Source organism: Miniopterus natalensis, chromosome 11 (genome assembly GCF_054644295.1).
Source record: "Miniopterus natalensis isolate mMinNat1 chromosome 11, mMinNat1.hap1, whole genome shotgun sequence".
In the NCBI taxonomy this organism is placed as follows: domain Eukaryota; kingdom Metazoa; phylum Chordata; class Mammalia; order Chiroptera; family Miniopteridae; genus Miniopterus; species Miniopterus natalensis.
This window is the reverse complement of record NC_142091.1, coordinates 68765280-68909458: the sequence shown is the minus strand read 5'-3', so window position 1 is coordinate 68909458 and position 144179 is coordinate 68765280. Positions and strand designations below refer to the sequence as shown.

General features: G+C 39.4%; 15 protein-coding genes and 2 pseudogenes across 15 annotated transcripts; 16 read left to right on the top strand and 1 right to left on the bottom strand.

Moving 5' to 3' along the window:
• Window positions 1-21419: 21419 nt before the first annotated feature.
• LOC107527673 (olfactory receptor 5G3-like) lies at window positions 21420-22352 on the top strand. Its single transcript, XM_016200454.2, has one exon. It carries the CDS (start codon window positions 21420-21422, stop codon window positions 22350-22352), a length of 933 nt encoding a protein of 310 aa, XP_016055940.2.
• Window positions 22353-28047: 5695 nt separating this feature from the next.
• LOC148092064 (olfactory receptor 5G3-like) lies at window positions 28048-28980 on the top strand. The gene has a single exon (XM_087822287.1). It carries the CDS (start codon window positions 28048-28050, stop codon window positions 28978-28980), a length of 933 nt encoding a protein of 310 aa, XP_087678413.1.
• An 8198-nt stretch (window positions 28981-37178) lies between these two features.
• Window positions 37179-38111, top strand: LOC107527617 (olfactory receptor 5G3-like). The gene has a single exon (XM_016200395.1). It carries the CDS (start codon window positions 37179-37181, stop codon window positions 38109-38111), a length of 933 nt encoding a protein of 310 aa, XP_016055881.1.
• Window positions 38112-47519: 9408 nt separating this feature from the next.
• LOC107527618 (olfactory receptor 5G3-like) lies at window positions 47520-48452 on the top strand. Its single transcript, XM_016200397.2, has one exon. The coding sequence runs from the start codon at window positions 47520-47522 to the stop codon at window positions 48450-48452; it is 933 nt and encodes a 310-aa protein (XP_016055883.2).
• Window positions 48453-51927: 3475 nt separating this feature from the next.
• LOC107527619 (olfactory receptor 5G25-like) lies at window positions 51928-52872 on the top strand. Its single transcript, XM_016200398.2, has one exon. The coding sequence runs from the start codon at window positions 51928-51930 to the stop codon at window positions 52870-52872; it is 945 nt and encodes a 314-aa protein (XP_016055884.2).
• A 4336-nt stretch (window positions 52873-57208) lies between these two features.
• Window positions 57209-58762, top strand: LOC107527620 (olfactory receptor 5G9-like). The gene is made up of 2 exons (XM_016200399.2): window positions 57209-57244; window positions 57725-58762. The coding sequence occupies exon 2, from the start codon at window positions 57821-57823 to the stop codon at window positions 58760-58762; it is 942 nt and encodes a 313-aa protein (XP_016055885.2). The 5' UTR covers window positions 57209-57244; window positions 57725-57820.
• A 7764-nt stretch (window positions 58763-66526) lies between these two features.
• LOC107527621 (olfactory receptor 9G19-like) lies at window positions 66527-67544 on the top strand (annotated as a pseudogene).
• A 6619-nt stretch (window positions 67545-74163) lies between these two features.
• Window positions 74164-75117, top strand: LOC107527622 (olfactory receptor 9G4). The gene has a single exon (XM_016200400.2). It carries the CDS (start codon window positions 74179-74181, stop codon window positions 75115-75117), a length of 939 nt encoding a protein of 312 aa, XP_016055886.1. The 5' UTR covers window positions 74164-74178.
• Window positions 75118-82204: 7087 nt separating this feature from the next.
• On the top strand, window positions 82205-83149 carry LOC107527623 (olfactory receptor 2B8-like). The gene has a single exon (XM_016200401.2). The coding sequence runs from the start codon at window positions 82205-82207 to the stop codon at window positions 83147-83149; it is 945 nt and encodes a 314-aa protein (XP_016055887.2).
• A 5663-nt stretch (window positions 83150-88812) lies between these two features.
• LOC107527674 (olfactory receptor 5AR1) lies at window positions 88813-89748 on the bottom strand. The gene has a single exon (XM_016200455.2). The coding sequence runs from the start codon at window positions 89746-89748 to the stop codon at window positions 88813-88815; it is 936 nt and encodes a 311-aa protein (XP_016055941.1).
• A 6568-nt stretch (window positions 89749-96316) lies between these two features.
• On the top strand, window positions 96317-97270 carry LOC107527675 (olfactory receptor 5AP2). The gene has a single exon (XM_016200456.2). The coding sequence runs from the start codon at window positions 96317-96319 to the stop codon at window positions 97268-97270; it is 954 nt and encodes a 317-aa protein (XP_016055942.2).
• Window positions 97271-102712: 5442 nt separating this feature from the next.
• Window positions 102713-105258, top strand: LOC107527624 (olfactory receptor 5AP2-like). The gene is made up of 2 exons (XM_016200403.2): window positions 102713-103605; window positions 105216-105258. Exons 1-2 carry the CDS (start codon window positions 102713-102715, stop codon window positions 105256-105258), a joined length of 936 nt encoding a protein of 311 aa, XP_016055889.2.
• Window positions 105259-108299: 3041 nt separating this feature from the next.
• LOC107527626 (olfactory receptor 5M10-like) lies at window positions 108300-109585 on the top strand. The gene is made up of 2 exons (XM_016200404.2): window positions 108300-108331; window positions 108586-109585. The coding sequence occupies exons 1-2, from the start codon at window positions 108300-108302 to the stop codon at window positions 109583-109585; spliced, it is 1032 nt and encodes a 343-aa protein (XP_016055890.2).
• Window positions 109586-114475: 4890 nt separating this feature from the next.
• LOC107527676 (olfactory receptor 5M5-like) lies at window positions 114476-115414 on the top strand. Its single transcript, XM_016200457.2, has one exon. It carries the CDS (start codon window positions 114476-114478, stop codon window positions 115412-115414), a length of 939 nt encoding a protein of 312 aa, XP_016055943.2.
• A 10759-nt stretch (window positions 115415-126173) lies between these two features.
• On the top strand, window positions 126174-127130 carry LOC107527627 (olfactory receptor 5M5). Its single transcript, XM_016200405.2, has one exon. The coding sequence runs from the start codon at window positions 126174-126176 to the stop codon at window positions 127128-127130; it is 957 nt and encodes a 318-aa protein (XP_016055891.2).
• A 3003-nt stretch (window positions 127131-130133) lies between these two features.
• LOC107527628 (olfactory receptor 5M8-like) lies at window positions 130134-131080 on the top strand (annotated as a pseudogene).
• Window positions 131081-135945: 4865 nt separating this feature from the next.
• On the top strand, window positions 135946-136884 carry LOC107527629 (olfactory receptor 5M5-like). The gene has a single exon (XM_016200407.2). It carries the CDS (start codon window positions 135946-135948, stop codon window positions 136882-136884), a length of 939 nt encoding a protein of 312 aa, XP_016055893.2.
• The last annotated feature ends 7295 nt before the right edge of the window (window positions 136885-144179 follow it).

Genomic DNA, 144179 nt, shown 5'->3' with positions numbered 1-144179 from the left:
GCCTGTGGAAATTCTGATTCAGTTGGTCTGGGGTGAGGTTCCAGAGTCTGCATTTGGTTCCACTGAAGAGTCAGGTCCTCAGAGTTCCATAAATTCCTACACCTTGGGGTTCACTCACCTCCCAGTTCCAAGCTAGATTATTTATTGCATTAGATGGGTGTTTTAGGTAACATCAATTTATCATCCATTCAACAACTACTTATTAAGTATCAAATGTATATAAAACACAGCACAAATTGAATGCTTTTAAAATTTCATAATAGGAAAGCAATTACTACTTCCTTTAAATGAATAAATAAGCAACACTTACACCTGAAACTAATCTAAAATAACATTGAATATAAACCCTAATTGAAAAAATTTTTTTAAAAAAGCAATACTTTAGGGTCAGAAGTTTCATGGTACCATCTCATTAGAATGTAAGAAAAATCCCTTTTATATGCATGAAGTCACAAATTCTGAAAGAGGAGAGGGTAAGAGAGTATGGATTCTTAAAAAAGCTACTTTTATTATCCTAAGCTGAGTCATTTATCCCAGCCCATTCTGCTTCCTTCTCAGAGAGGTGAGGCACAGACCTCATCCAAGCTAAACAGGAAGCTGAAACTCTGACCATAAAAGTAATTTGCACCATTGTGAATAATAAACTTGGATCTGTACTTAAAGACCCTGAAAGTCATGGGACTGGTGGATGCCTGTTCAGAGGGGTGGGTGGTGGCTGCACTGTGACGGGGCAAACACCGGTTCAGGCATCTGGGGTTCTAGTCCCCATTACTGAGTATCTGAATGTATTACAAAGCCATTTCTCCTCTCTGGGTCTCTATATCCTGATTTCCACTGGGGGATTGCACCAGATCAAGTTGTTCTCAGACTTGAGGACTTGGGATCCCAAAAGATACTGAATTAGAAGTGAGATGTTATTACTTGGATTGGTCTCTTTCAAGGCTGTGGAAGGGACCCCAGCAATGTGCCCACATGATCATATACATATATATTTTTAAATTTACAAATGTAAGGTATTTTAATTACAATGGATTGTGACCACTATCTCTTTCTTCTCTCACTTTTCCTTCTGCCACGTGGTGACTTTCGGAACTTTCTGCTTCACTTTCCTCATCTACAAAATGAGAATAGTGACGGTCTCTACCTCCTAGTGTTGTGAAGGTTGAATATGTTCATACAGGAAAAGTGCTTGGAACAGTGAGTGCCTGGTAGGCAGTAAATGCCTATTATTTTATTGTTATCACTGTACCTAGATATCGACAACATAGTAGACATATCACCGAATTTAGGTTCCTGCCAGAACATTGTAGGCCATAAGTAACTGACTAATACTAAGAACATCGAGCAGAAAGGGCCCAAACCCCTTCTCCGGTAGCTGATGCAACTAAGGCCAAGGGAAATGAGTGGTTTCTCCAAATCTTATACTAGGAGGGGTCTACAGTAGCACTAAGACCCAGGTTTTCTGATAGAAAGTCAAGTGACTCTCCAGCACGGGTCACATGGCGAGGTTGCCTAGAGCAGTTGATCACTCCCTTCTTTAGTGGCTTATACACACCCTAGTCATTTGAACTCAACCCCAGAGAACAGACTAGAGAACAAGACGTCCCAAACGGCCTGCCAAGAACCTTGCAGAAACCTGTGACGCTTAGGCCAACAAAGTGATTTTGAATGGGTTATATACGTATTTTAGAATTCAGGTAGATTTCTCTTTGAGAACAAAAACATAATGTTAAAGAACAAAAACATAAAAGCAAAACAAAGTTAAATCTTCTGCATTGCAAAAACAAAACCAAACCAAAAATAAACAACACATACAGAAATGATAAGTAAAATTAAAAGACAAATGACAAACAGAAAAAATTGCAACTCATGCCCCAGATAAAAATGATTTCTTTAAATAAAGAGGGCTGCCAGAAATTAACAACACAGAGATAACATTCCTCACCTATCAGATGGGCAAAAGTACAAAAGTTTACAAAATTCTCCTCTGATGAGCTTTTAGGGAAACATACTGTAAATTACTGGTGGGAATAGAAATATATTGCCCCATTCGCAGGCACGATGGCAGTTTTTATTTATGGCTTTGACCCAGTGATTTCACCTACACAAAATGTAACATGCACAGGTTATTTATTGTTTGTCCAGCAAAGACCTCGAAGCAATCTAGGTTACCATCAATGGGAGAATGGTCACATAAACGACTTTCCACCTCTACAAGGGAGGAGTACATGGCAAAATGAGAAGCTTTTTAGGCACTGTCATGGAAAGGTCTCCAGGAAATATATGTGTATGTATATATTTAATATATTTTTATTGATTTTAGAGACAGAAGACAGGATAGGGAGAGAGAGAAACATTGATGAGAGGGAACCATGGATCGGCTGCCTCTGCACGCCCCCTACTGGGGACTGAGCCCGAAACCCCGGCATGTGCCCTGACCAGGAATCAAACTGGTGACCTCTCTGCTTGGGATGACACTCAACCAACTGAGCCACACTGGCCAGGGCTCCAGAATATGTTTTTAAGTGAAATAGGGAAACACAATATAGTTTATGTAATATGTTGTATTTGAGTAGGAAGGAGAATAAGAATATGAAATTGTATTTGCTTGCATTTGCATTAATAATAAATGATACCCAAATGTAGCGACAAAGGGCTACGTCTTACGTGGCCACAGAATTTGGAGGTCGAGTACGCGTTCACCATGCACACTTGAGACGGAGTTGAGGCAACAAAGCACTATTTATTGGAGCATTAAGCAAGCAGAGTAAAGCAAAGTGAGACAAAGAGTAAAGCAGGTCCTCACCACGCAAAGAGTGTTTCCAAGATTGCAGGGGAACTGAGGCAGCGCCTTGGCTTCAGGGGTGTCCAGGGCGTGTCCCCGTCGGAGAGTTCCGACTAGGGCCCCTCGGGAAGCTATTCTTATAGGATTTCTTATGAGTGCTTGATTTATGGAGTTTTCTATAGCAATGGGGCAGCCTACGTGTGGTTATCATAACCACGGGGGGTACTCCTACGTGGTCCTATGCATGCTTTCCATCTGGGGGTCAGCCGTCGGTCACCCCAGAAGGCTGGCGAGGCTCTTCCGAGCTCACTGCTGCTGACAAAGGAGTCAATGCCCGGGTGTCACCTGGGCAGAACGTTCCTAGAGCACAACAAGTGGAAGGCACAAAGGGACACCTACTTCCTATTGTATTAACACCAAGAAAGCAAAACTAAACCACTTTTAGTTAGTGCTAGGGGTTGGGGATGGGGGATGGAATGGGGTGCACAGGAACAAAGGGGAGCAGGAGGACTTCCAATGAATGCCTTCTTTTAAATTAAATTTATTGGGGTGACATTGGTCAATAAGTTTGTGTAGATTTCAGGTGTACAAGTCTCTGATACATCATCTGTAGATTGCATTATGTGCCCACCACGCAGTCAGTTTTTCTTCTGTCATCATATATTTGACCCCCTTTACCTTTTACTACCCCACCCCCTTCCCTCTGGTAACCACCACACTGTTGTCTGTGTCTATGAGTTTTTGTTTGTTTGTCTTGTTTATTCATTTGTTGCTTTCAGTATTTTACATATGAGTGAAATCACATGGTTCGTAGCTTTTTCTGACTGACTTATTTCACTTAGCATGATATTCTAGAGGTCCATCCATGTCGTCGCAAATGGCAGTGTTTCATCTTTTCTGTGGCTGAGTAGTGTTCCATTGTACACGCACCACATCTTCTTTAGCCAGTCATCTAATGAAGGAGACTTCAATTATTTGCATGTCTTAGCCACTGTGAATAATGCTACAATAAACACAGGGGTGCATATATCTTTGCAGAATACATGTTTTCAAAATTTGGGAGTATCTACCCAGAAGTGGTTTTGCAGGGTCATATGGTAGCTGTATTTTGAATTTCTTGAGGAACCTACATACTGCTTTCCACGGTGACTGTACCAGTTTACAGTCCCACCAGCAGTGAATGAGGGGTTCTTTTCCTCCACAACCTCTCCAACCCTTGTTATTACTTGTCTTGGTGACAACGGCCATTCTAACAGATATGAGGTGGTATCTCACTGTAGTTTTGATTTGCATTTCCCTATAGCTAGTGAAGTTGAACTTCTTTTCATGTATCTGTTGGCCATTTGTATATCTTCTCTGGAGAAGTGCCTGTTTGGGTCCTCTGCCCATTTTTTTTCCATACCAATGAATGTCATTTTATACTGCTTTGATGGACTATAAATAATTTTCCTATCCAAGAAGTAAAAATAAACTTAAAAGAATTCCCAGAAGTGGCAAATATGTGGTAAGTAACTTTAGACATGTTGTTTAAACTTCATGAGTCTCAATTTTCTCATCTATAAAATGAGGGGAAACAGAATCTACTTAAAGTTTTCTTTCAGGAGTTTGCACAAACCAAGCTCGTTCTTGGCTCAGGTCACCCATACTCTGCCTTCTGTGTAGAATTGTCTACTATGGGGGAAGGGGGCTTGGAGAACTCCAGCTCTCAGTTCAATTTCCTCCTCAGAAAAGTCTTCTGTATACTGTAGTCCCCGCTCTACTCATTAGCTTCTGGCCTATTTCTCTATTTTGATTTTCTTATACCTTCTTAATAGTTAGCTAAACTTCTCTCTCTCTTTTTACTTGTTAATTTGATATTTTGTGTCTTCTTTATTATAAACACCACAAGAGGAGGGCATTGTCTACTTCTATCACAGTTGAGTTCCAAGAACCCAGAACCATCCCTCATGTTTAAGACACATTTTTTGAATGAATGAGTGTTTGTACCCAACGCAAGATGCATAGAAGATGCTTGGTGGAGTTCAGCTATTTCTAGCATGGGCTACATATCAGGGATCAGGCTATGTGGGGCATTAACTCCCCACCTGTTATCCAAATAGTAGTTGGTAAGAATACATTTCTTTGTTTAACTGGAACGGTAAGAATTAACTTAAATGGATACTCAGCATTTGGATAAGAATTGAAGAAAATTAAAAGATTCTCTAAAAGAAAGCCCACTCTCTTGCTTTGGGTGTTCTCAGGCTCATTGCAATCTCAGACAGAAACCAAGAAGTGTGCCCTCTCCAGGGCAGGCTCAGAGTACAAGTAGTTCGGAAGCTTCCTGTACCTTGATGTCAGATAATTGCTCATAATTAGTTTGCATATCTTATCAGAGAGAAGGAGCCTAATTACCCCCTCCCTCTGGGAAGGCTCTGGAGAGGAAGCTCAGTGTTTATTTTCTTTTTTTCCCCTCCTTAAGACAAGTAATATCTTCGAACTTGATTTCACCTTGAGGATGAAAGCAGGAGAAGAAAACATATATTTTTCCTTTTTTGTGTGTGCAAATACATATTTTTATAATCCTGGTTTCTTGGAGAAACATTCAGAAAGCCGTGAGGGACTTGGACCCTTAAACACAATATGTGTGCGATGGTGTAAGTTGTTTTCTCTAATTCACACACTACTTCCTTTGGGCCCTTTCACCACATCCAAGCACGGTGGGCCCTGCGGGGGCCTGTCCTCATGCCCAGCTTAAAATGCATGCACAGTGCTGATATATAACATCACCATAACATTGTATGTGTGTGTGTGTGTGTGTAGCTTTAGCAATATAAGGTGGGGAGATGAGCTATTTTCCAGCCACTTTGCTTAATGTTACCTGCTTATCTGGCTCATTCCAGACCTTTCGGCAGCAAATTTTCAGATGCTCATTATTTGGCTGATTACTTCAATTTCCCGCTGCAGGGATACAGGCTGAATTAATGAGGTAAACAGGCTGGGAGATTGATACGCAATATTGCAAACGTTACCCAAGGGGATCTTTAAAGATTCTGCATCGCGCTTGGCAGCGTGACAGGCCCAAGATGCGAGTGTGGGAGGCGCAGGCCCTCTGCGAGCTTCACTTCAATTCCCGCGTGTGCCTGTGCGTGTGTGTGTGTGCGTGTGTGTGAGATTTCTTGTCTACCTGGTGTGCGAGGACACGGTGCTTTGTTCGGGGGCTGCTTTCTCGAATCGGGGCCTTGTGGATGATCAGATGACTCATTTCAGCGTAAGGGACTAAAACCGAGCCTCCTAATTTTCCTCCCCTGGGCCTCCCTGCCCCGCACGAGGAAAACTGGCCTCCCACACGCCAGAGCAGGGCCCAGAGGGGAACCAGGGGAACCCGAGGCATCCCGCCCAGATCACCAAAAGCTCCCGGTAGGGGGTGTGTCTTGCTCAAGCTTGCAGCCTCCAGGAGTGTGAAGGGGGCAGTGGACTGATGGTATTTCTTAGTTTCCGTGATAACAATGCTTTAAGTGTACAGAGCACTTTGAAACGCACCAATATCTTTCATACTCATTATTTTGTACACTACAGATGCTAGTTCAATGCTGGGTATATTGCCCTTATTTTACAGGTAAGGAAAGAGACTCAGAAAAGTCACAGAGCGCAGTTAGTGGCTCTGAGGGCTGCCACCAGCTCTTCTATCTCTAAATGGATTCCTCTTGCTCAGCCCCAGCTGCCCTCGTTGACTTTAACAACTGAGAGGAGAATGAATGAATGAATGAATGAATGAATGAATGAATGAAAGAGGGATGGTCGGGTAGTGTGCCATGCCTCAGGGTCGGAGAGGCTAGCCTGACACAGAGACCCAGGCCTCTGGAGTCTAGTATTCATATTTGTAACTGCCACGTCATATAGCATCTTAATATTCAGGAAGAATAAGCCCAGAGACTTATATGAACCCTCAAATTTGTGACTTCTCACATTGTTTTGGATCATGGAATCCTTTCAATAATGTCACACAAGCTATGAACAGTTCCCTTAGAAATACGTACATATGCAGAGAGACCCAACATTTTGTATTCAGTCTCACAGACACCTTTAACTATCTATCCATGCACCCTGACCACCTAACAATCGAAGACCTGCGCAAAAGAGTTTCTGCATTGAGTCCCTTACACTTTTCCCTCACACAAACTACAAAAAATACTTACTAAAAAATGTGACTTTAAAAAATTTTTATTTATTTTATAGGCTTTGTATTCATATAGGTCACAAATTAATACCATACACCTTGAGAAGGCTCCTTCCTACCTCTAGTCCTGTCTCCTCCTCACCTGCCATGCGTTGCATTAGCAACCACTTCTATCACCTTCCTGAGTCTCTACCCAGTGTCTCTTTAATGTAAATATAAACATAATGTATTGGTTTGTCCTGCACCCACCTATTTCTTACACCAAGGTAACATAGGATGCTCACAATTATTTAGTTTTATTGATACATATTGGTCATCTTTCCAGATCAATGCATAGAGAGCTTTTCATTCGTTTTTCATTGCAATATATTCCATCAGTTCCACACGGATGGATATTTGGGTAGTTTCTAATATTTACCGTTACAAACAACACTTCATTGAATAACTGACAAAAGTCATGTTGTACACATGCAGGCATATCTATCAGATAAAGTTCCAGATGTAGATTAGCAGAGCCAGAGAGTAAATGCATTTATAATTGTAATAGACATTACACAGTTGCCCTCTTAGAGACTGAAACATTCTGCATCCTCACTAGCAGGGTAAGCGAGTTCCTATTTCCCTACAGCTTCCCAGTAGCTGGCATAGCGTTAAACTTTTTCATTTCTGCCAACTGAATAGGTAAGAAATGTCATTTCAGTAGAGTCTTAATTTGCATTTCTCATTTTATGAGAGGGATGAGTGCCTTTTCATATGTTAGGGCTGCATATATGTTTCATTTTCTGAGAACTTTCTGGTCTCCATTTTTCAGTTGGGTTTGGTTCTTTTGAACATTAGTAATCCTCTAAATATATAACTAAAGTAATCTATAAAGTTATTGGAATAAATATTACTGAACTGTTTTCTATATGGCATTATCCAAGCCCTTCTCTCTCTCTCTCTCTTTCTCAATCATTACCTCTCTCTCCTTTGTAGAGCCAATTTGCCTACAGTAAGTTCTCACTGTTCTTTCTCAGTGCCACAGGGTTTTCTTAATGTGGAACAAATCCAGCTTAATAATGAAACCTGCACCATTGCCCCACAGAAGACGAGTTAGTCAGCCCCTAGATGCTTGAAACTCAGCAGCTCATTTTTCCTTGAGTATCTCTGTGTGCCGAAGCATTTTCATGTACTATAGTTATATTTTAATCTGTGTTGATAATTTATCCCAGTACATTACCTTCTCCACAGCGAGCCTCGTTAGCTTTTCAATTTAGAAAAACACACACACAACCTACAAAAATAATAAGGGAAGGAAGCCAGTCATGCTCTTTCTTCAGCTAAACTTACATGAAGCACGGGAAAACAGTTCTTAAAATCCTCCCACCAACGGTTACTCAAAGGTCAACTTTGTTTGGGCAGGTTCACTGGTACCTTTACCACTTTTTATAATTTATAAAGAATGTGTATTTGCAAGTTCCTGACTTTGTCCTGAAGGACATTTCTACCAAGATATTTTCATTTCCTGTGTTTATAATTCACAGGACGAATGAACCACCTCTTTAGCTCTCACAACTCTTGTCTCTCACCCGATGAGTGATTTTCCACTGTTGGGACACTTACTGAAACGGTTCTGTTCAATTCTTCTCCTACTTCTGTGTAGAGATCACTGGATTCCCTCACCTGGGAGGTGGAAGCTATTACTGAACACGATACTCCACTTTTACAGTCAAGCAAACCTTTTCTTTTCGGCCCGAGAGCCATTGCTGTCCCAGATTCCTCATTCCCACCTCCAATGCCAGGAGCCGGCTTCTTTACTGGGCCATTATTTTCAGATGGCACCCACCTCCCTCGTTGAAAGGGGGTCATCTCTGTGTGATTTTCAACAGTCACACGAATATAAAACAACAAAGCTTCATGAATTATGGGCCGGTGGCCAGTTCACTCCCTAGCTAAATGATTCGTCCCCCTTATAGAGACAGAGTATGATAAAAATTGTGACATAAGACAGTGAAAGGTGGCTGCATATGTTAAGGCTGCCAAGATTGCCCGAGGACCTCAACACTCTCTTCACGGTTTGTGTCCAAAGGCTATAAACCTTGAAATAGGATATCGCCCCCCCATGACGATGGGTCGTTTATTTCCATAAACTTCCATTACCCCCCTCCTGATGTAAAGATGAATTTCATGCTAATCTCCCCCAAGGAGCCTCCCTGTCAGGACATTCCCAGCAGGAGGGTACAAGGTGTAAATTAAGCACAAATGACGACAGCAGAGGAACGCCCCTCTTCCCCCTCTTGGGGCCGCAGGGGGAGCCACAGGGGCTGCGGCCTCTCTGCGTCTCCAGCAGCCCTTTGCATTTTGATAGGTCAAACCTGATGTCTTTTTGTTTTAACACAATTTGGTTTTAACACATTTTTCGGGTGTTCAGCATCTTCCTTTTCCCTTTTTAAAAAATGTTTTAGCTCTTCAAAGGAAGGAACTGTGTTTTACATTTACCATAAACCTACCAAAGTCATCTGCCCTCTCATTTCCTGGCACTTATAATTCCCAGGCACCACTCAGTTTTATACTTTAGAAGAATTTAAATTAAAAAAAAAAAAAAAAGCGTAAGAGAGAAGGTTGTAAACTTAGAAAGGATGACTCTTCTTGTCCTTGTTGATCTCTCAAGGAGATCAACCCTTGTGCATTCCTTCGGCGTGAGCCAAGCTGGCCCCCTAGCCTTGTGCTGAGGTGCAGATTCATCCTCGGTGGCTCTGGACTTGCTTTGGGTTGGAGCCTGGCTGCAGGCACCTCAGTCCCTCTGGAGAAAACCTTGAGTCCCGAGCAAACTCCTTAGAATTAGAAATTAGTGCCCCTCTCCGAGACCAGGCTCTTTGGTGTGGGTAGAAAGGCAGGCGCCAGAGGTCCACCTCGGCCCCAACACTGTTGGGGTTATCCCATGCCCTCTGGGGCTCCTCACTCGGCAGAGGGTGAGCATCCGTCTCTGGGCGGCTCTGGCATCCTCCTTATGGCCTGTGCTGCACGGGAGGGAACCAGGGACGTGCAGACGTGAACGGGCTGTGGGCTGCGGGAGACATGACTCATCTCCACTTTCTGGGGCCCGCCTCGAGTTTTCGTCCCCAGTTCTGCAGCCTATTGTTCAGGGGACTTGCTTCCTGTGTTGCCGAGTCGCATTGAGATTCAATTAACAGTTGGCTCTTGGCGCGGAGTGAATCTCCAGCATTTTCCAACGCGTCCTAACTGTATATTGCTCAACCAAAACCCAGCTCACTTCTTCATGAGCTCCCAAGCGTTGTTCCCCTTGTGGTTGGAGAGCAGCGTGCTGGAGTGGGTTTTCAAGCTAGGACCTGAATTTCTAACTTGCCTTCTAGGTCCTAGTTCTGGTCCATCGTGGTAAACACTGTTTCTAGGACAGTGAGTCAGTGTCTCAGAGAAGCAGCAGTTTTGATGGGTTCGAGTCCATCGAGAGTCCTTCATAGAGAACCTTGCAAGTCTTAGCAGACAGAGGGGCCTTCTGGGCCTGGGCGTGTTCACACTGCCTGCTTTGTGTGCTGCCCTTGACTCAAAGTCCTTTCCTCTTCAGCCACTGGCTAGCTCACCAGGGGAGCTCCTGCAATCTGAGTGGAAAGCGATTCATATCAGAGGCTCCAAAGTTCCTACGTGGCCACGTCCATATTAGCAGCCAAGGCCCAGAGTATCCAGCCCGACCCCGATCACCTTCTATTGCAGAAAATCAAAAACTTTCCTTTTGGCAGGGACAAAGCAGTGATTCTCCTCCTTGTGCCAGAGAACAGCATGGTGACTGAGGCTGGAGAGGACCCACCCCCTCCAGCAGCAGAGATGAGAATGGTCAGCCATGCGTTGGATGTATTTCATGGCAACGAAGTCTGTCCCCAGGAGCAAAAGCAGGCATGGTCTCAATTGTAGCCAGAGGCCAAGAAGACTCCAGGTATCTTCTGAGCCCTGATAAGGGCTGAAAGGGAAATATCTGAAATGGGAGAAGGTAGAGATAAGGGGTAGGAATGGAGTCAAAGGATGATTTTCCCATCATTGTTTTAACCACTTCGTTTTTAATTGTCTTCTTCCAGTTTGAGGAAGTACAGGTTCTGTGGGTAAATGCGGGATTAATCTCAACTGACTGCTTGCAATCCGGTGGTTATTTCCAGGATGCCTGGAGCCAAGGTGTTGAACTTTGGCCAAACCCAAATGCAGTCAACTAATGAGTGACAAATATTCCTGTGCTGGGGTCTGAGACCAGGTGGGTAATTTATCCTAGTTTATTAGCTTTGTTCATACAGAAAGAAATGGATGGTTTGCTCCTGGATTCTGTTGTAGTCTCTTGGTTTCTTCTGTTTCTCTTGGTCATGCAGCCACATCTCGGGTATGTGGCTAAAGGGGTGTCAGTACCACTCCCTGGGCAGGGCCGACCCTCCGCAGCCTGTTACCTTGCATGTATCTTAGCGCTTCGCCATTCAAGCACGGAGTGCGTCCTGTGTGACCGAGGAAGTCCTCCGGGAGCTGCGCCTGAAGTCCTGGTCCGCTCTGATGCTGGCCCTTGCTTTCTGAAGTCTCACGAGTCATTTCAATCACCCAATCCTCTCTAATTGATGCTTTACACTAGTTTTGCATTTGCTCTGGAATATGACGTAATAAGAAGTTCATACAATTTTCAGCTCAGGTCTCGAGCAAATCTTAGGTCTAACTGGACAAGGTCAGACGGGCCATTGATAAAGTCAGCCTCTGAGTAACCCCAGGACCTGATTCCCGACTCTTCCCTTCACACCCCTTTCTCCCACTGGCCTTAGATACAGAAGGTCCTCCTATTTTCCTAACATTCTTCCAACAAGACTTTCTGTTTTGATGGAAACACGTGTTGTTTCCAGACCTTGGCTATTGTAAATAATGCTGCTATGAACATAGGGCTGCAGAGATGCTTTCTGATTGGCGTTTCGGGATTCGGCCCAAGTGCCATCAGCAGATGAGTGGGTAAAAAAGCCGTGGGACATTTACACAGTGGAATACTATGCAGCTGTAAAAAAGGAGCTCGTACCCTTTGCAACAGCATGGAGGGGCCTGGAGACTATTATGCTAAGTGAAATAAGACAGGCAGAGAAAGACAAATACCATATGCTCTCACTCATATCTGGAACCTAATGAACCAAATAAACTGATGAACAGAATTAAAACAGAAGCATGCATGCATGCATGGAACAGGCTGGCGGGTGCCCAAGAGGAGGGGGGCAGGGGTGGCTGGATAAAGACGGCGAAGGGATTAGGTAAAGAATATATGTGCATAGCCCATGGACATGGACAATAGTGGGGTGAGGGCCAAGGGAGGGGGAGGCAGGTGTAGGTGGAAGTTTGCAAAGGAGGGGGAAGGGAGACACCTGCAATAATGTCAACATTAAAATTTTTTAATTAAAAAAATCTTTCTATGGATGACTCCAAGAAACTTTCCTAATTCTCTAACTCATCCCCATTAAATAAAATTAGTCCCTAGTCCTAGTGGCAGCAAGAGCAAGTTTTCACCAAACTGCTATGGCTCATCTTATCTCATGAAGTCCCTTTCTCCCCCGATAGACTGTAAAATCTGTGAAGACAGCACTCTTGTCTTATTCAGGTCCATGAATTCCACCTCCTGTTAGCACGGTCTCTTATAAGAGTGGGCACTCACTAAACGCAGGCTCAAAGAAATCAATGAATTAACAAATAGCTCTTCGGAGAAAAAAGGAGTTCCCCCGCTTTCAAGTGTTGGCTGACTGGCAGTGTATCTCCCAGGTGCATTCGCCTTCCAAGTGTAACAGGTGGATAAATCCTTAAGCTAAAGTAATGCTATTTTAATCACGGCATGTCTGGCATGGCCAGACTGTAGGTGAGTCAGTGATCAGGTGTTTGCATATATTCTTTTTTTTTTAAAAAAAGGTTTTATTGATTTTTAGAGAGAGAAGGGAAGAGAGAGGGAGCGAGAGAAACATCCATCGGCTGCCTCCTGCACTCCCCCTACTGGGGATCGAGCCTGCAAACGGGGTATGTGCCCTGACAGAATTGAACTGATGACCTCTAGGTGCCAGGGACTATGCCCAACCAACTGAGCTATACTGGCCAGGGCTGCATATATTCCTTTTTTTTTTTTTTTTTAAATTATCTTTATTGTTGAAAGTACTACAGATGTCCCTTTTATTTCCCCCATTGACCCCCTCCACCCTGCTCCCACCCCATACCCAGGCCTTCACCCCATATATTATTAAATGGGGGCACCAAGGGCTTTTGCAGAAAATTCTAGTGATGCCATGTAGCTTACTGTGACCATAAATCCACTTTGGAAACTGGGAAGGTCAGTGGACATTTACCTGGTTTAAGTCGGAGTCAGTTCCACCCTCAATAAAACCTCAACATTATCTTTGCTGAGGCCATTTCTAGCAGGGCACCAATGACTCCCATGGTCAGCCTGGACCTCTGCCACCAAGTCGTGGCATGGCCATGAGTCATGTTCCTTGTGTGAGACCTTCATTTCCTTCTCTATAAAATAAGAAGTTGGATTCTGTACTCCCTGGAGTGCCTTTCAGCTAAATGTTTTATATGTGACCATGAACAAATCAATCAACTAAATGTACTTGACCAGACAAGCAAATGCTTTGTGTAAAATCGGTGAAGCCATCACTGTCCACTGTGCTGGTAAACGGACGGAAGGAGGATTACAAGTCACCTTTATTTGGACAGAAAAAAGTGTGATTATAGCAGGTTTTTAGTTGTCAATTTTTTTTTGGCCTAAAACAATATTACACCAACTTTGCTTCTCTTTGGAATGTGCTTCACCAATTGACCTTAGAATTTTTTCTGGTGTAATCCAATGGTCCAGTCGCCCATATGGCCGGGAGAGAGAGACTACACGCAAGTTAACTGCCATCAGGAAGTCTCCGAAGTAGGCAGGTGACCATGTATTTCCATCTTTGCAGAGGTAAAAAATAAGAGTATATATGTAAGTTAAGTAGTCACCAAGGAAGATTTGTTGATGTTTGGAAGTTAAGCCCATGGATTTGAAGTGTCATGAGAGGAAACTGAGTAGTTGCCCAAAGGTCTTATAAAAATATTTACTTCGGACATTTCTGGTCCAGGATCTAGTTTGGTTTTCAAGGACAGAACCTTGGTCTCGAGGTTAATTGGATTGATGGCTTCTGATTTGCGACAAGGAGTATCGCAGGAGAATGATCCTGACGAGCCCCCCCCCCCCAATCTCACAAAGGAATGATGCATAAAAGTAGGGGCCCGGTTTATGATTTTACCATTAGGTATTTAGTTTCCTTAGTGAAGTCACTTGGGCCTCAGTCATTCGGGCTCCCTGGAGAATGTCTACCTGTGTGTGTGTGAGGTGCCTTATGCTGGTTTGAAGCTTGCTTGGTGGATATGGAAATGGGTAAGGAAGTTGTGGCTAAAATTTGAATATTTAGTGGCATCTGGCTCAGCTGCCATAAGAATGATACTCTGGAGAGTTCCTTAATACGCTCCCATGGAAACTTCCACGCTTAACCTCTGTTTTTAGAGTTTTTTGCTTGTGTGTTTTGGTGGTTCCATTACTGGCAAGCTCCTCCTCTAATGGTTATATTCTGCCTCTAGATAAGGCAATAATTTAATCATATTTCTCTTCAACCTAAGAGGACAGACCTTTCCAAAGCGATGTTGTATATTGTTAGCCTAAATTATTTTTCATGCACTTATAATTTTACTCTCAGAAAGGGTAAGCCCAATTTCCTTGTATTTTGAAAATTTAATTTTTTTGGAAGGGGGAGAATGTGGGGTGGAAGTGAGGCATCTCATGTTCGTGTTACCCCCATGAACTGTCTATAAAACATAAGGTAATATTTTCCCCTTGACAAACACAAAAGTGATTTAATGGGTAAATCTGAGGTGAAGTGATGCTCCTTAAGTTCTTAAAAAGTTGTTTTTGCTTCAGCAAATCAATTCACAATAAGGATTTCTGGAGCAGTGTTGGGAGGAGTTCTGTTCTGACTTGGCGGCAGAGGTCATATTTAGGGATGTCTGATGCTTCACTGGCGAAGGAGATCCTGTGGGGTGGGCAGGGTATGGACGGTGGAGTTTGGACTTTCTGCTGTGATTTGAGCGCGGAAAGGATAGCTGTGGGTGCACTGCCGCCTGCTGGCCTGGCCTTGTCATTGGCCAGGTTTCGAAGGTCGCTTCAGTGGAGTCTTAACACGGCCAGATCTAGGCTCGTTCTAGTGATCATTTCTTGTCTTGCGATCTTAGCAGTCTTTTTGATGTGGTCTGCATTGGGCCGGAAGTCAAGATACACGGATTCTAGTTCCAACAATGACACTAACCTGCTCTGTGACCTCGGACAAGTCCCAAATGCTTTGGGTAGTGGTTTTCTCATTTGCAAAAGAGCCAAAAAACGGATCGTGATGAGCAAGTATTTATTGTGCTTACTAAATGACATTTATCAACTACTGTAGATGTATTATGTCACTTAGGTGAAAACAATGATGTCCATTTACTAATGAGGAAACCGGTAAAGAGAGAGCAAGCGATCTGTTTGGAAAACGGCCGAGAGCTGGGATTAACATTTCAGGAAGTTCTGAATAAAAAACAACAACATCCCCTTAACCGTGACGCGAAATAGTTTTTATAAGATTTCTTCCAGCTCTGATTCTTTTAAAATCTTTTTTCTTAATGAACTGATTGTAATAATAGCTAATGTTTATTGACGATTTGCTACTTGACAATGTGCTAAGACTGTTACCTGGGTTTTCTCATTTAATCATTGTTATAATCCTATGAAGCAAATGCTGCGACTATTCCCATTTTATGCGCCAGGACACCAGAGCTTAAATCAGTTGATTTCTGACCTCTAACTCTTTACAGTGGCCCATTTTCTTCCTGGTACAACTGACACTAATATTCCATAAGGCCTTTAAAGGGGGTACTTAAATATATATATAATATACACTAATTCATATATATTCAAACGCCAGCCCAGTGCAAAAAAAATCAAAAGCCTGCTATATATGTGTATATATACATATTAGTGTATGTATATATTCTACAGGCCATATATATATATAATTATTATATATATATATATATGAGTCCTTTTGTACATTCAGTTGTGCCAGGCAGCAGAGGGAGGGGGAATACAGCGCTCACTCCGATCAGATCAGCCTGAAGAATTCTCTGCAGATGGAAGTGTGCCTTGCAACATGTTTTATTAAATGTGTACTTGTGACGTCCACAGTGAGAGGCGCCGGGCTAAAGTGTGAAGGAGCGCTGTGCCTGGGGACAGGGTAGCCTCCGGGTGCGGGCGCATCTTCGTGCCAGAGGCGACAGAAGCGGAATCTCGAAGGACTGCTGCTCTGAGCAACTAGAGTGGGCTTTGCTCTGGGCCCCGGGCGCCGTGGAGCCGCCCGCGAACCCCGGGGCGCCCTGCGGGCCCCCGGCGCCTTTTCTGTTGCTAGTTGCCGTGGGCGCGTCCTCAGGGCCACCATCTGTCCTGCCACCTTTTGCTCTTGAGCAAGGGGGGGGCAGGGGTGTGCGAGGGCGGGACGCGGCCGGGCACCGCCGAGGGCCCTGACCGGGAGCCCGACCAGGACGCCTGGCGCTGGGCGATGCCCAGCCCATTGAACCACACCGGCCAGAGCTATGCAGACTACTTCATATATTTTTTTACATTAATAAATATACAAACATCTTTTCATTTGATTAAATATTTCTTCCAATGTGGTTTTTGGTGTGTGTCCTTTTTCACTTATAAAGGATGACTGCGCACTGTACCAAATTTAAATGGCATTACAGGAAATATAAATAAATGTAAGCTTTCCGTCCACCCCAAATGGTTTCTTTTGAAGAGATTTAGTCTCGAGTGAGTTTTGTGCTGATAAGAGTATACATATACATACATGCACACACATGTAACATACGTAAAAGCTCGCCTGAGCACATCTCTGTTCTTGTTTTAGGTCAGATATTTTATGGGGTATTGTGTCACATCAACACACGTTGCTCTAATTTTGAAAAATGTTTATTTAACCTGTCCCTTATTGATAAATGATTATTTCCAATCTTTTGCAACAACAAATAGATTTTATCTTAGCTGTGCTATTCCATTTTTTTTAAAGCTTTCTGCGTTGAATGTTTGTTTTAAAAATATTTTATTTCATGGTGTGAATTTTTGATGTTTTGGGGCATATGTAAAGTATGTGAATTTCTTCTGATAATTAGAAAAAATTATAATTCATTTTATATTTTCTGATGTTAACCTTTAGAACTGTATGTAATAAACTTTCATTTCTTAAATTATTACCTTAAAACTATATCACTATAAAAGAGATTAATATTAGGACATTTATAGTTCTTATTTTTCTTCCACAGCCTGATCTTGATAGATTATATTTCTATTGTCCTTAATGCCCCTAATGGCAAATTTCCTAAAAACTTCCTCTTCTTTCATTCCATTTGTGTTAATCATATCTCTATGTTATTAGTAGTATTAGTATCATTACTGATTATCTATCGCTATTGTCCCATCACCGTTTCCTATAGCCCCAGTTTTGCGGTCCTGGTTCTGTTGCTCAGATGCTCACTGTGATCCGTGAAGCATGGACGGATGTGGTGAAGAACTGAGGACAATCGGAGCTTTTTTCCTCTCCAGTTAAGAAGAAGAGGTATTCGCTTCTGGGATTCCCTCCAGCAGAATAAGCTATGAGCTACTTAATTTAGATTTTCTCCTTAAGAAACATTGTGTGCTTTTATGACATAGGTACGTCTTGTTATAATTTGAAAAAAATTATGTGTTACATCTGCCTTCTTTAGAGATGCCAGTTATTTGTATGTTAGATCTTCCTTTCTGCCTTATCTATTATTTTCTATCTGAACATTTTGAAATTGTAGTTTACTTTAAAGTTTTTCTTGATGTCTTTAATGTCCATGATTGTTTTAAGTAGTGTCTATAGTCTTTTAAAATTTTGTATTATGTGACTAACAATTCTCATTTTCTTTCCAGGGCTCAGCCAGCTTACTTCCCATTACCTGATACAATTTTGTTATTTTTCCCCCAACCTTGCTATTTCACAGAATGGTTGCTTTTATTTAAAATAATAATAATAAACAAGAAATTTTCTAGAATTTTCTGTTAATAGGATACCTTTTCCTGTCATTTTTCACATTACCTTTTCTTTTTTAGGTTTAACAAAATGCCATTTTTCTCTTTAAAAAAATTTTTTTTATTGCTTTTAAAAAGAATAACACATAAAAATAATTTCCCCTTGTATATGACATAATTCTAATTGCTAAATTATGAACCATTATCAGTTATAGATTTGGGGGGTTTATCTTCCACTGATTCAACAAATACACAACACCAATTACTGACAACCTTCTAAGACAGATACTTAATGGAATTAAAAATGAGCTATTCTGAAATGTTATGGAGGTTAATAGATGAGATATCAGCTCTCCTTGATGGCCTAAACAATCAGGTTCTCAAGAAGGTGGTTATTGAGGTAGTTCAACCTATGTCATCAGACTCTGCGCTTTCTTTTCTCTTGTGTGACCCTTTCATCCCAAACAACTTCCTGGCTTCTCTCCTTGGTCCCCTGCTTCTGTTCACCTCATTAACATTGTCTGAAATACTTGACCTCTTACCATTCCTTATCTAAATTTTGTCTTTCCAGACCAATCCCTTCCTTGAAAAATTTCTCACCTACTCCAGCTTTGGAGTCCAGTGACTGGTTATTATTTTTGCCTAGAAATAAGCAAATACTACTTTGAACTGCTGTTTTATTTTTTATGTCTAGATATTATCTCTCCAACTATGCTATAGATCTCTAATAATAATAAATTACATGAATGAGCACTGATTCTGTGCTGGATACTCTTATAAGTACTTTAAATGTATTACTTCATCAGTCTCTCCCAACATCTCTGTGAGCTAGAAACCATTGTTTTCTTTATTTTACAGATTAATAGAATGAGACACAGAGAGATCTAGAAGCTTGCTCACAGTGACACAGTAAGCTGTGGAATTGAGATTTTACACCCAGGCAATGTGGCTCCAGGCAGCAAATTGCTCCAGAACCCAGGCAGTGAATTACTCTATCCCAGCTGGTCCTGGCTGCTCAGTGAGTCATTCCCCACTGATACAAAAGAGGGCTCTCTTTTGGCAAAGGAAGATCCCGCAGGGGAAAGCAACCCTACCTTGTTTTCTTAAGAATCCTCTCTTTAAGAAAAGACAGAGTTTAGAAATAATACTTGGTCTAAATGCCACCAAGATCATTTTAATTTTGTCCCTTCAGGTGTAAACTCTTGAGGCTTTTGTTCTTCGGGGAACTGGCTCTAAATTATTGAAAACTCCTAAGAAAATGTCCCTTATTCTACGCAGTGTGTGAATCAATGTGCAGGCCCAGAAGTATCTCTTAACGCCCAGACTCTTCAAGATGGGACACTGGTCTCCTTCACTAAGTACCTAGGAAGTCATGGCCCTTGGAAAGGCTACCACCATGAGGGGAGTTGAATGTTCCACCCTTACTTCTAGCAAATAATCCTTTGCTTTGAAGCAGTTAATGGAGATACATAAAGGATATCCTTAAATAAGTGAGTACATATGTGGGATATAAATCTGAAACTCATAGATACAGACAACAGGTGGTTACCAGAGGGAAGGGGAGTCAGGGGGTAGTAAAGGTAAAGGGGGTCAAATATATGGTGACGGAAGATGATTTGACTTTGGGTGGTGGGCACACAATGCAACCTACAGATCATGTATCAAAGAAATGTACACTTGAAACCTATATAATCTTTTTAACCAATGTCACCCCAATAAACTTAATTAAAAAGTGAGTACACTGCTTTTGGGTAACATGACGTTTTTGAAATATGGTGGAGAAACATCAGGATGAGTTTGAATTCCAGGCATGTAACCTCCCCAGCCCGCCCCCCACCCTGGCCCAGGCCCTCTAAAGAGCATTTTGCTCATGTCCTTGTGAGACTGAATAACTTGTTTCTGTGACTTTTTCTGAACGTAATCTTCTGTTTATTTCTTCACAGTATAAAAATTCTGTAATGTCCATGGGGTCACAGAATGTTAGCCAGGAAAGGACCATAGAGATCCTCCTCTTTGTTTTATAGAGGACTGAAAATGGCATATTCAAATAGATAAATAGATCAGAAAAGAAGGAAGGAAGGATGGAAAGACAGAAGGAGGGATGGAAGCAGGGAAAGAAGAAACCAGAGGCAGTCTGTACTAACCCTACCTTCAGATACCTATATGGACATATTTAGACGGGCATAAACAAAAACATGCATGTAATGGATGATGCCCCTGATGTAAGCCTAGAATTGCCTTTGTCACTGCTGAAAATGCACTCCACATAGCACTGAGCAAATAAACATGATCATGGTAAAATAATGATAAGTTGACTAGATACCGTCACTATGTCAACTTCCACATATAATTATTTTATAATTCAAGAGTACTATAATTATTTATTTTATTGAAAAAGAACATAAATTGAAGTGATAATAAGTGTTATTAAAACCAGATTTTTTCATGCAACTTATCCTTTGTAGTGTTCTTTTCCTACACATTTTCAACAGCTTGATTTTTTTTTGCTTGACTGAGTCAGAAAATAATATTTTCTTGATAATGTTCCCTGAACAAAATAGTATGCATTTTACATACTTTATTACTATAACTGATATTGCCTGACAGATTTCAGGATAAGTGTCTTAAAAAAAGAAGTTTGCCAAAACATGAGAAACCACATAAAATAATTTTGCATCCTTTTGGTGCAACAGATACTCCATTTTCTATGCAACTTTCATGACAACTTGCTGCCCATCGTTTGCCAGGTCACTTGCTCTCAAAGGTGGGACATCTTCATTTCTTCTGTGACAATATATTCCTTCAGATGAGTAACTCTTCTGTGATTTCTGTGTTATCCTTTCCACATCCTTTTATAAGTAGTAGCAGAAAATAGACTGATGAACACGTCTATGAATTGTCTTAATAATGTTAGAATGGTACCGATTATTCAGTGAGAACAGGAACTTCCCTGCTTGGTCTTTCCCGATGGCTGATGTTAGGATCTGAATATCTCATGGGTGCTTAGAGTGTCCCCAGTAAGGGTATTCCTAAGTGGGTTTTATTGTTCCATCATCTAGTGAGATCAAACGTGAAGAGTATTTCTCATTTGACCAATGTTTAACTTGAAGGAGTTTTAGATAATATAGTTGGACTCCTTTTATGGGAGAGAGTAACAAATCCAAAGAGATCAAGGGTGGATTGCTCAAGTCCGTGCAAAGTTTTTGCACAACTGTCCAGACCTAGTATCTAGAAATATTATCTTTTAGTTCAACAATGTTTCAATAATTATATATTATAAATCTGACTAGATAATCTGTCATTGGAGTGAAATATTTTTTGTGACTGTTAACGATAAATTTTTTAATTATAAAAATTCCTTCCATATAACAGATTACAAATGCCCAATGGAAGACAAGAATCAGACGGCAGTGACTGAATTTCTCTTCTTGGGCCTCACGGATCATCTCCCTCAGCAGATTGCCCTCTTTGCCACGCTTCTCTTCACCTATCTTGTCACACTGGGGGGAAACTTGGGGATGATCACTCTCATATGGATCGATTCGCGACTCCACACCCCCATGTACTTTTTTCTCAGTCACTTGTCCTTTGTAGATACTTGTTCCTCTTCTTCCATTGCCCCCAAGATGCTGGGTGATATCTTCGCAGAGAAGAGAGGCATCTCTTTCATGGGTTGTGCTGCTCAGATGTGGTTCTTTGGTCTTTTTGTGGCAACCGAGTGTTGTCTCCTGGCTTCCATGGCCTATGACAGGTATATGGCCATCTGTAAGCCCCTGTTCTACACACTCATTATGTCCCAGAGGGTCTGTGTGCAGCTGGTGGCAGGGCCCTATGCCATGGCTCTTATAAGCACCATGACTCATACAGTTCTCACCTTTTGCTTACCTTTCTGTGGTCCAAATGTTATCAACCACTTCTTCTGTGACATTTCACCGCTGCTGTCCCTGGCATGTGCAGACACCTGGACCAACAAGTTAGTGCTGCTCATCTTGGCTGGAGCTATAGGGGTACTCAGTGGGCTGGTCATTGCGGTGTCCTACGTGTGCATCCTGGTGGCCATCCTGAAGATCCAGACTGCTGATGGGAGGTGGAAGGCGTTCTCCACGTGCTCTTCTCACCTGGCAGCTGTCTCCATCCTCTATGGGACTCTTTTCTATATCTATGTTTTTCTTGACTCAGGTTCCTCCTTAGATATCAATAAAGTGATTTCTCTATTTTATACTGTGGTCATCCCCATGCTGAACCCTCTTATCTACAGCTTGAGAAACAAGGAGGTGAAGGATGCTTTCAGGAGGAAGTTTGAAAGAAAAAAGTTCTAGTAGGTAAGTGGAATAGAATTCTATTTGTGTTGCACCATAGATGTTGGAACAGGATGAGCAGAACGCTGGACTAGAAATCAGAAGCTGCACGTAAGTCCTGGCTCTGCCAGTTCACAGACTATTTGAAAAAGTGGAGTAGTTCTTAAATATTTCCCTGTGACATTATGTGGTGTCAAGATAATATTGAGATGAACTGAGAATATAAATGAGCAAATAAACTGGAAGAAAACTTAGGTAAATATTTGTATAATCATGGGTACATGAATACCATCTAATCAAACCAGAAAAACCAAAAGTTATTATGGAAAAATAAAAGTATCACGAAAGCATTAAAAGACAAATAATAAAATGAAAATAACATGTGCCAAACAATGTGATACTATCCCCCATTCCCTATTCAAAAAATATTCCAAAATTTACAATAAAAAAACAATAGATAAATGGACAAATGACTAGGTAATTCACAGAAATGGGAATGCAAATTGCCAAAAATGTATGGAAAACACGTTCACCATGATTCCTGGTCAAGTAAATGAAATGAAAATGCAGTGCAGAGCCTTTCAAAGCAGTTGAAACGCTCATAGTTTTCAATGCTGATGAAGTTCCTGCTGGATGATGTACTGTTATTATTTCCTGATGAATCGCCCCATTTCTACAGAGTGACTTGGCAGTTTCCATTTAACTTTTCGTGTGGCATTTGACCTAGAAACCTCTCCTTTAGAAAGCTCGACTACAGAAATAGAAATGTCAGTGTATAAGATTACATATATTTCAGCATTATGTGTAGTGGCAAAGAAGAGTAACAGAAATAACTCGAATGTCTCTCAGAAGAAAAGTACTCCCCCCCCCCCCCCCCCCCCCCGGTGAAATGTTGTGCAGCAAATAAAAAGACTGAGTTAGGTGATTGAGGACTGACCTGGGGAGATCAAGTTGAAGCTCACTGTGCAGCACTGATGATTAAGAAAAAGGGAAACCCGATGTAATGAATGAAATGTGCCTGCATGTGCGCGTGCAAATGAGCGTGGGATATGCAAGAACATCTTGACTTTGATGACTTCAGTAGGAGTGGCGGTGGAGGGGGGAAAAGTAGAGGCTTTATTCACACATATTTGAGCTGTAGCTTAATCCTGCCCTCTGGTCCATGGGGCACGGGGCTGGATTTAGATGCACCATTTTCACCTGACTTTATGAAGGGCCATCTGCAGGGACCCCTCCTGGGGCAGCCTGGGGCATGCTCACGCCGTGCCGTTGGCGCAAGGGCCCAGAAGCAGGTCAGGGGCTCTTTCTCAGAAGCCATAACATCCATTGCTGCAGATGGCATAGGGTTGCTCCTGAAACCCAGGACCTGCGTTATTTGCCCCCCCCCCCCCAGGCTTGTAGGAAGCCCCACACTGCTGCTTTCCCTGCTGCTGCAGCTTGTATCGCAGAGTCTGCTGTAGGAGGTGGCCCAGCGGCAGGACTGCTCGTGCTGTGTCTGGGGCCCGCTGCAGAGCCCCCTGCTCTGCACCCCACAAACGCAGGCAGCCGTCTGTGCCACTGGGTGTGTGGGCTGCAGAAATAGTCCTAGCCGTGGAAACATTGCCTCCAAAGCTCAGAGAGGCCTCTCAGGACTTTCTGATTCTTTCTTCATGAATCTCACCTTGGAGGGGTTTTCTAGGATGCCCCCAACCACGGGGCCTGTAAAAGTTCCCCAAATGGGGATGTGAAGTATCCACAGGGAATATGGTCAATAACAGTGTAATGACTATGGATGGTGCCAGGCAGGTACTAGATTTATTGAGGTGATCACTTTGTAAGATACATAAATGTCTGACCACAGGGATGTACACCAGAAACTAACATAATATAATATAATATTGTGCATCAAATGTAATTTAAAAATAAAAATTTTAAAAAACGCATTGGCAAATGTTCCAGTGATTTTTATGCATTGGTTCCTACTTATGTCCCATCTTTACAATTTTTCAGGTTTACAAGTTTGGCTGGTGGAACATGTGCTAAAAAAAAAACCCCACAAAAATAATCTCAAACCTTTTCAATGTGTTTCCAGGCTAAATTCTGCGGTAAAACTCTTCCCGGCCACTTCAGCTCATAACTATCCCTCCTTCTTCTGAAATCCTATAGTATGTTTTGTCTTGAAGCAAGCAAATGATAGTTTGAACTGTAGCTTTTCTTTTTTATTCATAGCTCCTGTCTCCACAACTAGGCTGTAGGTTCCTAAAAATGACAACTGATATGAATGAGAGCTTGTCATGTGGCATGTACTCTTGTGAGCATGTTGCATGTAATAATTCATCAGTTTTTCCAATGTCTCTGTGAGCAAGGTGCTATCATTGTCCCCATTTTACAGATGACAACATGGAGGCACAGAGAGTTAAACACAAACAAAAATACCAGGCAAACAAAACAAAACAGAACCCACTTTCCTAAAGGGACAAGCTGCGGAGCTGGGATTTGATCCAGACAGCGAACGGCTTCACCCGGCTGGTGCTTGTGACTTCTCATGTCTCTGTCTATAGCTCGCAAGAGGGTCTGTTCTTGCCAGGAGAGTCTCAGCGGGGTGGGAGAAAGCATTATTTTTTCAGGAATTGTCTGTTTGAGAAAAAACGTTGTTTTGGAAATAAATCTGGCACAAATGCCAATGAGATCACCTTGATTTTGTCCCTCAGGAATAAACTCTCGGAGTTTAAATTATTCAGAGACCTGGCTGTAAAGCATTTAAACTGTCTGGAATGCGTGTCCCTTATTTTGTGCTGAGCATGTCTGTGTGCAGGGGAAGGGACATCTCTTTATTCTCAGGCTCATCAGCATGGAGATTTATCTTCTTTACCAAGTGCTTAGGACTTCATGCCTATTGCAGAAGGTCATTACCTTCCAGGGGATTAAATCTCCTGAACTGACTTTCTGATATAAACCTGAAGACCCTGTCTTTTGCCATTCGCCGTGACACAGTTAGTGGGAAACAAAGGATTTTCTTAAGGAGGTAAGTCTCCTGCATTTTGGATAAAAAGAAATTTTGAAACATGGTGGAAAAACTTTCGTGAACATGAACTCACCACCTAAGTCCTCCAAACAGAGTGGTCTTTGGTGTTTGTCCAGATCTTCAGGACACTAACCAACCGATTTTTTTCTTTTACCTTTTAACTCTGAACTGTTCTTTATTTTTTAATACTATGGAGATACTTCAATGTCCAGGAAGAATTCTAGAAATGGAAAGGGCATAGAGGTCTTACCCCTTGTTTATAAAAGAGGCAGAGTGTCTATTCATTCGTGTTCCCATGCTGGGTAGCAACAGAAACAGCACCTGCCCCATCACCATACACACTTGCCTGGTATGTCCACAAACTCAAACCCTTGCCTGCAAGTTGCGATATAACTTTAGAACAGTTTCAGACACGAACTCAAAGCAGAATTCCCCAACCACTTCGGCTCACGGTGATCCTTCCTTCTTCTGAAATTCTGTGGCATGTTTTGTCTTGAAACAAGCAAATACTGCTTTGAAACGTAGGCTTTCTTTTTACTTCTAGGTCCTGTCTCCTTAAATTAGGTGTAAGTTCCTGAAAATAATAACTGACACAAGTAGCTGGCATTACTGAGCAATTGCCTATGGAAAAAACATTCTCAAATAATAATAACTTCAAGAGCCATGAACATTGTTTTAACTATTGTTTTGTCACTGTGACATGTCAAGTTCCACATCTTAATCATCACATCACCCAAGTGCGGTATGTGTTTTGTTTTTGTTGATAAAGGAGATTATTTCACTTGATTTTAAAAATTATATAAAACTACAATTTTTCCTGTGGATGCTGCTATACCTTGGGATCCTTACTATAACTTTAAGCAGATTGGTATCCTCCTCAATGAATGACTTCAAGAAATAATATTTACCTGAAATTTTTGTCTAAATGAAAATGCTGAGCATTTTACATGTTATTAATAAAACAGATATTACCTGTCAGAATATGTACCTTAGATAGAGATATGGCAAATTAGGGAAAATAATTTTATTTTTCTGATGAACCACATCTATTCATACATTCATAGGAGTCACAGGTAGAAATCATCTTCAGGTGAAGCTCAGCTGAGCTACGGTAGATACTTATTTTCCTATGATTGCCAGGGAAAGTTGCCATGCAGTATTTGATAGGTTAATTAATCTCAGAGGAAGGGCATCTTAATGCCCCTCCCAAGGCATTAAAGTCCTTTATTTGAATTAATGGTTGGTGGAGTTTTCTATACCCCGCTTAACCCCAGTCTGGAATTCTCTATTCTTATTTTTTGTGCCACTTCTGTCTCCAGTAGTGGAGACAAAAAGTAAATCTATCTCATCTCTCATTTGCAGAGCAGTCCTTTGTAAACATAAATATCCTTGTCATGTGCTGCCATATAATCTTCTCCACGGGAAACAACCCCTCTGACACTTGTATACATTTCTTTCTAAAACTCTTATAAAGGGCATAGGTTAATATACACAGATATGAATATTGTCTTCATAACATCTGAATGGCGCTATCCTTTCCATCAGGACAGAAACGGAAAGGGCTTGAGTTCTGTTCCATTTAGCCGATCCCAAGTGTCTATTGACAGCATCTGAATTTTTCATCATTTTTACAATATCACGGGTAACTGCATACCCAGGCCAGTATTATTACACTATCGTACAGTGAAGGTGAGGATATTATGCTAAGTGAAATAAGTCAGAGAAAAAATGTCCTGTGGTTTCACTTATATGTGGAATCTAAAGAACAAAGTAAACACAAAATAGAAAGAGATGTATAGATGCAGAGAACAGACTGGTGACTGAAAGAGGGGAGGGGGGGTTGGGGACTGGGTGAAAAAGGTGAAGGGGTTAAGAAGTACAGATTGGTAGTTACAGAATAGTCATGGGGATGGTAAGTACAACTTTGGAAATGTAGTCAATAATACAGTAATAACTAGGTATGGAGCCAGGTAGGTACTTAAAATATCAGGGAGACCACCCTGAAGTACGTGATTGTCTAACCACGAGACTACACACCTGAAACTAACACAGAATAATAGTGAATGTAAACTGTGATTGAAAAATTAAAAAAATACAGAGACCAAACCTAATTTCAAATACGATTTTAGAACCCAAGGGAGTTTTTGTTACCCCAGCTCTAAGTTAACTTTTTAAAAATTGTTGCCACTGTTACAGATGTCCCCCATTTCCCCCCCTTAGCCTCGGTCTACCTGGCCTCTTCCCCCACACTGCCGTCTGTGTCCATGGGCTGTGCATATACGCATGTATGTTCTTTGGTTAATCTCTTCCAGTTCCCCCAACCCCCTCTCCTATGAGATCTGTCAGTCTGTTCCATGTACCCATGTCTCTGGCCCTATTTTGTTCACCAGTCTATTTTGTTAATTAGATTCCACATATAAGTGAGATCATATGGAGTTTTAGATTTCATAGTTGGACCCCTCTTTTGACGTTAGGGGGTAGTGAATAAAAAAAATCAAGTATGAATTGTCAACTTTATAAGGGATCTGTGCATAACCGACAGAAACTAGAACCCTGCAACACTGACAACCAGTCCAACATAGTTTTTATAACTGTCTCCTATGCATATAAAAAACACTAGTAATTCGTGTAAAAGATAATTTTGTATGTGCTGATTGATTTAAAAAAAATAAATTGTATTTTTTATTTCTTATACAGGATGTAAATGATCAAATGGAAGACAAGAATCAGACGGCAGTGACTGAATTCCTCTTCTTGGGCCTCACGGATCATCTCCATCAGCAGATTGTCCTCTTTGTCACGATTCTCTTCATCTATCTTGTCACACTGGGGGGAAACTTGGGGATGATCACTCTCATATGGATCGATTCCCGACTCCACACCCCCATGTACTTTTTTCTCAGTCACTTGTCCTTTGTAGATACTTGTTCTTCTTCTTCCATTGCCCCCAAGATGCTGGGTGATATCTTCGCAGAGAAGAGAGGCATCTCTTTCATGGGTTGTGCTGCTCAGATGTGGTGCTCTGGTCTTTTTGTGGGAACCGAATGTTTCCTCCTGGCTTCCATGGCCTATGACAGGTATATGGCCATCTGTAAGCCCCTGTTCTACACACTCATTATGTCCCAGAGGGTCTGTGTGCAGCTGGTGGCGGGGCCCTATGCCATGGCTCTTATAAGCACCATGACTCATACAGTTCTCACCTTTTGCTTACCTTTCTGTGGTCCAAATGTTATCAACCACTTCTTCTGTGACATTTCACCGCTGCTGTCCCTGGCATGTGCAGACACCTGGACCAACAAGTTAGTGCTGCTCATCTTGGCTGGAGCTATTGTGATACTCAGTGGGTTGGTCATCACGGTGTCCTACGTGTGCATCCTGGTGGCCATCCTGAAGATCCAGACTGCTGATGGGAGGAGGAAGGCGTTCTCCACGTGCTCTTCTCACCTGGCAGCTGTCTCCATCCTCTATGGAACTCTTTTTTTTATCTATGTTCTCCCTGACTCAGGTTCCTCCTTTGATATCAATAAAGTGATTTCTCTGTTTTATACTGTGGTCATCCCCATGCTGAACCCCCTCATCTACAGTCTGAGAAACAAGGAGGTGAAAAATGCATTCAGGAGCAAGTTTGAAAGAAAAATGCAGTAATGTGATCCAGGAATGGGTGGGAAATTAGAGTTAGAAAATTCCTGAGTCTGCCTGTTACCAGGGCACTTGTAGTCTGAAGTACTGTTTATGTTGCATTACATCAGTCTTGTCTTTTGTGAAATGATGGAGAATACAACAGAAAATGCAATTTATGCCAGAAGAAATCCAGCAGAAGTTTTATTTAGTCTGATATGTGGGAAGATATTTTATTCCAGACAAGAAAAGCAAATATTGGAAGGGAAAGATCAACACAGTTCATTAGGAAAGCTTTGGTAGACCTTGTTAAAAGTTGAACAATGGAAAGTGAGAGAATAATTACATAAGGACTCACAGTGAGTTAACCTCCCAACAGGAAAATGTTGTAATATATGTATGAAACACAGTAGAAAAATGAAACACAGCAGAGGAATAAACCAAGAAATAAGTGGCTAATTCATAAAACTAGAAATCAAATGGCCACAAATTAAATATATATAATTATATCATAGATTAAATGTGATTATATTTAGATTATATTTAGATTTTATATATATATAATATATAAAATATATAATTTAAAAATATATAAAATATATAATATATAATATATATAATTTATATAATATATATATATATATATATATATATATATATATATATATAATTGCTCAAGTAAATGAAAAGAAAATGACTAGGTGATGCCCCTCCCCCCCATTTATTAAAATGATTATGTGCAGGGCTAGTAAGGTTACCATTTGGATATGAACAAGAATTTTATCCATAGCTAATTTTCACAAAGGTGTGAATCCCTACATTTCCATAAAGTAATTTGTAATTTGATGATTGCTATTAAAATGCACATTATCTTTGCCCTGGCTGCCTTACATTTTGAAATCTATGCTACAGAAGTAGGAAAACCAGAGACAAATGCTACGGCATGTTTTGTAGAGGAAATAAAAGGAAACAACCTGAGTCTGCATTATTAGGAGAAAGAAACATTCTTTCTTTGAGATGTTGTGCAGCTAATTAGGAAAAGTAAGTTAGATGTTCATGCTTTGTTTTGGAGGAAGCTCTCTGACATAATCACTGATGGAAAAGAATGAAGTCACAGTTTAATCTGTACAACTTTGATCATAATTTGTAAAAAAATAAAGGTGGGTGTAAAACTTACCTAATGTGTAAAATATATTGGTATGTGTGTATGTACATGATTGTAGAGACAAGTGTGGAAGACTACAGGCCAAGGTGACTTTTGTCTCTGGCTTTTTTCAAGACTTTTTCTTTATCTTCGATTTTCTATAGTTTGTCTTTTGTCTTTAACCTTTGGCATTTTACTTATGATGTGTCTTGCTGTGGGCTTCTTTGGGTTCCTCTTGTTTGGGACCCTCTGTGCTTCCTGGACTTGTAAGTCTATTTCTTTCCTCAAGTAGGGGAAGTTTTCTGTAATTATTTTTTCAAATAGGTTTTCAATTTCTTGCTCTCTTTCCTCTCCTTCTGGTACCCCAATAATACAAATGTTGGGCCTCTTGAGGTTGTCCCAGATGCTCCTTATGCTATCTTCATATTTCTGGATTCTTTTTTCTTTTTGCTCTTCTGGTTGGGTATTTTTTGTTTCCTCATGTTCCAAATTGCTGATTTGATTCTCAGCATCCTCTACTGTTGATTCCCTGTAAATTATTCTTCATTTCAGTTCATGTAGCCTTCATTTCAAATTGGTACTTTATTATATCATCAATTTTCTCAATTATTTTCATCATACTCTTACTAATATCCTTTAGCATCCTTATAACCATTATTCTGAACTCTGTATCTGTTAGCTTGCTTGGATCTATTTCATTTAGTTCCTTTTCTAGAGATTTCTTCTGTTTTTTCCTTTGTGACATGTTTCTTTGCCTCCACATTTTGACTGCTTCCTGGTGTTTGTTTCTATGTATTAGGTAGAGCTGCTATGTCTCCTGGAATTTGTAGAGTGGCTTTGTGTAGTGGGTGTCCTGTAGGGTCCAGTGGCTCAGCCTCCCCAGTCACCTGAGCTGGGCCTTCTAGGTGCCCCCCTGTGTGGGCTGTGTGCACTGTCCTGTTGTAGTTGAGCCTTGGTTGCTGTTGGCGTCCCTGGGAGGAATTGACCCCCAGGCCAATCAGCTGTGAGGACCAGCGTCAACTACAGCCAAAGAGCTGCTGTGCTGGAGACACCCCTATGGTGCAGGATTTGCTTCAGTGGAGCTTTGGTGTTCACCAAGTGCACCCCTTGAGTGTGTCACTCGTGGATGTGGTAGGGTTGTAATCCAGCGTGGTTGAGTCTGACCACCAGGTGCACTGTCTCTGGGGCCTCCCGGGAGGTGCAAAGTCAGCCTGTGCCAGTGCCTTGCCCAGGGCCACCCAGCATGAGCTACACAGCAAACCATAGTTGGCTGCTGCTTGTGCTGGGCTTGGCGGTGCCCAGGAGAGGCCGAGTTATGAGCCAACGCAGCTGCCGCTAGAGCCAGGCCTGGGGCCGCTTATGAAGCCGTTTGGAGCCCGCAGCTGCTTGTTTGAGAGACTTTAGGAAAGTCCTAAGCATGAGGCCCAAGAGGCCACTTGCACAGAAAAGCCCCTGGAAACGGCCTGGATGAGCTGCAGGTGGGGAGGGGCGGGGCCTCCGGGAGTCACGGGGCGGGGCCAAAGGTGCGAGTCAGGTGCTGGCGACTCAAACATGGCGCCTGCCTGCCGGCTGTGCGGGGAGGACTCGCCAAGGAGCCATGGCCTCCGCCAGCCCCTCTGCCCGGGAGGAAGCCGCCCTCCGCCTCTCGCCCGGATCTCAGGCAGGTCAGTTCCTCCCGAGTGTCCCGGGTCCTTTCAGGCTGCTGCCCGGCGCCGGGCTCAGAGGGAGCGTCCGTGTGAGTCCGTGCCGGGCCCTTTAGAGGAGCTGCTGGGCTCCCGCAGCCTCCGCGACCCTCAGGGACAGTCCCCGCTGGTTTCACAGACCGGAGTTGTGGGGACGTCTCTTCCCGGCCTGGAGCCCTGGGCTGGGGGCCTGCTGTGGGGCTGGGACCCCTCTCTTCTCTGGGACACCTCTATCGCCTACGTCCTCCCCCCAGGCCCCCCCTCGTCGTTTAACCCCGGGCACCGGGTGTGGGCCCGCGGCCGGGTCTCGGAGATTCAGCCCTGATCCCCCGCGTCCCCGCCCCTCCTCCCGCTCTCGGTGCTGCTTCAGCTCCCTGGCTGTGGGGCTTCTGTGCAGCCGGATCCCAGGAGGCTGAGTGACGGTGGTCCTGGGTTTAGTTGTGATTTTGATGTGGCTGCGGGAGGCGGCGGGCACAGCTGTCGCCCACGCCGCCGACTTGTCTTCCTTCCTTGGCAGTTTAAATAGGATGTGCTAAGGTGTGTTTTTCTTTGTAGTGTATTTATCAGGCTCGGCTTAATTGTGCTTTTAAAGTCTGCATTGTTATGTCTTTTCATCTTTATTGTCTATAAAACTAAGACTTTCCCAGGTGTTTTGATTTCTAATTACATATAGATCAGAGGTTATACGGAATTTAGTTGGTAATACCTTGTTATTGAGCATAAATTAATATGAGTGACTTAAAAGTTAAGAATGTAGTATATTTTACTCGTAACCAGAAATGTCTGCATGGGATTTTGACCCCTTAGCATGATTTATTCGTATAGAAGTGAACCTGCAAGTGGACTTTGGGTGTCCATAACCCAAGCAAAGACTTTCCCCCATCATTCTAAATAAACCTAAAACAGGTACCCCAGGTCTATGTGTAGTTTTTGTTTCACATTTGATTTTTTCCTGCTTATGTTCAGTCTCCCAAAACAACCTGCACCAACACTCAGATATAGTATTTGAATTGTGAATTTCTGTCTTTTTGCATCAAGTGTGTTTTGTTCAAACACTTTGCTCCATTTTTCAAGATGGCCCCAAAATGTTTTTTTTTTTCAAAAGCCTTCCTTTGAGAGAAAAATTCCCATTGTGAAGTAATATTGGCTCAGGCTCCATATTACCTATTTTACTTTAATTTATTCTCTATGGATGTAGACTCTGAGGTTCAGGGTTCTTCAGGGATCAGATGCCAATTGAATCAAACTTTCAATGAACATATGTACTTCATACTGTGCAATATGAGAGTCAGAAAAAGGCAAGGGATTATTTCATGTGTGTTAGCAGATTCCTGCATAATCAGGACAAAGATCATTCATCTTCATGGAACAAGGTAAGAATAAAGTAAGAATTCATGAAATTTCAAGCACACCACATTGGAGATACTTAATTCTTCTAGTCTGAGGCCAGAAGTCCACAGATTTTGAAGAATTTAAAAGAGGTAAATAAGGGATTTTAACAAAGAGATAAGTCTGAATTTTGGGTAAGACAAATTCATAAAATTATACACTTATTGTTACATGGCCATAATTAGTTTTTTAACCTCTCCAATTAAAATACCTTGCCTCACATATTCTTGTGCATCCTACGCACTAAACAGAAAATTTACATGATTTTTAAACCTAAATTCCAAATCTTTAGGTCTTATTGAGTGAACCAAATGCTCATTCAATCTCTCCATTTTATTTAGAATCTCATGATGTAGCATGAGCAGTATTCCACTGCTGGTGGTTTTTTGACATATACATTTTCAAAACTATTTGTGAATTCTATTTTATTACTTTTCCTGTAATTATATGAGCCCATTCATAAACAAATAAAAATGTTATCTGCAGTGGATCATCCTTCTGTTGAATGCTTAGAATTGTATAAGAAATATGATTAAGTAATATTCACTTATATGACAAAAGCAAGCACAATTCACAGGGACCTTCCATAAATAATTTATTGGGGACCTAAAATATGTGACCACTTTTACCAACTACAGTTGTGCCATAACGACAATTCAATTTTATATTTAATGTTATTAGATATCACAGGACAAATATTATCCCTGTTTACACAAGTGATTCAGTGGGAGGTTCATATATAGAGAAATGTAACTGACTCTGATAGTGCTTAGAAGCTTTAATGTGTGTGTATCATCTGGGGGTTTTGTGAAAATGCAGTTTGGATTAAGTTGGACTTGAATGAGGCTTCAGAGTCTGCATTTCTAATAAGCTCCTGGGTGATGCTGGTGCTGTTGATTCATGGACCACAGGCTGAATGCAGTGTTCAGATGGCTGTTCCACTGTGTCCTACACCTGGACTTTTTCTGAGTCAATTGAAATGGTCTGCTCCTCCTTTTCTATTCCTATTTTATGAGAAATATTAATTTTATGAGCAATGTTAATCAGAACTTATCAACATTAGGACTATGTACTCATCATGATATCTTGAATTGTGTGCATGTGGAACATGAGAAAATAAAAAAACATTTCATTACCCTGAACTGGGGCAATGTACTTAATAAGATGACAGAACTCAGGTGTACAAATGTTTTACAGAAGAATTGCTCAGCTCCTTCACTTCGTTAGTTCTGCAATATTCTTGACAAGTTGCTGTCTGAGTGTGTCCCCTAAATTGATCTTTTTGGCTCCCAAAGCAACTAACTATTCACTCTTGAATTTTCTAAATTTTGAAAAATTTCTTACCCATTTGAGCTTAAATTTAAGATGCTACAGTTGAAATCCCTCAGGACAGCATTTTTCTTCTGCAGCTACTCAGAAAAAAGTAAAACTGCCATTGCTCATAATAGCCCTTTGTCAGAACAGCTCTTTCAGTATATGAAGACAAGAAGGCATGTTCCCTTATTTTATTTCCAGCCTAAAACTCATGTTTCCAAATAAGAGGACAGCATCATCTGAGATTGTCACTATTTTTGTTTTTTTTTAATTTTTTTTATTTTTAAAAATATATCTTTATTGATTTCAGAGAGAGGAAAGGAGAGGGAGAGAGAGAGAGACAGAAACATCAATGATGAGAGAGTCATTGATCGGCTGCAACCCGCAACCTGGGCATGTGCCCTGACAGGGAATTGAACCCCGATCGCCTGGTCGATGCTCAACCTCTGAGCCATGCCCGGCCGGGTGTCACTATTTTTGTTTCTGTTTTTTATTACCTGGTCTCTCCATGTTTCTTTGCTGAGAATCAGACTGACATATATGTTGTTTTCATAACTGTAATATGATACTGTCCTGTGACAATGTGCAGTTGAAGAAAAATAGTGTTGAAATTATAGTGATAATTTTCTTTCTCTGGCATTTGTTTATTAAATTATCTAGTCCCCTCCATGCAATCTGATAAGCACAGGGCATACAAATATTAATAAAGCAGAATTGCTTTACTCAGGTTGCTCTATGTTGGGAAATAATGTAATATGTTTGATAAATGCTGTTTAAAGGGATTTTGTTGGGTTACGGAATCATGCTGAGGGATAAACTAATAGTGACCTGAGGTTCTAGAAAAATTTAATTAAAGAGAGAAGAAAATGAGCAGGGAGTTGATTTTTGTGAGCACCTACTATGTAATAGGTATTCGGCATGCTTTATTTAGCCCACTCTTTCAAACAGCCCTGCGAGCCGAGTATTCTTCACTTGTTCTGAACTTACACTGAGAAGACAAAGCCGGATGTGCAGGAAGATGCGGAGCCAGCGCTTGACTCTAGGTGCAGTTGGCTCCAGCTCGTTGTGATTCTTGTCTGCTTTGCTCTCCCACACGGTGGCATATGAGCTGAGATTTCTTCTTTCTCCATAGCACTTCTTGCTCTCTGTGATATGTTTACACCTTGTAGCGGGTTGTAGAGTGTCCCCCAAATACTCATGTCCACTCAGATCTTCAGAATATGACCTTATTTGGAAATAGACTCTTTGCAGTTCTCGTTAAGTTGAATTAAGGTCATATTGAACTAGGGTGAGCCCTAAATCCAATGACCGTGACCTTATATAAGGAGCAGAGGACATAGAGACACATAGAGAGAAAGGCCATGGGAAGACCAAATCAGAAAATGGTGTTGATCTGCCATGAGCCAAAGATCATCACGAGGCACCGGAACCTGGAGGAGACGAGGAAGGGTTCTCCCCTAGAGCTTTTGTAAGGGGTGCAGCCTTGCTGACACCTGGATTCCACACTGCTGGCCTCCAGTACTGTGGGAGATACATTTCTGCTGTTTTAAGCCACCAAGTTTGTGGTTACTTGCTGCGGCAGCCTTAGAGGACCAATGGACACATATTCATTACAGTCTTATAGTCTTGTATCTGCTTTGCAAGTACTATGTCTTTTTCACAAATATAGCTGCAGTGTCTAGGCCTTTGCCAGGCATCCAGTGAGTAGTCAAAAAATGTCTGTTGAATAAAGAAATAAGTGAACAAATATATGAATTCAGATTTTTAAAAAAAAATATATCTTTACTGATTTCAGAGAGACATGAAAGGAGAGGGAGAGAGAGGGATAGAAACATCAATGATGAGAGAGTCATTGATTGAGCCCACAACCCGGGCAAGTGCCCTGACCAGGAATCGAACCCAAATCGCCTAGATCCTAGGTCGATGCTCAACTGCTGAGCCACGCCAGATTTTTAATACTTTATTTTCTTCTCTATTAAGGTCTGTTTCCTTCTAAGTATGTTGCATACAATGACATATAGCAGGTCAAGGGTTTTTATTAGCATGTTTTTAAGATGAAGAAGGAATCCATAATAGGTGTGAGGTAGGAGGACTTTCCCATTTCATTTATGGAGTTACCAGGCCAAGCTGAATGCAAGGAGGATTTGTGCATGTTATTTATTTTTACAGTTTTCCTGAGACGTGGATTCAGAGCTAATCATTATTCCTCCACTCTACTGAAAGGAAATGGAAACTAATGTCATTGTCTAAAGTCATGACACTGAAGAGCTGGAAGGCAACATTAGATTATCCACACAGGTAAAAAAATAAGTATAATCCATAGACATTAAGTATAAATTGCCCAGGTTACACAGATAACTAGTAAAATAGCCATACCTAGAACCCAGGAGTTTGACTAATTCCATGAATGCTTGTTATATTTCTCATGATTTTAAAAAAAGTTATTTATAGCATGTAAGGATTTGATAAAGGTGCATAGCAAATGCAGAGGTGTTATATGTACATCTCCAAAACTTTGTATGCATTCGAGTGGTTTAGTATAAGAAGACAATTAAAATTGGGCTATAAAACACTATCTGAAGAACAGAGATATATTAATGGCAGCTAATGGATCCAAAATCTATATGGCTTTGTTAATTGCTCATCTATGAAACAAAGGTTATTTTTTGGGTCTCATTACAGATTTCCACCCAACAATGGATGATAAGAACCAGACAGCAGTGACTGAGTTTCATTTTGTGGGCTTAACAGATCATTTTCCAGACAAGATGATTCTCTTCTTGATCTTTCTGTTTGTGTATCTTGTCACATTGGGGGCGAACTTGGGGATGGTTGCCCTGATCTGGACAGATTCCCGGCTCCACACCCCCATGTACTTTTTTCTCAGCCACTTGTCCCTTGTGGATGTTGGGTCCTCTTCTTCCATTGCTCCAAAGATGTTGTGGGACATCTTTCTGGAGAGAAAAGTCATCTCCGTCATGGGTTGTGCTGCTCAGATGTGGTTTATTGGTCAGTTTGCAGTGACTGAGTGTTTCCTCCTGGCTGCCATGGCGTACGATCGATACATAGCCATCTGCAACCCTTTGTTGTACACAGTCATCATGTCCCAGAGGGTGTGTGTGCAGCTGGTGGCAGGGCCTTATGCCATGGGCATCCTAAATGCCATTACTCAAGAGACCTTCACGTTTTGCTTACCCTTCTGTGGTCCAAATGTGGTGAACCACTTTTTCTGTGACATTCTCCCTGTTCTCTCCCTGGCCTGTGCCAACACCCAGAACAATAGGTTGGTTCTTTTCATCATGGCTGGAGCCATCGTATTGTTCAGTGGGCTGATCATCATGGTGTCCTATGTGTGCATCCTGGTGGCCATCCTGAAGATCCATACTGCTGATGGGAGGAGGAAGGCGTTCTCCACGTGTTCTTCTCACCTGGCAGCTGTCTCCATCCTCTATGGAACTCTTTTCTATATCTATGTTCTGCCTGGCTCAGGTTCCTCCTTAGATATCAATAAAGTGATTTCTCTGTTTTATACTGTGGTCATCCCCATGCTGAACCCCCTCATCTACAGTCTGAGAAACAAGGAGGTGAAAAATGCATTCAGGAGCAAGTTTGAAAGAAAAATGCAGTAATGTGATCCAGGAATGGGTGGGAAATTAGAGTTAGAAAATTCCTGAGTCTGCCTGTTACCAGGGCACTTGTAGACTGAAGTACTGTTTATGTTGCATTACATCAGTCTTGTCCTTTGTGAAATGATGGAAAATACAACAGAAAATGCAATTTATGCCAGAAGAAATCCAGCAAAAGTTTTATTTAGTCTGATATGTGGGAAGATATTTTATTGCAGACCAGAAAAGCAAAGATCAACAGAGTTCATTAAGAAAGCTTTGGTATGCCTGGCCAGGCGTGGCTCAGCGGGTGAAGCATCTTCCTAGGATCCAGGCGATCGGGGTTCGATTCCCGGTCAGGGCTCATGCCTGGGTTGTGGGCTGCAACCGATCAATGACTCTCATCAATGATGTTTCTATCTCTCTCTCTCTCCCTCGCCTTTCCTCTCTCTGAAATAAATAAGGATATATTAAAAAAAAGAAAAAAAGAAAAAGAAAGCTTTGGTAGACCTTGTTAAAAGTTGAACAATGGAAAGTGAGAGAATAATTACATAAGGACTCACAGTGAGTTAACATCCCAACAGGAAAATGTTGGAATACATGTATGAAACACAGTAGGAAAATGAAACACAGCAGAGAAATAAAGCAAGAAATGAGTGGCTAATTCATAAAACTAGAAATCAAATGGCCACAAATTAAATATATATAATTATATCATAGATTAAATATGTTATATAGCCCGGCCGGGCGTGGCTCAGTGGTTAAGCGTTGACCTAGGATCCAGGCGATCAGGGTTCGATTCCCGGTCAGGGCACATGCCTGGGTTGCCGGCTGCAGCCGATCAATGACTCTTTCATCATTGATGTTTCTAGCTCTCTCTCTCCCTCTCCCTTCCTCTCTCTGAAATCAATAAAGATATATTTAAAAAACAAAAAAATAAATAAATATGTTATATAGATATACAATTGCTCAACTTCACAGTTGCTCAAGTAAATGAAAAAAAAAATGACTAGGTGATACCCCCCCCCCCATCTATTAAAATGATTATGTGCAGGGCTAGTAAGGTTACCATTTGGATATGAACAAGAATTTTATCCATAGCTAATTTTCACAAAGGTGTGAATCCCTACATTTCCATAAAGTAATTTGTAATTTGATGATTGCTATTAAAATGCACATTATCTTTGCCCTGGCTGCCTTACATTTTGAAATCTATGCTACAGAAGTAGGAAAACCAGAGACAAATGCTACGGCATGTTTTGTAGAGGAAATAAAAGGAAACAACCTGAGTCTGCATTATTAGGAGAAAGAAACATTCTTTCTTTGAGATGTTGTGCAGCTAATTAGGAAAAGTAAGTTAGATGTTCATGCTTTGTTTTGGAGGAAGCTCTCTGACATAATCACTGATGGAAAAGAATGAGGTCACAGTTTAATCTGTACAACTTTGATCATAATTTGTAAAAAAATAAAGGTGGGTGTAAAACTTACCTAATGTGTAAAATATATTGGTATGTGTGTATGTACATGATTGTAGAGACAAGTGTGGAAGACTACAGGCCAAGGTGACTTTTGTCTCTGGTTTCTTTCAAGACTTTATCTTCGATTTTCTATAGTTTGAACGTATGCTTAGGTACAATTTTTGTTGGCATGTACCTGTTTAGTGTTCTCTGATCTTCCTGGATCTGTGGTTTGATGTCTAAGATTAATTTGTGGAAATTTTCAGTAATTAATAGTACAAATAGTTCTTGTATTCATTTCTTTTCCCTTTCTTCTTCTATTTCCATTGTGCATATGTTACATCATTTGTAGCTGTCCCATAGCCCTTATGTGGTAGGCAGTCAGATAGGCATGAGCAGAGCAGAACAATAGGCCAGATAGGGATTGTCACCAGGGGAGAAAGTCCTGGACACCTAGCAATGGATGCCCAGCAATGGGCATAACTGGGAGGGCAAGTATTAGAAACAAGTGTTATTAATCAAGACCTCACCGCTATACCGTTTCCTCTCCTAGATCGTCTCCAGTCATGAGGGTTACATCTTCACCCTGACCTTTTCCTCCCTGGTATGTAGCTAGTCATGTGGTAGACTCTCCTCTACCCCTCCCCCCCCTTATAGAAGGACAGGGGGGCTGAAGAAAAGCCCCATCTGACTTTCATACACGTATAGGAGAAGACGAGACAGGCCCTAATAGGTCATTTCAAAGAAGAAAGAGTTTAACTCCCTCCAAGGAGGTGAAAGCAGCTCTAGCCCACACTACGGGGTAGCACTTTAAGCCACCCACTCAAAACTTTCTTTTGAGTGTACTTTTGCTTTGCTTGATGAATAAACTTTCTCTTGAGAGTTTGAGTCTTGCCTCTGAATTCTTTCTTAACCAGAATTCAAGTACAAAGGTCTACTTTCACCGTTTATACTTAGACACTTGGTTCTGGCTTTAGTCACTCTTTGTTCTTTTTGTCTTTCAGTTATTGAAGTTTCCATTGATATATCCTCAAGCACACTGATTTTTTCCTCAGTCACGTCTAGTCTACTAATAAGCCGATCAAAGGCACTTTGCATTTTTGATAATGTTTTTGGTCTTAAGCATTTTAATTATAGTTGATTAAAATTTCTAGCCTGATAATTCCTGTATCCCTGCTATGTCTGGTTCTGATGCTTTCTCAATCTCTTCAAATTGCATCTTTTGCCTTTTTGTATGCTTTGTAATTTCTTTAAAAAAATTTTTATTTTATCTATTTACTTAACCCTCACCTGAGGATATGTATATTTTTTCCATTGTTTTTCAGTGAGAGTGGAAGGGAGCGAGAAAGAGAAACATTGATGTGAGAGAGACACATTGATTGGTTACCTCCTGGACTCACCCCAACCACAGCCGGGGAACCCAGGACCCTCCAGTCTGAGGGCGGACGCTCTAACCTCTGAACCAAACCAACCAGGGCTGTAATTTTTTCTTGATAGGCCTACATGATGTACTGGGTGAAAAGAACTGCTGTAAGTCAGCCTTTAGTGATTTACAAGACAAAGGGGGAGGGGAAGTGTTCCGTAAACCCATGATTAGGTCTCAGTCCTTTAGTGAAGCTCTGCTTCTGCTTTGTGAATGTGATAAGTGTTTCTCAGTCTTTTTTCTTCCCCATAAGTTGGGACAGGATGTCTAGAGTGGACTGAGTTAGGTATTTCCCCTTCTCCCATGTGGAAGGCTGGAGGGGGCTGAATTGGCTGTTTCCCTTCCCCCAGGTCAATTAGACTCTGATAATATCCCCCAGGTTAGGCTTTGGTTACCTTGTTTCTCCCTAGGGTGAGCATAGTTATGTCCAGAATGCTGTGGTATATTTTATGATGGTTCTTTTTTCCTCCTGCTGAAAGCTTGATGGAATTTTCTCCTGATATTTTTACCATCACTACCCCACCTGGAAATTCAGCTTCCCTTTACTGGGGTCTCCCTTTTCACTTATCCATAACATTTATCACTTTCTAACCTACAATGTCCTTTCAATGATTTTTAAATGTATTGTTTATTATATTCCCTCACTAAAATGTAAGCATGTTCTTTCATTAAACTGACACACTTCAATGATTATTAATTTATAGTGCATGCTTAATAAATATTTATTCAGTGGTCAGATGGTATGACTTTAGTGTAAGAAAGAACTTCTGACTCACATGATGAGTGGATAGTCTCACTATTATTTGGTTGCTATACATTCTTATATTACTCATTTTGTGGCTTTGGTTACAACATGAATTCTTCTTTTTTTCTTTTTTAAATATATCTTTATTGATTTCAGAGAGAGAGGAAAGGAGAGGAAGAGAGAGAGAGAGAGAGAGAAACATCAATGATGAGAAAGTCATTGACTGAGCCCGCAACCTGGGCATGTGCCCTGACCGGGAATCGAACCCTGATCGCCTGGATCCCAGTTCGACGCTCAACAGCTGGGCCAAGCCCGGGCAGAACATGAATTCTTGATGTATCAGAGTCTAGGTTTGGTATCTCTCTTCAGATAATGAGAGGCCCTTTGAACACTTTAATTCTATTGACCCTACTCTTGATGCATGTTATTGTTGTCATCTAATTCAGTTTTCTATACAAGGCATTATTATCATTTTTATTAGTAAATGTTTGTTTAAAATTATTTACATATTTTTATTTTCATTGAAATATGTTTTTTGTATTCCTGAGATTCCATAAATAGTGGTTTTCTTCTAGCTAAACAACACTCATTTATATTATCTTGAGTTCAGGCCTACAAAAACAGTTCTCTTAGGTTTAGTTTAAATATGCCTTTGTTTCACTTTCATGGATATAGTTTTACCTGGTGTGGAATTCTCAGTTGGTTATTACTTTTCCCCCCAGCACTTTAAAGTTATTCTGTTTTCTTCTGACTTAAAAAGAAATATTTCTGTTAGGAACTCAGATGGTTTTATTATTATTCCTTCAAAAGGCATTTTTTTGTTTTTACTGAATGCATTTTAGATTTTCTTCCTTGGTTGGTTCTTGGCAGTTTGTTTGTTTGTTTGTTTGTTTATTTATTAAAATTTATCTTTATTGTTGAAAGTATTACAGGTGTCCCATTTTTTCTCCCCAATTGACCCCCTCCACCTCACTCCCACACCCTCCCCAGGCCTTCACCCCGTCATTGTCTGTGTCCACGGGTTATGCATATATGCATATAACTGCTTTGGTTAATCTCTTCCCACCCTCCACCCCCCTTCCCTCTTCCCTCTGAAATATGATCATCTGTTACATTCCTCAATGTCTCTGGATCTATTTAGTTCATCAAATTCTTTTGTTCATTAGTGTCTTGTTAAAAAAGATCCTTCAACATTTCCTCTAGTGCTGGTTTGGTGGTAATGAACTCCTTTAGCTTATCCTTGTCTGAGAAGCTCTTTATCTGACCTTCAATTCTATGTGATAGCTTTGCTGGGTAGAGCAATCTTGGTTGTAGTTCCATGTTTTTCATCACTTTAAATATTTCTTGCCACTCCCTTCTGCCTGCAAAGTTTCTGTTGAGAAATCAGCTGACAGTTGCATGGATGCTCCCTTGTATGTAATTCACTGCTTTTCTCTTGCTGCTTTTAAGATTCTCTCTTTTGTCTTTAACCTTTGGCATTTTACTTATGATGTGTCCATAATCCAAGCAAAGATTTCCCCCCATCATTCTAAATAAACCTAAAACAGGTACCCCAGGCCTATGTGTAGTTTTTGTTTCACATTTGATTTTTTCATGCTTATGTTCAGTCTCCAAAAACAACCTGCACCAACACTCAGATATAGTATTTGAATTGTGAGTTTCTGTCTTTTTGCATCAAGTGCTTTTTGTTCAAAGACTTTGCTCCATTTTTCATGATGGCTCCAAAATGTTTTTTTCCCCCAAAGCCTTCCTTTGAGAGAAAAATTCCCATTGTGAAGTAATATTAGCTCAGACTCCATATTATCTATTTTACTTTAATTTATTCTCTGTGGATGTAGACTCTGAGGTTCAGGGTTCTTCAGGGATCAGATGCCAATTGACCCAAACTTTCAGCGAGCATATATACTTCATACTGTGCAATATGAGAGTCAGAAAAAGGCAAAGGATTCTTTAATGTGTGTTAGCAGATTCCTGCATAATCAGGACAAGGATCATCATCCATTTTCATGGAACAAAGTAAGAATAAAGTAAGAATTCATGAAATTTCAAGAACACCACTTTCGAGACACTTAATTCTTCTAATCTGAGGCCAGAAGTCCACAGATTTTGAAATAATTAAAAGAGGTAAATAAGGGATTTTAACAAAGAGATAAGTCTTCTGAATTTTATGTAAGACAAATTCATAAAATTATATACTTATTACATGGCGATAATTAGGTTTTTAACCTCTCCAATTAGAATATCTTGCCTCACATATTCTTGTGCATGCTACACACTAAACAGAAAATTTGCGTCATTTTTAAACCTAAATTGGAAGTCTTTAGGTCTTATTGAGTGAATCAAATGTTCATTCAATCTCTCCATTTTATTTAGAATCTGATGATGTAGCATGAGCAGTATTCCACTGCTGGTGGTTTTTTGAAATATACATTTTCAAAACTATTTGTGAATTCTATTTTATTACTTTTCCTGTAATTATATGAGCCCATTCATAAACAAATAAAAGTATTGCCTGCAGTGGATCATCCTTCTGTTGAATGCTTAGAATTGTATAAGAAATATGATGAAGTAATCACTTATATGACTAAAGCAAACACAATTCACAGGGACCTTCCATAAATAATTTATTGGGGACCTAAAATATGTGACCACTTTTACCAACTACAGTTGTGCCATAACGACAATTCAATTTTATATTTAATGTTATTAGATATCACAGGACAAATATTATCCCTGTTTACACAAGTGATTCAGTGGGAGGTTCATACGTAGAGAAATGTAACTGACTCTGATAGTGCTTAGAAGCTTTAATGTGTGTGTATCACCTGGGGGTTTTGTGAAAATGCAGTTTGGATTGAGGTGAACTGGAATGGGGCCTCAGAGTCTGCATTTCCCATAAGCTACTCGGTGATGCTGGTGCTGTTGATTCATGGACCACACGCTGAATGCAGTGTTCAGATGGCTGTTCCACTGTGTCCTACACCTGGACTTTTTCTGAGTCAATTGAAATGGTCTGCTCCTCCTTTTCTATTCCTATTTTATGAGAAATATTAATTTTATGAGCAATATTGATCAGAAGTTATCAATATTAGGTCTATGTACTCATTATGATATCTTGAATTGTGTGCATGTGGAACGTGAGAAAATGAAAAATCATTCCATTACCCTGAACTGGGGCAATGTACTTAATAAGATGACAGAACCCAGGTGTACAAATGTTTTACAGAAGAATTGCTCAGCTCCTTCACTTCGTTAGTTCTGCAATATTCTTGACAAGTTGCTGTCTGAGTGTGTCCCCTAAATTGATCTTTTTGGCTCCCAAAGCAACTAACTATTCACTCTTGAATTTTCTAAATTTTGAAAAATTTCTTACCCATTTGAGCTTAAATTTATGATGCTACAGTTGAAATCCCCCAGGACAGCATTTTTCTTCTGCAGCTACTCAGAAAAAAGTAAAACTGCCATTGCTCATAATAGCCCTTTGTCAGAACAGCTCTTTCAGTATATGAAGACAAGAAGGCATGTTCCCTTATTTTATTTCCAGCCTAAAACTCATGTTTCCAAATAAGAGGACAGCATCACCTGAGATTGCCACTATTTTTGTTTCTGTTTGTTATTAAACCTGGTCTCTCCATGTTTCTTTGCTGAGAATCAGACTGACATATATGTTGTTTTCATAACTGTAATATGATACTGTGCAGTTGAAGAAAAATAGGGTTGAAATTATAGTGATAATTTTCTTTCTCTGGCATTTGTTTATTAAATTATCTAGTCCCCTCCATGCAATCTGATAAGCACAGGGCATACAAATATTAATAAAGCAGAATTGCTTTACTCAGGTTGCTCTATGTTGGGAAATAATGTAATATATTTGATAAATGCTGTTTAAAGGGATTTTGCTGGGCTATGGAATCATGCTGAGGGATAAACTAATAGTGACCTGAGGTTCTAGAAAAATTTAATTAAAGAGAGAAGAAAATGAACAGGGAGTTGATTTTTGTGAGCACCTACTATGTAATAGGTATTCGGCATGCTTTATTTAGCCCACTCTTTCAAACAGCCCTGCGAGCCGAGTATTCTTCACTTGTTCTGAACTTACGCTGAGAAGACAAAGCCGGATGTGCAGGAAGATGCGGAGCCAGCGCTTGACTCTAGGTGCAGTTGGCTCCAGCTCGTTGTGATTCTTGTCTGCTTTGCTCTCCCACACGGTGGCATATGAGCTGAGATTTCTTCTTTCTCCATAGCACTTCTTGCTCTCTGTGATATGTTTACACCTTGTAGCGGGTTGTAGAGTGTCCCCCAAATACTCATGTCCACTCAGATCTTCAGAATATGACCTTATTTGGAAATAGACTCTTTGCAGTTCTCGTTAAGTTGAATTAAGGTCATATTGAACTAGGGTGAGCCCTAAATCCAATGACCGTGACCTTATATAAGGAGCAGAGGACATAGAGACACATAGAGAGAAAGGCCATGGGAAGACCAAATCAGAAAATGGTGTTGATCTGCCATGAGCCAAAGATCATCACGAGGCACCGGAACCTGGAGGAGACGAGGAAGGGTTCTCCCCTAGAGCTTTTGTAAGGGGTGCAGCCTTGCTGACACCTGGATTCCACACTGCTGGCCTCCAGTACTGTGGGAGATACATTTCTGCTGTTTTAAGCCACCAAGTTTGTGGTTACTTGCTGCGGCAGCCTTAGAGGACCAATGGACACATATTCATTACAGTCTTATAGCCTTGTATCCGCTTTGCAAATACTATGTCTTTTTCACAAATATAGCTGCAGTGTCTAGGCCTTTGCCAGGCATCCAGTGAGTAGTCAAAAAATGTCTATTGAATAAAGAAATAAGTGAACAAATATATGAATTCAGATTTTTTAAAAAAAATATATCTTTACTGATTTCAGAGAGACATGAAAGGAGAGGGAGAGAGAGGGATAGAAACATCAATGATGAGAGAGTCATTGATTGAGCCCACAACCCGGGCAAGTGCCCTGACCAGGAATCGAACCCAAATCGCCTGGATCCTAGGTCGATGCTCAACTGCTGAGCCACGCCAGATTTTTAATACTTTATTTTCTTCTCTATTAAGGTCTGTTTCCTTCTAAGTATGTTGCATACAATGACATATAGCAGGTCAAGAGTTTTTATTAGCATGTTTTTAAGATGATGAAGGAACCCATAATAGGAGTGAAGTAGGAGGACTTTCCCATTTCATTTATGTGAGTTACCAGGCCAAGCTGAATGCATGGAGGATTTGTGCATGTTATTTATTTTTACAGTTTTCCTGAGACGTGGATTCAGAGCTAATCATTATTCCTCCACTCTACTGAAAGGAAATGGAAACTAATGTCATTGTCTAAAGTCATGACACTGAAGGGCTGGAAGGCAACATTAGATCATCCACATAGGTAAAAAATAAGTATAATCCATAGACATTAAGTATAAATTGCCCAGGTTACACAGGTAACTAGTAAAATAGCCATACCTAGAACCCAGGAGTTTGACTAATTCCATGAATGCTTGTTATATTTCTCATGATTTTAAAAAAAGTTATTTATAGCATGTAAGGATTTGATAAAAGTGCATAGCAAATGCAGAGGTGTTATATATACATCTCCAAAACTTTGTATGCATTCGAGCGGTTTGGTATAAGAAGAAAAGTAAAATTGGGCTATAAAACACTATCTGAAGAACAGAGATATATTAATGGCAGCTAATGGATCCAAAATCTATATGGCTTTGTTAATTGCTCATCTATCAACAAAGGTTATTTTTTGGGTCTCATTACAGGTTTCCACCCAACAATGGATGATAAGAACCAGACAGCAGTGACTGAGTTTCATTTTGTGGGCTTAACAGATCATTTTCCAGACAAGATGATTCTCTTCTTGATCTTTCTGTTTGTGTATCTTGTCACATTGGGGGCGAACTTGGGGATGGTTGCCCTGATCTGGACAGATTCCCGGCTCCACACCCCCATGTACTTTTTTCTCAGCCACTTGTCCCTTGTGGATGTCTGCTGCTCTTCTTCTGTTGCTCCAAAGATGTTGTGGGACACTTTCCCAGAAAGGAAAGTCATCTCCTTCATGGGTTGTGCTGCTCAGATGTGGTTTTTTGGTCAGCTTGTAGTGACTGAGTGTTTCCTCCTGGCTGCCATGGCGTACGATCGATACATAGCCATCTGCAACCCTTTGTTGTACACAGTCATCATGTCCCAGAGGGTGTGTGTGCAGCTGGTGGCAGGGCCTTATGCCATGGGCATCCTAAATGCCATTACTCAAGAGACCTTCACGTTTTGCTTACCCTTCTGTGGTCCAAATGTGGTGAACCACTTTTTCTGTGACATTCTCCCTGTTCTCTCCCTGGCCTGTGCCAACACCCAGAACAATAGGTTGGTTCTTTTCATCATGGCAGGAGCTATTGTGTTTTTGAGTGGGCTAATCATCACGGTGTCCTATGTGTGCATCCTGGTGGCCATCCTGAAGATCCGGACTGCTGATGGGAGGAGGAAGGCTTTCTCCACGTGTTCTTCTCACCTGACAGCCATCTGCATCTTCTATGGGGCTCTTTTCTTTAGCTATGTTCTGCCTGGCTCAGGTTCCTTCTTAGATACCAATAAAGTGATTTCTCTGTTTTATACTGTGGTCATCCCCATGCTGAACCCCCTCATCTACAGTCTGAGAAACAAGGAGGTAAAAAATGCATTCAGGAGCAAGTTTGAAAGAAAAATGCAATAATGTGATCCAGGAATGGGTGGGAAATTAGAGTTAGAAAATTCCTGAGTCTGCCTGTTACCAGGGCACTTGTAGACTGAAGTACTGTTTATGTTGCTTTACATCAGTCTTGTCCTTTGTGAAATGATGGAGAATACGACAGAAAATGTAATTTATGCCAGAAGAAATCCAGAAAAAATTTTATATATACTTATACGTGGGAAGATATTTTATTCCAGACCAGAAAAGCGAATGTTGAAAGGGAAAGATCAACAGAGTTCATTAAGATAGCTTTGGTAGACCTTGTTAAAAGTTGAACAATGGAAAGTGAGAGAATAATTACAAAAGAAGGGACTCACAGTGAGTTAACCTCCCAACAGGAAAATGTTGGAATACATGTATGAAACACAGTAGGAAAATGAAGCACAGCAGAGAAATAAGCCAAGAAATGAGTGGCTAATTCATACAACTGGAAATGCAAATGGCCACAAATTAAATATATATATAATTATAATTAAATATATTTATATATATAATTGCTCAACTTCACAATTGCTCAAGTAAATGAAATAGAAACGACTAGATGATGTTCCCCACCCCCCATCTATTAGATTAGCAAACATTAAAATGATTATGTGCAAGGCTGGTAAGGTTACCATTTGGATATGAATAAGAATTTTATCCATAGCTAATTTTCATAAAGGTGTGAATCTCTACATTTCCATAAGGTAATTTGTAACTTGATGATTGCTATTAAAATGCACATTATTTTTGCCCTGGCTGTCTTATATTTGGAAATCTATGCTATAGAAATAGAAAAACCAGAGACAAATGCTGCAGTGTGTTTTGTAGAGGAAATAAAAGGAAGCAACCTGAGTCTGCATTATTAGAATGTTAAACAAACATTCTTTCTTTGAGATGCTGTGCAGCTAATTAGGAAAAGTAAGTTGGAAGCTCTCTGACATATTCAGTGATAGATGGAAAGGAATCAAGTCACGTCATAGATAGCTTTTATGGTGAGGGGGTGTTTTAGCAGAAACCTGAACGAAGTGGAGGGGAGAATCATGCAGCTATTTGGGGATAAATACAGTATACGCAGAGGAAAGAGAAAGGAAGTTTGTGGAGGTAGAATTCTGCTTTGCTTTTTCCAAGATTAGAAAGTGGACTGTGTAAAATGTCAAGGGGTTGGAGAATCTAAGTCTTTTTTATTAATGCACTTATTGGGTTCTTACAAGGTTTCAGATGAGTTAATGATCTCATAGCACCTTGAAAACTAAATATCTCCAATGGCAAGATTAATGTCCTGTGGCAACATTTATGTGAATAGATGTCATCTGTTTTCTGAAATACTTTCAAAGAGTCATTTTTGCCTACAGAATGAGATTCAAACTTATTTGCCTAATATTAAAATATTTATGAAATTTGAGGCCAAACTAATTTTCCCCCTTTTATATATGAAATTTTCACACAGCCAATGTGGACTCCTTTTGTCTCTCAAAGATGCCGTCCAAATTTAGAGCTCTCCATTGCTTCAGAGACACCCTGTCCACCTTATTTTTATTTACCTATATTTTAGCTCCCTTTTGCAATTCATCTTGTTCTAGTCACTATTTCCAAACCCTCTGGTTATAATGATCCCACCTTCCTAGTAACTCATGGGCCAATCAGAGGGTCTTCAGTGTTGCTGTGTACCCAGGGTCACCTAATTGTCATCTCTTAGAAGCAAGGCTCTATGTTAGATTCTCTAATCCAAACAGTGCTCACCATGCAGCAGCTGAAGGCTCAACGCTAGAATTTCAACATGTGGGGAAGAAGTGGTACCAAAGGAAGGTACAGTTTTGTTTTGTGCAATTATACTTGACTCAAAGTCCCCAAATTATTTTCTCATCAAATACTTTATTATCTCTCTCTAGGGCTGATCTCTTGAGATTATGGTTCCTCGAGGGACTTAGCTCCAATTCACATAGAGCCCTTTAGAAAAGCCCTGTTGCGTGTGGCACAGAATGGAGTCAGTGAAGCCTTTCCTAAAGTGCTGTTGGCCAGTCCAGGTTTCAAGGTGGTACCATTATATTGTTTACCTTCCTAGACCCTTGAAGAAGCTGAGAAGAATGACAAGTGTACATTTGCAGTGTAATTCATTTTCATATCAGAAAGTGTTAATTTTGTCATTCACTTTGACGTAAGCAGGCAAAGTCCAGGTCATGTTTCTTCAGACAGGTGAGTTAAGTGGTTTCTTAAAGTGTCTTCAGGAAGATAGATATGAAAAATAAGTTTTAGAAGCCAAAGAAAACATCATCTGTAAGCCTACCATGAAGGAAAAGCTAGTATAAATAAAATATTGAGTCTGTGTCCTTTGGTTTAAATGACTTAACTTGAATGTACATTTTGGTTGAATTTTGCCTTTGGCATATAGATACTGGAATGTGTTGCAGGATTTAGGGGCTTATTGAATATTAGAATTAAGAGGAGTTGGATCCTCTGGGTCTTAATTTCTTCACTTAGATTGGGTGTTATACGTAGGAAACAAACCGCTCAATTAGCTGACTTGAATTCTCTGCTGCTCATGCCCCAGTCACATGCATACGTAGAATCATGATTTTTCTGTATTAGACTTTTTGGATTGGGTAAGGCTGGGAAAAATAAAGTTGTACCCATTTTGACAGTCAGAAATTATTGTTTTCGCACAATAATTTGAGTTGGTTGAGCTCATAGATGTGTATACTCTACTTTCATCTTCATAAATTTTTTTATAACGTAAATTCATTGTGACTCTCAGAATGCTTTGTTTCCATCTTTCTTGTGTCATCATGGATACAAATTTAAAGGCCTTGAAATGAGTTTCTATGTTTAGAAAATATTAAGTTATTGAAAGATTTCACTATTAAAGTATAGTTTTTCTGACTAATCTAAAGTTTTACCCCAATGAGGCTGTTTCTTTCTAAGCTCCATTGCCTCTGAGACCACAGGAGGTCAGCAAACTTTTATTTCATTCATTTTTTGTTAACCAAAATCCTTTCAAGCTTTCTTAGAAGAGAAGGTTGTTAGACTTCTGCCAGTACTTCTGCTGCTGCACACCTTTAACCTACAGTGAGAGTGTCAGCCTGAATTAATCAAATTCACATAATACCTTTTTCTATGAAATGTTTTTAAGATATCCTTGGTTCAAAAGCAGGGATTTTTAGAAATGTAACCTCATACATTTAGAGGATTTGTCTTAGATAATTTCCAAAGATCGCTTCTAGGTCTAAAATTTTATAATTATTCTCCAAAATCCTGTTTTGATCAAGGAAGAAACTGAAGAGTCCAGTGAAATTCAGTGACTTAGCATCACACAGATAGTTAGGAGATAAGACAACAACTAGGGTGTTATCTGTCAGCCTACCCTATGAAATGTAGAAAACTAGAAGTGAAATTCAGATGTAAAACTGAGAAGCCCTCAATTACCAATTGATTGCAAAGAACAATCTTTCTTTTTCTCCTTCCAGATTAAATCATAGACATGAATGCTGAAAATCAAACTCTGGTGATCGAATTTTTTTTCATGGGCTTAACGAATCATTTCCAGCACCAAGTTGCCCTCTTTGTGATATTTCTCTTGGTTTACCTTGTCACTTTTTTGGGAAACTTGGGGATGATCACCCTCATTCGGATCGATTCCCGGCTCCACACCCCCATGTACTTTTTTCTTAGCCACCTGTCCTTTGTGGATGTGTGCTCCTCTTCTGTCATTGGTCCCAAGATGTTGACTGACATCTTTGTGGAGAAAAAAGTCATCTCTTTCTTAGGTTGTGCTGCCCAGTTATGGTTTTTTGGTCAGTTTGTAGTGACCGAGTGTTTCCTCCTGGCTGCCATGGCGTATGATCGATATATGGCTATTTGTAAGCCTTTGTTGTACACACTCATTATGTCCCAGCGGGTCTGTGTGCAGCTGGTGGTGGGGCCCTATACCTTGGGCCTTATAAGTGCCGTGACCCATACGACCTTCACCTTTCGCCTGCCTTATTGTGGTCCCCAAATCATCAATCACTTTTTCTGTGACCTCCTTCCAGTGCTTTCCCTGGCATGTGCAAACACCCAGGTCAACAAATTTTTGCTATTCATCTTGGCTGGAGCCCTAGGAGTCCTCAGTGGCCTGATCATCTTGGTCTCCTACATTTACATCATCGTCGCCATCCTGAAGATCCGCTCTGCCGATGGGAGACGCAAAGCCTTCTCCACCTGCTCCTCTCACCTGACAGCCGTGTCCATCCTGTACGGGACACTCTTCTTTATCTACGTACGTCCGAGTTCTGGTTTCTCCCTGGACATCAATAAAGTAGTGTCTGTGTTTTATACAGCTGTAATTCCCATGTTAAACCCACTTATCTACAGCCTGAGAAACAAGGAAGTCAAGGATGCATTCAGAAGGACAGTTGAAAGGAAGAAGTTCCTGATGAGCAGGTAAATTAGAATAGCATTGCACTGCAGATCGACAGCTAATCCACACGCAAGACGCAAGCACGTGGGCTGTGCGTTGGGAACCCTACTCTGTATTACCCTGTGTTATCAACAAGTCATGTAATGTCTTTAGGTTACAGTTTTTGTCAGTTTGATTTTCTCATTTCTCATTTAGCAGGAATGAGTTGGAGAGCTTTAAACTGAGGTGGTTGGATTACTGAACTCCAAAAGTTTATAAATATTCTCAAGATTTGTAATTAAGAAAGGAGTGGTTCTTTGTTAAATCTTACATGCTGTAGTCATAACCAGTGACTTAACAATGCTTCTGTTTTTCTTTACAGGGTGTTGAGATCTATCAATTGCCTATAAACTTGACCTTGACTTTTAAATATAAACTTAAAAAGGTAAAAACTTCCAGTTATATGATAAATAAGTTCTGGGGATGTAATGTACAGTATGGTGACTATATTTAACAATACTGTATTGCATACTTATAAGTTGCTAAGAGATTAGGTCTCAGAAGTTCTCATCACAAGAAAAAAAATTGAGACTATGTAAGGTAACTGATGTTAACTGCACTTATTTTGTAAATCATTTCACAATATATACATATATGAAATCATTACGTTGTATGCCATGGACTAATACAATGTTACATGTCAATTATATATAAATAATAATGGAAAATAGTGAACTATTCAGGAAATATGCAATGATAGTGCTCTCTAATACTACCTCTGTGTTTGGAGTAGGCATTTTACAAAGGCTTTTCTATCCCCTACGCACTCTGCTCACAATAATAACTCACTGGGATTTTGCCACTGCAATTACATGCTTTGTGCATGTAAAGTGCAGAATGCATTATAGTTCTTTAATAAAGTGCTAGTTATTACTATTGTTATTTATTAATTTTTGTGTCATAGGCAGGGCATTAATTCCTTTTTTGTAGATGATGAACCTGACAGGCATAGAGAGTCAATGGGTTGGTCATGACCTCACAGCAACAAATCTAACAATTGGGGGAATAGGCCGTATTTTTATACAATTGTAAAACTCACTGAGATCCACACTCTATGTTATCTTTGAAGGTCTTCTTTAAGGGACATTTAGTTTTATTCCGCTGACCTTGAAGAATGGAAATAGCCTCTGATGTTCTAAACGTGTTTTGGTCTGTTTTGCTTATTTCACCATGCTTTCTGCCGGTTTTGGTGTCTGTGTTGGATGATGACTTGGGTCAAGATGCTATTCATTACATTTTAAGGCTCTTTTTCTCCAACTTTGTGTTAATAAAGATTCCTTTAAAATGACCTTATATCCTGAATTCTTAAAAATTTAGTTTTGCCCTGACCGGTGTGGCTCAGTTGGCTTGAGTGCTGTCCCATTCCCATACATTGAGAGGTTGTGAGTTCGATTCCTGGTCAGGGTACATACCCAGGTTGTGGGTTCCATCCCAGGCTGGGGTGTGTATGGGAGGCAACCAATTGATGTTCCTCTCTCTTTCCCTCTCCCTTCCTCTCTCAAAAAAAAAAAAAAAAAAAAAAATCAATAAAAACATGTCCTCAGGTGAGGATTAAAATAGTATTCCTGTTTTATATAAAAAATTAGTTTTAAATATTTAGTATTATTTTAGAACCTGAAGGCCAAAGTATGTTTTACAGCCTGTGCTTTCAGGACCTGTGACATACACACTTCCACATTCTTCACGAAACATCTTTTCCCCCCTCATTTTACTCTTGAGTCATCACCTGTTAACATGCTCTCAGCAAATATAGAATGTATTCAAATAAAGGGTAGTAGGCAGCATTCCTAGTGAAAAAACACTGTACTAGTTCTTTCTTAAAAATGTTTTTAAACTTTGCCACTAGATAGCAGCATCAGCTTCTCAATCACAATGAACATTTCCTTTAATAATCAAAAGCATTATTAAGATAGTAGGCTTGAAAAAATAGTTTTCAAATGTCTAATTATTAATTTTTTTAGGGTTGTGAAATCATACACAAATTTTGTGTGTTGGACCACACATTTACACATATTTATTCCACAGGAAAGACTGGATCTTTTATCAGGATTTTTACAGTGCATGGCAAATACAAATTTAAAGTATCTGATATACTCTAACATTCTTATCTTTCAGGCTGTGAAACTAAAATATAAAGGGGGAGGAATGATTTTCTTATTGCATACCTGTTCCAGAAACACATAGTTCAGAGACTTTTACTCCACCCAATATTCTTATAACTCATTCCACTATCATCATGATAATAAATAAAAAGGCTTTGAACATTAGCTGCAAATATTTTTCCTAGTCTGTCCTTCACTACTTTAAAAATAAGTAAAATTATGTAATTAAAAATTATTGCTATTTCTATTTTTATATATTGAATTTAAGTTAAGCCATGCCTGACACCTCAGATGCCTGGGTTCTTCCCATGCTTTGGAGCCTAGACTTTATGTATAAAGGTGACTCATCAGCACTGCTGCAGAATCCAGGGAGAGCTGAGTGCTTAGCCCAGAACTAGAGGCAATAGAGAATCTATATCCAGTTAGAAACAAATTTGAAATGATCAGAAAACACATCTCATTGAATTTACTTAGGATATGAAGCAAAATTTCAGTTGCACTTTCCCTTAGTGGCCTCATTTCCAGGATATGGTAGGCTTTGGGGACAGCATTTTCAATAACAATCACTATGAAAGAAATGATGCAACTTTCCAGGGAATTTTGATCTAACCAATGAAGGCTGAATATATTTTATAGTGGAGTCACCCACATTTTCTTTCTGGAAGAAGACACAGAACAAAATCAAACAACTATTGAAAATTCTGCCCCATTCCCATGTTAAGGGAAGGGGTGAAACCTGAGAAACTTGGGAGGGAGCTTATTCGAATGTAAGCTGAGACCTTCTAAATCATCTTTTTTTCATTCTACTTGATTTTTAACAAGTTCAAGAGGACATACATTATTGTAAGTAAACTTAAAATAAAGTATATGTTTGGTTCACAACCAGGATCAGCATGACCCTCATCTTTGTTGAATGTTGAGCAAGACCTAAGAAGAGAGCATTTATGTAGAGATAAATTTAAGTTCCTCAGCTGGATCAAACTAAGTCTACAATTGGACATAGATATTTTTGCAACAGGGTAAGGGGAAAAGATAGTCCTGAATTTAACTCCATCCCTGTCTAAACCAACTGGGTGATTTCCTTGCTAATGAAAGGCTAACATAGATTGTGTTGGTATTATCCAAGTGCTTTGAACAGGAGAGCTGACTGTCCCCCTCTCTGTGTGGTGTGACCTGTATGGAACAGTGTATTCAATTCTAAACACCAAATAAAAAGAGAAATTGAGAAGCCAAAATGTGCATAGAGGGGCAGGCAACTTGGGAAGGTGTAGAAATTAAGATTGGTAGAAAAGAGTTGAGGAGCTTCAAGCAATTATTAAGTGGATGACTGAGATATAGCAAGTGAGTGACCCTGGGGGAGCTCTTAGACTCTTGAAGAGGGTTAAGCAAGAGGTGAATGTGATGGGTAAACAGTTTGACCTGCCATTTCATCTTTCTCTTTAATTCCCCCAAAGCCAAGGGCATAATGTAAACTTCTGAGGAGTCCTCGGTAAAGTCAAATAATAAATTTCCAATTAAAAAACTGAAGGAAGGTATATAGCATAAGTCTAATGTTGGACTCTGATATTCCTGGGCTCATGAATTTTTATAAAGCAAAATATAAGTAGCTTTCTGAGCATTCATACATTGATCTTCTTCTTTTATGTGGGTGAGAATTCTCTGAGATGGAAGACAATAATTTTAGCTACATTGAATGAATGACATATTTAAGGTTCAGAGAGATCAGCTGATTTAACTAAGATCACCCTTGTTGTAGGTGACATAAGAATCTATAGAAGATACAGAGATGGAAGAATTTAGGCTCTTTTCTGATTTTTTTTCTCTGTACTGTGTCCATAAAGGTGATACTTAAACTCAACACTTTCTATTACCTTATGAGCTAATGGCCATTGGCTATAAACACAACACCAGAAATAGGGAACCAGAAATGCATTATCTTACTGGAATGAATTTTGGATTGTTTTGAAATGAAAGGAATTGTGAAGACATAAGCACTTCACAGCACGAAAAAGGAAAGCGCACAGACCATGTTGACAGGTATTTCAAAGCCCACCTTTGCCAGTCACTAGCATTATGAATGTAGATTGAGCTTCAATTTCCCTCATATAAAATGAGATGATGCTAGTTAGCTTGCAGACTTATTAAAAATGTAAGGCAAAAACACTAACAATTACTGTCCACTTATTTAGGTGCTCAGTAAGACTCTTCTGAATGCTTTGGATGCGTTACCTCATTTACTCCTCACAACAGTTTACAAGGTTGGTATTACTATTATTATTTTTGCTTCACAAGAGAATTAAAGTAACTTTCCTGGGGTGAGAGGAGGTGGATGCCAGAGCAGCTGGATACCATGCACTTAATCTTAGGTTATAATCACAAAGTGCGAAGAAAATGGCCTGAAAATGGAGTGGCTGTTCATTTCTTCTCCAGCTTGTTTCACTTCCACTCTCCCGCATCATTTCGCCAGGTGTGTGGCCACCTGGTGAACTCAGGTAAAGGTCACATAAGTGGGAGTCAGTAGGTGTCTATTCTGGAACCAACCGTGCTCAGTTAGTGAACTGAGAGGACCTTGATCCAGCTGCTCCTATCTCTAGGCTCCCATTTTTTCATCTATGTATTGATGGATTCTACAGAGCCTTAAATATTATAGCTGCAGGTCTGATGTTTTGCTCGTGTTTCATTTTGTACTCCCAGCTGCAGCGTGTAACTAAGTCATATAATTTCTAACACTCTTTCAGTTTCTAGTGTATTTTCGCTGTGTCCCAGATTTGAAGATAGGTTTACCAAGCCTGCTGTGACTCCTCTGCTCTTCTAGTGGAAACCACAACCAGTCAATGGCCAATGAAAACTACACAAGGGTCACCGAGTTCATTTTCACGGGTTTGAATTACAACCCCCAGCTGCAGGTCTTTCTCTTCTTGCTCTTTCTGAGCTTCTACATCGTCAACCTAACAGGAAACTTGGGTATGATCATTCTGATACGGATCAATTCCCACCTTCACACACCTATGTACTTTTTTCTGAGCCACTTGTCCTTTGTGGACATCTGCTTCTCCTCGGTAGTGAGCCCCAAGATGCTCAATGACTTCTTTGTGAAGAGGAAAGTCATCTCTTTCTTGGGCTGTGCTCTGCAGCAGTGGTGCTTTGGGTTCTTTGTGGCAGTAGAGTGTTTCCTCTTGGCGTCCATGGCCTATGACCGCTATGTAGCCATCCGCAACCCATTATTGTACTTCATTGCCATGTCCCAGGGACTCTGTATCCAGCTGGTGGTTGGCCCCTATGTCATCGGGTTCATGAACACCATGACTCACACAACAAACACATTTCGTCTCCCTTTTTGTGGCCCCAATGTCATCAATCATTTCTTCTGTGATGTGTTCCCCCTGTTTTCACTTGTATGTGCGGACACCGAGCTCACTAAGTTGGTAGTCTTTGTCGTGGCAGGAGCTGTGGGGGTCCTCAGTGGCCTGATCATCTTGGTCTCCTATGTTTACATCATCGTCGCCATCCTGAAGATCCGCTCTGCCCATGGGAGGCGCAAAGCCTTCTCCACCTGCTCCTCTCACCTGACAGCCGTGTCCATCCTGTACGGTACTCTTTTCTCTATTTATGTACAACCTAGTGCAAGCTTCTCCCTGGATCTCAATAAAGTGGTGTCAGTGTTTTACACAGCAGTGATCCCCATGTTGAACCCGCTTATCTACAGTTTGAGGAACAAGGAGGTGAAAGACGCCATCCACAGGGCTGTTGCCAAGGGGAAGACTTGTTGGGCCTGAATTCTTATTGAGAAAGGAGATTGGGGAGGACTCTAAATGGACAGACTAACTGTGTGGATTCCTAAGATTCTAGGCCCTTGCAAGTGTTTGGGGGCTGGTTTACATTCCTTTCTTTATTCATCTACCCAATTATTCATTTGCTTAGTCAATTATTGTAGATTCATTAAGCCCTGTATGTGATCTTTTCTATGCAGTATACCAATCTTACAGTTCAAACTCACAGTCCATTTATTTTTGCTTCTCTTGGACACCTCAAAGTCCAATTATTTTCCAAAAAGCTTTATTCAATTTCAGTTATTAATTTTTTTTATCACTCTGCTAATGTTTTCTCTTCCTGCTGACTTCTTGGTATTGGAATTTTAAAGTGCATTGCTTTTTACACTCACATCTAGCTCCCATCAGTAGGAATCTGTAAAAAAAATGATGTGGGATCTCATGTTTAACCTCAGCAGTGGAATGAAATTCCTGGCTGTAAACACCATTTTTGGGCTTACCTTAACACAAAGAACTACATATATCTCAGGAACTGAAGATGGATCTGTGTTCAACTCTGACAGAGGGGGTGGCCCCAGGGCCCATTTATAGTGATGAAGAGACTTGTGCTCATTCTAATGCAGTTTACACCTGAAAGAGCTTCTAATAGAAGGGGTAAAGCTTATATTTTCTTAGGGTTAAATTTTTCTGGTAGATGTTCAGAGGATTACCTAACCTTCTCTGGGTGGGGGCTTGGTTGTGCATATGGTAGTGCGTTCTAAACAAAGTTCATTTTCCAGTCAGTACCGGCAGACATTGTGGTTATATTTAGGTTCTTCATCCAGATCTCCCTGTTTCTAGGAAGGTCTGTGGATTTGTAACATCACAAGGGAGCACACACACATAACCCAACTCGATGGTTATGACTCCTGGGCATGGTGAGCGCTGGGCAGTCCTGGTCTGAGCTCCTCTAATGCTGCCTAATTCTATATTATGTTTCTTGATCTATTTTTATCTATTGATGTTGGAATAAAAACATAAAAACGGTAGAGTTTCACTGAGGAAATGGGTTGGCTTTCCTAGATGGCATTATAATGTCTTGGCCAAATTGTTATATAAATGTCCTCAGAATCTTAAGGAACTCTTAGGTTCACCCATTTTCCCAAAATGAATTTAGCAAACTTGATGAATAAGCCTTCTCTGAAAGTCACAGTCTGTTTACTGGTTAGACACAGAAATAAATTTTCTAAACTTTTGAGCACTTTCTACATACAAAGTGTTACGAGCTATATTTTACTGGTTTTTGTATAATGCACAATCTCTGCAAGTAAGCAATTGATCAATGAGTAGTCACACAATCATAGCATGCTTTCTACCTATAGGGGCCTTAGAGATGAGCTTATCCTAACCAGATGACTGGATAGTCATTGAGGCTTGGGGGAAAAAATGTCCTTTATTATCTCTTGCATTCTAAAGCCCAAAATATGACTTGTCATCAAATGTATTTATGACAGATTCATTTAGACTTAAAACTGACTGCATGCCTTGTTAGAGTCAAGGGATACTCAGACATCTTCTCCCATCCAACATCTCCAGACTCATGAGGACAGTGTCAGAGATTTTCAGTGATCTCACTAATGCAAGTCCTTGTGCTTGATTAAAACATGTCCTTTGGGTGCTTTCAAGGGATATGTTTATAGCATTGGTTTTCAGAGTATAGTCTCGGGAACTTTGGGGGTTCTTGAGACACTTTCATGGAGTCCATAATCTCAATATTTTCATAACAGTACAAGATATTACAGATATTGGCTTTATATTTCACATTGAAATTAACTTAAAAATACTAGTGTTTTGTTATATTATCAAAAAGGAGAATCAGAATTATCTGAAGACTAAGTAGTCTTCCCTTTTCTAACTGCATATCTGTTTAAGGCTGAGTTTTCTTCATATACTTCAATCAAAACAAGATATCTCAGTGCATTGAATTTAGAAACACTTGTAAGAATTCAACAGTCTTGTATAAGCTAGATATTTTTAAAAATTGCAAAAATAGAAAACTGTCACTCCTCACTATATATTTTTTGGAATTGAAATAAACTTGTCTGTATTTATTAATCTATTATTTAGGTTAACATGTAATGGGCTTATTATTATTTTAAATGAATCAAGAAAAACATTTAAAATTTCTCAGTTTTTATTTCTGAATGGTAAATATTGATAGCTATAACCCACATAAAAAAATCTCTTTGGGGGTCTCCAATCTTTTTAAGAGTGTAAAAGGCTGCTGAGATCAAGAGATTTGAGAACCTCACATTTAGCTGATGGCTGAGTAGGTTGTACAGTAATAATTGATCTACACCAGCATTTCTCTCTCTCGAAATTCTCTGATTTCTTCTTTTGCAGTATGTAAACTATGGTCCTGTATTTCAGTTGTACTAATTATAGGCCTCAGTTGATGTTATTTCTTGGTTTATCTGCTTTATAAAACTCCCTTATGTCCTTTCTTAGCACTCTCTATAGAACCTGCCTGTGACAATTAGCACAGTCCCACCACTCCTCAGGGGTGTCCATGTGTCCTCCCAGAGCCGTCCCTACACCCCCCCCCCCCATCTGGGTTATGCTTGGATGTAACTCTCTCTTGGATCTGGAAGCAAAGAGGTGTATTGAGGATAGAGACTGAAAAGATACTGACATCTCTGAACTTCCTTCGCTTCCTGGAATCCACACTGCTTTTCCTCAACTCAGACCTCTGCCCTTCCTAGAACCTGCAACGCTGTTCTTTTTACCCTCCCGGCAACCTGCCACCTCCACCTTTATCACCCACTTTGCCTAGTGAAATTTTTTTATTATCCTTCAGGTCAAATATAACCCCCTCAGATAAATCTTCCTTAAGGTCCCACACTATGTCAGGTGTTGTATACAATCGTAACACCTGTTATTATGACTCAATACGCTATTCATAATTTGTAAGTATAAATTTATATTATTATTTGGTGACCTTTCCTATGAGGTCATAAGTTCCACAAAGGCAGGCACTATATACTTATCAGTATTTTATTTTATTTTTGTTTGTTTTGTTTTTAAAATTTTTCACTGATATTTCTTCAATTTTATTATGTTATCTCATGTAATCTTCATAACAACTTCATGAAGAAGACAAGTTATTTCCATTTCAAAGATAGGAAAACTGGGCTTAGTGAGTTTAAGTGAACTGCTCTTGGCCACACAACTAGTGAGCTGTAGACCTGGGATTCACACTCAGGCAATCTCTGCCCTAGGTTTGCCTCTTAACCATGACAGAGCTCACCTAATACCTTACCTTGCCGCACAGTTGTATCTCCCTCAACATCTAACTCAATGCTGGGTACCTAAAAGTTGCTTGATAACATGTATTTTGAATGAATAAATATAATCATGGTCTGATGTAGACATAAAAGTTTGTTCTAACCACATGACTTTGGTGCTGCTCTCAATATCAATTTCTCAAATTCTGTCTCTCAATTCCTTTGTAAATGAGTAAAATGTCTCATTTTATTAAGTGATAGTCAATATGTTTCAGAACTAAAATTCTGTGTATTATTATTATTATTATTGACTGCAAATAATTGTTGAGTGCCCACTGTATGAAGACTATTATGTTGGTTACTCCTTTCTGCTGAATTCTCTTTTACCTCTAGATATGAAACTCACAAAGCAAAGGGGGCTTCAGAGGTTAATTGGATCAATTATGTTGATGATGATTAATTTCTCCCTACTTCATCTAGAAAGATAACTGAGCTTTATAATTTGTCACTTGGCACCAGAGTAGCACACAAAGGTACACTTTGCTTTTTACAGCATATCCCAAAGGGATGCTCAGGCTTGTATGTTCTACAAGTATTGTTAGCATTTGAAAGAAGATTTTCTAGGGTGAGTAGAAGGCACTTTTTATTCTAAGGTAATGTGAGAAATTCTGGACTTGTTGAAATTCAAACGAAGTGGTAATTTATGATCATGAAGAAAACATTATGTTTAATTAACCAGGAGAAAAGGTCAGTAAATCACAGTATGAACAAAAGACAAAGCAATTCTTAGTATAATAAAACCGTATCACAATTTAACTTTGTGAAATAGGATAAGTTTTCTTTCCTGTAATTATGTTTCATGAAGGAAGCTAAAATATCTTTTCTTCAGGCTCTATTTTCTGTTTCAGTGAAACAATCAATTAGATGTGTACTTGATGGGTGTTTTTTTTCTTGTAAACCCTCTGTAGCTGTGTGTGCCGCGCCATTGCCTCTTGAGTTATCACACAGGAAATTTACTGGCCCTTATAGTAGGCCAACATAGAGTAAATGCTAATACTTTCATGACTTAAAAGTGTTTCTCTTTCTATATTAGGCAGTGCATGGGGGAGGAGCTCCTTAAGAGGAGTGCAATTACGTATATATCATAGAGATAAAGCTATATCTTTGAGATTATATTGCACGTTTATAATTAATATATAATTAAAGAAGTATCTGATTAATACAGCAAACTGAATGATAGGGATGCAGGTGCATTAAGCCTGGAGAGGACTGAGAGGTCCCTAAGGGCTGAGCTCCTTTTGGGTGATCGCCCTCAGAGCCGTCTGCCTCTTATAGAAGCCTCCTGGTGAAGGGAGATTAGAGAAGACAGGGAGGAGAGATGCTTGGCGGGGAGATGTCTGAGCACCTCTTGACTCTAACATGGCATGCAGTCCAATTTAAGTCTACAAATTAATGACAAGTAAATGTAGCTCCAAAAAAGTCTCTTTTGTGTCTACATATATAATACTACAATTCAATCTATTATGCCTTAAATTTCCCTCATTCTCTTTATAAGGAAACTTGGGAGAAATGATTTCAAAGTTAATATCAAGAATGGTAATGTGGTACCCAATCTTTTCGGATGGTGGCTTGTCTTTTGGATGTTAGTTATTGTATAAATGGGTTGCTAGAAAGTTTTCAGTCAAATGTGTGGTCTGCACAGAGCAGTGCATAGGACTCCGTGTGCCACAGGTTTATACTTGCCTCATTTTATGTCAGGTCTTGCTTTTCCTCTTTACATTTTTTTAGTTTACGCTATTTACCTGTGTCTTATGACTCATAGTAAGCCACCTTCGACCCTTTTTTATTTGTAAAAGCATTGATATATATTCTCATGTATGTGTATTCACATGTATGTTTATTTTATATTTTAATAACCATAGAAGAAAGCAAGAGAGATTAGGGAAGAAATGTCTCTTGCAATTTCCAAATTGTAATTTTGCAAACAAGCCCTGCAATTTCCCAGCTCAAGGGAGAGCCTCATGTTAAAGAAGGGGAAGCTTCTGCACGAGGATACACCGACTCAGCTTAGGTATAACTGGAAATCCTTGCGAGGTATAGCAAATGCCGCATGCGAAGGACAGACGACAGAGATGAAGATCCATAGAGAAGCCACTACATAGTTTTCACTTTTAGTTTTTAAAGTGCTGTCGCATATCCATGAGCTTTAAAAGTCCCACTGAGCTGAGAAAGGTAGATGAGAAAATAGAATTTGAAAATTAAGGTTTATTTAAAATTGGCAGCAGCCAACCCAGACCAGAACCCAGTGCCCTTGATTCTTGCTCCTAAGCTGGTTCCAGGAATAAGCTTCATTAAAACAACCTTAGCAGCGAGCAGCGGGCAGTCAGGCAACACTAAGGGAACAGAAATGCCACTCATGCCGGTCCTCTGCTTATGACGGAGAATCTACGTTGAGTATGACTCTAGCAGTAATATTTATGGTAAAGATGAAAATTATAGATTCTTACCATCAAACAGATACAGTTCCAAGAGATACTTTAAAAATTTTTGTAGCTCAGTTTTAAGTCCATAGCTAAGTAAATGACCAAGATTAAGTTTTTCCCCCTAGCAGAAGAGATTTTGAAAGCCTTGGATTGAATAGCAGAAATATCACATCTCCGGCCAGTTCAGAGCCCTGACCATCAAATTTAGCCACTTTTTACTGGGGTGTGTACTGGGTTGTAACACAGACCAGAAGAGATGGTGCTTCTCCCATTGCTGGCAACAGTCCCGCTGCCAGCTTCTACCTCTGAACGCAAGAAGACTGCTAGAGGTCAAGCTCCAGAGCTTCCCGTATTAATAGATTGCCACAAACTTGGTGACTAAAAACAGCAAAAATGTATTCTCTCCTAGTTGTGGAGGTCAGAAGCCCAAACTTCATATCACTGAGACAGAAGTAAGGCATTGGCAGGGCCACCCTGCCCCCGGGGTCCCGCTGGGGAACCCATGCCATGGCTCGTCTGGCTTCTGGCTGTCGGCATCCTTGTGGCGATCGCTCCTCTCTGCCGTGGTCCCCTTGCCTCCTCCGCCTGCGCCTCCCGCACGGAGGGTAGTGTTTGTAACGGTACTTAGGGCGCCCCCTCATAATCGCCCACCTCAAGGCTCTTCACTTTAATAACTCTTCCTCCATGTAGAGTGACATTCGCAGGCTTCAGGAATTAGAGCTTGGATGTCTTCATGGGCCGTTACTCAGCCTGCCATATGCCCCCAAATCATTCAGTTTGGCCGCTTAGTTGTTTCTTTGTTTGTTTTTCTTTGCTCTTGATTCTATAGGGCAGCAATTTTCAACCTTCTTCATCTCACGGCACATAAACTAATTACTAAAACTCTGCCCAGCCGGACGTGGCTCAGTGGTTGAGCGCTGACCTGGGATCCAGGAGATTGTGGTTCGATTCCCGGTCAGGGCGCATGCCCGGGTTGCGGGCTCAATCCCTAGTCGGGGGTGTGCAGGAGGCAGCCGATCAATGACTCTCTTATCATTGATGTTTCTATCTCTCTCCCTCTCCCTTCGTCTCTTGGAAATCAATAAAGATATATTTAAAATAAAATAAAATTATGCACACCAAAAATACATTTTTTGTCGATCTGACAAAAAATACATATAATTTTGATTAATTCATACCAGATGGCTATTGTTGTGTTGGCTGTTGTCATTTTTAAATTCGACAGTCTAAGGGGAAAGAGGTCAGTGCCCCCGACTAACTAGTCAGATATTGCATGTTTTAAAAATTATTGCAGCACACCAGTTGAAAATCGCTGCTATAGGAAATTCAAACACATTGTGAGCACAATTATCAATTGAATATTTGTACTTCCTTTCAGAATATATTTGAGAGTCAGACAGGTAGCTATGGTCTCAAATTCCTATTGTCTAAGGAAATCTATTCTTTTATTCAAATTACACATTTTCTATTTTTGAAAACCCGTATTCTTGGTTTTGTGAATAAAAAGTTGGATAAAATATAATCACATTCAAAGAATTCACAGTAAAATTAACTCCCAAGGATATTCCACAATAATATCATTAGAATAATAAAAGTGTTCTTCATGGAATTCTCTGGAAAAAGACCAAAGGATTTAAAGACCTAAGAACTCAGCACATCCTTTCTAACTCCCTTTTTTAAATTTCTTCCACATGGTCCCCAATCACCCTACGTGCAAACAGAAGACAAGAACACAAACCACCCTTATTAAGAAGAAGGAACAATTAGATAAAGAAGATAAGGCGACACATCCTATGCTGTCTTCATGAGAACTGACCTCTTAAGTCAGCACAGAAGGATTTCTCAGTCTTCCAACAGGAATGACGCCCAGTCCAGCATAAGCGCCTCGCAATGGACAACACATGTGCATCAGCTGGGTTTTCCGATGCGCTGAAACGGCCGTCGATGGGGGAGTTTATACCTATCTTAATTCATGCCGTGTTTATTCATCTCTTCACAGAAAGGGACCATAGAAACCCAAATCCATGGAGGAGAAAAACTCCACCGAAGTGAAAGGGTTCATACTCTTAGGGTTCCCAGCTGACTTAAGGTCACAGTGCTGTTCTTCACCTTCCCCCTCATTTTTGTTGTCAGTCTCTCAGGGAGCAGCACCCTGGTCTCTCTGACCTGTGCTGATCCTCGGCTCCACACACCCATGTATTTCTTCGTTGGAAACCTCGCATTCCTGGATCTCTGGTATTCCTCTGTCTACAACCCCCAAATCCTTATGACCTGCATCTCTGAAGACAAGAGCCTCTCCTTTGCTGGCTGCCTGGCTCAGTTCTTCTGGGCCGGCCTGGCCTATAGTGAATGTTACCCGTTGGCTGCCACGCCTATGACCGCCACGTGGCCATCTCCACCCCCCCCCCGCCTTATTCCCAGGCGATGTCCTCAAAGTCACGCACCAGTCTTGTTGCAGCTTCATACCTTGGTGGCTTTCTGAACTCGGCCATCATTACCAGTGAGACATTTACCCTGAGCTTCTGTGGGGACAATATAATTGACGATTTCTTCTGTGATCTGTCCCCCCTTGTGAAGCTGGCCTGCGACGGAGGGAGAGCTACCAGGTTATGCTCTATTTATACTCACCTCCAACGCCCTTACTCCCGGCGTGCTTATGCTCGCTCCTCCCTCTCCAGCACCGCGCCTTCCGAGGGCCCGCTCCGCCCCAGGCCGCCTCCAGGCCTTCTCCACTCGCCTCTCCTGACAGCTGTCCCCTTGTACTAGGGCTCAGTGCCTCTCGCCTGACAGCTGTCCCCCTGTACTAGGGCTCAGTGCCTCTCGCCTGACAGCTGTCACCTTGTACTATGGTTCAGTTCTTTTCATTTACTCCCGGCCAAGGACTAGCTATGCCCTGGAAGGGAGAAAGTGGCGTCGGTTTTCTATACTGTGGTGATTCCAGTGTTGAATCCTTTGATCTACAGCTTAAGAAATAAAGATGCTAAAGATGCTCTCAGGAGAAGAGTAGACAGAGCACCCTGGCTGGGTGGCTCAGTTGGTTAGAGCGTCGCCCCATATGGCAAAAGTTGCAGGTTTGATTCCTAGTCAGGGCACATACCTAGGTTTGGGGTTTGATCCCGTTTAGGGCACATACAGGAGGCAACTGATCTACATCTCTCTCTCTCTCTCTCTCTCAAATCAATGATCATATCCTTGGGTGAGGAAAAAAATAATGGTGGCCAGAGCAAAGTGTTCTTAAACAAAAATACTTTATATTTTATTTTACAGGTTATCTCTTTGTCATTCTTATCAGCTATACTTTCAAAAATAAAATAAAACGAACAACAAAACCGTTGGATAATGTGGAAACACCTGTCTGCATTTTTGTCATTTGAATGTGTTTTTAAAATAAGTGAGGCTGGTGCATTTGGAAAATCTGCTATGCTTGTTGGCTTAAAAGAGGGTCCATGAAATTACTGTGATTCTGTGAAGGTTAAAAGAGGGGGAAAATTTAAATGTTCACTTCAGAGTTTATAAGCTGCCTCTATGTAAGTATTTTCATCTATATATGGGAATAATTGAATTGGTTGTGGAACCATTGCCAGGATTAGATGGGGTACATGATTTGCTTTGAATCATGTAGTTCATAGGCAATAAAAACAAAACAGGAACGCAAACCCATAGCTTCTGACTCCAAAGGTTCTTGCCTTCTTTGTTGGAAGAGAGAGGCAGAAGTTCATAAGTTCATAAGTAAAATTTCTACTGTGAAATTCCCTTAGAAACAAGTTTATTTTTTTTTTTTCTTTTCTGATTCTCATTGCTTCCCATGATACAAAATTCTCTGGTAATAGATGTACGAAAGAACAAATATCTTAGTTCACTGAGCTTCCCATAAAAGTATTTTCCCCAACAGTTAAAAAAATCAAGGGCAAAAGTATAGCAGCTGTATGAAAGAGCCAGAAATGGAAATGTACAGAGAAACAGAGAATGAGTAGAGTGATAGATACATGTCAAAAAGCTTTATATCCAAGATTGAGAGTGAAACTCTCTGCTGGGTAGGATTTCCACATCTTGGAAAAAACAACAAAATTCTCTGCTAGGTAAAGCAATGATTGATAACAACGAAGGTTCTCTGGATACTTGTATTTCTCTGCTTGTTTGGTTTTATGCATGAATTAATAAAAGTGAGAAAAGATTTCATTGTGCTGGATCACAATTTCTTATTTCAGTAGTCATTTAACGTATAAAACATGAAGTTGTACCAACATAAAAAGTCTTAGTGCTGGTAACCAAGTATATTCATTTGCTGGAGCTGTCATAACAAAATAACACAGATTGAGTGGCTGAAACAAAATTTATTTTCTCATAGTTTTGAAGGCTAAAAAGCCAATGTCAGGGTGCCATCAGGGTTGATTGTTCTGAGGCTTCTGACCTTTGCAGCAGATGGGGACCCTTTTGCTGTCTCCTCACATGGTCTTTTCTCTGTGTACGAACATCCCTGGTATCTCTTTGTGTGTCGAAATTTTCATTTCATTTCCTTTTTTTTTTTTTTTTTTTTTATAAAGACACCAATCAGATTGGAGTAGGGCTTACCCTAACCAAGTCATTTTAAATTAATCATATCTATAAAGGCCCTATCTCCAAGTACAGTCACATTCCAAGTTACTGGGGGTCAGGCGTCAACATAGGAATTGGGGGGTGGTTTAAAATTCCACCCATATCATCAGAGATTGGTAGGAGTTTCTTGATGAATGAGACAAGGAGGAGTAGCCTGGGCAGATAGAAAATCATATGGTGAGGAAAAAAATTTGGAGCCATGTGATAATTTCTAGAAAAGTCTAATTAATATAATTTAGAGTTTCTATTATCACACACATTACAATTATATTGTGACTCAGAGCCATTAAGAGAGTAAACTTTTAATAAAATACTCCTCATTTCATAATGTGCAAATTAATATATCATCCTCATACTCCAAATAAACTCTAATTAAATCTTTGGAGACTGAGATAAATATTTCTGAGGTACTGGATAGAAGGAGTCCCAAAGGACTGTTAAGGAGATACATAGATCAGGTCCAAAAAAAGCATGCTAGAATATCAGAGGAGAGGCAAGGGAGCATCACTTCCAGGAGTGTCCTTCCTGCTCGAGGGTAAGCAGCTGGGATCGGGGCAGCCAAGTGGTTTGGACCCTCTGTGGCCTCAGCTGTCATTAGAAGAGGGGTACAGAGTCTGGCATGGCTCTCAAAAGATCGTTATGCCAACCACACACAGACACAGATAGACACGCAATCTCTAAATAGGATTCCACCAATAATATATGTAGTTCTATTTGGAACTCAAAATTTAGTCTGGTAGTTATGCCGAGTTATCTTATATTCACTTACACAAAGGGGCAAATACTAGGATAGAAAACGTGGCCTGCTTTTAGACTCCAGGGGCTGCGGCACTCTGAGCTGCCCAGACTACTAGAGCAGACTTTCACATCTTGGTTCTCATTTTCAGGTGCTAGAGGGACAATATCTTCCACAGAATTTTTACTGCCCCAGTGAAGGGGTCAGGGAACAGAGTTTCTATGGGGAAACACAAAATTTGAGAAGCAGTTCTACATGGGATGCTTTGGCATGATTGGCTCTGACTTTTATTTATTTCACATTCACATTTAATTTCAAATCCAAGGTGGATTTTAGGCCAGCTTGATGGTTATGGGTTTGATGGATATGAATCCTCGCTTTATTTACCCTTCATTCCTTTTAGTGAAATAGTTCACTGAGCCTGGGAAGACCATGTGAGAGTGAGTTTGTCCCGATTAATTTGAGCTAGGTTAGAAGTAGACAATACTTCTACTCAATACTGAAAGGAAAAACAGCTTCAAGACGTAAAGATAATTACCCACTTATTCACTCTAGGACTATTTAAGTGCTAATTAGTTTCTAGGAACTTCTATATGCTGGGATACAGCAGTAAACAAAAACGGAGAAATCTTACTAACCCATTTTGTTTCAGTCTAGTGGGGAGAAAACAGACAATAATCTTAATAAACAGGAGCTGGAAGAGGAATGTAAGTCTTGGGGAAATGGAACTGAGTCTTAACAGAATGTGAAGGATGAGATCTGTTGATGAGAAGCCGGCGTGTTATTTAAAATACAGGGAATCTTAGGGGATAAAGACCTGCAGGTAATGGAGGGTCTGTTCAAGGAGGACTTTTAGGTCATTGTATGGGAATTTGGCTTTAACAGAATAAATTTGTTGCATGTTAAGGTTGTTTTAAGTACAAAAGGGTCACCAACTGCCATTTTAAAAAAGGATAGTACTAACTGATCTGTTGAAAATAGACTGTAGAGAGACAAGTGTGCAGGCATTAGAGGAATATTGAAATATTTTGGGCAAAACATGGTGGTGGTTTGGACCAGGGCGGTGGCAGAAGAGGTGATAAGAACTGCTCAGATTCAGGATACGTTTTGAATGTAGGGACACAAGGATTTCTTGGAAGACTGAGAGGAGGTAAGAGAGAAAGAGTAGGCTGATTCGTCATTTGTGATTTGAGATACTGGAAGAGTAGAATTTATTAAATGATATGAAAAATGAGCAGACAGATAAATTCTTGGGAGTGAAGATTAGGAATACAGCTTTAAACATGCAAAGTTTGAAGCATTTATTACTCTTAAAATTATATGCTGTTAGCACTGAAGAGAAACTGAGGCATATTTTAGTGCATAATTTTTAATTAATTAATTTTTGATTGATTTCAGAGAGAGGAAGGTAGAGGGAGAGAGAGAGAGATAGAAATGTCAATGATGAGAGAGTCATTGATCGGCTGCCTCCTGCACGTCCCCCACTGGGGATCGAGCCCGCAACCCGGGCATGTGCCCTGACCGGGAATGGAACCGTGATCTCTTGGCTCCTAGGTCGATGCTCAACTACTGAGCCACACCAACTGGGCTAGTGCAGAATTTGTAATTAAGAATTATAACCCCCTAATCCATGGGTAGATTTCTGGGAATTTGTCAACCCTCTAAAATTCTGTTTGTTTATCCTTATATATAAGCAGTTTTGGATATTGGGCAGAAGCATCATTGCTTTTGTCTGGTTCTCAAAGATGTCCATGATTTGATTCCAAAAATTTAAGAGCTGTGAAATTCTTGGATAAGAAAACTAAAGAGCACAGTAGTTAGAGAATATAAACAAGCTAGCTCACAGGATTGATTTTTAGGAAAACAATAAAGAGTATGCATATCTTAGAGTAAAAAAAAGAATGCTGTTGTCTTTGGTAAATTTCATCTCTCATTTCAACAAACATGATGCTAATGCCCTGTGCATCCGAAGATAAGTGTATATATAAGGTTTGTTAAATGGTTCTACCACCTGTATTGTTGAAGAGGAAGGTCACCTGTTCTTATTTTTATGATGAATTCTAAAGAACATTAACAAATTGGAATCATAGAAGGTGGGTTCTTAAGAGAATCAACAAATTTTTCATGTGGGTGAATCTGTGTTCCAGAGATGACAGGTGACTTAAAATCACACAGGTGATAGATAGCGACAGGCTCTGTCCCCATCACTGGACTCCTTGGTCCAAGGCAATGAACTTTGCATTTCCTAGCCACCCACTCGTTTGTCGAATTGCATGAGAATAGGTGATATTTTCATTGTGTAGACAAGTGATAAGACAGCAGAGAGGGTTAATATTAACTATTGAAATGGTGGAAAACCCACCATTTTATACATTATAAATATAATACCATAAATTCCTGCCAAGATAATTCTACTCAAGCTTGAGCAGATTAAGAAAAAAATATACATAGTATACAAATGAACACCAGCATAGTAGTACAAATGTGAAACTCTCAGGATGTGTGAGATTATTTTTAGGAAATCAATCATGTGAGCAATTTAGGAGCAATTTAGTTTGGTCTAAGTCCTAAGTGGATGAAGACAAGAAGTGAGAGAGAGATTTATAAAAGTAAGTTAAAGCCGGTTTATGGGACACTGGGTGTAGGATGAAAACATCTGTCCTTTGTGTGTTAATGAGAAGAGATCCACTTATACTAATAGTTAGAGAAATAAAATGATCTTCATGATTCCAAGCTGAGCCACGGTGTCAACAATCAAGTCATCTTTGAACATCATTGGCTCTACCTGAAAGATTAGGACACCTGATATTTCAAGATTAAGACACCTCGCTTCCTAACAGGCAGGAACAGTAGACCTTGAGGTAGAAAACTTGCATTTGCATTCTAGTTCAAACTCATCTGGTTTAGCTCAATGGTAAATGTTTTTAGCAGCAAACTAAATCACAAGGCTCTTTTTTTAAAAAATTATCTTTATTGTTGAAAGAATTATAGATGCCCCCCTTTTTTCCCCACTGACCCCTTCTAGCCTGCACCCAACCCTGCCACAGGCCTTCACCACACTATTTGGTTTAGCTTTCTCCCGATGCCTGCTTAGCTAGGATAAAGTCTGCCAGAGCATCAGCCCTAATTCTGTATGTTTTAATTTGGTACTTCCTTTTAGCTGCTCTCTGAGAGCTTTGAAGCTTTCAGATATAAACATCAAAGGGTTCATTGTTTTCAAAGAATACTTGACACCAAAAATTGGCTTCTTCCTAATGATCAGTATTCACTATATCAAAAAGTACCTCAACTATGTATATAAATCTAACATCAACAAGAGAAAGTGGGGAAAATCATTCTTTAAAAAAGAAACTTTAAAACTCTTTTCAATAAGCAAAGAAATTCAGGGTGTCAGAGAGTTATAGCATTTCCTTAACTAGGAGAGCAGGAGAGAAACAATTCACCTATAAAAGACACACCTAGCTTAACATTTGAAAGCATATATTCTTTTTTTAAAAAACTACATCTTTATTGATTTCAGAGAGAGAAAGGGAGAGGGAGAGAGAGAGAGAAACATCAACGATGAGAGAATCATTGATCGGCTGCAGCCCGCAACCCGGGCATGTGCCCTGACCGGGAATCGAGCCATGATCTCCTGGATCCTAGGTCAATGCTCAACCGCTGAGCCACGCCCGGCTGGGCGAAAGCATATATTCTTGATAAAGACAATTCTGGGTTCAAATACCAGCTCTGCTGTTGACCATCTCTCTGACCTTGACATTGTCTCTTAACTTCCATGAAGATCATTATAATACTTACCTTATAAACTCGTAGAAAGGCTTAAATGGGTTAAGACTGAGACTTAGAATACTACCTGGAATGTAGTGAGACATATGCTTGTATTAATTGTGGCAGAAGTAGTATGTATATTGGTATTTGTATAAGAATCAGCACAATGCATGACACTAAATTCTCAACTACATATGAAGGGTACTGAAATTTTGAGGGCTCACTATGTACCCAACATTGGGCTGGGTGTTTTCATGCATATCTTCTTTACCCAATCAGACAGCCTGTCAGGGGGCTTCATTTTTCTCACTTGTTTGGTGAGACTGAGGGACTTGCCTGGCATTGAACAATTAATAAGTGAAAGCCTTAATTTCAAAATTATATTCTAACACTAGCTCCTGTGGCCTTCTGAAGTCACAGACTGAAGTTCTATTATTATAAAGAGTCATGGATACAAGTCCATAAGCTTCCTAGTAACTGTTGACTTAATTGATATCTTTGTTTATTTTTTTTTTGATAGAAAAATCACTAAATAGTTTCCCCCTGAGTCTTCATCAGGCTTTCTTCTCTGTGGACATGAAAGTGGGGAACTTCACCATCCTGACTGAGTTCGTCTTGGTGGGCTTGTCGGCAAACCCCCAGTGGCAGCCAATTCTATTTGTACTGTTTCTGATCCTCTACTTAATAACCTTGTCAGGGAACGTGACCCTGGTTATCTTAATTCGTATTGATTCCCGCCTGCACACACCTATGTACTTCTTCATTGGCAATCTGTCTTTTTTGGATTTTTGGTACACCTCTGTGTACACTCCCCAAATCCTGGCCAGTTGTGTCTCGGAGGATAAACGCATTTCCTTGGCTGGGTGTGGAGCCCAGCTGTTCTTCTCCTGTGTTGTAGCCTACACGGAGTGCTATCTCCTGGCCGCCATGGCGTATGACCGCCACATGGCCATCTGTAACCCATTACTTTATTCCAGCGCCATGTCCAGCTCCCTGTGTGCTGGACTGGTTGCTGCCTCCTACATAGGAGGATTCTTAAACGCCATAGCCCACACTGCCAACACTTTCCGCCTGAGTTTTTGTGGTAAAAATATCATTGACCACTTCTTCTGTGATGCACCACCATTGGTAAAGATGTCTTGTACAGACACCCAGGTCTACGAAAAAGTCCTCCTGGGTGTGGTGGGCTTCACAGTCCTCTCCAGCATTCTCACCATCCTCATTTCCTATTTCAACATCCTTCTTGCTATTCTGAGGATCCGCTCGGCCTCTGGACGGCGCAAGGCCTTCTCCACCTGCGCTTCGCACCTCCTCTCGGTCATGTTCTTCTATGGATCCTTGCTCTTCATGTATTCAAGGCCAAGCTCCACCTACTCTCTGGAGAAAGACAAAGTGGCTGCCCTGTTCTACACTGTGGTCAACCCATTGCTCAACCCTATCATCTATAGCCTGAGAAACAAAGATGTCAAAGAGGCCTTCTGGAAAGCAACACGGACCATAAGGCCACAGAGATGAATGTTATCTTTTTGAAGAAAGCCCTCATTGCATGGCATGCTGGTAAACACTGTAATATTTCAAGTAAATAAAAGTTATACTCAAAACAGTGAAACAGTGATCAAGCCACTCTTTAATTGTTTATATTATTTTGTTGTTATTAAGCTATTTTAGACCTATAATATTGGGTTGTTTGATGTCCCACAATATTGTATTTTGCTTCTCAGCAGTACTAGATTTTCATGAAATTTATCTTTTGATGATCTTTGTGAGGTGTTAGAAAGAGAACAGAGGAATTGGGTAGTTTTCAGCACACAGACTTTGAGGCTCGGCACAATTTATTGTGTGGAGAAAAGATTTGGAAAAGTTAAACTGCTGGAAATTTACTTAAGATTTTATAAATATTTATTTTTAGTAAGGCATTCCCTCCATAGTCTTTCATAAAGCTCTAATTGAGTACATAGAAAATATCTTTGTAAACTCTGTGTCTTGTACATCAAGTTAATATTAGGCAAAATGTTTAAGAATTGTTTTGATTACAAAAAAATAAAAATAAAAATACAACAACATAATACCTTTCTAAATCCATGGAGAAATATGTCACTAGGACAGTGCATTATCCTGAAAAAGTGATCTCTCCACAGAGAATGGGTACCCTGCCATTCTCTCCCTCATTTCATACCAACACATATTCCCCACAAACAAAATAACAATAAGGGGAGCTAAGCTGAAACAAACCAACCAACAATCAGAAGCCACACTCTATTCCAGATCAAATGTCTTTTTTAATTCACTGGGTTAAGAATAAAAAACTTACAGCTTCACATTTACTACATGGAAGATTTAGTGGATATATTTTTTCAATACTCTTTGCGACAGCACAGCAAATTAATGGTTTTTAGTTAAACATGACAGACGAGTAGGTTGAGCCTCAGGAGTTAGAACTTTGTTATTGAAAGATTAGAGCTATTGTTGTAACAAGCACATGGATAGAAGGCATTTAAATTAAAACTTTAGGACAGATAGTTGTGGCCTCTTCACCATTTGAACTGGCACTGAGGTTTCTGAGCTTTCTTTTCATCTGCATTCATTAAATAGCACATCGCTGCCCTCTATCTTTTCATCACAATATTTTTAATATTCCATATTCTTTCATTTACACAGTTCCATAACTCCTGGGCAATAAGGAGTAGGGGTGTATTCCACAAAGCTCCAAAATTGGTACATCTTCACATTCACGAGGGAAAAATGTGGGTCCATCTGATGGGAGATACTAAAGTCAAATTTAAGTCCTTGGGGTCCCAGGTGTCATCTACACACTCCTATTTTACCCTAAACCATGCTACTTAAAAAAGCTATATTAATAGAATCTATATTTTATAGTATAGATTATAATCTGACCACTAAAGCAAAACAAACAAATACGCACAAAATCTTTTTCATTGGATTCATTTGAATATAAAAAGAAATTTTTTTTTAATCTAGTGTTCCAACCTTCCCCAAAAGCAGTTCATTTTCTTTGAGCACTAATTTAAAAAAATGTATGTCAGTTTAAACTTCGGCTGATGTGAACCTGAAGAGTTTTTCCAAAGCCTCTTTCCCGTCTTTATTCCTCAGACTGTGGGTCATGGGACGCCACCTGGGGAACAGCACAGTATAAAATGCAGATGCCACCTTGGCCCTCTCAAGGGAGCAGCTGGGACTTGGGCGAGGGTAGGTGTAGAGATGGAGCCTAGTGTCAAGTGACAGAGCTCGGGTGGAGGGGCACGCGGAGAAGGTCCCCAGGGCAGCGATGAGGAGGGGGCCGGGCGGGGGCTCGGGCGATGCTGGAGGCCGGGAGGAAGCGCCCGCAGCCTGGCGGCTCTCACGCCACCTCACATGCCCAGTCCCCAGGGCCTTAGGCTCATGCACGGGGAGAGGAGAGGGGAACAGCAGAACAAATCATTAAAATTTAATTACTGGTCTGGGGTATTATCCCTCAAGAATCCAAAGTTCAGCCTAAGGTCCTGAAATGGGGAAACTCAGACGCTTAGAGACTTCACTGTGTATACATTCATTATCTTTATTTTTAACCTATAAAAGGGCCGAGATGGATCATAGCAGTGTTTTATTTGTGGTTATCATTCCTGAAGATTTATCTTATCTCCACGGAATCGGGTTTTCCTGCACATGGATGTCGCGTCTGTTTTGGTTTTGAGTGGTAATCGTTTGCATGAGTACGTGGTGAGGGACAGGTATGAAGCAGGTGATTTCTACCCACCGCTTATGGCCTTAGGGTATGTTTTCTTCTGCTATGCTTATGTTTGCAATTGCCTATTGAGAAATAAATAATAATAATAGTAATAGTTCAATAAAATCATCACTTATTTAATTTAAGGGTGTTTTGGAACTGGGCAGACTCTAGTACAAATTATGGCTCTGCTAAATACTCCCATGTTGAGAAAGCTGTAAAGCCTGGTCATCAATTTTCTCATCTTTAAAATGAGTATATTTTGGATACAATTGTGAAGATACAATTTACTACCAGCAAAGTATCTAAAAATGCTTGTCAGACAATGGAGAAGTGGAATAGGCAGGAACTAACTGCTTTTTGGTTTTTGGTGATTTTTTGTTTTCTGTAGAGAAAGCTTTCCCCGCTGCAGGGGGGGGGGGGGACAGATTATTCACTTTTCTGTGGTGTTTCCCACCGCGGCATTCTGGCTGATGCGGGCTGGCCCTCCCTTAGCGCGAGGCCTTCCAGGGGCCCCCGCTTTCCTATTTCCCTCCTCCTCCGAGCTTTGTCAAAACCAGACCCCAATGGCCTGTTCAAGAGGATTTGTAAAACTAAGTCACACTAAATGGTAAATTATCACCTGCAGTAATTTGTAATAACTGTAAGTGGTGTTTTCATTGAAAACATGATCATCCCTTTTCTAGCATGCTTTTCATAACTCAGTGACGGAGTCATTAGAAAAATATTTATGAACTTCCTGGTGGCCTTTCCTAATGTTCTTCCTTAACTAGGTGGGAAACAGAATTATGATGCCATTTTTATTTTCTTAATCCTTGAAATTCTTAGTCCTTAAATTGATTTTGTAACAATTAATTTTGTTGATCAATAAAGTGATAACCAATTAAAAATATTGCAAATTTTTCATAAATAGTAAATACACACAGAAATTGTATGAGTTTATGCAGGCTCTAAATGTCTTTGTAGTTCTACTCTTAGAACACAAGTAAACTGAGTAAATCTGGAGTTTACATAATATATATAATTTTGTTAGCTATACTATGCATCACATACTGTGCTAAAACTTCTAGTTGTACTTTCTAATGTAATCATCAAAGGTAACCCTATGAATTAAGCACTAATATAGTTGTACTTACAGAGAAATATGAAATTTAGTGAAGTTTAGAAACTTACCCAAGTGATTCAGCAGATAAGTGGTGGGATCAGAATTCATATTCAGGTTGTCCTTGACCAGAGTTCATGTTTTTACTCCTACATTATAGTGCCTTGCAAAATTATCCCTGGAAATGAGGTATTACCAAAGGCCAACAATATTATTGCTGTCTATCAAATCTACCCACCAACTTAATAAACAATCTAATTACACATTGCAAAAATTATGCATTCAGTTATGCAAGTGGTTTAAACCACAAAGATTAAAGAGTTTGCTTTTGAACATTTTGAGTTTATGAAGAACATAAGCCTTTTGTAGTTGGTATAAAATATATTTTAGTTTTGTTCCTGTGATATGTAGAACCAAAAGATGAGCCGTTAATCCACTTAAGGCATAAAATGCTTAATATGCTGTGTCTATATGATGTCAAAATAACCCAACCTCCAGCAAGGTGTAAGTTAGCACACATGGTACCTTCTTGGCATCAAGTCACATCAACTGTCTTATTCTATTTTCATTTAAAAAGAAAACTGAATTAGATGGTTCTCTGTTTGAGCATTAGACAGTGTTGTTCAGATAAAAAAAACTATTAAGGAGAAAATGAATTTCCTTGGTATATACTTTGACTAACGTCATAACTACTATTAGGATGCATTTATTTTTAATCTGAGTTCAGGACTTAAGAAAAGTAGAAAGAAGAAGAGTTTATTTGAATTTTATCAACATTGAATAGTGTTTATTATGTGCTAGGGATAGGAGAAACTTAAACAAACATGACAGGATCACTAGAAACCCCAAGTCAACTGAAGAGATAGACTAACAGATATAAAATGATAGAATATGTTCAAAGAATGAAAATGGCTCAGCAGAGGAGACTCTAATGAACTCACTCTGTCAGGATGAATGAAATTAGGGAGAATTTCATATTTAAAAAACTGAATAGGAGTTTTCCAGGCAGATAAGCTGGAAGAAGTTAAAGACTAACCGTAGCTTTTGCCTGTGAGGTGAAGCGGAAGGTGTACTGTTGACCAGGGAATTGCTTTCTTGATGGAGGTGCCAGTATAGAATCTATAGGTGATTACAAAGCATCAAGGGCTTTTGCAACTGCATGTTTATTTGGTGAGTTTACTTCATACTATGAGTATTGTACTTATTTACAAAATTGCCTTTATTTCTCTTGACCTTATGATGGGAATGCAAATCTGTGTGTTCAGCCGGGAAAAGAATGCTTTATATCCTGAGAAACTGTCAATGAATAGGTTCTAGATGGTTTTCAGTAGTTACAGCCATTAAGGGGCTAAAAATGCTCTTCGAGCTAACTGTCCATTAAGAGGGACTAAGGGACTATCTCATTTTATTGAGTCTTCAAAATATAAACAGTGTTTAGATGCTGAACCACAATATTTGTGCCTCTTTATGTGAACACAAGTCTACATATACATCATGTCTATGGAACCAAGGCTATTATTTTTGGTGTGGTTTTATATATATATATATATATATATATATATATATATATATATATATATATGTATATATATATGTATATATATATATATATACACACACATACATGTGTGTTGCGGTGCTTACGTATTTATTCAGTAATTATGTGATTTTGGACAAGTTGTTTGCTGTCTTAAAGACTTAGTTTCTTTGTCATCTGGGGGGTGAGGAGTGCCAGTAATTCCTGTTCTTCACTTAGCAAAGATCCTCCAATGAGGCTCACATGGGTCGTAATGACCATAATGAAGCTATATTGAGCCTTTACTGCATTTGTCTAACTGTTTTGGGTACTTGGCATGTATTGTCTCATGTTCCTTGTCCATCATCTCTAAGAGGATGCCACTCTTGTCCCCATCCTACAGCTGAGGGGAGTTAGGCACAGGCTGGTGGTGTGAACTGTGCCAGGCCTCAGAGTGGTGGGCCAGGCACGTTACTGGTGCCCTCCAACAGTAGATCCCATGCATTGCGCCACTAGTCCTGTGATCTGATTGTGTCATCTGAGAAACTCAGTGTAGATGCCACTGGTTGTCATTATAATCACTCCTAAAAATCACCAACACATTTCTTCTTTGCAGCAGAACTTTCTATACACTGTTTGGAGGACCTGGAAGGGAACTCTGTAACCTCTCCTGCTCACTCCTTTCTTCCTACTTTGATGAAAGCAGGACTGTGACTGAGTCTCTCTCTTCTTTTTCCAGACCCATCCTTCTTCGTCTCTGGACTTCATGCTTTACATAATTTAGTTTGCCAGTTCACTGAATTATTTGATTTGAAAAGCCATGATTTAAATAAAAATATAAGAAAGCCCTCTCACACGTATTACATAGGAATCAATATTATTTGAAAAAGAATGTTTTGCATAAAGTGATCTTTTTCATGACACGCGGCTGCTTGGTTCTTAAACGTCTTCGTGGTAACTGTCCTCACTCCCTCAGGTGTCAGTTTGTTCTTCACCGCGCCTTTCTCTGGACCGTAAGCTCCGGAGAGTACAGCCAACGTCTGTTGTGTTTTCTAGGGTGTGCCAGGCACCTGGTCCATGCTGGATTATCAAAAAGATATTTCTGAGAGGAAGAAAGGAAGGAAGAAAGAAGGAAAAGAATGAACACCTGAGTGGGTGAATGATTGGCAGCTCCTTCTTGCCACTGTATGTGCCTCCCTCCAGGACTTCTTCTCATTTCATCTCTTCCTAAATCCCTGATTTTAACCTGCTCCAGACTGGAAGCCAGTTAACCAAATGTACTAACTCGGTGCATGAACTGAGAGTCAAAATGCACAGGGCTGGGGGAGCTCTCAGTGAATAGACCTAGTGACTTTAACTTGTCTACATTTAACTTATTAATATATGATATGTTAATATATAATATGGCTTAACATATAATATTATTATACATTCATCTCTGAAATGGTTATTATTAGTGACGTGAATTCCAGATAGATGTGGCGCCACTGTATGTTTTTAGGGCCATTGACAATAGATGGTTTATATTTGTAGATTGATTTCTACATGTAAACATTGTCTTAGTTATGCATACACATTATTTACTATAATCCTTTAAAATCCTCACACCAAATTGGTTCTATCATTATTCTCATTTTGTGAAACTATCCGAGACCCCGAAGGACAGAGCGGTGACGATGGGGGACGTGGCAATGAGCGTGCCCCGGCCCGGCTTGGCCGCTAGCGTGCACCGTCTTTGCCCTTTAGGGCATGAGGCTGCCTGACCTCTGAGCGGCTGCGCCAGGGCGATGCCGAAGCAGCACAGGCTGCTGTGCCACCTTTGCCCAGGGGCGGGTGACGGGCGCGGAGCAGCGCCCTGCAGGGCTTGTCACTGGCAGCCGCGCCCAGCTGCCCTGTCGCTGGCGTAGGACGAAGGCAGGCGTGGGTCTTCGTGAGAGGTAAGGCCTGAGTGGGGCTTTGAAGAGCAGATAGGGCTGGGAAAAGACGAAGAAGCGTCCCCTTAAAGGAAAGCTGAGAATATCTGCTTATCCCTAGTCGTCTGAGTTTTAAATTCTTAATCTCATCGATAGAATATTCCACCTAAAAGCAGAAGGAGAGCTTTCCATGTGTGGTATAGCTCACATACTCGGGAGACAATCTCAGACCAAGCCTTCTTTGTGCTCTCACCTGCGTCTTAAATGTCCAGCACGGTGACGTTTAGGGCATCGGATTTTGTCTTCAGGTGAGCGGATGGCTGTGTAAGAAGCAGGTGACCTGAAAAATGGATACAAAAAAAACAAACCTCACCGTGACTGAATTTGTGTTCCTGGGGCTCTCATCAGAGCCCAAGGTGCAGCTCATTCTTTCTGTCATGTTCTTGTCCTTCTATTTAATAACGGTGGCTGGAAATGTCCTTCTCATCACTCTTACCCAGCTGGACCCTCGTCTCCAAAGCCCCATGTACTTCTTCCTCACTAACTTGGCCTTTCTGGATGTCTGCTACACGTCCACCAACGTCCCGCAAATGCTGTCCAACATGCTGGGGAAAAAGAAGACCATCCCCTTCTCCAGCTGCGCTGCCCAGATGTACTTCTCCCTCTCCTTCGGCATGATTGAATGCGTCCTCCTGGGTGTCATGGCTTATGACAGATACGTAGCCATTTGTCAACCTCTTCATTACACTGTCATTATGGATCGAAACACCTGTGTCCAACTGGCGGCCGTTTCTTGGTCCAGTAGCTTCCTGAGCTCCATGATTATCAACGTCCTCACTTTGAGTTTGCCCTACTGTGGGCCCAATGTCTTGAATCACTTTTTCTGTGAGGTGCCCTCTGTCCTGAGGTTGGCTTGCACGGACACCTCGCTCACTGAGATGGTGGTTTTCATCTTCAGTGTCGTCATTGTCTTCACTCCTTTTCTCCTCATTGTTGTTTCCTATGCCCGGATCCTCCTGTCGGTTGTCAGGATGCGCTCGGCCTCGGGGAGGCGCAAGGCGCTGTCCACCTGTGCCGCCCACCTCACCGTGGTGGCCTTGTTCTATGGAACTGCCATCTTCATGTACATGAGGCCCCAGCCGAAGTCCTCCAGGGCCGGGGGTAAGATCATTGCGGTGTTCTACACCGTGATCACACCCATGCTCAACCCCCTGATCTATAGCCTAAGGAACCAGGATGTGAAAGGAGCTTTAAGGAGAGCTATCGTAAGACAAAAGGCAGGGGGGCTCTGAATGACACACTAAGCTTAGCTGTTCACCTAAGAAAATTGACTTCTGAGGATGAAATGACAGTAAAAAAATAGCTTGGACAGTCAACATCTTCCCTGCTATTCATAAAAGACACATAAATCTCGCTGCAAACTCTACAGGAATCAGGTCTTCTCCAAAGACAAGCCACAGCTTTAAACTGTCAGAGCAGCTTTCTCCATTTGTGACTATTTCCTCACGACCTGAAAAATCTTGGTTCTCTAAAATCATAGACTGTCTGAAATTAAATGCTTGAAATTACACAAGTAAATGAAAGATCTTACTCCTGCCTGGAGGATTGAAAGCACTTTGATAAAGAGATGCATTCTTAATTTCTAACTCAGGTACAGAACTTCAGATAAAGAGTTTTTGGATGCAACGCTTCACATCTGTCTAATTTTATAGTTTTAAAGGAAACAGGACCCTGCATCTACTTTAGACCTTTACTAAAATATTGTTTCATTTAAATTTCAACAGAACTCTGCCCTTCCCACAAACCCTGGCTTGTGGTATTCCTTTCTGCAATGGGTAAATAAATCTGATTTTATTTGACTACAGTTTGTTCTTGGTGGTCTTTGGCTAATTGTGGATGGAGGACAATAATTATCAGAAGCAGAAGACTTGATAAAATGTTAAGTGATGGGTTAATTCATTCATTCATTACATAGCTTTGAATGACTATATAACACAATTTTAAATAAAATAAAAATACTTAATTTCTTCATATATACATAAATATTTATAATACACACAAAATATGTACACATACACTGACAAATTGTGATAAATGCAATAAAGGAAATAATCAAGGGGCAGTGACAGAGAGTAATAGGTACAGTGACCTTCGAGGAGGCTGCCTACAAAACCAGAAGGAGAGGTAGAAGTGAGATTGAGAAGAGCTTTCTAGCTAAAGGGTGGTTGTAAACAAAGACTGCAGATGGGAGAGAGTTTGCTCTATTTGAGGGAGTAAAGAAAACTAGTGAGAAGCAGGGCAGCAGCTGTGGCTGGGGAGGCAGGTGGCAGCCGGACCACGCAGGGCTGAGTTGACTGTGGTGAGGAGCAGTGATTTGTGCTCAGTAAAATGTGAGTATTATCAAGAAGGGCGATATGACACAACTTATGTTTTTAAAAGGTTTTTCTTTATTCTGTGTGGAAGACAGACAGGAAGACAGTGTTATCTTTACAAGGAATTATTCTTTGAATTAAGAAAACAGAAGAAGAGAATTTAGCATTAATGTACTCAACAAGTCTAAATATGTCCTGTGATGAACATGTTGTTAAATTAGAGATACGGTGTTTTTAAAATTGTTTCTCACTTATTTCAGTTTACAGTACTAATAAAAAGAATGTAATTCACCTTTCAGAGATAACCAACAATAAAATGCAACCTTTTGTTTTACCTAAATATAAAGTCATCTAGGTCAGTAAATGAAGCATCTGTGATGGAATAAAGTACATGTCACTCATGGAAAACTGATTAAGAAGAGAAAAGAAAAATCACCAATAAAAAATCAAATTTATTACATAGTACACTTTTAATATTTGTCTTGATACACAAATGACTTGATATACTTTTTTTCAATACATGAACAATGATTAGAAATATATATTTCTAACTAGCGTTCTCTGAACAATTGGTTTAAAGTCAAAGGTGGCATTTAAAATTGTCCCAAACATCACCAAATAATAAATACATGCTTAGTTGGTTATTTATAAATTAGAAACAAGCAAAAATTGCAAAACCTTTCTCATCTGGGTCACATATAACCAAAACATGTAAAACAAGTGAAATTGAATATTTGTTTTTCTAGCAATTCATTATTTAGACCAATTGTTTGACCTAATCAATTCATTTTTGACTAGTTGGTTTTGATCAATAACTTGGAGTTGGGTGAACTAAGGGAAATAATGCCATCCAACAGCCCACTAGTTCTCATGGTCTTCAAACATGTTTTCTTTCTTTCCTATGTTTGCTTCTGTTGATATAAGATGAAAATATAACACTGAAAGACATTCAACTGATAATTCTGTACACTAGTGGTTACAATCATTGTTAGAACAACCAACAGTTAATTTTAAGACTAACACAAATAATGGTGAACTCAACAATTATTGGTCCTTCACAACATCCCAGTTGAATTATTTCCTCCCTAGGTTTGTTTGGGATTATGGCAACATGAAGACAACATAGCTAAGAAATAGACTAACTACTACTTTGACCATTTTTAAGTAAAATTAAAGCTTACAATAAACAAAATAATTAGAGGATGGATGACTGTTATGAACTAAATTTTCTCAGTGCTTGATTGATCAGTATTATTGTGTATTATAAAAGACTCGATTTAGAATGAGGGTAATAAAATTACCAATGTTAAAATGAAGAAGTCATTTCTTTTCTACAGCCTCATTTCCTTCATCAAATGTTGCCTTTCACATTACCAACTCTTCATTGGTTAGAAAAACACCAATTTACATGATTTTTGCAGTCCATAATGCACAACATGATGACACATTTATTTCAGTTATCATTTTATTACTGGACAAATATTTTAATGTAAGAAAGAGAATTCAGGCCTTTTCAAACATAAGGCATTTGTTGGTCTCTTATTTGAGTAAACTAATAGGATAGATAAGAGGTAATAATAGTCCTCATGTTATTGATAAAGAAAATGAGGTACAGAAATATTAAGGTATTCTACTGAAATAATTATTGGTGGGGCTGGGCTAAGACCAAGGTGATCAAACATCTATCCATTTTTCTCTTGCCAGTATAAGTTGATATGTATGCTTCTACAACCAACTACATGGAAAAGCTATTAATTTCCTCACTTTGTTTCATCACATTGATAGCATTGGATAATTAAAATATAAATGAAGGAAAAATAGAAGCAGCTAATGTTTATTAAGTATTTTTATATAGTATTATTTATAGAGATTACTGCATATCTTTTGAAAAATGCCAAAAAGCAAGCATTATTATTCTCATTTAGTAGGTGAAGAAATCCTATGGAGATCAGGTAAGTTGCCCAGGATCACATAGCTAGAAAATAGCACAGCCTAGGTGAGGGCTTCTTTCTAGATAGTCCAAAGCCTGAATGTTTGTCATTAGTCAAAATGGAAAGTATGGCCCTTGGATCAATTTTTGATGTTATCAACTTTGACAAGTTTGTTGATCTATCTGAGCTTTACTTTTTATTATCTTTAAAATGAGGATAAGGTCTAGCTCCAATAACTGTAAGAACTTAATGAAATTTAAAGTGCTTTATTTACTGACTAGATACAACACTCAGTTAAGAAATGAAGAAAGTCTTCAACAGGGTCACCAATTAGAAATGTCAAAGTGAAATTCAAAGATCTTCCTGATTCTAAAGAAACTCCTCTTTGAATTAGAACATGTACTTATTATACATATAGTTGGTTTACAGTTGTTAAAGAACAAAATTCAACTGAGTAAATTTGAAGATCTAATTGACTTTACTAAGTGATCCATGAATCAGGCAACATTCCATCTAGCAAGTTGTAGAGTGAACACAAGGGATGCGCAAAACAGAAGGTATTTATAGGAAGAAGGGTGGGGTGAGGGAACTATTAACAAAAGAAGAGAAGGGATTATGTTTTGACCAGGTCATCTTTCTTTGGAAGTCAAGGGAACTGCAAAGGGTTTTATTGTGCAGGTGTCTCTTCTTTCTATGGGGGATGGAGAGGACCAAAGTGAAGTTACCTCATTGGTATTGACCAGAAAATTCCAGAGTGGTGTCTCAAGATTCTTTTTGTGGGACAGGTTAAAACAGCAACCAGGTCAGGCATTAACCTAGGTTTGGTATTATGGGCTTTACCACAAGTGATGCCATTTTGGACTTGGGGTTTTCTCTTTAACATAGTTAATGGAAAGGGAACACCCTTTTTTCTTACTTAACACACAGCACATAGATTTACACATTGGATTATAAAAAAGTATCAGAAGGCTAAATCTCTGGACTGCCAACTCTACATCTGTCTTTTAGCTACTCTATTTTCCCCTTATGGTAACACCAGGAATGTGCTTTGGAAATTCATTATATGATTGGATAATTTGAACCAGGCAGTTGCCACTCCTATATAATGACACCCAGTAAAAGCTTGATAAATACTAGGTCTTTTATCCCTGACACTCTTTGGTGTCTTGCATAATGAATGAGGCTGCTCTACACTTTAGGACAAGCTTTGTGGTTCCCTGCTTTTTGACTATATTGCACTGGAGGAGAATTGGGGTAGAAAGATTATTGATTATACATACTCAAAGCTGTTGGTGTGATGGACTTTCAACATATCTGAAAAAAACTTTGATTTCCCCAGATCTCAGTATTTTGCCTTCCCCTGCTATTGATACCTGACATTCTTGTTTCTTAGTTAAAAATTTGTAGCTTTGAGAACATGCAAAATGGAGTTATATCATCTTCTATTACCAGTCATTGATACATCAGGGTTAATGAGACTATTCTCTAATAAGGGCCTGGAAAAGATGGTGGAAAGCAGGGATGCCCTTGGCACCCAAGCAAAAAGGAAGGGTTTAATTAAGATCGGAAGAGAAAGAGAAAAAGGCGTAGGGAGAATTTTAGAGGGAAGCAGGAAAACAAATCCTGTAGGCATTACCATCTTGGTAACATTAGCCTTAGTGATTGATCCAAACTGTTATCTTTCACAAGGTCCTAGAGTCCTATGGTTTTCTTGAGGCCTGAAAGGATGTCAATGTGTGAAGCTGATAAAACTTACCTGCTTACCCCTTTAAAATATTAGGCAGCAGAGACAAAAGGGATCCAGCGATTATTTGGTAAAACCAACCACTTGTGGAGGAAAGACCAAGGATAGAAAAGAAAAGTGTCTTGGTTATTGATGGCAGCAATTTCAGAGAGAAAATACAGTAACTGGAGGCACACTAAACTCCTTGCCGGCAAACGTGTGCCTTTTATTTGTACCCTCCAGAACCTGGCATATACCTAGCACTTCCAAGTTCTTGCTGAATATGAGTGGATGGATCCTGGACTGAGTTAAGTCATTCCTCATACGAGCCCCATTCCCATGCATTTAACTAAATTTTCTCTGACTTCCTTTCAGAGTGGAGAAATATTCAACATTGAGGCCTGTCATACCTCATGACACTGAAACAAATGTGCTTAAGAGTCATTGACTATTTATTTCCCCTATCAAATTCTGTCTCCATTTCTAATCAATACTTGAATAAATTGTAAATAAAAAAGTAATGAATCTTGCTCAGCACATCTTTCAAAAATATTAATTTATATTTCCTTCAGATAACAGAGTTAAAAGTTACATAAAACTCTTCCAAAATTAAGATTCACTCAACAAATAGGTGGTAACTTGGGTAGTGTTTATTGGGAAAGTATTTGCATTTTCTTTTTTATTGTTCAAAATATTGCAGATGTCTCTTTTTCTCCCCATTTACCCCTTCGAGCCCGCCCCCACTTCCCTCCCCAGTCCCTCACCACACTATTGTCTGTGTCCTTGGGTTATGCATATAAATTCTTTGGTTAACCTCTCTTCCCCCAACCCCCCTTCCTCCCCTCTGAGATTCATCAGTTTTTAATTTTCTGCAACCATTCTCCTTTCACTATCATTTATCTGTGATAACAACACATGTTCATTTTTTGTTATCCTTGAGTTTTTCCCCCAGTTAGTTTTTTGAAAGCAGCTTTCACATCCTTGTTCCTTAAACTGTAGATCAAGGGATTCAGCATGGGGATGATAACCGTGTAGAACACAGAGGCCCACTTGTCTTGGTCCAGGGAGTAGCTAGATGTTGGCCTCAGGTACATAAACATGACTGTGCCATAGAAAAGTGTGACACCAGTGAGGTGAGATCCGCAGGTGGAGAAAGCCTTAAGGCGGCCCTCAGCGGAGCTCATTCTGATGATGGCAGTGAGGATGGAGGCATAGGAAATGAAGATGATGAGGATGGTGCTGGCTTCAATGAAGCCACACAAACTAAAGAGCAAGATCTCACTGACGTAGGTGTCTGAGCAAGAGAGAGCCAGGAGTGGTGGGATTTCGCAGAAGAAGTGGTTGATGATATTGGAACCACAATAACTCAGACTGAAGGTGAGAGAAGTGTGAGCTACTAAACTCACCAGACCAACCAGGTAAGATCCCAGCATGAGAATCAAGCAGACTCGCCTAGACATGAGAGTGCTATAGTGGAGGGGTCGGCAGATGGCCACGAAACGGTCATAGGCCATGGCAGCCAGGACGTAGCACTCAGCGTCCACAAAACCTACAAAGAAAGCAAACTGGGTGGCACAGCTGGAGAAGGAGATAACTTTGCGCTTAGTTAGGAAGTCAGCCAGCATCCTGGGAGCAATAGCTGAGGAGTAGCCCAGGTCGACAAAGGAAAGATTGCAGAGGAAAAAGTACATGGGTGTGTGAAGCTGAGTGTCTGTTATGATCAGGATAATCATACCAACATTCCCCACTACATTGACCAGGTAGACCAAGAGGAAGACCACAAAGAAGATCATTTGCAGCTGAGGGTCCTGCGTGATGCCCATAAAGATAAACTCAGTCACCACTGAGTGGTTTGCTTTATCCATCTTTTCAATTTTATGTGTGCCTGGATTTGGTTTATTGTTTGGAGTGATCCTTAAAAATCTTCCCAGTGATTAGATTCTTTGACTCCCAGGGTGACTCAAATGACTTTGAAGAAGGTGATGGTTGTATGTCCTCTCCAGGTGCCCAGTCAAAACAGGAGAAGATGTGTTAGTACTAGTCTTGGGGATGGCAAATTCTGTTTCTCCAAAGGCCTTTGTGTTCTGAGGTCACTTGTCATATGGTACCAATACATGACCGGATCTATGCATAATACCGACCTTACTAATCAGTAAAGAAAAGTTTTGAGTATTCCTTCTTTCTTTCTAAAACAAAGCAGATATGAACACAGATATGAAAAAATATTAACTCTCATTGCATATAGGCACAAAAATAAAAAAATGGAAATAACCAGGGATCTCAAAGTATAACACCATCACTCACATACACACATTTACAGAAAGTGAAACACTTAGAGCAGAAGGTGAACAATATTAGAAAAGGCAGTGGATAAAAATAATTTTGAAAAAGCAGAAGTTACTGAGTATTAACTATAGGCCAGAACTTTGAGGGCTTTACACATATCACCTAATTTCATCATCACAATAACCCTATGTAGTAGGTAGCACCATTACCTCCATCTTATATAGGAAAAGAGCAAGGCTGGATATTAAATCCAGAGTGGACAACCAGTAAGTAGCAGAGCCGGTCCTGTCTGACTCGAGTTTCAAGTTCACTTCACTTTATTGACCTCTGTCTATATGTGATTTAATGAAGGTAAAAATCTCTTTATTTTTATGCCTGCCTTTTTCCCCATCTTGCCTATCATTCATGGACATAGACTTAGTCTTTTGTTTTTTCCAATCTTTAGAAGCATCCAGGGGTTTGGCAGGGAGTACAATGAGGGTGAAGGCGCAGCTGTGTCTTTGGACAATCCTATTGCCTTGCCAAAAGGTTGTTGCATAGCTCAGTTCCGAGTTATAACTCAAGGATCTCTCACTCACACTCGGAGGGAACAGAGAAAGCATTATCCAACTCTGCGGTCACACAGGAAGCATACATTTGTTAAACTATTTTCTCTTAGATGAACATCTGGTCCACTGAAAATTTTAAAAAGGAAGTGGGCAAAACCAAACCAAAACAAATGGAGTAACTAAGAAATAAGTAGCATCCTAGACCTAACCTGAAAGCAGAAGTCAGAGAGCATCTACTTTAATTAGTTTATTGCTTAGGAAAGACAGGGTAGCAGAAAGGATAATGTGTCTTTCATGGGAGTGTGGACATTCATAATATGCTATTCTAAATCCTAAGAATTCAGTTCTTTAAATGAAAGGAATCCTGAAGTAAGAGTTTGGAACCTTGATTATAGTCTTGTTTTTCCCACTATTTTTTCGGACTTCGTGAATTCCTGTAGTAGATGCAGTTCCCTTAACTGTGGAATGAATGGGGTGGAGAATGCAAACTCTATGGAACTTTCTAAATCTAGAACTTTTAAAATTCATATTTATTATGAGATACCTAAAAGCCAAACCCAAAGCCTGTGTCTCCTTTGGAAATTTTAAACTGGCATGGGCCTGGTGCCAAGCAAACCCATGCTTGAAGGAGCCCCAGACAGCGTAAAGCTCCATTCCCAATAGGTCATATCACTTTCTCTTTCTGTCCCAAATACTGACCTGGGACCTGGCCTGTTTTCTCTGTGTTGGTGAGAGGTTGAATGTCTTCTCTTCTCTTGGTGGATTATACTGAACAAATATTCTGACAAGTTTCTGAAGACAGTGAGTCACTCTGGTAGTTGCCTCTGAGCTGCTTGCTCATCCCACCTTTGCTCCTGTGTGCAGGAGGTATTTAAGTCTCAATTACATATAATCCCCAGAAGAAATATGATGAAATGCTTTCTGCATTCACAGGAGACCCAACGATTTAATGAACTGTCATTGCTTAAGGATTTCACTGTCTCTTCCTTAAGCCCTAATAATAAAAGAAGGAAACAGAGAATTCTTCTCAGCCCTCTAGTGATTATTGAATCCACGATAAGGGCTGCATGGACTCCTTCACCAGCCTTAAGCTGCCTCTATGGTGTGATTTTGATGGTCATTTAGAAAGGTCTGTTTGCTGATGACTGAAAATCCTTTAAAGGAGGATGATGCTTTCCATGCTGCATGGAGTGGTTCATATTTAAATGTACATGTGGTAGCCAGAAGCATGTGAAATATCCAGTAGTTCTTACCCTTTGTGAAGGTTGACCAGCACTCCCACAAATATTATTGGGACAATATTAAATTTATAAATTAATTTAGTAACATGGCCACCTTTAGGTCATTGAGTTTTACTATCGAAAACATGTATGTCTTCCTGCTTCTTCAAACCTACCTTTGTATCTTCCTGAAAATTTCCTTCACAGAGGTTTTGCACACCTTTTCATCTGGTTATACTTAGAGCTTTTATGGTTGGCAATTATAAATGAGAGCTTCTCTTCCCCATAAATTCCCTAACTGGAAATGTTTGCATTTACGAGGTTATCAGGTTAATTTTACATTTTGCTAATTTACTAAATTTTCACTCTCTCTTCGTGATTTTTCCAGCTATAAAGTCTATTTAAATGAAACTTTATTTATGGCTCGTGACTACTGTGTAAGTGTCCTCTGGAACGGTAGATCTATACCCATTTAGGCCAAATGACATCTTTTTATAGCAAGTCATTTATATCATCCCTCTGCTTCTGAAATTATATTCATAGATTATTTAATTTACCTAAACACATAATTTAAAGAGGGGAAATAAAAGTTAAATAACATAATAAAATGAAACATATTTTAGTAACTAACTGGTGAGGCATAACTACATAATGAAAAAGGCAAATGCTTGCATATATATTGAAAATCTCCATAAATGTGACAGTTAAAAATGCAGGTGGATAAAGGTTTGCTATGTAGGCACCTCAAACAATTTTGCAACTTTCTAGCTTATGGCACAAATTTCTGAAATGATGAAGAACTCTTTGTAAAGCTGCTATCCAGTTTTTTCTCTCTTCTTGAGTTAACGAATGCATTTGTGACAAATTTGTTATATACAAAATCCATTCAACAATACTCCATATTTATATTTAAAATGTGTTTACATATAAAATGGAGTTTGGGTCAAAGCTCTTTGAGATTTCCTGTTTTGTAGCCTGGGGCTGACTAGGATCTACCACATATCCTGTCCATGATTAATTACTCCTTTGTTACCCAGTGGTCTCATTCTATACCACTCTGTTATCACCTAGGGTCTTACATCTTGTGTCCTTTACTTCTTAGTGCCCTGTGATCTTTCTTCCAACCTCCATCTATACTCCAATTACACAAAGCTTAATCTCATTTATCACAGTTTGTTTCTATATAAAACTAATTCATCCTTAATTGAAGAAGAGTTGTTTAGTTATTAAATAAATCTTCATTGTTTGCCAATTATGTTTCAGACTCTGTGTTGATAGAAGCTTACTGTATTTTCCTTCCAAGATGCCAATAAATTAAAATTTTGCCTGAATTGCTAGAGATAAAGCAATGCAACACAGCCTTTGTGTTCCCTAGCATTTAGTGAAAATTGCACTGATTAAATGGTACTAAGAGACAAATTAATTGGAGTGTCTTCTCAAAGTGGCAAAGATATGTAAATAATCATCAGATATTGATCAATTTGTTTCAGACTCTGTGTCTTTTATATGAAAGATATAGTGGGGCAAATAAGGAACTGGCAAGTCTCAGTCTAGGCTACATAGGCTAATAACTATTTCTTACTCTGGACAACAGGAAATAATGTCAAGGTAGAGGAAGCTATTTATTAATCACCTATCCATATGCATTTGACGTGGCAACTCACATTCATTCATTTATTTTATCAGAGTCATCCTAGGCATTAGCATTCTCAATTAGAAATGGAAAAGCTAAGGCACAAAGGTTTAGTGCAATATCCAAAGTCGCACAATCAGTGAGACACAGAGCCAGGACTGAAAGCCAAGACAGCCCTTGTTCTCGCTACCTCCCTGCACCTCCTTTAATCAGCTCTTCTCCATGATCCAGGTAACATGACTTATATGTACACAAAGTCCTTACAGGAGACAAGACCAGAGGTAGAACTAATCTGCTGTTTTTTTGGATTCTTTCAATGCTTCCAAGGTGGCCAGACAATCAACTATCAGGGGAGACAGAAAAAGGATGCTTAGTAGTGGTTAGAAATATGGGACTGAAAATTCACTCTCCACTGGGCCCTGGAGTCCTGAGGGTAAAGGAGAGAATGTAAAAGGAACATTGGATTTCCTCAGTTTCAGAGAGGAAAACAAATAGATTACAATGAGGTGTCCTGAGGGGCTCAGTCCCCAGAGTCTAAAGAACAAGAAATACATTCTATTTAAAGGAAGTCAGGATGCCTACTCCACAGTCAGGTCTGGAAACTCTTCCAAAAATATTACAGCTGCCTTGCAGAGATATATTCTATATTTTGGAATATATTTTACCATAGTATAACCAACTGGGACACTTATCTTTATGGGAAAGTAAAAGAAAGAAGGAGTCAACCTCTGCTGAATGAAGATTGACTTTCTTATGACAGGGAAGGTGTGGATGAAGGGTTTCCATTTTCCTATCTCTGTAACGGATGGTGTCTAAAGTCCATTCCAACTGCACCTACTGCTTAACCTGTAGTGAGTGCCATATCTAAGAAGAAGGCTTTATTTTTTTCCTCTTTTTCCTCTTTTGGTGAATTTAGGCATTGACTAGGAACAAGAGAAGTGATCAGATAGACGTTCAGGGGTTAAAAAAGGTAAGAAAAAGATATAAAATGTTTCATTCATATAACTCACGGAACTGAAGGAAAATTCACAATCCTGTTAATTTCTCCAACTGTTATGGGCCCAAAGGCCATGTGCCCAATGCTTTAAAAGGCTCAAATTCAAAATGTCAGAGTCTGGGCCTTTTAAAGCATTGGACAAATAAGTAAAGAAATTTTTATTGATTGAGAAGGTGCAAAGGAGAAGACACTAGTGTCTCATCTTAAGAAAGTACAGAGTTCATTGTATTGTGGGTTCACCACCTACAATACAATATACAGATGATGTATCATAAAATTGTACACCTGAAACCTATATAATTTTATTAACCAATGTCATCCCAATAAATTTAATAAAAAAAGAAAGTACTGATTCATGGTGAGGTTCAGATAAGATAATGGGCAGAATGACACTTTGAAAGTATTATAACGCTGTGTATAAATTATTGGTTGGGGTATCAAGTGGAATCTAGGTAGAGCAGAGCATGGACAGGCACTTCTGTGTATGGCATTGTCTGTGAGAATGGAATCCAACTGTGTTCAGTAGGTGCTTTCTCTCCAATGTAGCACAGGTATTGTGCCCATGTTTTAATTTTGGACAGTGTCAAATAACTTCTTGCTGTGAGTGAGAAAGGATTTAACACTTTGAACTATGATAGGACAGCTAGACTAGTGCATTTTCTCTACTTTTCAATAATATGAGGTCAAGAAGGAGGAGGGGGTTGAAGGGGAGGTGGAGAATTCCACTGGAGCTGTTGCCTACAATTTTACTTAGAAGATCTAAACTGAGCATCTACTTTGAATTTTCTGTGTGTGTGTGTGTGTGTGTGTATGTGTGTTTGTAGCTTAATTTCACCTTACATGAGATGGATATTATTTCCATTTAGATGACCTGTTGTTAAATTATTCTCTAGGTTCAATATGGTGGCTGGAATATTCCTTGTGCCACTGCTGGTGTTTTCTGGTTCTATGGTGATCCTATGAATTTGAGTACAGTATTAGGTAGACATTTTCAGTGCTGTGGTTTGTTCTATTACTTTCATCTGAGATGCCTACTCATTTTTACAGTCTAATTTTTTAAAATATTAGAGGGATTATTTAAAATTCTCAATATTTGCCTGACACTTTTTTTTTTTTTTTTTTTTTTTTGGTAGATGTTGGCACTAGAAAATTAGGGTAGAGTTAAAACCATGCTACCTACGTGGGAATATAATCTATTTCTTTCCTTGGTCATCACTTTTTAAAGTTCCCCACACACCCAAGTGATTCAAATATTTTCTTCTTGTTTGGCACTGTTGACTAATTTTACTAACTTTCAGTATTTGTTATTCTTTCCATTGGTACTGTGCAGAAATACTCAGTGGGAACTGGGGATTAGTTTTGCCATCTTTCTCCAGAAGTTGTGTCTAGAGGGTATGTTAATATATAAATTAATTTATTTATCATAAACAATAAAAGGAGATACATCTTAAAGATAAGTTCTTGTAACTATCCAATAAATGGTTAATGCCAGAAGTGATCTTAGTTAATGGATATTAAGTCACTCTTGTCAAGGTCATTAGTACGTAGGCAACACACCTGGAACTCAGATACAGTCTTCCGATGTCTTTTGATTTGACATCAAGTCCAACACACTTTCTACAGTTTTCCATTTTGCCCTGCTCTGTTAGAATTTGTATGTGTATATGTCAGCAAAAAGATGTTTATAGCTCTGCCATGTATTCATCTGACCAAATGCCATGCTCCATCTCCTCTCCTATTGCAGCTCAAATGATCAGATATATGAAAGAGGTTCAAGGCAGGAATCAAACTGAAGTGACAGAATTTATCCTCTTAGGACTCTCAAACAACTCAGATCTACAAGTTGTCCTCTTTGGATTATTTCTGTTAATCTATATGGCAACTATGGTGGGTAATTTGGGGATGATCGTGTTGATTAAGATTGACCCTCGTCTCCACACTCCCATGTACTTCTTTCTCAGCGGCCTCTCTTTTGTTGACACCTGCTACTCTTCTTCTGTTACTCCTAAGATGCTGGTGAACCTGGTGACTGAGAATAAGGCCATTTCTTTTAATGGATGTGCTGCCCAGTTCTACTTCTTTGGCTCCTTCCTGGGGACTGAATGCTTCCTGTTGGCCATGATGGCCTATGACCGCTTTGCAGCCATTTGGAACCCTCTGTTATACCCAGTTCTCATGTCTGGGAGAATTTGCTCCTTGCTAATAGCTACCTCATTCCTAGCGGGCTTTGGGAATGCAGCTATACACACAGGAATGACTTTCAGGTTGTCCTTTTGTGGCTCTAATAAGATCAATCATTTCTACTGTGACACCCCACCCCTGCTCAAGCTCTCTTGCTCTGACACCCACATCAACGGCATTGTGATCATGGCTTTCTCCAGTTTTAATGTCATCAGCTGTGTAATGATTGTCCTCATTTCCTACCTGTGTATCCTCATTGCCATCTTGAGAATGCCCTCCTTAGAGGGCAGGCATAAAGCCTTTTCTACTTGTGCCTCCCACCTCATGGCTGTCACCATATTCTTTGGGACAATTCTCTTCATGTACTTGCGCCCAACGTCTAGCTACTCAATGGAGCAGGACAAGATTGTTTCTGTATTTTATACTGTAGTGATCCCTATGCTGAATCCCCTCATCTACAGTTTGAAAAATAAGGATGTGAAAGGGGCCCTAAAGAAGATCTTGGAGAAACACAGAATGTAAAGCCACATGATCATCATCCAGTGGTGTAGAAGAAAATGTGTTTTTAATTAATTTTGTCAGATTCCTTAAGTTCTTTTGTGTGTGTTAAAGTAGATTGTTTAAAATAAGGTATAGTTCTTAATCTGGTGTCTTACATGTGTATCCATGGGCCTATATGGTGAATCAACACAGTGGGGGAGGGCAAGGTCTGGCAAAGTATCAAAATTCTTGGAGTTGGTTGGCCTAAATTTAAGTTACAATTTTAATATTTAGCTTTTCTTAATATAAGTTTTATTATATATAAATATTGTAAAAACTGTGAAAAAAAAGACAATGTATTTGTGCCTCCACAGTGATCTGTTTTGGATATGGGTCACCCACTGGGAAAGGGGCTGAGCTTGGGCATGACAATTCTTTTCAACAGAGACAATTCCGCAGCAGTGAAGTGTCAGTTTCCAATAAACTTCAAAGCTGGAGAAAATAATACTTCAACCCTGAAAGGCAAATCTGGCTAGTGTACCACAGCATCCACTATAAATAATAACACTATTCCATTCACAAGGATGTCAAGAGTACCACATGAGATACAAGAAAGCATCTTATCAGGTGTTATAAAAATATGGCTACAACAGCAATAATGGGGGAATATTTTATTGACTTTGTGCATTTATTGGAATATTTTGAGGATAGTAATCAATGTATTTTAACTTTTTATCTCTGTCCCTCCCCCAATTTTACAGAGTTTTCAATAAACATTTATCAAATGATCTTATTGTTCACTGTGGTGGGGTGGGGAGATGTCAATGTTGGAGCAATGGGGAAACAACCTTTTTCCATGAGATGACGTGTTGAAGGGGGCCTAAGTAATGATTTGGAATCAGGTAAGTGTCTGTTTCCTATTTCTTTACGTTCCATTATTCACTGCAGACCAGGAAGGAGAACATCAGTGCTCCACATACTCCAAGTGAGACTACCTCACCCCTGAAAAATTTGTTAGAGGCCACAAAGGAAGAGTTAACTCACCCTGCCCACTCTTGGCAGTCCTCCCATCTCTCTACAACTTCCCCTTTGGACTATTAATTTAGATTTCCCTCAAAGACAGTCAAAGCTGCATCATGGTTGGTATCCTCCTTCATGTTTATTTTTTTCTAACTCATCTACATAATATCCGTCCTTTAACTGTTTCTTATTCACTAATCTAGAAAAGTGATTCTTTATCATTATTTAACACTACTCTCCCGTCCACATTTTATTGTTGTCCCATGGCGTGTCCAATGCGCACCGTATAACAACTCACTCTCAATCACCCTCAATTTTATGGCTCCACCTTCTCTCCATGCTGCTCATTTGACTAAACCCCAACTCGGTTAAGTTATTGTTTCCTCCTCTGTCCTACACCTAAGCTGCTTAGGTGGCTGGGGAAAACCACTCAACATTCACTCTCTGTTGCTGACCTTGCCTCATGTTTCATCTTCCAAAATATAAACATTTAGGCAAGATCATGCTCATCTTACTACCTCTAAACATTTATACATATACCTTTCTTCCCACCTGTCAGAATGAGTGGGGCGCCTCTCCTTCTACCAAGGACCAGTTCTTCCACATTTTTGGAGCTCTTCATAAACTTTACTTGGGAAATTACATTTCTACTCTCCCCAAGTGTCAGTTTCTCAAACTCTACTGAAATATTGCTATTTGTTTACAAACATCACCTACTGTCACTCTTCTTAATAATTTCCTAGCCTGAAGTCCCATCCAGTCACCAACTTATTTCTTGGATCCCTTTATAATTGTACTTTTCAAAAGTACTACCTCTAGTCGTTATCCCTACTTTCCCATAGCCCACGATATGTTCCAATTGTATGTCTGTAACCCTGCTCCATTAAACCTAATCTTGTCAAGAACATCTAAGACTTTAACACTACTGCTTCCAAAGACATTCTTCTATCTTATTTTTACTAGCTATCTCAGGAGGATTTTCCATAGTTAATTCCTCCAGCTATCTTCAAAACACTCCTTTCCAGGTTTCTGTATTACATCAGTCTTTTGGTTTTGTCTCTGTCTATCGCCACTTCTTCTCAGATAACTTATGGCTTTTCCTCCTGTTTTTGCTGGCCTCCAGGTCTTGGAGCCAAAGACTTATTCCTTTCCATTGCTTCATTGGTTCTTCACCTGTATCTACTTCTTAGGTGATGTAAGAAGTCTGCCATGATTCTAAAATCCACATCTCCAGCCCTGACCTCTAACCCAAGTTCCAGATTTGTAGATTGAATTGATAACTTGGCATTTAGGGATTTTGGACACATTAAAAGATTAAGAAATTAGCCACTTAGATATCTATAAAACAATCACAATTTTTGTACTATGAGGAGGAACTGCATCTTAGGATCATACTTTTGTATTCTTGGGCTTAAAATATCCTTTCCATGTTAAGTTATAAATGATATTTTCTGTCATACATTCTTAGTTTGCATTTGGAGCAAGAGAACAGACACACTTTATATCTTTATTTACTCATAATACATTAAAAAACTATTTGTTTATATACAAAAAACCTGCACATATTTAATATATATAATTTGATGAATTTGAACATATGCATACATCAATAAATATGTTTAAAAATCTGATAATGAAAAAACTAGAATGTAGCATAATGGAGATAAAGCAGGTAAGAAAACTCAAAGTTCTTCATCTCATGAAACATATTTAAATAAGGGGGACTTTATTGTCTATACCAAATGTGTGTGCATGTATGCACAGGTGTGTGTACGTGTGTGTGTGTGTGTGTGTGTATTTGACGTGGATATGAGTGGTGCTTTGAAGACAAATAAAGCAGGCAATAGAATAGGGAATTGTGGAGTCAGAGAAGAGCTCCACGTGGAAATAACATTTGCTCAATACCTACATAGGGATGACATCACGTGAATATCTGTGAGAGAGCATTCCAGGTAGGCTACAGTAAATACAAAGGTCCTGAGGCAACATTCTGCTTAGTTTGCTAACGGAATTGTAAGGAGACAAATATATGTGGACCAGAGTGAACAAATGATAGGAGGAAAAAACCTGAAATCAGAAAGTGTTGTGAAGGGGCAGCAGGTCACATAAGCTTTATAGGCCATAGGCTTTAGGCTTTATTCTTTCATATCACACTGATAGCTGTTCTCTCTCAACTGCATCTGCAAACTGCATGAGGAAGTGACAAGACTGATTTTGTTGGCTATCCTGTTAGTACCAAAGATATTGTCTGTTCCATTAAACAAATTCACTACATTTTGTTGAATGAATCAGTTCATGAGTGCAATGAGAGCCATATTCTAGTAGAAATAAGTAGAGATCACATTTTGAATGGAATTCTGAGGTTTGGAGGCAGGATCTGGTCAGTTATCTATCATTTTATTGTGCTCAGTGGAATCACAGGACCATCAAGTAGTTTTTGCACTGCTCTAAATGCCTAAGTTACCCTCCAGGGTATGCGTGATCCACTGGGGAGAATGCAGTTCAATTGTCTCAGTGAAAAATAAATGCATGCTTTAATTTTGGATCAGCACATTTCTAGCCTTAGACTTTTGCAGAGATTGAATCTCACGAGACTGATCACAGCCTTAATAAGGCTGGCCTTGGATTCAGTAGCAGCATTTTCTACTCTTTGTTGAATTCATCTCTTAATTCTATCATAGCTGACTCTTTTATGCTACTTCCATTTTAATCAAAGCTGTAAACTTCATGGTAGGAGACAGAAAATAAAAACGTGTATTCATCCAAAAAACAAACCAAAAATAAAACAAAAATAAACTAATAACCACTACTACTTCCAGTGACTATTTCTTAAGGACAAAAGGTAAGATGATTTAATTTCTGTCGAAGTACTCAGATATAGGACTTTTCCAGGAGGACTCAAACATATTAGAGTAATTAAGACTAAACATCTCAATTGTAATATGTCTGAAACACCGAATTTATTTTTATCAACTGAATGAGAGTGAACTTTTTTTAGAAGAAAGGCATTTAGGATCATTGGTAAGAGATGAAAATTTTATAGAATATTGAATATATGCATACACATGCACGCATGAGTGCATGTATACTTGTATATCTATGTGTCTATATGTGTGTGCACAAGGAAATTTAATTAATTTTGTGTAGAAAGAGTACCAAAACACCCTGTTTATGTCAATTTATATGTTTGTTACATATGTAACAAGTATTTGTGTGTATATATATATGAAGCAGAGCTCTAGGAAATGGCTTCAAAATTTTAAAAGTGGTTATTTTAGAAAGAAGAATTTAGCTGATTTCAGAGACAGAAAGATCAGTTAAGAGACTACTGCAATAATCTAGATAAAAGACGATGTTGGCTTAGGCCTTGGTGGTAGTAATAAAGGTGATGGGAGATAATTGGCTTATTAATATATTTTGAAAATAGAACCAAGGTAATTATTTGATAGAATGGTTATGGAATGTGTGAGAAAGAGAAGATATTAATTTTTCCAATATTTATTTGTCTTCATTTGAGCAAAGGAAGTATAGAGTTGTCCTTGACTTGAGATAGGAAATGCTGTGTTTGGAACAAATTAAGAGAGAACATGAAGAATTCAGTTTTGGGTCATGTTGAATGGCTGTTCTATGTTAATGCAGATATGTGAGGAAGAGTTGATTATAAGAGTGGTGTTTGGACAAGAGGGCTGGAAGTAAAAATTTAGGTGCTGTAATTATACAGATGATTTAAAAAGCCATGAGACTGAGTAGACCGCCGAGGTGAAGTGTAACTAGGAAAGGAAGGAGGCTCGGGGCTGAGCTCTGTGGTACCCCCACCTTAGGAGCCAGAGAGACGAGGTGTTCCGAAAGGTAAGAGAAGCTCTTTCAAGGGGTAGTAAACAATGAACTCTGTCAAGTGTTACTGCTGAATTAAAAAGGTGAGAACTGAGAACAGACCACGGGGCTTGGCAGAATAAAGATTCCTGATGACTTGGACAAGAGCAGTTCTCCTGGAGCAATGCGGTTAAAGCCTGACTTGAGTGGGCTTAACAGAAAACAGGAAAAAAGGAATGGGTACAGTAAGTACATTCAACTGTATCATATTTTTAGTTGCCAAGGAGAATACAAAGGAATTGGATGGCAGCTGGCGAAGACAGAAGGATCGGGGGGAGGAGAGCAGTTTGGAGGCAGAGAGTAGACAAATAGGGGTCGGTCATCGAAGACTTGACACACACACACATGCACACGCTCGTTAAATAGTAAATAAAATAGGTTACTGAATTTACTTAAGGAAACTTTTTTTTTTTTTTTACTGCAGTAAGACAATAAAGAGGTTTAATGCATATGTTCTCAAGACATCTTAGAAGCAATCTTATGTACAGCAGAGAATGAGCTCTTTGATTTTCCTGGTATTTTCTTGTACAATTGATTTCCTTGATTTCTTCCTTAGGCCAGCAAATGAGACATTCGTTCTGATACAGAGGCATGAGCAACCACTCAACAGTGACTGGATTTATTCTGCTGGGATTCAGCGACCATCCAGAGCGACAGTGCCTTCTCTTCATGGTGTTTCTAGTCGCCTATATCGTCACAGTGTTTGGAAATCTTGGCATGATCCTATTAATCAAGATAAACTCACGGCTCCACACCCCGATGTACTTTTTTCTCAGTAACTTGTCCCTTGTGGACTTCTGTTATTCTTCTGTCATTGCCCCTAAGATGCTGGTGAATTTCTGGGTGGAGAGCCCCGTCATTTCGTTTAATGAATGTGCCGCGCAGTTCTTCTTTTTTGGTTCCTTTGCTGGCATCGAAGGCTTCCTGCTGGCTGTGATGGCCTATGACCGGTACGTGGCCATCTGCAAGCCTCTCCTTTACACAGCCACGATGTCCCCCCATCTTAATGTCCTTCTGGTACTGGCCACATATCTTGCAGGCTTTGTGAATGCCTCCATCCACACTGGCTTCACCTTCCAACTGTCCTTCTGCCACTCAAATGTCATCAACCACTTCTTCTGTGACACTCCACCCCTCCTGAAGCTCTCTTGTTCCGACACGCGTGTCAATGAGGTGGTCATTTTTGCTTTTGCCAGTTTGAATGAACTGAGCTGCCTTCTGGCCATCCTCGTCTCCTATCTCCACATCCTAGTTGCCATCTTGAGGATCCGTTCGGCCGAGGGGAGGCACAGGGCCTTCTCCACCTGCGCGTCCCACCTGATGGCTGTCACCATCTTCTTTGGCACCATCCTGTTCATGTATCTGCGCCCCAGCTCCAGCTACTCAATGGATCAGGACAAAGTGGTGTCTGTGTTTTATACGGTGGTCATTCCCATGTTAAATCCTCTCATCTACAGTCTGAGGAACAAAGAGGTCAAAGCTTCTTTAGGCAACATTTTTAAAACACCCTCTTTTTGCTTCTGTGCTTAGAATCACAAAGCATGGGATTTCAGCACAGTGAGGGGATGGAGGCGGGACCAGGCCCAGCTTCATTCACTCCGGCTCCATTCCATTCGGTAATGAGGCTTTTTTGGTTTGTTTGTTTGTTTGTTTGTTTGTTTCTGATAGTGGAGTTGGACCAGATGTGTCAGGCATCACAGGGAACATGAGGACCCTGTATAAATTCCACTTCTTTCACAGAACCTATATGCTTGAAAATAACCTAATATCTGCATTCAGAGGTATAAAGCCCAGTATAAAAGAAGGTGGGGCAGAGAAAGACTGAGGGGCAGGAGGAATGACTCCATCTCTTCCCTCTTTGATGGCTCCGTGATTGGACAGTGGCCTTTGTAACTGCCAGAGGACAGGCGACAAGGGCCGGCTGGACAAAAACTAGGCTTAGAGACTGCCTCCTGTCCCCAGTGAACCAGAAAGAAATATCAGAACTTAATCCCCATAGAGGTGCTGAGGTCAAGTGTTTTTAACCCGGGCAAGTAATGCAGACCCCTGAGGGAAACAAACTATAAAATATAAGGGGAAATCACAGAACAAGAACACCAGGGCTCATGCAGCAGAAGCTCCTGGGACTTAGAAAAGAGGTACTTTTTATAATTCCTGACGATAAAGTGTTGTGTTGTTTGACCTTTGGATGAGTAGGCCGTTTAAACCTAAAGAGCGAGGGCAAGTTCTTCAGCAAATAACCACACATATTTATTTTACCACTAGCTGCAATTTAATTGAGACAACTTTAAAGCTTTCAACTGGTTTAACTAGTATTTTCATAGTTGGTGGTCTCTCCAGTAGGCCTGGATTTTCTTTACAGAAAGTGACCACTGACATGTCAAAAGAAAATGTTTTAAACTGGCTGGGGTTGGGTATAATATACTAGGTGTGATTCTAGCATATCCCTTTGCCACTGGAAGACTAATACATCTTAGTACAAAAGCAGCCACTTAAAAGAGACTAAGTAATAATTTTGCTTTGTTACTGCCTATGGTTTTTGTTACGATCTTATCATTTAACCTTCCCTTATTCTGCTTTTCAGACATTGCATATTAAAAACATAATATTCTTGCTTATCAGGTGATTCTTGTTCATCTCATCATTTTTTTTCAGGAGGCCTCTTCATATTTTAAGACACAGCACACACAGTATCTACTCTGTGATTCTCCTGACCCTCTGTCTTCCCTCCCAAAGCAGACCCATGCCCGTTTCTGTGATTCTATAGATATTACAACGTTAATCAAGTTCTTGCTCACAGATATATGTAATAAAACACAGTGTAATGTTTCCTGACACGGACTGAGAGCTCCTTGAGGGAAGGAACCTCTTTATATCTGCTTTCACATCTCCACGGCTCCATAATAAACCATCAATAAAAGCTCTTAAATTAAGAAAGAATCATCCCAATGGAAGGTGCAGGGTGATGGAAGGCAAACTGTTGCTTCTGGCATCTGAACTGTCAAGTGCCCAATAACCATAATTTCAAAAAGTCAATTCTAGAAAAGTTCTCTTATACCTGGTTGGGTCATCTGTTAGATAATGTTTTATTCTTTTTAAAACAAGCTGTCTTATCTTCTTTGAAACTAAAATTTTAATAAACAGATGGTATTTCAGTGTTCTATGTCTGTCATTTTACATAATTGGGATTTTAACATATAATAATAGAGTATTCGGTACTTTTTCCATGATGGAATAAATAGTTAATTCAAACTAGTGTAGGCCTGGACTTCTCAGTGCCCCCAGGTGTCCCTCTCTCTCCATCTCTCCCTCCCTCCTTCCCTTCCCACCCCCCCTCTTTCCTTTTATGTCCTGTCTCATATTATGGGTCCACTTATCGTCTCTCACAGACTTTCCACATCATGCCTCAGATTTACATACTTTTAGGATGACTGCATTTCAGTCAAGGCTGCATCTCTTTAGAAAGACAGGTGTGGCCTGAAATGGTTTAAATGTTTATCGTGTCGCCAACTAAATACCCAAGCCTGTAGAGAATTTTTATGAGTTTATTTTAGCCAAACTGATGACATTTCCATGAAGCAAAATGTCACATGCTCCAGCGAATGAAGTGGAAGGAAGGCAGGCACAGACTCAGGAAGGTTGTGTGATCGCTGGAGGGTTGCTACACTTCCCAGGGCTGTGAACTGGAGAATTGCTCCGGCATCTCTAAGGTGTGTTAACCTGGCTGCGCTCAATAACGGGCAAGGCCTGCTAAGGCGAAGAGAAAGCATTTCCCGTAGAAGTTGTATGCCTGGGCTGTGACAAATCATGGCCTGCCCGGTTAGGAATTTATAATCAGATCATCCTGTGATGTTTCTTTCTGTCACTGAACTAGTCAGTTTTATTGCAGACCCTTTTTCATCCACAGTGTGTATGTGTGTGGGTTATCCAGGCGTTTGTGCATGTGTGTGTATGTTGGAGATGAGGGTGGGGTTATGAGTTGTCAGGAGAAATTTTGCTCTACAATCCACTGTACATTTACTCAGAAAAACTGCATTCCTTGCCTATCCACTGCTCATTTTATTTACAAACTCCTCCTTTGGGCAGTGATGCTACATGCTGCTTACACCTCAGCAAGAATGTTAACACTGGTGTTAACTGTATTAGTAGATGAGTTAGGTATTTTCCCATATGAGGCAATTTGTGGATTCCTTTTTCAAACTTGTGTTATCTACAGTATAAAAGAGCTATTAGGACATTGTGCCCTGTTTTGTTTTGTTTTTTTCTTCTTTTTTTAGCAGACACACATCAATTGATCATTGAAATTGAGCTAAGGAATTGATGTCTTTAAGTATCCTATAATTATTAATTTCTAGGAAATTAAAATAAGAATGCATAAAAATCTTTGAATTAGCATCACACATCTTGGTAAAGCTCTTTAATCTTCTCCTTTGCTATATAAATAAATGAATATCAACTTCTTAAGTGCAGAGTTCTGATCATGTGATTGGTCCCATACTTGCGTTGGTCAACCCTCTGATTGTATTGACCTGGGAGGACCAGTGCACTGGAAGATTCAGACCAGGGGAAGCATCTTTCGGGTGCTTTATTCTCTAACAAATGCAGCTCCAAACAATGGTCAAATAGTCTTTATTCTACTATCAAACTTCCTCCTAAATCATCAATTTTATGAATGATCCTGGCTCTCAGACCCACTTTAATTCCTAGCATGTTGATGACATTAGCTCAATGGGACAGACTGGTTCCAGTATAAATCCATAATATTCACCTTCCAAAGGGCCTTCACCCCTGACCAGTGCCTCCACTTCCTTCCCTCAGATATGTGACTCTTCTACTCTCCACACTCCTTCTCTTCCCCACTTTCTCACAGATTTCACCTTCCTTTCCCTCGCTTTCATGAGATGACCTCACCTCAGTGTTTAGAAACATCAAAGCCTTCTGATGAGAATCCTCTTGTCTTTATTAAAAAATACAAAACTTATCTACCCATATTTTGCTCCTTTCATAGTATTCCTTGTGATGGCTAATTTTCCTACCTGTGCTAAAGATTGTTATGAGCTCAGTTCCAAGCAGTGTACACAGATCTTAGAGATTTTGGCCTCAAAGGAGAATCTAGGATCTCAAAGCCCCAAGTTAAGGTTATACCCTTGAGGAAAAAAAATGACTATTTTAATTGGTGCTTCAGAAATATTTTATAAATACTCTAGAGAATGTACCTAAGGAATACATTATAAAATTTCCCACCACGCTCTTACAAAATAGGGTAAGTCAGTTTTTACAGGTAGGTTATTTTCTATGTTTGTTCACCAAAAATATATTTGTTTTTCAGTGTGGAGGTTAGTACCCCACTAATGTAAAAAAAATATTTTCAGCAATTGTACATGATTTTTCTATTGCTAGAATAATATTTTACGGCATATCTAAATATCAATTATTATATACAAGTTCTTTTGATGTATATGTAAAACCAAAATAAAAATAGCTTCAGGGTGCAATTTTCCTAGTCATAGCTTATTTTCACAAAGAATTGATATATAATGGCTTCAGGAGGGAGCGAAAGCCACATTTACACGTTAACTGTGCTTTCCTAAACAAATATTTTCATATGTGTGTTAGCTGTACAAAAACTAGGGACACCGCCACATTTTTCCAGATATTTTCATTCTTTATTTTCTATTCAAATTCTACCTTCGCAGAAAGGCCTTCTCTGAACGACCATCTAAAAGCATCCCACCATTATTGTTCTTCATAATACTTGCTCCTAAGTGGCATTGTGCTATATAGTTTAGAGAAACTATCTCCTTCAATATCTGCTTCACGAGGATGGGGCATTTGGTCACTGCTGTAACCCCGAAACCTAGAACAGAAAACAATCAATCTTTGTAGTGCACATGAATAAATGGGTGATTTAAGAGATCAATCTGCTAATTCCATGTTTTCCGAAGACAATTAAGTCAAACAACTAGAGATTTCAAGTGAAAATGCTGTCCTGAATATTTGTTTTCCATTTTTCTATTTTGTGTCTGAAAAAATAGGATATCAGATCTCCATGAACCCTAGAAATCCAACTTTATTCATTTTTCCATTTGAATGATGCCAGTGATCTGCTGCTTTTTATATCTGATTTTAATTCCTGTGCTTTTTTCCCCCCACAGAATTTGAAAAACAGTACTCAAAAATGGACTTCACTAAGAAGATAGGTATAAATGTGTGTGTGTGTGTGTATGAAATAAAAAGAGTTTGAGATATAGAGAGAAAGAGAGAAAACATGGAGATTCAGGGGAGAATATTTGTGTAGAAATTCTGATGTGTTATTGAAAAGAGGAGAGTAAGTTCCTCGTAGACGAGCCAATCAAAGGGTAAGTGATAAAACTGATGGGATAAATGATAAAATGGATGAGATAAATGCAGAACCTGGATCCTACAGAATTCTTCACTTTCCTTTGTCACTTTCAGTTTTCAAGGCATAAGAAAATGTCTTCCCCAAACCACACGACGGTGACAGAATTCATTCTCTTGGGACTCACGGATGACCCAGCACTAGAGAAGATCCTGTTCGGGGTGTTTCTGGTGATCTACCTAATAACACTGGCAGGGAATCTGGGCATGATCGTGCTGATCAGGACCAGCCCCCACCTCCAAACTCCCATGTACTTCTTCCTTAGCCATCTCTCCTTTGTCGACATTTGCTACTCCTCCAATGTCACCCCAAATATGCTGCACAGTTTGCTGTCGGGCCACAAGGCCGTCTCCCACGCTGGGTGCTTCTCGCAGTGCCTCCTCTTCATCGCGCTGGTGATCACTGAGTTTTACCTCCTCGCTTCCATGGCCCTGGATCGCCACGCAGCCATCTGCAGCCCGTTGCACTACAGCACCAGGATGGCCAAGGACATTTGCGTCTCTCTGGTCGCCCTCTCTTACGCTTTTGGCTTCCTCAATGGACTGTCTCAGGCGCTGCTGACCTTTCGCTTGTCCTTCTGTGGCTCCCGTGAAATCAATCACTTCTACTGTGCCGACCCCCCTCTTATCATGCTCGCTTGCTCCGACGCCCACGTCAAGAAGGTGGCCATGCTTGCGGTGGCCGGGTTTACCCTCTCGAGCTCCCTCCTCCTCATTCTCCTGTCCTACCTTTCCATTCTTGCAGCCGTCTTGAGGATCCGCTCTGCCCAGGGCAGGCGCAAAGCCTTCTCTACTTGCGGCTCCCACCTGACAACGGTCACTATCTTTTATGGGACCCTCTTCTGCATGTACTTGAAGGACCCATCCGAGAGGTTCATCGAGGAGTCCAAAGTCCTTGCCGTCTTTTATACTTTCTTGAGCCCAATGCTGAACCCGTTGGTCTACAGTCTGAGGAACAAGCATGTGATCCACGCCATGCAGCAACTGGTCAAAGGGAATCTCTCCCATAAAAATGCGGTTGAGGCATCAGTTGATTTGAAATTGGCAGTGTCTGTGATAAAATAGTGATTAGAACCTGCAAGTGATTAAGAGAGGGATTCTAAATGGAATAGAGTTCCCCGTTCCAATTTCTTTATTTTAATTTTTATGGAATTTATTGGGGGTGACATTGGTTACTAAAACTATGCAGTTTTCGGGGGTACAATTCTATAACACATCATCTGTATATTATATTGTGTGTTCACCACTCAAAGTCAAGTCTCCTTCAGTCACCATTTATCCCTCCTGTGCCCTCTTCTACCTCCCTCCGCTCTTCTTTCCCTCTGGGAATCACTAGACTGTTGTCTGTGTCTGAGTTTTGGGGTTTTTGTTTGTTTATTTAATCCCTTCACCTTTTTCACCCAGCCCCAGCCCCCCAAACCTCTTCAGTGATTCCACTTCTGGAAATAGATCTGAAGAAAGCCACCTCAAAATTTCTTTAGAGATAGAGAGAACATCAATTAGCATGTGTAAAAATAATATGTGATATCCTATTTTAGTTTAATACTCACTTTTATATTACTACATTTGAATATTCACAAATGAGCTAGTAGGAAATTATCTTCATTTATGACACTTGGAGTCTTAGGCACAGAGAGATTAAATGACCACCCCAAAGTCCCCCAGCGGAGTGACTGAGGAGCACACGGGTGAATCCCTTGGTTCCCCCTTCTCTCTCTTTCCAACACACACTGCAGTGGTTAAACTTCTCAACACGCTGCAAATGCTGGATGGCATGTTGGGGACAGTGAGCTATACATGAAATCATGGTGATTATGGTGGCAGTAATGGAACTAATGCCTCTGATATTTCAGGTAAACATGATGATAATTTGTGTGCAATATAAGTAGGATATAAATTAAAGCAGGCGATTTTGCTATATGGCAGACCTATTTAGATCGCATTTTATGAATAGATTGTCCAAATTGTAAAAGCACAGGGGTTTATTATGGATAACTAGAAAATATAGACAGGAAAAAAGAAGCAACACTTATCAATGGATAAGTTGTTTTCTTTTTTTGTACTTCTCAATAATCAAAATTGGAATCATTTGCCATATACATATATGAACATTGATTTTCACTTGATAGTATATTGTTTGCATTTCATACAGACTAAATATTTTGATGAACACCATTTTTAATGTAGTGTAATACTTAATAATTAATTCACATTGAGCTTAATTATAAAAATAATACATATCAATTGTAGAAAATCTAACTGAAAAATACCAAAGGTTTAAGAAATGAAAGCAAAATTTACTTGTAATTTCCTACTTAGAGAGAGCGTCTCTCAACATTTTGCTGTATTTTTTCTAGTTGGTTTATCTTGAGAAGTACTATTCCAACATGTTGACGTATCCTATTATTTTTAAGACTGACTACAATCTACGTACATATCTCTCTGATAGTTCCTTTAGGATAGATTCCAAGGAGTGTAATTGCTGAGTTGAATATTTTGTACATTTTCAAAGCTCTTGCTAAATTTTCCTATGGGTAAAATTTTCTCCAGAGAGTTTCTAACAATTTACACCTATGACTAGTAATATTTGAAAATAACCATTTAACTACACCATCATTTAAGATTATCTGCTCCTTTGTTGTCTCAACTGAAATTCTTCAGAAAGAATCCTGTTTTATTTTGACAGGAGAATTTTTGAAATGTATATTTGAAAATAAAGAAAATAATATATGTTTTATGAGAGCCTTTCATGTTACTTCAGATGATTCTGCACATAAAAATATTTACACTTTTATTTAGAAAATGTTTATCAATTTTTTTGCTTTGTAGTTTTTCTCAATCCTCAATTTAACTAAACAAGCATCTATATTATGTTACTAATTTTTCAGCATATTTTGTAGGACTATCTTAAATTATTCTATGTACAATTTTGTTGTATATTGTAATGTTGTTTGTAACTTTTTAACATCCCATTTTTAGCCCATTTCTTTCTACTGCTTATTAAGTAGCTCTTCGTTTACCGATTGATTTGTTATCTTCATTGTAGACTAAATAAATCTACTTCTGGACTAATTTTTCTATTCCCTTGAGTAATCTATATATATTTTGTAAATCAAATTATTGCAAATAATGTAGATTTAAAATGTGTTAACTTCTATTAAAGAAATTCCATCTTCATTATTTTTCTTTCAAATTTATCTCAGAGGATGCATATTAGAAGCTCCTAGGTAGGCAAAGCTTCATTTGGTAGATTCTACCGTTACAGAGCCTGTTGTGTATTTATTCAGGTTCAGTGTTTTCCTCATTGATTACTTAGTCTCCAACAGCAACCAACCTCTCCCAGCCCCTTGGTGTTCTGTCCATCCCATTTCCTTTGTTCCAAATCAACAGCTGTCTTTTTAAGTTCATATGGTCACAGTGTTACATAACTACAAAGGAATATTTATTCACCTAATATACCCTTTGATCTCAGTAATCTCTTTTTATACCAATTGATTTCATCTTTCATTTATATATATTTCATATTCATATTTTAATTTATCTCATATCCTTGATTTCACACTTTATATTTAACCATCAAGAAGTCTTATCTGCTCTACTTTCAAATATTAAATATTGAATCTTACAAGAGCTTGTCAGCATTTCCTTTGCTACCAATAAGGTCTAAGACAATATTATATCTCACATCTTACCTCTTACACTACAATGAATTTCCTTCTTCCACAGCTGAAATCCTCTATCTTCCAACACAAGCCAATGATCTTTTATAAACATAATCACATCACGTTACTGACTTGGTAAAATAGTCCAAGAATTTCCATCATACTTGTGCTAAAATTTAAACCTCTTACCAGAGTCTACAAGATCTTATGCGACAACTTCCTATCTCCTCTCTCCAAAGTCTTCAACCACTTTCTCTTCAGTCCTTCTTTTCCTACCACATTGACCTTGTAGATGTTTCTTGAACATTTTGAGAATGCCCTTACCTCAGGGCCTTTGCACATGCTGTTCCTTCTGCCTAAAATGTTTCTTCCACAGACCTTTAGGTGTCCCATTTTACCACTTCATTTAGATCTCTCTTATAATAACAACTACTTTGAAAAACACTGTCTGGCCACTTGTCTAAATTAGCTCCATTCCAAATAGCCTTTAATCATGAACCATGATTTATTTTTTCTCATATATTTTATTACTTCTGAGATTATTATTTCTTATGTGACTTTATTTATGATATATTTCTACTTCTAGTTCTGTATTGGCCAGGCAATGACGATTGTTACCAGAACCCAGTGAGAACTAGAACCAGGAAGAAAGTCCCTGTCCACCTCCTTCCCTGACATACATCAGAAATTTGCTTGGAACATAACTATATTACCTATGTATCCACAATGTTCCTGGGGCTATTTATTATTTTTCTATTAAGAAGGTAAATCACAAGGCTCAGAATCAGTAAATGACAAGGTCAACAAAAAGTTAGTTGATCCTCCAGTGGTTTTCCAGACTCCAAAACTTTTCTGCTATACTAAACACTATTTTATGTTACCTTTTGTAGACAAGAGAACTTAATATTTCCCCCAAGTCAAAAAATATTAACACTCAGGCATAAATTAAAATAAATAATGAATCCTATCACTTCATGTTTTGGGAGATTTGATTCTCTGATGATATCGGAGAGTGGGAAAAAATTATGTCCTCAATGAGCTTAGGGTGTTCAAAGAAATAAAACCACAGTGATTGTTTATAGTCTGAATGACTTTCTGCTAGAAATAATTGAGCCATACGGATTTGGTCCCTATATAACAATTCTGTTATAAACGCTTCAGGTTCTTTATGTCCATGCTGTCATTGGGAAATCACTCTTCTTTCACAGGTAAGATTAGCTATTGTAAAATATATTTTGGAACCTAGAAATATTTTATTCAATAAAATAAATTATGAGCTGAAACATGTTCTGATGAATTAGTAGTTGTCTTGAATTAAATTCTACTTTATCGTACTATCCTCAGAATACAAGTATTTTAAATGTACACTGGAATATTACTTACAATGAGAAGATAACTAGACCAAAGAGAACATTTATTCCATCAGTAATCATTGATTGCCTCCATTTGGGAAAGCACTGGTCTAGGTGCCACTGAGGCTATAGCTACAGAATAGATAAAGCCCTTGTTCTAAGGAGCTCACACTTTAATATTGAATCTTGTTTTAGAGCGGATCTGGATTTTTTCACCCAAAATTATAGAGCTATAACATATTAAGTGCTTACTATATGTCAGACATATTTTTAAAGTTTTACCTTGATGAGCTCTCTGACATGGAGAAAGTTGCTATTAGTAAACCAAATTTTCTACCTGAGGAATCATGGGCTCAGAGAGATAAATAACTTGCTCCAGCCTCACTAGGAATTAGAGGAAAATGGACGTGCATGGCAGGGTGAGCACAACTTGAAAACAAACTTGAGTTTAGAGGGGCAGGTGGACAGATTCTCATTCTATAAAAATGTGTGCGATACATCAGTTCTACTTCCCTAAGGCCATTCAGCTGTGGAAAGCAGATGAGTTTCAATAACGATGCTTTAGATACTACAGAAGAAGGTAACTTGGGAAAAAAATGGAATTAAAATTTCCAAGAAAAGCAATGCTTAAAAATATCATTTAAGAAAAATGTAAGTGAATAAATGTGATAAAGACTTACAGAAAAGAGAAAGGATTTTCAAATATGTCTAGGCATGCAGAAAAGCATTTAACAATAAGATTTCCTTTCTATAGAAGTGCTCTGTGTTAATTTAGATATTCAAAAGATCAATCGCATGCTTACTAGGCCACTTCTTTATGCCACAGGTTTGAGAGAAGGGGAGGAAGTATCAGGTGGCACGATGGGGGGAATGAATGGACGACAATAGACATGAATCTCCATTTCCTTTATTTAGACCTCACCTGAAGCCACGCAAACACAATGTCAAGAAAGAACTACTCAGCGGTGACCGAGTTTATTCTGCTGGGACTGACGGACAGAGCGGAGCTCCAGTCTGTCCTTTTCGTGGTGTTCCTGGTCATCTACCTGATCACGGTGACTGGCAACATGAGCATGATCTTGTTGATCAGGAGCTACTCAAAGCTTCACACCCCGATGTATTTCTTCCTCAGCCACCTCTCCTTCGTAGATCTCTGCTATGCCACCGACGTCACTCCTCAGATGCTGGTTAATTTCTTATCCAAGAGAAAAACCATTTCGGTCATTGGTTGCTTCCTACAGTTCCACTTTTTCATTGCCTTGGTGATCACAGATTATTATTTGCTCACAGTGATGGCTTACGACCGCTACATGGCCATCTGCAAACCCCTGCTCTATGCTAGCAAGATGTCCAGACGCGTCTGCATCTCGCTCGTTGTGATCCCTTATACGTACGGCTTTGCAAATGGCCTGGGGCAGACCATCCTGATGCTTCGGCTCTCCTTCTGCGGCCCCAATGAAATCAACCACTTCTACTGCGCAGACCCTCCCCTCTTGGTCCTGGCCTGCTCGGACACTCATGTAAAAGAAACTGCCATGTTCGTGGTGGCCAGGTCCAACCTCACCTGCTCCCTCGCCATGATTTTCGTCTCCTACGTGTTCATCTTCACAGCCATTCTGCGCATCCGCTCCGCTGAGGGGAGGCGCAAGGCCTTCTCCACCTGCGGGGCCCATCTGACAGCTGTCACTGTCTTCTACGGGACGCTGTTTTGCATGTATCTGAGGCCCCCTTCGGAGGCGTCTGTAGAGCAGGGGAAAGTGGTAGCTGTGTTCTATATCTTCATGAGTCCTATGTTAAATCCTTTGATCTACAGTCTGAGGAACAAAGATGTGAAAGAAGCAATCAGGAAAGTTACCCGAAAGAAACTGTTTGCTAAATAAAGCAGACCTGTTGGTCACAGGTGTGCCCTCTAGCCTTATTATCTGACCAATCAGTGAGCACTTCCAATTAGCTAATCATTTTCTGTCCCTTACTATGTTTTGTATCCCATAATTAGCATCTGAAACTTGGAAGAAGGCTTGAAATTACTTGCTAGAGTTTATAGTATCATGTCAGTGAATTTAAAAAAACAAATGTGCATAGAAGTTCAAAGACCAGAAGGCACTATGATTGCTCTTTAAAGTCGATAAAGAACAGATGATCCCATCCATGATACTCATACTGATACAAAGTTATAAGAGGCAGAATTAGCAAATGATGCTACGGCAATGACCATCTGTTAAATTTTTATAGTGTTCAATAATTTTGAAACTATTTTCCAGAAACTTCTTAACCATGGCAGACGAGTTTTGTTTTCTTCTTCCCTTTATACAAATCATATAGAAACGAAGATCACTGGGTATCTGAAATTCTTCCTCTAAGATGAAAACGCCACATTTTCTTTAGAAGGTATTTTATTTTTATAATTTTATTTTATTTATTTTTTACCTACATGCATCCCCATCTGAAAACTGGTTTTGTGGTTTTACTTGTTAATTTTTTATTATGTTCTATTTCCAACATACAGTAAAAAAAATAATAATAATAGAAAGACCACCTGTGTGAGCCTAACTGATCATGATTAAGTCTTCACACGCTGCCTCTTCTGTTTCAAATATTTGAGATGCAGATACTTTTAAAATTGAGTCTACATTATCTGATTCTGTTCTTCTCATTTGTTACATTAAACTCTAATATGAATTTAATGCTTCTTATTCTTATGTGAAGTTTTGTCATGTGTTCATACACAGAATTATGTTATTTTCTAGATTTGAAACTTGATATAAATAAAATCACTCTATGTATTCTTCTGCAATTTATTTTATTTTTCACTGCACATTGTTAGGGTTATCCGTGCTGAGTCATGCATTAGGCTTATCTGTGCTGAGTCATCAGCATTTTCCAAGTAGGGGCCAAAGTAGGTTTACAGTTGTGAGTACATGAAACACAGAGTTAATAAAGTTATTGTAATAGTCATAACCTACATGTCTTTCTCCATATGAACAACTGTAAACCTACTTTGCCTGTACTCTATGTCAATATATAAATTTGTCACAATATAAGTATCTACTCTACTATTGATGGACAATTACATTTTTCTATTTCATGATAATATGAAAATCTAGCAATAAATTTTCTTGTGAAATTCTGAATGTATTACAGTTCAAGAGTTAATCTCATGTATGTACCTAAGATGATAATTTCTAAGTCACGAGCATCTATAAATTTACTAGGTGTAGCCAAATTGTTTTATCGAATTACACCCCTGCCAATACTGTGTGAGGGTGCCCTTTACTCCACACGCTTGCCACACAATATATTGTCAGCCTTTTAAAATATTTTCCAGTTTTATGGTACAAACTGTATTCTTGTTCAAGTTTTTGAATTATGATTACAAGAGAAGTTAAGTATTTTTAAATGCTTGATGCTAATTGAATATTTTTTCTTTTTTTTAAAGTTGTATGTCCATATTCTTGTTCACTTTTGAGCTGGGTTATTTTATCTTTATTTTCTACATTTGTAATAACTCCTTATGTATTCTGTACTAGGTACTAATCTTTTAATGATCTATGCAATGCAAATATCTTCAACCTGTTTGTAGTTTGAATTTTATGTTTGTGCATGTTTGTATCTGGCAGCCCAGAAGTTTTTCATTTTAATGTAGTTCAGATTTACTGATCTTTTTTATGCTTGTGTTTTGAGCGTCTGGTCTAAACAATGCTTTCCTATTATAGAGATAGTCTTCTATTCTTTAATTTTTTAAAGTTTTGCTTTTCCTTCTATCTTAAATATTGCAAAACGGACTCTAATCCTATTTTTAATAAAAACGATTTTCTAGGTTTTGAATACTTCATATTTTTCCATTAAATTTGTAGTGTAAACTCTGTCATGTATCAAGTTTTTATTTATGTATCAGTCTATTTCTGGGTTCTTTATTCTAGGGCCAATTTATCAATCCCGTCATCACTACAAACTACTTTATAAGAATAAAGGGTTTACCAACCCTTATCTGGAAGATTGAAACATTAGAGTATTTTCTTAAAGGATCTATGACAGCAGATACCTTTAAAATGAATAGAAGTACCTATATTCTCTCCAGAGTCTATTTCCATCACTTCTTCAGAAGGCACGTGAAATCATCCTCATGGTTGTAGTGTTGCCTGCGAGAATGAAAAATAAAAATATTTATAGTCTCTATTTAGTCCTCTATTTACCCTCTTATTTTGGTAGTCACTCTCACAAATGTTCCTTAACTGTCATTTAACCTATTTTCCAAAGTGTTATTGGTTCTGAGTATCTCGATTATTCTGCCTTTCCTACCCAAACTGGGCCAATTCCCGAGCTGGAAGGTGCCATCTCCTGATTTGAGAATAGCTAAAGGAGCCCGGCGAGCATGGCTCAGCGGTTGAGCATCGGCCTAGGATCCAGGAGTTCAAGGTTCAAATCCTGCTCAGGGCACATGCCCGGGTTGCGGGCTCCATCCCCAGTAGGGGGTGTGCAGGAGGCAGCCGATCAATGACCCTCTCATCATTGATGTTCCTATCTCTCTCTCTCCCTCTCCCTTCCTCTCTCTGAATCAATAAAGACATGTTTAAAGAAAAAAAAGAATAGCTAAAGAATATATATACATACTCCATGGACATGGACAATAATTCGGTAAAGACCAAGAGGGGGAGGAAGGGGAAGATGGAAGCAGGCAAAGGGGGAGGATGGGAACTCCTGCAATTATGTCAACATGAAAACTTTTTTTTTAAAATAAAAAAAAGAAAATTAAAAAAAAGAGTTCACAGGGGAAACAGCAGCAGCGAGGTGTTGCGGTGCTGTTTTACTCTTCAGGCACTGCAGGTGGCACATTTCCTGCTGGGCAACTTGCACACCCATCCATGTCATGGCACCCTTCTGGTCATCTTTGGCATTTCCTCCTGAGACATGCACAATTCCCATCTTTAAAAGAAAAATAATAATTCTAACGACCCATGTTGCTGCGTGAGGATTAACTGAGCGAATGCTTGCAAAGTGCCAACTAAGCCTAACGCCCGGTGTGTGTTAAGCACTCCATGCTCACTACCTTCAATAATTACCCGCATTCTGTTTTCTTTGCTGTGGTTTCTTAAACATATTGCTCATCCCATTCATCTTCTTACATTTTGAGAGGTAAGGAAATGGACTCAATAAAATGCAAAGCTACCTGGGAGGGGGTAAGCAAGACTCGGTTTGTATTCACTGCATTAAGCACACGCCGCACGCTGCATCCTCGAAGAAGAATTCAGCCGGGGCCCTTCCTACTGCCCAAAGCAGCTTGGTCCTGGTGAGAAGGAAAGCACTGCTGGGGGGAAGCTAAGGGAATATTTAAAAATGACGAGGGAAGGGAGTGATAGGGGCACTTATAATGTCCAAAGATCGAGCACCTGAATTAACTTGAAATATAATTATATCATTTATAAAATTGTAGATCACATATACTCATGTGAACAGGGGTTTAAGTTTCTTTTTCCTTAAGTGTCTTTCTCCTGGGCCTTTACGCCCTGTACTCCCCTTGACTCCGGACAAAGCAATTAAGGGGGCGACGCAGCTGTGGCCAATGTGTCATTGAACCGGCGTGGTCAGGCCGATCCAACCAGGACTCAAGATATCACCATATTGAGACATCCCCAGGCGACCAAGATCAAAAGAATGACCTCCAGGACTGCACGTAGCTGCATTCCGGTCCCAGCCCCCGTCTGCCCCATCCAGCCCTGTCCCTCAGGCCACTCCTGAGACAAGTTTGGGATGCTCGCGTGCCCCGTCTTCTAGGTCGGTGGCCTTCTCAGTAAACACCTTACAGGATTCACCCCGGCCTCCTGAATTGGACACAGCGACGGCAGCCCGAGCCCCACCGGGGTGTCCTGGTAACAGAAGGATAAACAGCTTGAGGAACGGCAACCACGTACAATTGATAAAGTAGTCAACTTAGTACGTGAAGGCAGGAATTCAAATCCTATCCTGCCACTTACTAGCTACGAGGCACTGGGTGAATTCTTTTAATGGAGCCATTTATTTAGTCACTTATAGTGTTTATTTGGCTGAAAGTTCTAGATAGAGTCCCTACCTCTTAGGGTTATTTTGAGGACTCAATTAAATTACCTTGATGAAAGTTGTTCACATATAGCATTGCTCACCAAGGTGTTTGCCAAAGACCCTGTCTGTTTCATAATCCTGTTCACGGCAGACCCTACTCAAGACGTCAGTGTTCATGAGAGAGGATATTGCTCTGGATTTTAAGAAGAGACTGTTTGAAAAAAAAAGACAAGAAAAAAAACCATGTAAAATCAGACCATCTTCTACACCTTTGTAAACCCAGTGCTTGACCCATTAATCCACAGTCTTCGGAACAAAGATGTGAAGTGGGCACTGAAGAATGTCCTCAGACAAAATGTGGTCACTAAGATGGCAATGGCTCCACTTTCCTCCAATAAACCGTAACGCTAAACCTCTGGCCCCAGTGTCTTTGCGGACTGATGATGCGTTTGGGTCTCAAGTAGCTCATCTGTGAAACTCGGTTGTGGGGAAAAACAGCTGAGCTCCACCTGGTCGTCTAGGCTATTGCCCTTCAAAGTGTGGTCTTGGACCAGCAGCAACAGCGTTACCTTGGCAACGTTTAGAAATGCGGGGTCCCATTCTGCACCTCACATCTACCATATCCAGACCTGCGTTTTAACCAAACCCTAGGTGATCTGTAAACACATTAAAGTCGAGGAGCAGGGCTCTAAGTGGAAATGCCCTCTGGGCCTGCCCTGGAATACTGGGCTTTTATTGTTTATAACGGTAGACAGGATAAACATGCTTTCAGTCCAGGTCCTTAAATTGATTCTGTTCTTATTACCATCTATTTTGAAGAAACACATCCTCCACTCTGACTTACTAAGTAAAATGATAAACGATGGTTCATCATAATGGCTCCTGTTTGTGTGCTTGTGAGCGGTCAGTACGTGCCTTGGCAGACAGCAGGCTAGAATGAGCGTTCTTTCCTAGACGTGAGTTTGTGGGTCTAGTTTGTGGCCTCTGAGCTATAGGGTCCTGCTTTCTTCCTCTGACCTGCAACCCTGGACCCATAAACTCGGAAGGAAAAGAATGAATGTTCTCTGCACCACTTGGATTTGAAAAAATGTAAAGCTTACCAAACTTTTCTTTTCTAGTTTTTTTTTAAATGAAAGTCTGGGTTATTGATTTCAGTCTCACTTTTTTTGTCACATAAGTTTTTGTACATTTCACCAAGACACTGTTTTAGCTGAAAGCCACTTTTTGTATAGTTCATTTTGCAATATTTTCTTATTTTTCCCAGTGACTTTTTCTTTAATCTACATGTTATTTAGCAGAGAGTGGTTGATGACCATACATTTTGGACTTCAAAAGATATATATCATTTTTATATATTTTTATTTTAGTCCTCTTGTCAAAGAACTAGCCTTATAATTTTATTCTAGAAAGTTTATTGACTAGTATTTTTTCCAGCTTTATTGAGATATAATTGACACATTGTTTAAGCTTATGAACATATATATTGGAAAATAATTATTACAATAAGGTTAGTTAACACACCTATCACCTCACATAATTACATTTTGTTATTATAGATAATTGGATACTTGGTAAATGAGAAGAAAAGGCAGATATACTATTTTCCCTTTACTCTGATTTCATGTGTGGCCAAATAAATCACATGTTGATAAATTACATGATCACCAGGTTTTTCATAATATATTACTTTCCAACTCCTGGACCTCGCACCTTGAACTAACTCTATTACAACTCATTATGATGTCTTGTCCAAATGATTTTATTCACTGGGTTTTGTAATTTAACTACTTTATTCTAGAAATGAAAGTCTTTTCAGCAAACAGTAATTTTGTGGAAGGGACTGTACAGAACACTATTTCAACTGGGAAGACATCACAGAAACATCAAAGGCAATGAATTATGTCAGTATTTTGAAACTTTATTAAAATTTTGCTGATCTGATTGGAAAAAATGCTGATCCATAATGTAAGTATTTTATGAGAAGAAACTCCTGATCACCCATAGCAATCAGCTCAGAATGATTGCAAACTGGTGCAATCACATTGTGCATATCCCAAGACTAATGAGTGTGAGCTGACATAAATTACTGTTTCCCTGGGGTTTTCTCTTGTAGTAACATGGTAATTATTTTCTCAGGGTGTGTTGAAAAATACTTTAGGGATAAAGGTTCAAGTTGCAAGTGTATAAATCATTCCCAGCAACTCGTTCATTGGACCACTAGTGTCTCTGAGAAACTCTATCCTGGGTCAGGTAGGTATGAAAATTCTGACTTTTATGCTTGTACTTTCTCTTCATTTATTTAATTTAAAAAATTTTAAATTGATTTTACAGAAAAGAAGGGAGAGAAAGAATTAGAAACATTGACCAGTTGCCTTCTGTAAGCACCCTGACCAGGGATAGAACCCACAACCTGATGGGGAGTTGAACCCACGGTGTACAAGAGGATGCGCCAACCAGCTGAGCCACACAGGCCAGGCCTGTGCTTGCTCTCCTTGTTTCAGTTTTGAATCTTCATGAGTAGGTGTCCGGTGACAACAAAAGCAGTTTTGAATGTTAGCATAATTTCTCAGTATTTATTCTTTAGATTGGTAACTAGAAAATATAAAACTTTATTGGAATTATGTGTTTACATTAATCATTTTACTTTATAAATAGCTTTCCCTCCATTCATTTAATAACTTAGTGCACATTAAATAACCATATTGGAGTAAGCACTTGACAAACTAATAAATTTTTTAAGAATAATATCTATTGATAACAACAGTTTCCCCACCAATAAAACCTTGGCAAAATATTCCAAAGAGGGACAAATTCAAACATAATTATATTCATTCTGGCAAATATAAAGCTTTCATAGAACTTTATAATTTTTTAAAATTATTGGAGAGAAACACTTTGGGGGCAAATTTAATATTAAAGAAAATACATGACTAGTAATGAGTGTGAGATTTGTGACTACATAAATGGTGAGTCAGAATGTTCCCAATGATGGACATTTCAGAAATTACTTAGTCAAAGTCTGATGCTGAGTAATGAGGACTCTGAAGTCTGTAGAAAGAAAGCCAGCATATTAAGGTAAAAGGACACCTTTCTAATGAGTTTTTACTGACGTATGATTTACTAGTATGGCATGTGCAACATGATCTATAATTTAGGTTCATTCATTGCAATCAGGCCCTTATATTTGTGAGACACTGGCCTGGAAAACCGGCAGAGCAGACAATGAAGATGCTTCACCCCGGGAAGCCGATATTCGCGTGAGATGCGTGGCTCCACCAACTCCATGGCTCATTTGGCTTTTTCTTTATTTCCTACCTTAAAATATCATTCCTCTCAGCTATTCTTGAAAATTTATTTAAGTCTTAATGACTAGTTGTGGTAGTTTCTAGACTAAATTTCCCAAACTAAATTCAATAACCCTTATTTCTATATTCTGTGCTCCTTTCCTTGGCTTTAGTAGCTAGCCCCTGGTCTCTCACTCTGCCTGCCTTATGGGGCTACAGAAATGGTGACTTAGGGACACGAAACAGCAAATGTGACCGCAGTCCAATGTGGTCCTGCTCCCCTAGACATTTGCATTTTAACTGGAGCCTGAAGAGGACAAGCTTTTCCCTGGATCAATATTTCAGCAGGTAGTATTTCAGGTACTAGTGACACTTGTAGAGGTGAGATTTGCACTTTTATTGATCGATTGCTTTTCTTAAAGTGGCAGAATAGGAAACCCTTAGAACTCCTAATTTTCATCAAGTATTTATCACATTTACCAGTGTACTACAAATGGCACCTGTGGCTTTTTTGTTTTTGTTTTTAATACTTTCTACTAAACTAGAAGTAATGCGTTTTGCCTCGTATCTTTTCATAATAAATAGTAAACACATAGGTGTATTGACAGCCTTGTGGATCAAATTCATGGGCGTGAACAAATCTGTGTTGCCTCTGTTATCTAGTTTATTTGTGACCATTCCAATCAGGGGAAAACAATTTGATGTTATTGAGCCATTGAAACCGAATGTGGAGTTTTATTTCAGTTATATTTTTGGAGATAAGGAACATAGACTTTAAAAACTCATTGCTACCTACCCTTACTCCTGACGACCCAGCAATTTCAGAGTGGGTGCCAATGTCATAAGGAAATCCATACTTAGAAGGGTGTCTGGTTTCCCGCCTCACTGAAGTTTAATTAATTTTTGTGTGTGCTGTTTCTTATACAGAGGCAAATTTTTCATGATTATTGTGAACTGGTTCAACAATCTCTCCAATAATTCAATATGAATTCCTTGGCATTCTATATTGGAATAGGAGTTGTTGGGAAATGATAAGAGTCACGGAGAATAAATTTTGCTACTGCTTGCATAAATACCACACAGATAATCTTTCTAACCACAGCACTCACTGGGTGCAGGAAAAATTAGATTGGAGACTGTCAAAGGTGGTTCCCACAGCCGTTAAGCATGAGCCTTTGGCATGTCCCGGCGGTGCAAGCTCTGTGAATTTGCTTACAAAAACTGAAATCCTCTTCAGTTGAGTTCCTATTAAGCATTCCAAAATCATTCAGATACTCACTTTCAGTGGAAAAAAGGCTTTAGCCTAAGGTGGCAAGTTTGAATTTATAAGAATTTACCAAAAATATTTTAAATTTGCCAACAGTATTTGCCACATGCACATCTCAGATCTCAAAGTAATTTTCTTTTGTTAGATTTTTCAAATGCTTATTTGTGCCCCATTTCCCCCATTTCTAATTGTACTCATTCTGTCAGGTGCAGGATCCTTCTAAAGGTGAAATAAAATAGACCAGCACAATTGCTTTGTAAAACTGAAGTGCCTGTGTATATGGGAGAAAATAGTATTATCAAAATATGGCCTTTTCTTCCTAAACTCTAGAGTGTGGATACTGAACCTATTTACAGGAAAAGGTAGGTGATAGGCAGATTAAATTTCAATTTAACTTTTAATATTTTTATTGTCTTTGCTTTTGTCTTTATTAGTTGTTTAATGTAATATAATGTCCCAACAGGTGCTACTATTTAGGATATGGTTGTACAGATTTAAAAATTAGATGAGTATCTTTATGTAAAAAAAAAATTAAAAGATTTATGTTACTAAGGTGAACATTTTCCAAATGGACTTATCCTTCTGCTGAGTGAGGAAAGAACACTTTTTCTATTGACATAAATTTTGACCGTCTAATTGCTGTAGTTTCCTCTCAAAAGCCAAAGTTGTATATTTAAGCCCTGCAAATTCTATTTCCAATTAACAGGGAATGTTGGTTCTAATTTAACTTGGGTGCACCCCCTGCCCCCCAACACATTCCAAAAAAGCATCAAAGACAGATTCAAAGACCTGCTGCCTTGTAGCTCTCAGGGTGTTCACCCCACGGCCTGCAACAGGGCCTCTCGGCTCGCCTGCGAGCTCGCACTGGAACCGCCCGGGGACACTCTCCAGGTCCCTTTGGCTCACTCTTACCGACCACTCTCTTCATTCTTAGGATCTCAATGGCTCCCTCAGGCACTTGAGTTTTAATTCATTATCTTATTTAGTGTATCACTGATGCAATAATACATGAGGACATTAAGACTCCGTAATGGAAATATATTCCCCAGACTCCTGACATTATAATTTCTCATTTCATTCTTGAATTGTAATTGACATTATCTGAACTGATATTGTCTGGATGTATAATTCTTTCATTATAATCAGCATCACCTAAACTCTGTGCTAAGAATAATAATAATTAGTAATTAGTTTTTGTTTTAGAACTTCTGGACATTATGGTTCTATAATAAAGAAGGTTGAACTGTTTACATATGATTTTAGAAAGCTTAGAGTCATATTTGTGTCCCACCAGCAGCACAAATTTGCCAGATTTTGTTATTGGCTATCAACGCCTTAAACACTTTTCTTGTTAAATGAAAAAAGAGATGGGTAAGCAACCAAAACTGTGATCTAAGTTTTGACTACTTTTGTTTTCCCATCTATGCCTCTCTCTCTTTTATTCATTTAAACTCTCCTGAATGAAAATTTCTTCAACAGTAATTCATATAGGGCTTTATTTGCAAATTTGGGGTTCTTGTCTTAGACCTATTTGTGTATTTCATGGATAATGCAGGCAAAGAGGGCCCGGAGAATTTGCCTCGAACCTCTATAATTTGGGGCTTTCTACTACAGCAGGGGGTGAGGTTCTCAGAGTTCGAGCTTCTAAATACACACAGTTAATGACTGAAAAACCACTTTCACAGACGTCACCACTTTGTCTAGAACTGTCGCTGGGTTCATTGACAAAGCCCCTGCTTTTACATTGAACTGCAAGTGGCAGCTGGTGGTTCAATCCATTTTTAGAAAAACTTTCGGTCATAATTCCCACATCGCCAAACCAACCTGGTGTCACAAGAGCCATTTTCCTTGGGAATCTTCTGAACATTATACACCTGGGTGACGGGGGCCATGACTTTCTTCTAAAAGTCTCCACCCCTACAGCCTCAGACCCCAATAATAGCTGTTTGAGGTTGACTGGGAGCAGAGGAGGAGCTGGGGGGAGAGAGAAAAGGAACCTATGACGGGCTTCTCATTCTCTTCTTAATTTATTTTCACTCATCTAAGCGAGCAATGCTGGCACCTAAGAAAATGGTCCGAGGAAATGCCACCTTGGTGAGCGAATTTATCCTTTTAGGATTAACGGATCGTCCAGAGCTTCAGCCCGTCCTCTTCGTGCTGTTCCTGGTGATCTACCTGATCACGGTTGGGGGGAACCTTGGCATGCTGGTGCTGATCAGGATAGATTCAGGCCTCCACACCCCTATGTACTTCTTTCTTGCCAGCCTGTCCTGCTTGGACTTGTGCTATTCCACCAACGTGACTCCTAAGATGCTGGCCAACTTCTTATCAGAGAAGAAAACCATTTCCTACGCGGCTTGCTTAGCCCAGTGTTATTTTTTCATTGCCATGGTCATCACTGAATATCACATGCTGGCTGTGATGGCCTATGACAGGTACGCGGCCATCTGCAGCCCTTTGCTTTACAGCAGCAGGATGTCCAGAGGCGTGTGCATCCGCCTGATTGCTGGTCCCTATGCCTATGGCTTCCTTAGTGGCCTGATGGAGACCCTGTGGACACACCGCTTGACCTTCTGCGGCTCCAACGTCATCAATCACTTCTACTGCGCCGACCCGCCCCTCATCCGCCTCTCCTGCTCCGACACGTTCATCAAGGAGACATCCATGTTTGTGGTGGCGGGGCTTAACCTCTCCAGCTCCCTCCTCATCATCGGCGTCTCCTACACCTTCATCCTCGCCGCCACCCTGAGGATACGCTCTGCCCAGGGCAGGCAGAAGGCCTTCTCCACCTGTGGGGCCCACCTGGTGGCAGTGACCGTGTTTTACGGGACCCTGTTCTGCATGTACGTCAGGCCCCCCACGGACCAGTCAGTGGAGGAGTCCAAAATCGTCGCCGTGTTCTACACGTTTGTGAGCCCCATGTTGAACCCCATCATCTACAGCCTGCGGAACAAAGATGTGAAGCGAGCTCTGTGGAAACTGATGCGAAGGAATGTGCTTTTGAAGTAAAATTGCAGTGCGCCTTTCTTTATGAATTAAACGAGAGGGATATTTATAACAACTGGATCTTATTTTAATTGCATTTATAGTAACAAAATTTAAATTGACTCTGAAAAGCTCTAATCTAAGGACAAAACTTAAAATGCATGGGTATAGAAAATGTATAGTTTTCTATGAGACATGCGGGTGCATTGTGTGTGTAAAGGGGTGGGAGTTACATTATATATCTAAGTGTGAGGCATACTTTCTTTTCCTTTACACATTTTATGCATTTTTACATTTATAAATTTAGATATTACTTTTAAATTATAAAATTACACATTCTTAGAGTTGTGATGTTTATCACAACTCTGGAAGAGTATAAAGTAAAAATAAAATGTTTTCTTTCTTTCTCTCTATTCTAGTATTCTATTCTCATTTCCTAAAATTCTCCCTAGTAAGTTTCTTATGTTTCCAGAAAAGTTCTCTATATCTACAAACCAATCTACGAACATACGTACACAAAATTGTTAATACCCATGTTGATTGTCATGAGCTAATTTTTAGTATTTTATAATTCTGTAGCATTTACAATGTAGGAGCTTTGATCCCATGGTTTAGAGAAAAGCGACCAAAATGCTGAGACTTGCTGTAACCTCTAGGAAAGAGAATTTACTATAACACCCCACGTCCTTGTGTGACATCATTTATTTCTCCCCACTTATGAGAGTTACTTTCAATAAAACACCTTCCTTCTTCTGCAATAACAGGAAACGAGAACCTCCAGACAATTATTTGTTTTAGATATAACTCCTGGACCAGGCTAAGAATGGCTCTTGCAAAAATATATGGCTTGTCTCAGAAGGAATTGTGATTTCTGTAGTTTATTAGTATCATTCTAGCCTCCTGGGGTCTGGGGTTTTATGCCTTCCCTCATCTCTGCTATTAATCTTTTTTTCGTGAGGAGACAGATGTTTGCTATTTGTACCGTAGTTCAAATTTTACCCACAGTTGTCCTGTGCCACAATTAGTTTTATATATAACATATAATACATATTAGAAATTGTATATGATTACACATAACTTTAGAATGAAATGTTTACTGGTTTGTAAATATCAATGCTAAAGGATTCAAACTGCAAGGCAGTTCTTTGGAGATGTTAACATTTCAGGTGACTTTGCAACTACACAGCATAAGCAAAGTCGAGTGTTTACTGTGTATCTACAATAAGCCAAGTCCTGCTCTGAGGACCAAGGAGCCTTCGTGGGGTTCTAGGATTACAGAGTTTTCTAGAGTTCATGAAACTGTAGAGAGAAAAGTAAATACAATTTGTTAAGTGTTATTAGAAAATGGAAGTGCTGATGCAAAGGAGGAAAGAAGCCATTTATTCTGAGCAAGTTGAAGAGAGTCTCGTGGTTGTGAAGGGTAAGAGCTTGTTCATCCTTGGTGCTCCTGTTACAACGTACCCCTAGCTCCTAATTCGACGTTAAGTCAGACCGGGCAGGTCTGAACAGTCAGTGTTAGAACCTCTCGGTGATCACATATATGAATGTTATTTTCAGTGACAAAGGAAAAGCCGTAGAACTGTAATGAGTCGCTCCCCCAACGGAGACATTTTTCTCAGTTGTATTTCAAAGCTTCTCTTCCACCTTAGAGCCAGCCTATTTTTGCTCAATATTTTCTGCAGGGTAGCATTTTAATGTTCATTAATTGTATATTATCCCATATAATTATTTCAAGCTTTCTTATGACCAGATGTTACTTTTAATGTAACTTTTAATGTAACCTTTAGCATTCAATTGATAGTTTGTTGGGTTCTACTTAAACACATACTTAGATCTATTACTATTTAAGCACACACATATTCAGTTATGTAAAACTAGCCCCTTTATTATTCCACATTTTCTGATGTCACGGTCCATATCTCTATCTTTACAGCTTAGCTAGGCACCAAATAAAGGCTCAATAATAAAGGCAGCATAAAATAATAAATTGATCTCAAACAAAATAAACTGATAAACAAAATAGATCCAGAGACACAGAAGCAGGGAACAGGCTGACGAATCTCAGAGGGAATGGGGGGAAGGTGGGAAGAGATTAACTAAAGAATTTATATGCACAGATGCATAACCCATGGACACAGACAATAGTGTGGGGAAGGCCTGGGGCAGGGTGGAGGGGGTCAATGGGGAAAAAAGGGAACATCTGTAATACTTTCAACAATAAAGGTAAATTTTAAAAAATAATAAAGTAAATTTTGCAATATTCTATATTTATTTAAAAAAATTGAGCAATGTGATGATTAAACAACCTATGAGAAAATAAAGAATATTTACTGTACCTCCTTAAGGAACAATAATTATGATATTTTGTATTTTTTGTCTCACCCATCTAAAAGTTTATGACTTTAGCTGGTGGTTTTGTGAGGAAAGCTAATCCATATGTATTTAGAAAAAGTAAATAAATGCTCCTGGGAATGGTAGTGCAATAAATATAACATTTTAATTCATATATTATATATTTTCCTGGGAGCAGTGATATCTGAAGACTGTTTAGACCGTTTAGACTCACACTAATGCCCACATGAAAGAGAGAGAAAGAAATCATAATAATGCTTACCAAAGTTCAGGTCCTGTCTTATTAGTTGTTGTTTCACATAATGTGACCACCAATACTGATTTCAGTATTATAGTCCCCGTTTTAGAGGTGAGCAAATAGAGACTCACCAACTATTAACCTAAAATCAGAAGAGAAGACCAAATGTGTCTAGCTTCAGACAGTATTGCTTTTTGTTTTCCTCTTTCCACTATATCTTGTTGAAGAAAAAACCCAAAATGAATAAAACTATTATTTCTGTCTTCCAAACAATGCTGACCATGTATCTGACAGCTGCATGCACACTGACTGATATATTCCACTATGAGAAAACACCCCATTCTATAATGTGTGAGCTAATTCAACTTGTCGACAAAGTGAGCTTTGTGGTCAGATCCTGACTCTGTCATTTATCAGCTGAATTAATAGCTAAGAGCATGAACTCCGGAATCAGATTTACTGAGCAAATGACTCACCCTACGTCTACCTCAGCCTCTGAATTCATTCTCCTTGGACGGCCCGGTCGCCTGGAATTGCCGATTTCCCTCTTCCTGCTGTTTCTGGCCATTTACGTGGCCACAGTGGCAGGGAATCTGGTGATGATTGCGCTCACCCGGGCCACTGCCAGGCTTCACACGCCCGTGTACTTTTTCCCGAGCCACTTAACCTTTGTGGATCTGTGCTTCTCTTCCAACATCACCCCAAAGATGCTGGAGGTTTTCTTGCCAGAGAAGAAAGCATTTCCTATCCTGCTAGTCTGGTGCAGTGTCACTTTTAGATTGCTCTGGCCCACGTGGAGCTCTATGCCCGGGCCCGGGTGGCCTTTGATCGGGGCATGGCCACCTGCAACCCGCTGCTTTATGGCGTCAAAATGTCCAAGAGTGTGCGCGCCCCTCATGGTGGCGCCTTCTGTGTATGGAGCCCCCCCCGGGCTGGTGGAGACCATGTGGCCCCCCAGCCTAGTCTCCCGCGGCCCCACTTCCACTGTGCTGACCCAGCCCTCACTAAGCCGGCTTGTTCTGACACCAACATCAAAAAAGTCAGTGTTTGTTGGTGCTGGCAGTGATCTTAACTTTTCCCTCCCCCTCATCTTGATTTCTTACCTTATATTTTTTCTGCCATCCTGAGGATTCGTTCAACAAAAGCAGGGGCAAAGCTTTCTCTCCCTGTGGCTCTCGCTTGACAGCTGTCACCATAGTCTGTGTAACTCTTCGCCGTGTATCTTAGACTCCCCTCAAAGGAAACTGTGCAACAGGGGAAAACAGTTGCTGTATTTTATACCACAGCACTACCCATGTTGAACTCCATGATTTATAGCCTTAGAAACAAAGATGTGAAAGAAGCATTAACCAGACAGCTGTTAAGGAAAAAAATATTTCCCTAAAATACATCAATATTCTTTTGGTTCCGAAACATTTTCTAGACATTTTCCCTAAGTTACAGGGCAAATTTTATAGTAAAATAAGAAATGTGGTATATCAATGGCAAACACTGCATTTAAAAAAAACTTTAATGATTTTGTAAAATTCAAACACAAAAAGTAAAATTATTACAAAAGTTTATTACTAGTTTTGTTACTAGTTCCGAGCAGTCTTTGTAACAATGCATCTTCCTTGATATCCATTCATAATTATACATTACATTTGGGTAACAACTTAGAAGGATCTCCAATGCTGCTCAGGCAGAGAAGATGTTTGGTGGGAATCACAACAAAACAGGCATTTACTGAGGCCAGGAAGTTTGATTTGCAATATTGGAAAATGGGACACTCCCTTCATGTTCATTATATCCCTGTCTCACCAAGAAAGCGTGACTGTGGGCTTCTGGGCTTGGGGCCGCAGTTCATAAATTCCTTTAGATACAGTGAATAACAATTTTGTGTGATGCTCTTTTATTTCTAGCCACTTCAAGATTCATTCCACCTGTTAAAATATTCACTTCAACTTCTTGTTGCTGAAACAAACAAACAAATCATCTCTTCACACTGAGACAGACAGTGCGGTGGGAAAAGAATTGGTTTTGGGTTTTTCAGACCTGAGTCTAAAACTCATTTTTATTATTTACTTCTTAGTTGGGTAAGCTTAGAATAGCTACCCTGAAGGACCAGTCTATTCAACTGCAAACCCAGACAACAAGATTATTATGAATGTCAAATATTATTTGTAAGATACCTTTTCCTCAACTACATTTTGAGGCTACTGTGCTCTGACTTCAATTTTGGACTCACTTTTAGGAAACTTTTCCAAACATGGAAAGCATGATAGAAACAATAAATTAAATATAGCCCTTCATATATTTAACATATACTTATTAATTGTTGTTTATGTCAGGTACTGCTGTTGTCACTGGTAGTTACCAGTCTCTCACATTCCATGTTTTTCTTCTGGACACTAATCATTTGTACCTAGTATTATTTATTTGAGTATCCCATCAATGTGCAAACTCCTTTAGGGGATAAACATATTTTTCATATTTGCATTCTGAAGAGTGAGCATCACTGAAATTTGCACTAAGGACATATTTTGTGTGAGTTAGTTAATGGACAAACAATGTAGGAAATAAGTTAGAGAAGTTGAAATGATGAAGACAATGACCTGAATTCAGTTTTATGAGTTGTGTCCCCAGAGTATTGTAAATTCTTTTTCATTATTGTCATAAATATTGCCCTAGTACTCATAACAGACAAATTGTTTAAACTTCAATGAATTATAAAATGTAGATTTAAAAAATTTTTGAAGCTGAGAGAGTATAGTACTACCAATTAGTATTTCTCTCCATGGAAATGCTCTCCATTGGGATTTAATTTTTAATTGTTTCTTGAAACAGGGATTCTCCTGAGATAAATGCTGATGTCAATAAGTTGGGCATAAATCCTATAGCACTGGCAAGAATTTGACCTTTGTGGTCACTAAGAAGACAATCAAATTTTTACAGGTAGGAGAGGAAATGTGTTTGCATATTAGTTTTCAATATCTAGCAATTTATGTATTCGCTTCACTAAATTGCATACTTTTTAGATATTGGTATGTTGAAATAGAAAGTCTCACAGGAAATTTTCACAGACAATGCATTTTCTATGACAGGAAATCTATAAGGTGTTTACTCAGCTATCTTTCCCTTTATGTTACCAATGTTTTTGAATTATACTGGTAGAATTTCATACTATGGATCTCCAGCCAATGTTTCATTAAAATTAGATTCAAATAATATTTTTGGGGGTTTTTCCATTTACCTAATGTCTGGGTGCCTATTGTCATCAATTTCCACAAGAAAAATAAAATTTGAGTTTAGATCCATGTAATTTATTAATGGTTTAAAATTTTTCTGACTTCTGAGAAGTATATGCTCTAATAGGCATTTTCTTGTGAGCATTAAACTTACAGAGAAGTTAGCTTCAGTACATGTAGCTATGAAGTTTAGACAAGAAGATCTCTAAGTCCTTTATGTTTCTCTTACTTATAAGGTTCTGGATTATTTTCCAATATCCTGTTTCTGTCTAAGGCATGTTTTGTTTTGTTTTTTTTACAAGCCATGCTTGTACTCCACAGAAGCTTTTTTATTTCCTAGAATTTTTTTTTCCCAACCAAGATACTTGAAATGTGAGTCAGTCTGATAATACTGAAAAAATTAAATTAGATCAAGGATCTTACAACAGTAAGCTGATGAAGGGAATTATCATTCTTTTTTGCCAGGTAGCACATGCAGTCTCTTGACTCACCATCAGAGTTTCTAACTGCATCTGAGTGTTTTCTGTGTTTCTTGATGTTTAGCAGCAGACTGAGAGATCTCTCCTGGGCTATGTCTTTATATTAGTTGTCTCTGCCATAGCCCCACAATTCTAAACTTAAAATATGGTTAGCAATAATGGTTTCTGCTAAAAAATGACATGTGCTTATGGCCAGTGAGATCTGAGCAAAATTGCAAAGTTCTTAGACACAAGTCAGCACTATAATCTAGATCTTGAACTGGAGAAGTTGCTCATGGACATAGAGTTAAAAGAAGAGCTCTTGGCTTCCTTCTTGCCAATTAAATCACAATACCTAGGCACTATCCTAGATTCTTGGAGCAAATTTCCTGTTTTTAAGTTAAGGCACTGATACATTAGCTGCCTGTCTTCTCACCCTTTCACCTCTTATCTTTGTTAGAATGTCTGGTCTGTCCCTATCATCTATACTAAAAAAAAAAAAAAAAAAGCCAATTTTAGTTCAAGATCCTATTTTGTTCATATTTGATTTTTCCTGGTAGCCTACAGTGCAGTCATTGCTGCAGAATAAGGAGTAATAATATTAGACAGATTTGTTATCAGTGGAGTGCCCTCTGCATTCCCACCTGTTACAGGTGGAAGTGGAGTTCTTGCTGGATGGGAGGATGAATGATCTTTATTTCCATGGAATTAAAACCCTGGGTTTCCAATGTCCCATTCCCCTCCCTTCTGCCATGGAAAAAGTCCAATCTTGTCTTCAGCAGGGCAAGAATTAAGGCCACTACCCAGAGTCTCTGCTCCTTATTAAAGCACAGTCCAGTCTAGCATCCTGAGTGTCAAATCTGCACAGCCCTGGGCCATGCAGACCAGGTGGCGGACAAGTGCATGGGGCGAGTGAGGGTGAGGGAACAAGAGAGCTCAAGGGCAAGAGCAGAACAAGAGAGAGAACTCTTTGTCTAGGGGATTTTACCCTTCCAAGATATTGTGTACTTGCAGTGGTCTCACCCTTCTAGTCAGTTCATTGTTCCCCAGGCTAGACTCACAGGCAAGCACCTTCCCTACATCACCCCGCCTTCACTGCTCATGTGCTCATCTCCCCCTTTTTTTGGGTCCCTTCCCCCGGTGACCGGTGGTTCCCTGGGGAGCATGAAGCTGAAGCTTCCTGGTCAAGCTGCTCAGATGACCTTGCTTACAATGTCTGGCCTCCCCTTTGCTTTCTTCCTAATATTAATATTAATAAGTGAGCTAATTATGACAATAAATTGAATTTTAACATTTTGGGCAACAGTTATTATTGGTCCCCAAGCAGTCCATTCAGCTGAGAGGAAGTGATGGACTTTCTGGGGAAGCAGCATGGTGCAGAGGAAGAACACTAGACAGAGAACTCTAATATCTGACTCCTCCCCGGGTTTCTTCCATTTTTGAGCTGTGAGCCAGAATTGCTTACATAAGCATGCATACATGAATAACTGGATGGCTTACAAGGTTTTATAAAGTGGCTGAAAGTGTTTTATGAACCAGAACACTGAATGCTAATAAGATGAGTACCATTATTGAAAGACCTCATAATATTTAATAGCTAAGAGTGTAAGATTTGAAATCAGAAGACACCGTCTGTGTTTCTGGACTGTAAAATGGTATGATATAGCATCTATTTCATTGGACTTTTAGAATTAAATAAAATAATAAATGGAAAGTGCTTTAATATGCTGCATGGATTGTAAGAACCCAACAATTATTACTGTTATTGTGTTGTTATGCCTTCAAGCAGCAAATTAACCACATTCATTAGGTTCACTTATAGACTGAGGGGAGGTGAGAAATGAAGCACTACTCACATAGATAGTCTAAGTCTGTCCAGAGCGTATGAGAAGTTTTACACAGCCTCGGACAAGTTCTCTGGTAATGACACTTACTAACGTCAATATTGTCCCGCAGAAAAGAATATTTAGGTATAAACTTCAACTTATGCAATTGCTAACATATAAAAATTTGTTTGTAAATTTGTATTTGGTAGGGTATATCGCCGAACTGGGAAATATGAGATGAAGGTCTGAAGGATAAGTCATCTCATCTCCCTACAATTCAATTTCTCAGTCTTCAGAATGAACTTTACTTTGTGGTCTTCAAAGTGCTTTCTAACCTTCCATGTATCTATGTATACATATGAAAGAATGCAGACAAGAATTCTAAGCATTTCTAAATTTATATTATAGTATTTTCTTCTACAGATAAGTTATTTAGAGTTAAAAATTTTTTCAAAGTATCAGGATACTTAAATTTATAATATTATCTTTAGTTTCCAACTTAACTGCACAGTGTGATTACAAATACAACCTGAATGAAAGTCATTTGTTGAAAACTTTCAGACTTGCTTATGATATATCTGTTCATACCTAATTGCGGAAATGCTACTGAGATGACATAACTAAGGCCTTTTAAATCTTTTTACAATATTTAATCCGATACAGTATTCTGTGATGAAAAAAACCCTTTTATATCTCTCCTTAGATAATCAAACCAATGCCTCTCTTATGAGACAAAAAATGTCCAGAAGGAACTACACTGAAGTGACAGAATTTATTCTCTTGGGCCTAACAAGCCGCCCGGAGCTGCAAGTTGCTTTCTTCGTGGTGTTCCTTGTGGTCTACATAGTCACTGTGATAGGCAACGTGGGCATGATTGTGTTAATCAAACTCGATTCTCGGCTCCACACTCCCATGTACTTCTTTCTCTCAAGTCTGTCTGTTCTAGATCTGTGTTTCTCCACAAATGTCACTCCCAAAATGCTAGAGAATTTCTTCTCGGAAAAGAAGACCATCTCCTATGCAGGTTGCTTGGTGCAGTGCTATCTGGTCATCGCCGTGGTCCTCACAGAGCACTGCATGCTGGCGGTCATGGCATATGACCGCTACGTGGCTATCTGCACTCCACTGCTCTACGGCAGCAGGATGTCCAAGAGCGTCTGTGTCCGCCTGGTCATTGTCCCCTACGTCTACGGCTTCCTCCTTGGTGTGATGGAGACCTTGAGGACCTACAGCCTCTCCTTCTGCGGCGCTAATGAGATTAACCATTTCTATTGTGCCGATCCTCCCCTCATCAGGCTGGCGTGTTCCGACACCTACAGCAAGGAGCTGTCGATGTACATTGTCGCTGGCTACAGCAACGCGCAGTCCCTGCTGATCATCCTCACGTCCTACATGCTCATCCTTGTCGCCATCCTTAGGAGCCGATCTGCGGAAGGAAGGAAAAGAGCCTTCTCCACATGTGGCTCCCACCTGACTGTGGTCACAATCTTCTACGGAACCCTCCTCTGCATGCACTTGAGACGCCCCACAGAGGAGTCTGTGGAGCAGGGGAAAGTGGTGGCTGTGTTTTATGCCACGGTGATCCCCATGCTGAACCCCATGATCTACGGCCTCAGGAACAAAGATGTGAAACAGGCACTGAGAAGAGCGATGGGGAGGCAAAAATTGGGGAAATAAAAGTGCCCAACTGTCATTAAAAATATTTGTAGACATTGCAAGATATGATATTATTGGGTTAGACATCTCTTTTTAAGCTAGTTTTTCAGAATACATTTCTAACCTTTTGTGTCAGGTAGCTGATGAGATTAAAACTCTCAAAATCAGTGGTTGAAAATGGTAACATTTAGGGAATTCATTCACAATCCTGAATCGACTGGTGACATTTCTTAAAAAAAATAGTGGCTTGAACAAATCTGAATCTATTTGTTTCCTGTGTCTGTCAGATAAAAGAAGCCTGGAGGTTAGCAGTCTCCAATTTGGGTGTCAGCTTTATTAGGCTTGGTCTCTGAGTCCCTTACAGCTTGGTTTACTTTAGCGACAGCTTACATTCCTAAGGTCACTTTATGATGCACAATGGCTGCTCAGAAGCCAGCCCACATGTGCAAATAATCTTCAAATGTTCTAAATATTCCACACAACATGTTTTCTCATATGTCTTAGGCCAACTTAATCATATCTTCAAACCTCCCTGCAAGAGAGTTTAGGGAACTTTTATTCCAGGACTCTGTGTCAGGCGAAAACATGAGGGTTCTGCCATCACCTCCTTGGTGAATAGCAATCTACCCTCCACTTTTAAAAATTACCTCACTTTCACTTATTACTCATTTAAGTAATGACTTTCTGACCCACTTCCAATGATTCCCAGGACTTTAAATTATTTCACGGGTGATGGAAAGATCTTAGATACGTGAAAAGGTCTGCACAAATGTTCTTGGGTGAAATCTCTTTTAAAACATTGTCACATAAACCTCCCCTCCCCAAAGTCTCAATATTACAACTAAGTAATCTTTTTCTTGCAGCATCATAAAAATGCTTTATTGGATGTGTTTTCTAAGTGCATCTGGCTGTGTGAGAAATCAAGATTTTATAGAAGATTGTGTTTCCTTTATGTAGGCTGATGGTACGTAGTATCTAATTTTTAAACTTCCTAACATTTTTATGCGTTCAGGGGCATTCTTTTAAAATCACAAACAAACCATTTTTAACAGTTATTTAACTGAAGTTGTTTTATAAATCATGATGCTCGGCTTAGTTTTGCTTAGATGTCAACATGGGCAGTGTGGCTGCCTCAGATGCACATGAGAGACGCACGCTCATTCTGACCTTCACCTCACTCCCTTCACCATCCTAGTACATGGCATTTAAATTTTCAGCCAGATTACAATGTACCTTAATCCTTTGAGGTTGTCAGAGAATGGTCAAAGTTCCTAATATTTAATCAGTGAAGAGCTAGGGTGCACTATAATTTTCTTACTTAGCTCATTCATTGGTTAACACTATCCCTTAAAATGTCTTAGCAATAAAGGCAAAGAAGCAATTATCATCTGTGTCGGAGAAGAGTTCTTGTGGTCTTCATGGACCATTGTCATGACAGGATTTTTCATAAGTGTAAAACTATCTGGTGTCAATAAGTTCAAACTCAAGAAAGAGCTAGAATTGTGTTACTTGGCTGGTGTGAGATGCATATTCTCCAAACCTCTAAATATTGAAACATAACTTTTTGGGATCACAGGCTCAGTGAATTACTACGGGATGAGAGAAGTAATACCTAGCACAGGGATATGCCTGATATTCTAACTACTGGTCAAACCTGATGGTGTGTCCTCTGACATCTAGCCCTGTTTTATAAAAGTTAAGGGAATGGGCACAACAGTAGTTTATATATAAAGATTATTATCATTTTGTTAATTTAATTAATAAAATCTAGCCATTAGTTCATTAAATAAGTCTTTGGCTTGAAAACAATTTTTCTGGTAGAGATGAAATTTATCAATATGCTGATTGTTATGCTTATGAGAAAATGAAAAATGGTTATCAGGGTTTTTGAACATTTATTAAAAACTTGTTGACTGGTAGATGGCCCAGTCTTGTTTTCTAGGTTATCACTGTTAAAAGTAATTCTATTCACTTAATGCTTAATGTTAGTTAATATTATAATACAATTATATATTACATACACATTAGGCAAGGAAAGAGGAACTTAGAAATAAATAATAAATGTGAATATTGAGTTTATTAAAACATATAGAAAAATATTCTAATTTAGAGAAAGGGGAGAGACAAAGGGTAAGATAGAAGTTTTCAGATGTGTTTGCCTGAGAAACAGGGCAAGCTATGTCCTTTATCCAATTTCTCTGCATGAGATTTGGGAATAGAGGGTGTACATAACATTCTATTAGGTTTGTAGAACCAAGTACTAGCATGGCCTGTATTCTTTCTTTCCCAGTTGAACTACTGGGAGCTACAAGTTCCCTAAATAATAATGATGTGGCATGTGTCTAGAGAAGCAGGGCTTGTCTCCCAAGGCCTTCCATGGTCCAGCATAGTGTGGTAGCTACAAACGGTTCCCTGTTTACTGAAGGGGCAAAAAAGTATGTAAAAATGGCAAAAATTAAGACTTCACAGTGTTCTAAACATGGAAGACTCATCAGGCAGAATGAGGGTATTTCACTGGAACATAAGCTCCCTGAGAGCAGGTATTATTTTTAACTGTATCCCAGGCACAGGGTAAATGGATAAATACATGAATAAATGAATACAAACATACATAAAAAAGTCAATGTCAGTAGACAATGACACCAAGGTCAAGAATTGAGTTTCCCAATGTCTTGGAGTGCATTCATTTCCTAGAACTTAGGTGTAGCCCTATGGAAAGCAGAGAGAGAAATTAGTCAAGTTAAATGTCTTCTACTTTGAAAAATGGAGCCTCAAAATATTAATTAAGTTCAATTAGAGAGATAACATTTTATGCTTTATAATATAGAGATTATGACCTGAAAATTATACTATCACATTTGTGAATAATTATCTTTAGCAATAAATTTTAAATCATATTTCTCAAACATGTTAATTTATTTTCTCTTTTATGTGGGTAGAAACTATAAATATGAGAATAGCTATTAAAAGTCATCTTTTATCAACACAAATCATTTATTAAGAAATTTCTTTTTTTCACAGTGTTAAAAAATAAAACATACATAAACAACAATAAAAAACTATCTTGAGAATATTATGCTAAGTGAAATAAGTCTGTTCGAAGAAGCTAAGACCCATATGATTTCACTCATGTGTGGGATGTAAAACTGAAACTCATGGGCACAGACCATAGTGTGACGGTGACCAGAGGGACGAGGGTGGGTGGTGGGTGGGGGTAGAGGGGTCCTAATATATGGCAGAAAAGAGTCTGTTTATTTTCACCAATGAAATGGAGTTTATCTTGTTACCTGCTCTTATCTTTCTTGGTCACTACCCAGTGACAACTATGGATAGTTTCCATCAAATTATAATTGACACCAAGGCCAATGGTAAAATCATGTTCATACTCTGAGTTTCCAAATTTTAAATTAATTTTCGAGTGACCTTGGAAAATTCCATTTTTATTAGTCATCTAGTTAATTTTTAGGTTTTAGTCTTTGATCTCCAAGGTCTCTTCTGGTTCATAATTTCCATGAGATGAACTTAAAGTAACTTTGCCATTAGCTGAAAATTCAGGATATTTCTGTAAAATATTTTTAAAAATAGATGTTATTGTTACATTTATTTCTATGTCTATCAACTTCATTATATTTAAGCATCTTCAATACTAAGTGTATTTTTTTCTCTGTGTCACTTCTCTTTCTTTAACACATGCGCACACACACACACACACTTTCTTCTTTTCAAAGCCACATTCTCATAAAAAAGTGCTTAATGGTGCCAAAAGTTCATCTGCTGTATTTTCTTCATAATAAATGCCAAAGAACTCAGGAGTTCTGGGTACTTGGGCACTGAAAAATTCAGAAGAAAACTTTGCCTGAGCACAGTAATGTCCATGAATTTCCAAACTAAATTGAAACGGTATATAGTTTAGTTTGTGAATAGGCTAGGTTACCACTCTGGACTTTTAGCTTGCTAGCTATCTAAACTTGGTAGAAAAACTTAATCTCATAGTTACTTTCCACATTCGTATTTTTATTCTACAACATAGGGATAATATTAGTCACAACTACAGAGGTGGTGAGATCAAACCTGTAAACTGTTTAGAGATGAAACCGCATAAGTAAGCTCAATTATTTGAGTGTGTCATGTAAGACAGGCATTGTGCTGAGAGTCATCCCTATGTCATCTGGGATCATCAAATCACACTACAAGATAGTTTCCCCACTCTACAGATGAGTATTGAGGCTGAGAAGTGTTACTTTTCCAAGGTCACATAGCTATAATGGTAGAGCCAAGGTATGATTCCTCATCTGTCTGACTTCAAAGTTGACGCTGTACTGACTCCCAGAATAGCTAAAACTCTATGAGTCAAATTGCTCTGCTCTAATTGACTGCTTCACCAAGACCTTTACTTGTACCCATTCTCTCCAAATGTTTCCAAATGATCTATACTTTTGATGCAACTGACATCTGTAAAAACAACAACGATGAGATGCGTAGGGCATGAGATGCTGTAATCATGTATCCTGACAGACAGTATTTATTACTTATTAGACCTGTAACACAACAGAAAATGCTGACTAAAATTTTGCAAGATGCAAACCAAGAATATTTTCCTGACATGCATAACTGCCAAGTGTGAATAAAAGAGGGCAGAACCCATGTGAAGGTGAGAGAAGTTTTACCATATCAAGAATTTTGATTTCTTAATTTTATTAAAATAATTATTCTTCCAATGAACACCCCTTCGCTTGTCCTACTCCTGAGATATTTCTAGAATTGGAATCATGATTCCTTTCACAATTACCTGGATGGTTCCTTGGGGAGATGCTCTCCATGTTCCAGATTCTATTATAAATAGTAAGACATTATCATCTGCTGATCTCGTCTGCTGAAGGTAGGTCTGCAAATTCGATACAATATAGATGAATGCAATCAAATCTTTTATTTTTATCCATATTTTGAAGAGAAGATTGAGATCTTGTTTTTACACTTTTTTGTTATTACAGTATTTAATTTTGTGAAATGATATTACTGGTAAATATTTTGATTTCTATTCAGAGTTTATTCTGAACTTCATAAGAATGATCTTGTTACAATGAAGATTTACAAAATGTTTATTACTTACTTTTTACCCATTCATTCTTCTCTGTAAGTTTCATTGATTTGTACATTGTTGTTTTAAAATATGTGTTAACGAAGTTTGAGGATATTGTGTCATTGAGGATGATTTGCACCATTTTTCTTCATGGAAAAATTTTAAAAGGTTAATAAAAGTGAATTTAGGTTTTGTGGGGGTTTTTTGTAAATTGCACATTCTATACCCTCAGTTGTTTTTGTAGCTGGTGCACACTGTGTAACAAGTTGGCTCTACTTCAGAAGCGACTTGCTCCTCTGACCCTGGGTCATGGGATCCCCTAACGATGGAAAGGAGGGGGATCCAATAGATCCCCTACCTCTGTAGTCAGCCTGCTCGAGCGTCACACAAAGCTCTGTCCATCAAGGATAAAATATTAAAATGATAGATTTGTTCCGTTTCGGAGGATACTCAAACAATTTAAAATGTGTAGAAACAGAATAATAGCTTATCCAAGAGTCAGCAGTATAAGGTTACCGAGGGCGCCACACTGGAGTGAAATTAACTGGTTTGTACCCCAACCTGGTCAATCAGTAGATGCTGACTCAGGGAGGCTTTCCGAGCCTGTTAGTGCACCAGTGTCCTCATTTGCAAAGTGTCAGAGTTAATAGGTCCTAGTTCATAACCTCTGCATACAAAAGGCTTCATAAGCTTTCAACAAAAGTTGACTATTCTTATTAATATTATGAAGTAGAGACACTTGTCGCTAGAACAATCTTTCTTAGAGAGTTTTAATAATATTGGAATATTGGAATATATTATATGAAGCGGATTGAGAGGTTGGGATGCTTTTAAATAAATTTTATGTGTGACTATCTCTGAATAGCTGTCCTATGTCACATCCAAGCTGGGCATTTTAAAGAATTCCAAGATGAGTGAGACAAACTGCTACCACAGAGCTAGGGATTATGGGGAAGAGAAATACACATATCACAGGGGGACTGAAACAAAATTGGACAAGTGGTATTCGTTTATCTTTTTGGACAGTTTGATGCTTTTCATATTTTTTATTGGAGGGGCCATGATATAATCATAGAGTTCATGTACTCATTTATATATATAGGAATGTCTCTAGTAACACTCTTTTTCAACATGCCAAGCTAATATTTCCTCTTCTAAACTTATGCATTTGCACCCACTCCTGCCTTCATATTTCTACATGGCTGGCTCCTTCTCACGGACTCAGACGAACCCTCCTCAGAGAGGTCCTTTTGATGGCCTGCCTGCACTCCTCCCATTATTTCTTATCTTACCAGCATGCTGTACTTTCGTCACAGCAATTCCACTCCCTAAGAAATATCACTCCTATATTTATTACTATTCCTTTTCAACAGAAATGAAGTATAATGCAAGCCAGGATCTTGTATAGTTTGTTCACCCTCATATTTTCAGAATTAAATTCCTTCTAGGTGGATTAAATACATCTGACATGTAATTGGCTTTGATGTTTGTAAAATAATTTAATGTAAGCAATTACAAAGGCCCATTTGTAGTTTAGTAATATACCCTTTAAATATTATTATGGAGACCTTAAATTCCCAGGGAAGTGCCAATCTTACAATTAGGTCCTCAAGAGCTCACGGCACACTTTTAGTTCTTAGAAGTAAACTGGAGAAGTGAAGTAAAACAGGAAAATAGTTTGGGAACCTTTCTCTGGCAGTGATGCCAAATTTGAATATGAATAATTAGGCACAGAATTGATTGGTTCTGAAAACTGGCGGAATCAGAAATGAGACATACAAGCTATTAAAACATGTTACCTAAACTTTACCTCATGGTATTTATCTATTGACATAATTTTGATAGTGAGTGCTGGGTGATTAAACCACTTGTAGTTTACGCTTCTGAGATAACTGTACAGCTGATAGAGTCCATGCTGCTAAGTTTCTCTCATCTCTCCCCCTGTCAAGTAGTGGCAATCAAACAAGCACAATGTAAGTTAAACAAAATAAAATAAGACTAGAAAACTCATATGTTGAAAGCATATGGTATCATATGCTCCCATAGTGTAGGACAAATATGTTAATAGACTAGATTGTAACACCAGTGTGTTGAGACACTAGTTGAAGATCCTGAATACAATTTCATTTTCAGAAATCCATGTCCATAGGAATATAGGACACTTTTTGGTAAACCAGCCCATGTGGGATTGGACTTAGCCATTCTCTGACAACTCTCAGTCTGATTTTAGTCATAT

Bases quoted from the DNA above. Each gene is read 5' to 3' on its own strand.
- LOC107527627 (XM_016200405.2), top strand. From the start codon at position 126,174: ATGCTGGCACCTAAGAAAATGGTCCGAGGAAATGCCACCTTGGTGAGC.
- LOC107527617 (XM_016200395.1), top strand. From the start codon at position 37,179: ATGGATGATAAGAACCAGACAGCAGTGACTGAGTTTCATTTTGTGGGC.
- LOC107527674 (XM_016200455.2), bottom strand. From the start codon at position 89,748: ATGGATAAAGCAAACCACTCAGTGGTGACTGAGTTTATCTTTATGGGC.
- LOC148092064 (XM_087822287.1), top strand. From the start codon at position 28,048: ATGGAAGACAAGAATCAGACGGCAGTGACTGAATTCCTCTTCTTGGGC.
- LOC107527619 (XM_016200398.2), top strand. From the start codon at position 51,928: ATGAATGCTGAAAATCAAACTCTGGTGATCGAATTTTTTTTCATGGGC.
- LOC107527622 (XM_016200400.2), top strand. From the start codon at position 74,179: ATGAAAGTGGGGAACTTCACCATCCTGACTGAGTTCGTCTTGGTGGGC.
- LOC107527624 (XM_016200403.2), top strand. From the start codon at position 102,713: ATGAGCAACCACTCAACAGTGACTGGATTTATTCTGCTGGGATTCAGC. The intron at 103,606-105,215 runs TTTAGGCAACAT...TGTTTTATTCTT, and splicing joins AACAAAGAGGTCAAAGCTTC to TTTAAAACAAGCTGTCTTAT.
- LOC107527676 (XM_016200457.2), top strand. From the start codon at position 114,476: ATGTCAAGAAAGAACTACTCAGCGGTGACCGAGTTTATTCTGCTGGGA.
- LOC107527618 (XM_016200397.2), top strand. From the start codon at position 47,520: ATGGATGATAAGAACCAGACAGCAGTGACTGAGTTTCATTTTGTGGGC.
- LOC107527673 (XM_016200454.2), top strand. From the start codon at position 21,420: ATGGAAGACAAGAATCAGACGGCAGTGACTGAATTTCTCTTCTTGGGC.
- LOC107527626 (XM_016200404.2), top strand. From the start codon at position 108,300: ATGGACTTCACTAAGAAGATAGGTATAAATGT. The intron at 108,332-108,585 runs GTGTGTGTGTGT...TCAGTTTTCAAG, and splicing joins AAGAAGATAGGTATAAATGT to GCATAAGAAAATGTCTTCCC.
- LOC107527629 (XM_016200407.2), top strand. From the start codon at position 135,946: ATGTCCAGAAGGAACTACACTGAAGTGACAGAATTTATTCTCTTGGGC.
- LOC107527620 (XM_016200399.2), top strand. From the start codon at position 57,821: ATGGCCAATGAAAACTACACAAGGGTCACCGAGTTCATTTTCACGGGT.
- LOC107527623 (XM_016200401.2), top strand. From the start codon at position 82,205: ATGGATACAAAAAAAACAAACCTCACCGTGACTGAATTTGTGTTCCTG.
- LOC107527675 (XM_016200456.2), top strand. From the start codon at position 96,317: ATGATCAGATATATGAAAGAGGTTCAAGGCAGGAATCAAACTGAAGTG.